The 144,179-nt window shown below is 40.9% G+C and overlaps 2 protein-coding genes across 3 annotated transcripts; both read right to left on the bottom strand.

Annotated features, from left to right (window-relative positions):
• Positions 1 to 69: 69 nt before the first annotated feature.
• Positions 70 to 3,662, bottom strand: LOC137648457 (uncharacterized). The gene is made up of 5 exons (XM_068381376.1): positions 3,534 to 3,662; positions 1,919 to 2,218; positions 1,482 to 1,656; positions 908 to 1,010; positions 70 to 539 (listed from the first exon to the last, which is right to left on the bottom strand). The coding sequence occupies exons 2-5, from the start codon at positions 2,216 to 2,218 to the stop codon at positions 383 to 385; spliced, it is 735 nt and encodes a 244-aa protein (XP_068237477.1). The 5' UTR covers positions 3,534 to 3,662; the 3' UTR covers positions 70 to 382.
• A 56,696-nt stretch (positions 3,663 to 60,358) lies between these two features.
• Positions 60,359 to 133,192, bottom strand: Uck (Uridine-cytidine kinase). Of its 2 annotated transcripts, none has more exons than XM_068381748.1 (7): positions 132,695 to 133,192; positions 108,190 to 108,324; positions 107,812 to 107,933; positions 91,458 to 91,600; positions 90,766 to 90,863; positions 88,593 to 88,641; positions 60,359 to 62,263 (listed from the first exon to the last, which is right to left on the bottom strand). In XM_068381748.1, exons 1-7 carry the CDS (start codon positions 133,175 to 133,177, stop codon positions 62,130 to 62,132), a joined length of 1,164 nt encoding a protein of 387 aa, XP_068237849.1. In that variant the 5' UTR covers positions 133,178 to 133,192; the 3' UTR covers positions 60,359 to 62,129. The 2 variants fall into 2 exon arrangements, with proteins under 2 accessions (XP_068237849.1, XP_068237850.1); XM_068381749.1 differs by lacking the exon at positions 60,359 to 62,263 and adding an exon at positions 63,062 to 71,465.
• Positions 133,193 to 144,179: the final 10,987 nt, after the last annotated feature.

The following is a 144,179-nucleotide window of genomic DNA, read 5'->3' as shown; positions in this document are numbered from 1 at the left end:
TTGCTGACAAGTTGCCAAAAAAAAAAAAATCATGTATTTGATGAGAGGGAGAGAGATAATACAGAAAAGTCAGTCAAGAATAAATATGTATATTTCATTGGTCTTACATCACAGTATCACATTCCTCTTTAAAATCATTAAAAAAATAAGTTACAGATCAATTGCAAATTTGTTTTGTAACATTTGAACTCGAGCGAAAAAAAAGATGATTTGTTGTTGAATAAAAATATGAATAAAACTCGAGACAGTATATCTTCTATAGCATGATCTATTCAAAGAATTTTAAAATGTCAAAAATTATTCGCAACATTTGAATTTGAATAAAGAAGAACATCCATTGTTTACAATAAAAAAAAAATAATCGAAATCTTGGCTCGTTTTCTTATCCGAATGCGGACCCAACTCTCTCACAGATGATGGGCTTCAAGTGATGGCAACCGATGTCGTGCCATTTGACGCCATCATTATAGAAGTTGTTGAGGATGCCCAAGCAGTTCTCGTTGTTGTCCTCCTCGTTGTCTGGTTGTGGTGCTCCGGTGCTGTTCGAAGAAGATAGTCCAAGATTTAAGAATTATTCGTTAAATAAAGACTAGGCTTACTACTGCACAAGGATTAACTATCTGATACCAGAATTTGTATGAGTGATGTTTGATATATAGACATGATTTTTGCCTTTTGTGCTTGTCATACAACTGGGTGAAGATGGCTCAACTACAGCAGCGCTGGTAATGATAAACAGCGCGAGTAGCTGAGAGATTTACGAGTTAATTCCAGAGCTAAATCAAACTAGTAATAAAAAAGAATATCAGTAATTTACTTTAAAATTGTTGATAAATTAAACCAGTTGTAAAAACAATAGAATATCAGATTCCTTTGGAAAGCAAAAATGAATAGGGTATAAACTTACAATCCAGTGTGGGACCAGTCGAGTCCAATGAAGGGTCTTCCAGACGCCCAGATCCAGTTGAATCCTACCTTTTGGCCGCTAGTCCAGATGTACTCGAGATTGTCTGAAGAAGTCAAATGATTGGATAATTAAGATATGATTTACTGAGATAATGTTTGAATATAATGATAATTAAGTCACGAAAATGAAACTGACACTTTGCAATTCTAAGGAAACAACTCCTGATGTTCTGTAACTAAAACTTATGACAAAGTATTGCGAATGTCTTCTTCTTCACAGTTTATGTTTATGTGGCTTGTGTATAACATATAATTTAGTTGGCCCCAACATTCCCGGAACACAGTTTCCAACTCATTCAAAAAGACTTTCTCCACACGAAAAATTTAATATGAAATTTCAGTAAAGGTAAATTCCCCAATTAAACATGCAGACACTAACTACATGGGAGTTTTAGATTGCATAAAATACCAAACCAATTAAACATCTAGGTGAACTTTCCTACGATAAAAAAGGGAGTGCCAATGACTCGCGTTGGGTATAAATAATAAGTCATCATAAATCGCTAGATACTCACGGTTCAAGATGGTCTGAGTCACGAACTGGTTTTCAGAGAGATCTTCAATGCTGATTCCTTGCCATCCGTGCCCCAGAGCAGAGCAGTAGTTGATAGCCTGCTGCCATTCGTATTTCTGGTTGCCGTCAGCGCACCAAGAGAAGTGGTACTCGCTACCCGGACGTGTTGCGTGGACCTGTGACATGTTCAGGGAATGTTAGTGGGTCATTCTCCTTATATAGGCTAGTGACAATTTTGTATCATTACAAACAAATCGATATAAAATATTTGTGTTCTTGATGACATGGCAGCTCTAGAGGGTAGTCAACTAGTTTGTTATTTCTGTAAACACTAGTCGTGCAAAAATTAATAGAATATTTTTGAAGCAAAATTTAGTTATGCTTTTAGAAGTTAGATGATTTGAGTGCATGGAAACAATATTCATTTCTTTTACTCACCAGAGTTTGGCGGTTGCATGCACCGCTTGCCACAGGGGACCCAACTCCTCCTACTGTTCCAACCCCAATTTGGTTCACAGGGAACCCAACTCCTCCTACTGTTCCAACTCCAATGGGACGCACAGGGGAAGGAATCCCTCCAACTATTCCACCACCTGGTCTTACTGGGCGTATGATTGGGGCAGAGTTGGGGAATATGATAGGACCTCCACTGCCGAAACCAACCCCGCCATAAGGCCTACTATATCTTTGGGCGTAAGCTGATGCCACGAAGGCGAACACTACTAAAATTGTCTTCATCTGGAAAAGATAATGCGAGGTCATGGTTAAGGGTTGCGGGATTGTATTCTTCTTTTATCATTTAGAAAATAAATGGCAATGCAAATATGATGCCCTTAATCATGGTTCTCAAAGCCTATACGAGCTAGTGCGTGCTACTCGTTTTACAGTTTCATTATCCAAAGTCTTCAAGCTAAATGGCGTATTTTCTGTGAATCGTATGCCTTTTAATGAATGTATACACAACTTATGAATTTAAAAAAATATATGATAAGTAGTAAAGCATATAATAAGTAGTAAAGCACAGGGGAGATGAAAATAAATAAGGATAAACTATTAAATAGAAAGATATGCACTTGAATATTGGGACATACACAAGAAACAAAGATGAAGGGCGTTGAATTAAAAACTATAGAAAAAAAAAAACACGAAAATAAACCTAAAAAATTAAATTTCCGATTACTATCTTCACACATTTGTTTTTCTTAATCTTCACTTATCATTCACTATTTATCTTTTATTTTCTTTATTCTTTAAACAAAAACAATTCGTAAATTATCAAGCATACCACAGTCACATCCTCCGTTACTCATCTCAAATTTCATCAGAAGAATCGAAAAACATTTGAAGGTTAACTAAACCAGTTTTCGTCTCCACTTCAGCCATGTTGGGCCTAAGGGCTAATTAGCATTTCTTTTTCTTTTTTTTTTTTAATCACGAAGTCGCACCCACAAGATATGTTTCCTTCTTTCTCTCGCTTTCTTTCTTAATGCTTTCTTGATAATAATAAAAAAAACAATAGTTACTCTACTGTTGTCAATCTTTCTTCTCGCACTTGTTCAATTATTGTAAGTATTAAAAAAAAAAAAAACTGCTGTCACTGATGTTGACCGCGATTATGAAAAGCAAAATTTGTTCCACGATGCCATCAGACGCAGCCTAATATCCTTGCTCATTTTAGTATTTTGATTGTTATTCTTTTCTTTTGTCTTCACGTAATGACATTTTATTCTGAGGAAAGTTCATAGGTAAAATATAGACCTCTTTTGGTAAATAATAATAATAATAATAATAATAATAATAATAATAATAATAATAATAATAATAATAATAATAATAATAATAATAATAATAGACCATATTTGTCTATTTTAGTCCACAAATTCTACTCAATGACTGACGACAATTTCAATTCTAAACAGTAAAATACGAACTAATGATTTAATCTATTTTCGCATTTATGCAATAGACTGGACCCAATAATTTCCCTGATACAACATCCCATTGACAATGATCACACGACAATCAACTACAGTATCACCACAGGATATCTTACCTTCTTCACTGATCTTCCAGAGGTCTTTGCTGGATCTCCAAGCGTTCCAGGCCCATTTTATAAGTCGGAGCAGATGGCCGGCTTCTCCTCCCCGCTCCCACACCCCTCCTAAATAACAACGGCATTACAGCAAACCCCCTCACGCCAAGCCCCTCTCCGAATCTCACCCCTTGCAGAAAATCCCTCAGTTGATGACGTGTCTTCATTAGTGAGAATTCAAGCATTTTTTTCGATTTTATAATTCAGTTAAAACTTAAACAAATTCGTAGGCATTTTCTTAATATAGCAGTTTTGGTCTTTATGTTATCATCAGGATGTGGTCAGTAATGGGCGTATCCTATATGCAGATAACTATTGTGTTCCTATAATATTGTTTTTGATAATGTGATTCCTTTAACAGAAATCAGATTATTACAAAGCCATTGGCAAAATAACCTTTATTATTCCTTTACTATAAAACGTTTTTATTTCATATTATCTATATCTAAATTAACAATGGAAATTTTACATTGACTTTCCACCAATGGCAACTCTAACCGGGATTTTTTCTTTCACCCCCTGATTCTCAGTAAAGATAATATTCCCCAGACACCGGTTCCGACACCCCCACCCGTCCCATAACCAGGATGCCATGTCCAAGGTGAGCAGACGATGTGTTGGTAATAACAAAGGCGGGATTCCCTTCCAGAGCGTTTAAGACTTCTCGATTTCTTTCCCGTTTTTGTTCCCGAAGGGTTGCGATGGGAGGCGGAAATGTCAGCGCTGTAAAGGCAATGAAAATTTCAAGGAAATTTTGATAATATAAGTTAAATTTCAGATTAGAAATATATCCTGCTTTGCAAGTATTTACTGGAGATATTTTGCAATGTCTTTCTTAACCTCTCTTTAAACTAGCATTTCTTAATATGTTTTACACTGTAAGCATTAGAATCACAGAGGAAACTTAAGAAGAAACTCTTCATTCTTAAAACACCGAAATAAGATTATTGACAAACGGAACCAACAGAAACCAAGTATCATCAATTTCTAAACGGGGGAAACCGAGACGGGCCAGGAAAGCTCATCATGGGATCTCGTACCTTAGATGACAACATCGGTTCAAATGACCTGGAATACAGAGGAAAGAAAAGAATCCAATATGCCAGACGTGAAATGGATTTTCTTCAAGAATGCAAGGCTATAGAACAGTACGCTAGTGATACTTTTTTTCCTACTTTCAAGTGAATTGTTTTGTTCGACCAATCCTTTAATGCAGAGGTTAACAGTGCACACTGCAAGCATACAATTCAACTTCCTTACTCTCTTTGCATATTTTGTATAGTTTGTTTACCCACATCTCTGGTTTCCTAATTTTATAATTATGGATTTTTTCTTGCAAAATTAATTGTAAGACGTGCATATTACAGTAGGAATCGACGCCCAAAAACTTTAAAGGAGTCTAAGTAATTTACTTATATCATGTAAAAATAATTGAGATGGGTTTATTCAATTTTCATTTGCATAAAGATAATAATTCCAAAATTTATTCGGGTTTGCTGACTGAATCTGGTGATTTCAACTAGTCCATTTTCTTTTCTAAAAATATGAGATTCATGTAGGGGGGACTAGCCATACCCAGCACGTGATGATTATCCACCAAGATCATAGTTTCATAAAATAATGTTGCTATTGTTCCTTGCTAAGAGGGTCATTGTAAAAAAGAAAACATGTTTGTGAGTGAAAAAAAACTTTTAAGATAAGAGATGTATCATTAATTATAAGCCCAAATAATCAAAATTGACTTTGACACGTATAGCCCACAGAAACTCTCCTGAAGTTAGAAAGATAGAACGTTGGGGTAGCAAAAGCTTCATGTACGATATATCCATATATATATATATATATATATATATATATATATATATATATATATATATATATATATGTATGTATATATATATATATATATATATATATATATATATATATATATATATATACTGTATATACAGTATATATATATATATATATATATATATATATATATATATATATACTGTATTTACAGTATATATATATATATATATATATATATATATATATACTGTATTTACAGTATATATATATATATATATATATATATATATATATACTGTATATACAGTATATATATATATATATATATATATATATATATATATATATATATATATATATATATACTGTATATACAGTATATATATATATATATATATATATATATATATATATATATATACTGTATATACAGTATATATATATATATATATATATATATATATATATATATATATATATATATATATATATATATATACATATATACATATATATGTGTGTGTGCGTGTATTAAATTTATAAAAGTTATAAAAGATTGGAAAGAAGGATGGAAGATGGGAAGTGAGGAAAGAGGCAAAGTAGAGGGCTGAAAAGTAGGTAGGACTACAGATAGGGTCCGAAGGGACGCTAAAGACCTTTTATTAATGCCTATAGTGCACCGCTTGGCGCTTGATTTAGATGCCGTTGGGTTGAGCAACCTACAGGAAATATGAATGGAACATTTCTAAATAGAAAAAGTAGGAATAGAAAGATTATTGTTATCATTTATTACACACCAAAGAAGAAAAAGAAAAGAAGAAGAAAAAAAAAGAATATAGAAATTCTGGATAGAATTCCAGAATTTGAAGTAATGGGATAGACATCGTCACAAACCTTAGGGGCCATGAACCCCTTCAGGAGAGAGAGAGAGAGAGAGAGAGAGAGAGAGAGAGAGAGAGAGAGAGAGAGAGAGAGAGAGATTTTTTGTGGAAAGTTGCTTAATGATTGGAAAAAAACTAAAAGCTATCATCTTTAACCTTAACATGACGTCACAGATATTCTCAGTGGACAGCTCGAAACAACCACCTAGGGGCTAGACGCACCGTCAAAAAGCCCCTGTCCGGAGAGAAGCTCCGGGCAATCTAAAGAAGAAGAAGAAGCTCGAAATAAGAGTAGGATTATTCTTCGCCGTGGTCCTGTCTCACACACACACACACACACACACACACACACACACACACACACATATATATATATATATATATATATATATATATATATATATATATATATATATATATATATATATATATATACAAATGCACCATTTTTAATCCACTACAGAACAAATGTCTCAGACTTTTCCTTATGTCTGAGGTTTTGCCATTTCAACACCGTGCTTCCCACTGCGGGTGATGGTGGGAGACTTGAGTCTGATTGTTCACAGCAAACCAATTAACCTAGTACAGGTGGCCCAGACTATTACAGATTAGCCGATAATGGGAATACACAAACCCTTTCACCACGATAAGGTCTCACATACAACTCAATATATACAAAAACTAAAACGATATTGATAATGATTACATGTTGCAATTAAATCATTCGTGGCCTAGACTTACTCATGTCTGGGTTGTTCATTTAAACAATAGATCAAATGGGTTTAAAATATCATTAATATCTATTTTTTGAATTGATAGGGATGATGGGTGGAAGAAGAACAAGGGCAGTTTGCATATTATATATATATATATATATATATATATATATATATATATATATATATATGTATGTATATATATACATATATATATATACTTTATATATATATATATATATATATATATATATATATATACAGTATATATATATATATATATATATATATATATATATATATATATATATATATATATATATATATATATATATATATAAAGTCACGTGCAAATGTTATATAAGCCTACACTTAATCTGTGATTTATGACGTAAAAGAAAAAAAAATCCATATTTCTTCAAATACAAAGGCTTTGCTTCGGCCATGAACATGGGTTACAACATAAAATTTAATGTCTTACGAATAACAAAAATAAAAGGATAAGAAAAAAAAGGAGGAAAGGAGATGAAAGATAAAAAGGAACTACTCCAGTAAAGGTAATTTTTGTGGGAATCCTCGGGATTTCCCGAGAACTTCTTCTCCCCCGCTTCACCACTTTCTATCCTCAAGCTTATTAACCGTTGGGACTTCCAGGTTACTTTACTTACTTTAAGGGCCATTTTCCTGGTTATATCACACGTGGAAACCGTGTGCTTTACAGGGCCTACGAGATCTGGTTATCTTATAGCCTACATTCTTAGGTGGATTTGACAATAAACGAACAATGTGCGGTGTGAAATGCCGAATGCCTTGGAATGTATACGGTAAAATGAATTATGAAGAGTCCAACAGAAAGAAGGGTTCCCCTGCAGTATAGGATCAGAAAAGCAGCCCTTAAACTAAAGTTAATTGCTAAATTCACATTATCGAAGCACTTAAAAGACAAGAAAGCCTTCAGTTTCTCTGTAAGGCCAAATATCTTCTGTTTTTCGAATGTATAGAGGGAACTTGTTATATACATTTGTGGCCGCATATTTGAAAGCTTTAGAAACTACAGTAGAGGTACTGTACATCTTCGCTCAAATAACTTTGAAACCATCTGTAAAAATTCTCGTGTCGACACGATTCGTTGACTGCACGATGTGCAGCAATTTTCTATGATATTTTGGACTTCCGGTTCTGATAACTTGATGAGTCATTGCAAACATCTTAAACTCTATTGTGGCTTTCATAGAGAACCAATGTAATTAAATTAGTATATGAGTAATCCTTCTCGGGGTAGGACACCTTTTAGCAGCCTTGCTGCTTTGTTTATTATGTTTTATAGCTTAAGTTACACTCTGGGTAGATTGTAATATATGGAATTGCAGTAGTCCATCCTGGTAATAATACAGTTTATCATAAGTTTCTTTACATAATGTTCATCCAGGTACTTCTTTATAAAAGCAATGTTTCTAAAATGATATCCAGCTGTTTTTACTACATTATTCATTTGAGTATTGATACAGTTACAATCTGGATACTGCTATATCACGAACTTTGCTAGATATCGGGACCGAGTTGTTAATTAATTCTTTCCTACCAACATAAACTTGGCTTTATTTTTTAAAATTTAATTTTAGTTATTTAATTGTCACCTATTCCCCAACATTAGGAAGGTTTATAGCTTCAGCGGTATCATCATTGTCATTTATAGAGAAGTAAAATTTTGTATTATATGTAATTGGTTTAAAATCAACTTCATGTCTGTAGTACTTTGAATATACCTATAGTATAATTACAATAATATAACAGAAAATTGAATCTCGTTAATCTTATGTGTGTATCTGGCACAGCACCAACCTGATATTGGATATCTGTAAAAGACCCAAATACATTTTTTTTATTTAACTTTTAAAGAATTCTAGAAATTTAAGTTATTGTTCGCTATACCTATCTGGGAGTATTTTTTTTTCTTTATTTACATTTCCCATTACACAATTTAGGAGACTGTATAACTTATTCATATCTGTTACTGCTCCCTGGAATTTTTTCTTACAGTATTCAGGACTTTACGGTTATGTATTCCTCCCCTACACTTTCAGTTTTTAACAGACTCCACTATCTCTTTGACTCATTTTCTATAAAGTCTTCCCCATCAAACCAATGTGATCCGTCCTTAACAATTATAGTCTCTTCCATGAATGGGAATATGTTATCATATTGATTCTTATTCACCCTATTAATTATATACAATTATAATTATAAGGAAATTAACACAAATACAGTGTTGCGTTGCAATTTCATCAATAAATACACAATCAGAATAATTTTCGTTATTTCTAAAGCTTTTTTTTTTTTTTTTTTTTTTTTTTTTTTTTTAGCAATGCGTGCTCCTACACTGGGGAAATGGTGTACGTCACTTCCATATTGATACAAGATACACAATGCTATTCATTCCATCACTTAAAACTAGGTTAAAATATATTTCCAGTCAAAGCTGTTGCTAAATCAGCGTTATTAACCAATTGATATGATTAAAATAGTTTACTAAATGCTATAGTATCGAAATTATTTGATGAGTCATCAATCTAAAGACTGAAATACCCCCTCATAATAAATTTCGTTTTTGCCATGTTAATAATCTCAATAAGCGAGTATACTTAATTCAAAAGAAGGTATTAGTATTTGTTCCCTTGAGGCTTGTAAATTATTACGAAAGATGTTTTTATTTTTGCATTTAGAGTTTATTTCTATATACTCAAAACTTGCTAATATAGTTATTTTTATCACCTTGAGACTGGATTTGAAAACGAGAAGCCTAACTTCCAGCGACAACACCCCCCCCCCCCTCACTCAAACTTATCCTCTTGGAATAAACAAAAAGAAAAAAAAATCTGTGTAATGGGAGTCATTTCAGCTATCTAAGCCTTGTCAAAGTCGTTTAGTCGTTTCAGATATCACCAATATATCGAAACGTTTCTCGTTTATCAACTCTCATTTGAAGGCACAGTGTAAAACCCGGACGTCGGACGTCGGACGTCGGATGCCGTCCAGGAGAATAGAAAATCGCTTGTATCACCGGAAAAGACCCGAAAATACACCTCTTTTTTGTGACTGGTAATGTTCACTGATACTTTCTGTTATTTTCTGAATAAATGTTCGAAAAATATTGGTTTATTTTCATGTTATTGAGAATAATCTCAATCGGACGTCAACATTACACTATCTAACTGCCCGCTATTTTACCCAGTTAGTGTAATGTTGACGTCCGATTGAGATTATTCTCAATAAGATGAAAATAAACCAATATTTTTCGAACATTTATTCAGAAAATAACAGAAAGTATCAGTGAACATTACCAGTCACAAAAAAAGATGTGTATTTTCGCGTCTTTCCCGGTGATACAAGCGATTTTCTATTCTCCCGGACGGCATCCGACGTCCGGATTTTACACTGTGCCTCATTTGAATTGTTTTATCGACAACAGATTCAATATTTGTATAGCTGCAATATATGACGCCCTTTGTATCCATGATCCGCATTTTCTGCTAATCTTGTCAAATCCATATACGAAGCTTTACATTTTTTTATTCACTACATTATAATTTAGTTTTTTTTTTTTTACCAACAGTGTAATTTATACATTTTGATTCTTGGGAGTTACAATCCTTGGTGCTATGATTGACTGCACATTTATCAACAGTCTTAAACTTTTTTTTCTTATTTTACAAAAATCCCCTTACCTTTGACAGTGGAAGCAGGTGATCTCGTGGTACCTATTTCGTATGTTACTGTATTATGTGCCCCATCACAACATGCCTTTATCATGATTAGCTTTTCGAATTTAAGGATAATAAGATTTCAGTATGAAGTGATAGTCCTACCCGTTGCGCTAGTCTCGAATAACAGAGTTCTCTTCTTCTCTACATTCTGAATCGGTTACAAACAACGATTGTAGCCTATATCTACATCGTCTTGGTCACTGGATACGTTGCATATAATTAATTTTGGTTTCCGTTTGCCATTTTTCTTGTTTAAGTATCAGCAACAATTTTCTAATATTATTTACTGTCTCGTCTCTAATCTTACCATCAGCGAAATTTACGTGTGAAATAGATCTCATATTAAAAAATTGGTATGTCATTGAGTGCTTTTTCAACCTCAATTTCCCCAAGTGATTTTAGTTGAGGCTTGTGTTGATTTGATTGACTAAAAATATTTTCCATCATTCTTTCGGCATACAGTATATCATGTTCTTATTATTTTTATTCCATCGGTGTTTGAAGTATCAATAATTGATTCAATATTCTTCGCTAAATTATCAGCTTCCTTGGTAAAGATTAACTGTTTTTGGGTCAGTAGCCTTGGTAAAATCAACGGAGTCAACATTACTTATAATATTTCAGAAATACTCTTCGTTTCCTTCTTTCGTTTTTGCTCATTCAGTATAAGTTTTCCGAGAATCACAACACCGTCACAATACTCTTGGCTGGAAAACCCGTTTACACGATAATTCTGTAAGAAGGTTTTCCAGGCGTGATGCATCTAATGATTGTGTATGTCTAGTTTTATGGTTTAATTATTGCATTACTCATTAATTGAAGCAATTACGTGAATATTACAATTCACTATCTAGGAGATTATTATTTTTCATACTATAGTAGTCCTTATACGTTCTCCAGCAGTGTAGAGAATAATTAAGAAAATAATTCGGTAAATCAGTGTACTAAGAATTGCGATAAAGGGAATGCATTATAAGACACTCCATTTCCTTTCTATCGACCAATTTGATAAATGAAAATAAGAGAATCAGTAAATAACATAGAACAAATGAAAAATAGGGAGACATCACAACCAATTTCTCCTCTTTTATGAAATATGGGAAATCGGAGGGATTAAACCAGAGCATAAACCTTCTTCTCGAAAAATAACATAAAATTTACATTTCTCGTAAAAGGGCAAACCTCTCGATTTCGTAAAATCTTTGTATCGCAAGATAATAAAACTTTGGAAACATTGTTCATTGCTTGGAAGTTATATTTCCGGGGCTCTGGTGATTGTGAATATCAACTTTCATACATACATAAGCATTAACTCAAACAGACACAGACAGACATACAGACACACACACACATATATATATATATATATATATATATATATATATATATATATATATATTATAATATATATATATATATATATATATATATATATATATATATATATATTTATATATATATATATATATATATATATATATTTATATATATATATATATATATATATATATACATATATATATATATATATATATATATATATATATATATATATATATATATATATATGTATATATACATATATATATATATATATATATATATATATATATATATATATATATATATATACATCATCAACCATAACTATAGTATAGTCTGCTGCAGGACAAAGGAACTGGACAAATAGCAATGGTCTAGCTTCCAGTTCCATCTATTTTTATCTCGAATAATAATGATTTGACTGGATGGAAGCTCCTCCTTTTGATGTTAGGGGGATTTCCGGTGTTTAAGGCTACCGGCCATATCCTAGTGTTAGGTAATTCCTCTCCGAGATATATAATTTTTAATGTATATTAGTTTTTACTATCCTTATTATCTATTCTCGTCTCCTTGTTATAATTCTCCAATGAGTTCTGTAAACACTTTCTTTACTCAGTAATGCCATTTAGGGTTTAAAATAAATAACTGACGATTGAACAGACAGAAACCTGGATTTTCCATTATATACACGTGTCTGTTACTTGACAGACTCGAAAATAACTATAATTTCTCCCAGATTTAGATTTCCAGAACACGATCAGCCCTGCTACTGATTGGTGTCCTTTACGATCATCTGGTACTGGTACCTAGAAGGCCATTCAGCACTGAGATGTAACCAGGGAGAAAGAGGTTGGACAGCAAAATGGGAGAATGGAAGTAGGTACATTAAAAAGCTAAAAAGAGGGTGCAGCTAGGTCCCTAACGGTAGCTACAATGATACTTAATTAACGACTATAGTACAACCCATGAGGTGGAGCATTATAGCTTACACCTTACAGAGATTTGATGGGTAACAACTAGTTTGGCCAGTACTTGGGTGGGTGATCACCAGTGAATGACATTGGCTGAAGATATGTAAACTTTTTTAGACCATCTGGAGTGGATTGTTAACGGGAATTCGGGCTAAGTAGCCCATTGATGGCGCATGTGAGACCATTCATTGGATATGTACTATAGATCAAAACCCCTGCAGTAATGCTATGAAGTAAAAATGAGATGATATGGACAGAAAGATGGAAGAAAAGGAGGATATGTATACCTTGATATGACCAAGGGAATTGCTACCTTATTTTATCGAGTCTTATAAGCTAGCAACAAACCAGTCAAGTATCCATTGGCTAAAAGTGTTGCCAATTATGGCTTTCCTGATGTAAAATATCCTGCTACTGGATCTTATGTCATATAAGTCTTTGTCATCTGTGATACATTAAAATTTAAAAAAAATAAAAGAAAAAAGTACAAAGTATATAGGTAGCCTAAAATTAAATTTTAAACATTAAGCTGGGCTCCACAAGGCACTGGAAGAGTTGGAAAACCCAGGCCTACATGGCTGAGGACTATGAATCGCGAAGGAGGAGATGATGAATGGAGAAGTATTGAATTAGAAGCTCAAGATAGAGACGACTGGCAAAATCTAACCCGAGTTCCTTTGCGTCAATAGGCGTAGGAGGAGATGATGACGATGATGAAATTTTAAACTTTACAAGCATTTATAAGAAATTATTATTCTTGATGCTTTTAAAAAGTTATTATATAGATGCTAAATTATGTAAATAAAAATGTACATCGTCTAATGTAAATATTTATCACTACTGTATATATATAAAAAAAATCAGCAAGATACCTTTGCAGTTACGGTGAAAGTGGGTTTCAGCATTGATTTATTGGTTCTGTGCATAACTATGAAAAGAATATCTGTCTTTCTTCTTCCTCTTGAACAATTCGTGGATCTCTGATAAAAAGAAATAAAAACAACAGTAATACCTTAATGTACTAGTAATTCAGAAAGCAAGCATAAAAAAATTCAAATCAGTATACGAGCACTGTATCAGTCAGCGAGTAAAATGTCCCCCTGTATTCACAATTCACCTTTTCTTTTGTGGAAAAGTACTTTAATCGGATTAGCACGCGATGCACAAAAAAATACTAAAATTAGTTGTGCAGTACCCATACACTACCCAAGCAGTGATCAGGTAATTTTTATACCATTTTGTTTCACCTTAGCTTACATCCCCTAATTCCACTGCTCAGATCTTTGTTATTAAATGGGAGTTATTGGCACGAACAGTTGGCGATGTGGAAATGACACACACAATTATATATTAATTATCAGGTGGTTTATTTCATCTTGGTAGACACTGTCTTTTATATATCAGCAAATATAAAAAAGAACACACGTGGATACAACTAACTGACTGGTTGAATGACTAAACAGAACAGAACTAAGGGCATTCACAACTATGAGCCTTAAATATGGACATAAGGATAATAGGGAACATATTAGAATCATAAACATGTGGACTCTTTTACATGTAATTATAAATGACTGACCGGATGGGTTATCGTGATTATGGAAACATCCAACACTGTCTGAGTGCAGTGCATATTTATATCGTAAACATGCCTCTGCATCTAAATTAAAAACACCTTTATCTTATAATTAACATCAAACTGTTACTTACTTATCCTCAGGATCAAAATTTCAGTTTCTACAACAAAAATCTTACAATTTACAAAAGAAATTTAGAATACTTTAGACTTGATCATTTGAATAAGTTGATTTTAATCAGTCTCTTTCCAAACAGTCTTTCAATGTTACTGTGGGATTTTCTTTCCCTTTCAGATCATTCTACACTATTGATTTTTTTTCTGCTTGTCTTGCAAGTTTCAAGCTCCTTGGACTTCCAGACCCATTGGTTTCACTGAGGTGATAAGCATTATCTCCAATGAGTGATGATCAGGTTCACTGTGGGCTGTCTTACAAGCTATAGCAGTTTCATTTCTGGTATTTGTCAGTGTGTTGGAGTTGACCTTGATCCTGATAGATATGTGGATTAGATTCTAGTTTATATGTCCAATACTAAAATTAGTGGTGCAGTACCCATACACTACCCAAGCAGTGATTATGTGATTTTTACATCATTTTGTTTCACCTTAGATCAAATCAACTCCATTTCTGACATAAGTTCTTCTATCTGGCCTTGATGACATACTTTCTTTTATCTAGTTGTTTTATGACTGCCTGCTTTCCAAGATGCCTCAGTATTGCCATTCTTCCAGGATACATACTGATTAATGCAAAGTTCTGGTAGCTCTTTAGCTGCCCTGTTGCATGACTTCTCCATTGATAACTTTTGCTGCATCATAGGATTGCTTGTCTCCTATTTTATCTGTTTCACAAGCAATCGAGTCACAATTTTCCTGCCGAACTTCGCTGCAGCAAGACTAAAAATTCTTGTCTTAGTATACTTCTCTGTTCATGTAGTGCAAGATATACTGTATGTTCAAGACTTTTTTTTTAAACATTTCTTCATTGAGTCTTAACAATTTTTACTAGAGCCTCGGTCTTTCCATTGCTTTGCTGGTGATAAGGTGATGATGCTTGGTGGTCAATGTTTCATTCTTTGATGAAGTTCTGGAATTCACAACTAGTGAACTGTGAACCATTGCAACTCGCCAAAGTGGTAGGTTTTCCAAATCTAGCATACAACTTCTCGATTCCATGAGTAACATTTCTCGCAGTTGGAGATTTTGGGTACTCATACTCAAAGAGATTGGTGCAATAGTCGCCAACTGTTAGTCACATCCTTCAAGCTCTAATAAATTGCATTCAGTGTTCTCCCAGGAGTAACTTGTATTTACATGTGTCATGAGCAGCTGTTTCCTGTTGGATGGCTTCAGCTCTTGGTAACCTTGACAGTAATTTTCCATCGTTTCATCTTCTTTAAGCACTCCAGGACCCAAAGCCAATAAACAGATTCTCTTGCTTGCCTCATTATAGTTTCTGAAGCATCGAGATGAGTACAGTAGCATTTAATCACTGGACAATAAATTTTTGGTATAAAAAACCTTTCATGTTTATATACCACATAATTTTCATATGTTAATGTCTTGAAATCAAAGAACATTTTAGCTTATGGTGGTCTATGTGATAACATCCCTGACTGGGTCCACTCAAACTAGTTAGTTCCTTTGGTCGCTGCAACCTCACCATCCTTGTGAGCAAGGAATGGGTGTTTGTGGGTGCCAATAGTTATATCTGCTGAGTCATCAGCAGTTATTGCCTAGCCCTCCTTGGTCCTAGCTTGGGTGGAGAACGGGCTTGGATGCTGATCATATGTATATATGGTCAGTCTCTAGGGTATTGTACTGCTTGACTGGGCAATGTCACTGTCCCTTGCCTCTGCCATTCATGAGCGGCCTTTAAACCTATATGTCTGAACTCAGGCCATTGTTCGTCCATGTAGGGTATAATCTATCAGTTGTTGAGGGAGTGGATCATTTGCAGTTGCCTCCAGGATTTCTTCCATCCTTTTGTCAGGTATATCTTGATGCACAAATGAGCAGATTCTTGGATCTGGCATATCACCCTGACTTCCAAGTAAGTTCGACTTAGCGTATCTGCCAGGTATAACTTCTCTATTTTCATCCATACAAAATTATGATCATAGCACAAAAACCTTATCACTAGTGATTGAACTTGCCTGGTTGCCTGAATCGGTGGTTTTGACAAAATAACTTCGTGGTTTATGGTCATTGTGGATTATCACCTTTCTTCCGAAAGTATACTGATCAAACTTCTATAACCCGAATACTATTGGCAGAGTTTCTTTTTCGAGCCAAGACTATCTATATTCATTCAATCGGAAATTTCTTGAAGCATATTCTATTGGCCTTTCGTCCTGGAATAGCACAGCTCCTAGGCCCTTCTCTCAGCTATCTACCAGTTTCTTGCCAGGATCATAAATTGCAAGTACAAGCGAGTTACACACCTTTTGTTTTAGTCGCCTTGTTCCTTAGCAACTCGCTGATCAGCTCTAGGTCCTTAGCAAGGTTTGGCGTGAAACAAGCTAAATACTATACCATACCAAAAAGATAAGGGACTCTGGCGATATCTTCTGGATTCAGCCTTTTTTTAATTGCTCAAACTTTTCCTTTGTTGGCCTTAATATTGTCTTTTTTGGGCTCAAGCCATGGCGTCCTGATGGAAGGTTCCTTTTTGGTAGCTTCCTTGGGTAAATAACTACTAAGATATTCCCAGAGAATTTAACCACAGGTTATCACAGAATTCTAACTTCTGGAGCGAGTATCCTAAAGGTTTCCCTTTTAAGACATCGTATATCAACAGGGGACGCATGTATTAACGCGCCACATAGCTATCTACACCCCGAACAGAGTTAATGCTTCGGTGTGTAAGGGTTGAGAATAGCTGGGAGCCGTTCCATAGCTAATCTCATTCGTGGCTACTACTGATACTCGAGACGTAAACAAACGGGCGCCATTGCTTAAATGACGTCATGTCCGTCTTCATCCTTTGTTCAGTAGCTCGCCCTACTTAGACGGATTTTCCCTGTGCTTTACTTATCGCTTTGCATCTACGTAATGTCGGTACCTTCAGCCTCGCCTTCTTCTGGAAAGTTGAGTACAAGGTTCCAGTATTGTTTAGTTAAGCTCTGACCGTAAAGTAAATATTACTTTCCGAGATAATTGCTGTTTTGTGGCAGAGCTGTGCCTCTACCGGACCCGCCATTTTATGGCGTCGTTGTTGTTATGCATGCCTTATTTAGTTAGCCACAACAACGCTTCCGGCCTTATTTACTAATCGAATACATTAGTTTATTTAGTCTTCATAGCTAGGAACTTTTATATCGTGTTTCGACGCTTTTTATCGGTCATCGATTGACCTCATACCAGTCGGCTACTATAGCCCCCAGGCCAGAGCGCCTGTATATAAGTGTTCATGCATGATTTTATTAGTGATCCTAGGCTAAGTTATGAAGATAGTGGCATTATTTTACAATACTTTCGACCGTGATGCAAGTGTTTTTTTTTTTTTTTTTTTTTTTTTTTCGCCTTCAGGGACCATATAGGGGATAGGTTAGTTAGTGTCCCTAACTAACCTAACCTCCTCGTAGGACCCCTATATGCTTCCTTCATCCCCTGCCTTGGCACTCCCTCTGTTTAGCCTTGATTTCCTTTCTGAGTAAGGGGATCAAGTGTCTAATGGAGTATTCATCGCCTCTCAGTCCTCCCTAAGGGAATGACCCCCCCTTAGGGTTGCGTCCGAGAGTGAGGTTAGGCTAGCCCTTCCTCTATGGCTAGGAATAGTCTATGACCGTCCTGCCATAGCGATATGTCTTCTATCCTTCCTAGTTCAGGGCTTCTAGCCCTGTTCTAGGTTAGGTTTTGGAAGGTTACTCTGTCCCCTGCTGAAACTGTACCCATGCACCGTTTCAGCCTGGCGGCCTTAGCTTAGGTTAGGGAGTGTCCTCCCTTTCCCTAGTGGCCGCTCTGGTACAGAACCCCTTCCTTGGAAGACTCTTCTCTTCTCCCCTCCCCACCTATCTCTTGTATAGCCTAGCCTACACTTAGGTTAGTCTATACCCATCTGTCCCCTGTCCTACAACTCCTCCTTAGGGTGGAGTGATAGGGCTACCTTGAGCTTCCTTGTGCAGTCCGCTCTGGTACATATACCCTTCATAGTGTCCTATGGGGTTAGCCACTGGATGCGTTCTGCATGTGGAGGTCTCTCCCCTCTTGGGTGTCCCCTAGCCCTCCCTTGGGCTACCCTGCCCCCGGTCCCCTGCGACCCCAGCTCCTGGGTGATAGAGCCTGCCTCTATCATGGGTACATCCTCTCAGGGGGGGATGTTTGGATTCCATGACTGGACTTCTTACATCCCTCCCCCTGTCTCTCTCTCTATCCGGGTGCCGGTCCCTTGCCGCCTCCACTGTCGGCGATACCTGCCTCCTACCTTGGTGACTCTCCCCTACCCTCATGCCGCCAGCCCCCCCGCTTGCCGGGAGACTGTCGACCGCCGCCGGCTCCCGCCGACGGCCTTCCTCCTTCCTCCTAGCTTCACCGTCCGCCTGCCGGTCGGCCACCGGAGTGCCGGCATTTACTGCCGGCAACCTGGTTCAGCTATAACCATCCTTATCCCAGTCACCAATCCGGCATCCTCCGACCGCCGGAGCTGCCGCTCCTCTGCCGGCGTGCCGCCGTTGTGCCGGCGGCCGCCACCCTGGCTTTACTCTTGACTTACATTTTGCCTGTCCTAATGCCAGAAACTCTGCTGGAGCGGCCTCCGGCGTGCCGGAGGTCTGCCGGAACCTCCCGGAGGCGTGAAGGATACTTGCACCCCCTTCTCCTAGCTATCACTTGTATACTGATAGCCCTACACTGCAAACAGATAGCCTGTTTACACTCTTTAGATCAGTGCCTTGGTACTGTTCTATTAGTAATCATGCTGTCCCTTTGCATTCTTCAATATTCCAGCATGCTGCGTGCATCTTAGCGCGGCTGGTTGCCGGGAGCAGTTACCCTAAGGGACCTGTTAGTTCCCCAAATTGGGGACTGAGTGATCTCAGTCCCAAACTTATCCTTGGTTTTCCATGGAATTCCATTGCCCTGTGGAATTTCAGGGAATACTATCCTGTGCCTTCGGCCATCTCGGATTACCCAGGGATAATGCTTGCGGTAGCCAGATCGGCGGGATGCATGGAGTATGTTCTCTTTACTACTTCAATCTCTATGCATCACACCCTTTCTTTAAGTTAATATTAATGATTAATCTTAACTTAGCTTAAGAACCATTCTTATGACTCCCCCATACTCATTTTCTCTTTCTTCCACAGGAGGAGCAGATGAAGTGTGACTTCGACTTCTGCGCTGTGAAACGCCCGCACTTCTACGGGCATACGGCTTGCAGGACTCACGCCCCTTGTGCTAACAAGAAAGGGGATCTGAAATTCTGGGACCCACTGGATTGTACGGTCTGCCAGGCTCAACTAGTTGATGCCTTCCATAACCCTCCCTCAGCGGAGGTCAGGGACACTTCTCGGGAGAAGCTACGCAAGTGGGTGCGTGGCTTCCAGAAGAATGCCACCGGACCGTACTTGGCCACTGAAGAAATGAGGTCACTCTTGTTCCCTAAGGCCTCCCCTGATTCAGTGGTACCCAAGGATGTGATTCCCACTGTCCAAATTACAGTGGAACCTGATGTTGTCATGGCTCAGTCCATGCACGAGTGCCGCCTGGATTCTGAAGAGGACGAACATAGGTCGGACGTCTCGGAAGACACAGAGAAGACTCTTATGGCTCAAGGAGCTGAAGATGATGAAGACCAGGTGGAATACGCCGAGTCGGAGCAAGAGGTCGCTCCTCCTTCCATCTCCGCTCCTACTCCTACACCGACGGAAGTATCTATCCCGTCTACCTCCACGACCCCGGATCCCTCTTCTTCCACTCAAGAAATGATCCGGTTGATTAGAGCCGTCATGGACGACAGGTTAAAGGAGAATCAGGAGTTCATCAGGTCCATGATGGGATCCAGAGAACCGAAGAGGATTTCGGTTAAGGATCTCCCCGCTTGCTCACATGCCAACCCGTGGAGGTATGCTGAGCATATGGTTATCGCGACCGGCAGGATCTTTGTCAGCGACAAGATCGGCACGGTCCCTTTGGAAGACGTGGAGTTCTTCCCAAACTTTGAGGCCTACCCGGACTGTTACGTCCGACTTCGTTCCGAACCTGCCTCTAAGGAAGAGATAGTGTTCGATCTCGCGAAGGCCCAGGCTATGCTAGCCAACACATTCAAGAGTAGGGGTTTTACCTGCTCCAAGCTTCCGGCCCTGAGCAAGAAGCACCCTACTTATGTCGCACCTGAAAATGCGGTTCTTCCATTCTTGGAAAAGGCCTTCACTGCGTGCCTTAAAGCTGTGGAAGAGGGGAAAGCCTGCCCTGCACTGGAGGAGTGCAGACCCTTCTCCATAGTCACTCCCCCTGACGCTCGACACTGGAAGGATATCCAGCACACTTTCGTCGTGGGAAAGCTAGATCCTGACGTCGCCGGACGTCAGTTTAACGAAGACCTCCCTAAGCTCAACGATCACCTCCTTCGTCGGGAACAAGATACGAAGGAGAGGCTCGCAGCATCTATGTCTCACCAAGTCCAACTTGAAATTATGGCCTGTGACACCAGAGTACCAGACCACTACATGGTACTCTCCAAATCCCACATGACAACCGTGATGAAGGACTTGTACCACTTCATAAAGGCTCGGAGAGCCTGTCGTGAATTCGTGTTCGCAGGTGCCACTGTGAAACACGAACCCCGGAGGCTGATTTCCTCCAACATCTGGGGCAAACACCTCTTTCCTTCTGACCTTGTGAAGGAAATCACCGACAAAGCCGCCACGGAGAATAGGAACCTTCTCCACAAGTGGGGCATGTCAAGAAAAAGGAAACCCTCTCAGGACGAAGGACCTCAACCTAAGAGGAAATCCCAAAAACAGAAACCCCAGCAACGTCAACCAAGACGTCAGTTTCCGGGACCCGCTACCTCCCAAGTGGCAGCTCAGCCACAACAGACCTTTCAATTGGTCACCCAACCGGTGTTGTCACAGTCACCGGTCTTCACCCCTGCTTTCGAGCAACAGACAACTACCTTTCGTCCCAAAGGTAGAGGCTCGAACAGAGGTGCAAGCAGAGACGCATCTCGCCGTCCCTCCAGAGGCAGAGGAGGAAAGGGAGCTAGCGGCCGAGGCAGCAAGCCCTCGGGACACCAGAAGCAATGAAGTGCTTCCGGTGGGAGGAAGACTCCGCCAATTCCAGGATCGTTGGACCTTCGATCCCTGGGCACACAGCATCGTCAAGAAGGGTCTAGGCTGGAGTTGGACTCAACCACCCCCAACCTTCCAGCAATTCTTCCAACAATCAACCCCCCTTCTGGAAGAATATGTCCTAGATCTCTTGAACAAGAAGGTGATAAGGAAGGTAAAGTCCACCAGGTTCCAAGGGAGACTGTTTTGTGTCCCCAAGAAAGACTCCGACAAACTCAGAGTCATTCTGGACTTATCCCCCCTCAACAAGTTCATAGCGAACGACAAGTTCAAGATGCTGACTCTTCAACAGATAAGGACCCTTCTGCCTCGAGGTTCCTACACGGTCTCCATAGACCTGGCGGATGCCTACTGGCACGTTCCAATGAACCATCACGCTTCCTCCTACCTAGGATTTCGACTCCAAAGGAAAAGCTACGCCTTCCGGGCCATGCCCTTCGGCCTCAACGTGGCCCCTCGGATCTTCACAAAGCTGGCAGACGCCATAGTACAACAGCTCCGCCTCCGAAACGTCCAGGTGATGGCCTACCTCGACGACTGGCTAGTCTGGGCTCCATCGCCCGAAGATTGTGTAAAATCTTGCAACAAAGTCACCCAGTACCTAGAACACCTGGGATTCAAGATCAACGAGAAGAAATCTCGCCTCTCTCCAGCTCAGAAGTTCCAGTGGTTGGGAATCCAATGGAACCTTCAGTCACACCGCCTTTCCATCCCCCAGAAGAAAAGGAAGGAAATAGCAGGGTCTGTCAAGCGACTGCTGAAATCCAAACGAATTTCAAGACGCCAGCAGGAACGAGTTCTAGGCTCTCTACAGTTCGCCTCAGTGACAAACCCAGTGCTTCGTGCACAGCTAAAGGATGCCGCGGGAGTCTGGAGACGTTCTGCATCCATCGCTCGAAGAGACCTCAAGAGACGGCTTCCAAACAGACTTCGACTTCTCCTAAAGCCGTGGTCAGAAGCAAAGGCCCTGAAAAGGTCCATGCCTCTCCAACACCCTCCTCCATCACTCAACATCCACACGGACGCTTCGCTGGAGGGTTGGGGAGGTCACTCCCACCAAAAACAGGCTCAAGGCACCTGGTCTCCCCTGTTCAAGACGTTCCATATAAACATCTTGGAGGCCATGGCGGTCCTTCTAACTCTGAAGAAATTATCCCCGCCGCCCTCGATCCACATTCGTCTAACCCTAGACAACTCGGTGGTAGTTCGTTGTCTCAATCGCCAAGGCTCAAGATCGCCCCAGATAAATCAGGTGCTTCTCCCAATCTTCCGTCTGGCAGAGAAGAAGAAGTGGCACCTGTCTGCAGTTCACCTACAAGGATTCCGCAACGTGACAGCGGATGCTCTATCGCGGACAAACCCGATAGAGTCGGAATGGTCTCTAGACGCAAGATCATTCTCCTTCATCTCTCACCAAGTCCCAGAACTTCAGATAGATCTCTTTGCAACGAGCGACAACAATCAACTTCCTCGGTATGTGGCCCCGTACGAGGACCCCAAGGCAGAAGCAGTGGATGCCATGTCACTGGACTGGAACAGATGGTCCAAGATCTACCTGTTCCCTCCCACCAACCTTCTGTTGAAAGTCCTCTCCAAACTGAGAACCTTCAAAGGGACAGCGGCCCTAGTGGCTCCCAAGTGGCCCCGGAGCAACTGGTACCCCCCTGGTCCTGGAGCTGCAGCCCAAGCTGATCCCTCTCCCGGGCCCAGTTCTCTCCCAACAAGTACAGAAGTCGACTGTCTTCGCTTCATCATCGAAAATCAAGGACCTTCATCTCATGATTTTCTCTCCCTAGCCGCAAAGAAGAGGTTTGGGATCTCGAAGAAAAGTCTGGACTTCCTAGAGGAATACAAGACCGAATCCACAAGACGGCAATACGAATCATCCTGGAGGAAATGGGTCTCCTTCGTCAAGACAAAAAATCCTAAAGAAATCACGATTGATTTCTGCATGTCCTTCTTTATTCACCTTCATGGACAGGGATTAGCAGCCAATACGATTTCAACCTGCAAATCAGCCTTGACCAGACCAATTCTATATGCTTTCCAAATTGATCTGTCCAGCGACATCTTCAACAAACTACCGAAAGCATGTGCTCGCCTACGCCCAGCACCCCCACCGAAACCGATCTCCTGGTCACTAGACAAGGTGCTCCATTTCGCCTCCAACTTGGATAATGATTCATGCCCTCTCAAGGATCTGACTCAGAAAGTTATATTTCTCTTTGCTCTTGCTTCGGGAGCTCGAGTCAGCGAAATAGTGGCATTATCAAGAGAAGACGGACACATCCTGTTTACCGATACAGGAGACGTTACCCTCTCCCCTGATCCGACGTTTCTCGCCAAAAATGAATTACCCACCAAAAGATGGGGCCCCTGGAGAATATGCCCCCTGAAGGAAGATGCCTCTCTATGCCCAGTAGAGAGCCTCAAGGTCTATCTTCGCAGAACTTCGAACTTTGGTGGAGGCCAACTCTTCAAAGGAGAAACATCGGGCAGCGACCTGTCACTGAAACAATTAAGAGCGAAAATCACCTACTTCATTCGCAGAGCAGATCCTGACAGTACACCCGCTGGTCATGATCCTAGGAAAGTTGCATCATCTCTGAATTTCTTTCAGAGTATGGACTTTGAAAGCCTTAAGAACTTCACAGGCTGGAAGTCCTCGCGCGTTTTCTTTAAACATTATGCGAAACAAGTGCACGAAGTCAAACATTTTGTGGTAGCCGCAGGTAGTGTTATGAAACCTGCACCTAACTCTGCGTAGAACAGTGAGTTACTTGGGACTCTAACTCTTCGGGTGCCTATGTTGACCCTCGAGCGATACATAGTGATGTCGAAAACACTTAGTGCTTTTATAACTGTTCTTATCCCAGGTGAAATGTCATAGTTGTGACACAAGTGCCACATGCCCTGAGCATGATGTGTTTTATTCAAAGACTTGCGTTCCTCGAGAACGAGTGCCTACTAATAAACTTGAAATTCCTTTTCAGATTTAAGAGCAAGTCTTTATTACTATGTACATTTTAATTACTGTAAATAAACTTTACTTATTGCTGTAATTTATTTAATTTCTGCATTTGTGAAATAAAATTTCTATTTTATTATCTGTGCGTCTCAATCAGCTCCTACTTACTATGAAATACATGCCTGTCATAGTTTTATTATCCCCTTTTTCCTTATGGTTATGGAGAAATTAAGATACTAACTCTTAATTTATATTCACTCTGATTATGTAATGTTCCAATACGAATACTTACTCTTCATACCCTGGAGATGAATCATCTTTCTCAACATACAGTGCCCAACCACCACTGGTCTGCTTTTCAGAATGTTCCTATACAAATACCAAACATTCAGCTTCATCTCCAAATTTTTCAAGTTCTTCTATCAGGATGAATAGTCCTTCAATACCACTTTGACGTCGGCATGGCCCGTGGGAACTTCACTGCCAAGGGGGGCAGGATGCTTCTTCCCTACGGTTCTTTACCAAGATTACTATGCTAATTTGTCAATGCCTTGGCACTTACTATAAGGGGAAAATCTACCACGATACATTGATTCTCTGGTATTCTTCCATCAGGACGCCATGGCTTGAGCCCAAAAAACGGATTTTGAGCGAAGCGAAAAATCTATTTTTGGGTGAGATAGCCATGGCGTCCTGATGGACCCTCCCTGCTACTTCGTCCAGTTTTAGGTCCCACCCTGCTCTGCTGTATCATGGTGATGGGCAAGCAACTGGCTTCAGGATAAAGACGAACGTGACGTCATTTAAGCAATGGCGCCCATTTGTTTACGTCTCGAGTATCAGTAGTAGCCACGAATGAGATTAGCTATGGAACGGCTCCCAGCTATTCTCAACCCTTACACACCGAAGCATTAACTCTGTTCGGGGTGTAGATAGCTATGTGGCGCGTTAATACATGCGTCCCCTGTTGATATACGATGTCTTAAAAGGGAAACCTTTAGGATACTCGCTCCAGAAGTTAGAATTCTGTGATAACCTGTGGTTAAATTCTCTGGGAATATCTTAGTAGTTATTTACCCAAGGAAGCTACCAAAAAGGAACCTTCCATCAGGACGCCATGGCTATCTCACCCAAAAATAGATTTTTCGCTTCGCTCAAAATCCGTTTTGTCAAATTGTACCCAAGAAATTCAATTTCACTGTTTCAGGTGCATTTTTTCTTGGTTCAGGATAATGTGCTTCTTGCAATACTGTAGCAGGTTGTGAAGATTGACGGCATGATTCTTTTAAGTTTATTCATTGGTACATCCAATTCCTAGCACAACATTATCATCAGCTACGTGGGCAACACCATCCACATAGATAACTGCACGATGAAGCTTCTTTTGAAATATCTCGCCTGATACTTTTAAATCATATGAAAGCCTTTTCCATCAAAATCTTTCCCTAGGTATTATCCTTGTCATTAGCTTTGAGGGTTCATAAAGTTCTACCTTTGGTAGAATATCGTGGAAAGGTGTCAGTGTTCTTGTTGTAGAACTGTATTTAGTAGTTGAACCTCAACACTATCTCCTATTTTCCCACTAGCTTTCTAGTGGCTGTTTGAGAAATCCATTTAGTTGGTCTCTATTGGAACTAGCATTTAGCATTTTACCCAATCATTTATGCATAAAAATATGAATATTCCTGCATGCCAGTACCTGTGGTTACTGTTGGGTTGACAGTCAAAATCCCTTCACCAAAATCCCTAGCTCGTCATGTGATTCGATGCTAGCAACTTGATATTTTTCTTCATTTATTAGTCCCAAAAACCCTTGCATCAAAGAGTGATTTCAAATGATTACCGTCAATAAAAAGTAACACTTGTATGACCTTTCATAAGTCTTAGGATTAGTTACCAGGAGTTCTACCTCTCCATAGCATTTTTCTTCTGCCTTGTTTCAAAGAGATTTTCTTTATTTTACTGCAATTGGTGTCTGTGGACATATCGTGTTAATACAGTTGACAGTTGCACCGCTGTCAAGAAAATATCTGATGTTGCAGTATGATCTTGAGTCACTGTTTCGTCTCACTACAGACAGCCACTTTTTCTCGTTGTGGCAGAAAAAAATGGCAACCTATGCAGCCATGAATATTTGCCTCATAAAAGTATGAATAGAGTACTTTAGAAGCTAGGAATGAGAGACTTCTTGTAATTTCTTCCTAGATAAATCCTGAATTAACATTTTACCTTTTCCGATTTGACCCCGAAAATCTTACGTAAATTACGAAAGAAAATAATCACAAAACGAAAAAAAAAATTTGAGCGCAAAAAGAGTGATAGTTGGAAAATTGTTTTTCTTATTGTTATTCAGTACCATGTGCACTGGCATATTTTACGCTAAAGCACTACTATTTAATTTTCAGGGACGTCCATTGGTAACCTATGGGGTCATGACTGATGTCAGTAGCCAGAGTCAACCATTCCACCCAGTTTGAAATCTTGAAAACTTTCATACTGTACTGAATAAGCTCCAATGGGTCTTTTTCCTTATAAAAGGAATATGGTCAGATTGAATCCAATGCACAAGATATGACAAATTTGGAATAATATGTATTTTTCCTAACTATACAAACCAGGAGCTCTTTACATATTAGCATTAATTTGGCAATAGCCAAAACTAGCTGTTAAGCTTTTGTGAGGTGTAACTACCCTCTGCTAGTTAGCAAAGGGGTTAACGGGAGTAGAACAACCACTCCGCTCACACCTGCACTAGTAAACAACTGTCACATTGAAATTGTGGCAGGAATTCAGGGGGAAGGTGATGGGCGGGGACTAGTATTTGTATAGTGGTCCAGGTTTGTATTGTTAGGAAAAATACAAATTATTCCAAAGCTGTCATTTGTTCTGCCACTATATACAAACCTTATGCTCTTTACTTGGAAGACTCACTCCAAGGTGGGTGGAAGTTCTAAACCCAACTGGCTGGTAACTGTCCTGGCTTGACATTGTGCTTCGCAAGACCTGCTTAGAGGGCACCCTGACACCTCATGATCCTTATAGGATGACGCCCTAGGCAATCGGTGGTAGTTGTAGAATTTAGCAATGTGACTTGAACAGGTACGCGTAATTTTGGAGCTAAGCTCCTCACTTAACCAAAACATTGTCTGACTCCACCTTGCTTGGAGAACTGGGACATAAACATACTGTATCAGGTTACACAAGGAAGGCAGAACAGGCCTTGGGGACCTCCGGCAAATAGGAAAATGGCAACCACAGGCTGGAGATTGACGAGCAGGTGATCGACGAACAGGAGAATGGTGAGAAGTCAAGCGTCGGCGCTTAGGAGAGTAGTGCGTTGGCAAGCATCGTGTAGGGGACCGATGAGAAACAGCGCGACACGGAGAGTGACGCGTTGATGGCGATCGACGAGCAGGTGAAGGATGTGCTGGCGACTGGCAACTGGCGAGCAAGAGTGTCGCGCTGGTGATTAAATCGACGCCGAGCAGAGTCCAGGCAAATGGCAGAATGACGAGAAGCGTGTTGGAGATTGTCGTCTGGGAGATCATCTAGGAGGACGAGACGGCGAACAGCGCATCTGAAGGTCATGTGCTGGCGAATGACTAGCTGAGGGAGAACGACGACCGACTGTCAAACACGCGCTAGCAAGTGATGATCACGAGGTGTTGGGTGACGAGCACGAGCCGGTGAGTGACGATCCCGAGAAGGCCGACGATCACGAGTAAGAGTATGACGAGAATATCGTCGATCTCGTGAACTTGAGTGCTGCCTGACAGAGGGCGAATGTAGAGGACTACAGTCTCTGGAAGACAGAGAGATCCGAGGATGGTGGGAGGTCTCGTCTTCAGCAGAAGGCTGTCATTGAGAAGGTGAACGGGCGCGCTGGCCGCAAGGGTGCACAGGACTGACTAGAATGGGAGAAGGTAAGAGATGGGCCTCGCACACAGCCAAAGCATCAACGGGGAGAAAGGACTTCAACTTCGGAGAAACAAGGAGAAGGATCCCTCCAGGCACCTGGCTGAACAAATTCCAAGAGATCTTCCTTGGAAGGAGGGCTAGCTACACCCAGCAACAGCTAAGCCTGCAGTACATCCAAAAGGGATAAGGATTCGCCCTAGGGTGGGGGTAAAGTTGCTCCTCTAGGGGAAGCAACAAGGTCCCAAGAACCCCAAATTTTCCATGGAGTTAGCTGGTCTACAGTCCTATTTGATTGTCTCCCGGAAGAGACAGACTGAGCAGGAGCTTGATTAAGAGATCGGGGGTGAGAGAAGATGTCTGAGGATTCTTCACCCTTGAGGAAGACCACAAAGGCGAAGAATCTCTCCCACTGGGAGGCAGACCACTCCTAACACTCGTCACAGGTGGAACCCTGCTCGCAACATCCGTCCGTTGCAAGTCGGACACAGAGAGTGGGGGTCGGTCTTGACCAAGAACATGAAGGTGCTGTAAGAGTGCCTTTCAGGCCCTGGCCAAGTACACCTGAAAAAGAAAAAGTAATGAAAAGCAATCGTTTGTATGGCCAAGTCTTTAAGAAAGCAGAGAACAAATACATCTGTTCTCCTCATGCCAAAAGAAAAAAAGTGACATGGTTTCACTGATGTGCGAGTGAGAGGGGTAACCGGCAGTCCACCAGTTACCCCTCACCATCCCCCCTAACTAGTAGTTGGGTGGTTGTAACCTAGCGTTAAAGTCTTAATGGCTAGTCTTCCAGCTTCCCCGAAAGATAATCCCTATTAAATGGCGTAAGGTTTGGTTACTGTTGGAACAAATATGCTATAGACAAGAACTGGGTTCTGCACTGGTTTCTTTGCAGATGGAAATTAGGTCATGAGGGGTAATAATGAAGTAATTATACTATGCTAAATAAACAGGTAGGTCCAGTTCTTAAAACAGTACATAAGACTTTTCAGTTTCTTCTTTTCATAATGGCAACTTTCATAACTACTTTATGTTTACTTTGCTTCAGTATATTTGCTCCCACTACTCTATAAATTATATCATACAAAATATTTGTCAAAATATGTTATTTTGATAATAAAATAAATTTTTGAATATACTTACCCGGTGATTATATAAGCTGCAGCTCTGCTGCTCGACAGAAAACTCTACGTAAAAAATCCGCCAGCGATCGCTATGCAGGTAGGGGGTGTACTTCAACAGCGCCATCTGTCGTGCAGGTACTCAGTACTCATTGTAAACAAAGAACTCAATTTTCTCCTCGGTCCACTGCGTCTCTATTGGGGAGGAAGGGAGGGTCCTTTAATATATAATCACCGGGTAAGTATATTCAAAAATTTATTTTATTATCAAAATAACATTTTTCAATATTTAACTTAGCCGGTGATTATATAAGCTGATTCACACCCAGGGGGGTGGGTAGAGACCAGCAATAAATGTTTACATTATTATGAGCTAAGGATTTTTTATTTCATTTAAGCAGTTATCAAAATAACAAACATAAAATAAATAAGTACCTGATAAGGAAGTCGACTTGAACAATTACTCTGCCTTTTTAAGTACGTCTTCCTTACGGAGCCTCGCGATCCTCTTAGGATGCTGAGCGACCCCTAGGATCTGAAGTATGCAGGGTTGCAACCCATACTACAGGACCTCATCAAAATCTCTAATCTAGGCGCTTCTCAAGAAAAGAATTTGACCACCCGCCAAATCAACCAGGATGCGAAAGGCTTCTTAGCCTTCCGGACAACCCAAAAACAACAATAAAAACATTTCAAGAGAAAGATTAAAAAGGTTATGGAATTAGGGGAATGTAGTGGTTGAGCCCTCACCCACTACTGCACTCGCTGCTACGAATGGTCCCAGGGTGTAGCAGTTCTCGTAAAGAGACTGGACATCTTTAAGATAAAAAGACGCGAACACTGACTTGCTTCTCCAATAGGTTGCGTCCATTATACTTCGCAGAGATCTATTTTGTTTAAAGGCCACTGAAGTTGCGACAGCTCTAACTTCATGTGTCCTTACCTTCAGCAAAGCTTGGTCTTCCTCACTCAGATGGGAATGAGCTTCTCGTATTAACAGTCTGATAAAATAGGATAAAGCATTCTTTGACATAGGCAAAGATGGTTTCTTAACAGAACACCATAAAGCTTCTGACTGTCCTCATAAAGGTTTAGTTCATCTTAAATAGAACTTAAGAGCTCTAACAGGGCATAAGACTCTTTCTAGTTCATTTCCAACCATATTTGATAGGCTTGGAATATCGAACGATTTCGGCCAAGGACGAGAAGGTAGCTCGTTTTTGGCTAGAAAACCAAGTTGTAAAGAACATGTAGCCGTTTCAGATGAAAATCCGATGTTCCTGCTGAAGGCGTGAATCTCACTGACTCTTTTAGCTGTGGCTAAGCAAACCAGGAAAAGAGTCTTTAAAGTGAGATCTTTAAAGGAGGCTGATTGTAGCGGCTCGAACCTTTCTGACATGAGGAATCTTAGTACCACGTCTAAATTCCAACCAGGTGTAGCCAAACGACGCTCCTTCGTGGTCTCAAAAGACTTAAGGAGGTCCTGTAGATCTTTGTTGTTGGAAAGATCTAAGCCTCTGTGACGGAAGACTGATGCCAACATGCTTCTGTAACCCTTGATAGTGGGAGCTGAAAGAGATCTTTCTTTCCTCAGGTATAAAAGGAAGTCAGCTATTTGAGTTACAGAGGTACTGGTCGAGGATACTGATACTGACTTGCACCAGTTTCGGAAGACTTCCCACTTCGATTGGTAGACTCTAAGAGTGGATGTCCTCCTTGCTCTAGCAATCGCCCTGGCTGCCTCCTTCGAAAAGCCTCTAGCTCTCGAGAGTCTTTCGATAGTCTGAAGGCAGTCAGACGAAGAGCGTGGAGGCCTTGGTGTACCTTCTTTACGTGTGGCTGACGTAGAAGGTCCACCCTTAGAGGAAGAGTTCTGGGAACGTCCACTAGCCATCGAAGTACCTCGGTGAACCATTCTCTCGCGGGCCAGAGGGGAGCAACTAACGTCAACCTTGTCCCTTCGTGAGAGGCAAACTTCTGCAGTACCTTGTTGACAATCTTGAACGGGGGGAATGCATATAGGTCTAGATTTGACCAATCTAGGAGAAAGGCATCTATATGAACTGCTGCTGGGTCCGGGATTGGTGAGCAATATATTGGGAGCCTCTTGGTCATCGAGGTTGCGAAGAGATCTATGGTAGGCTGGCCCCATGTGGCCCACAGTCTCTTGCACACATCCTTGTGTAGGGTCCATTCTGTTGGAATGATTTGTCCCTTCCGACTGAGGCAATCTGCCATGACATTCAAGTTGCCTTGGATGAACCTCGTTACTAGAGAAATGTTTAGATCTTTTGACCAGGTGAGGAGGTCCCTTGCGATCTCGTACAACGTCATAGAGTGGGTCCCTCCTTGCTTGGAGATGTACGCCAAAGCCGTGGTGTTGTCAGAGTTCACCTCCACCACTTTGCCTTGAAGGAGAGACTTGAAGCTTTTCAAGGCCAGATGAACTGCCAGTAGCTCCTTGCAGTTGATATGCATTGTCCTTTGACTCGAGTTCCAAGTTCCCGAGCATTCCCGACCGTCTAATGTCGCGCCCCAGCCCGTGTCCGATGCGTCCGAGAAGAGAACGTGGTTGGGAGTCTGAACAGCCAGGGGCAGACCCTCTCTGAGGCTGATACTGTCCTTCCACCAAGTCAGGGAAGACTTCATCTTCTCGGAAATGGGGATCGAGACCGCTTCTAGCGTCTTGTCCTTTTTCCAGTAAACAGCTAGGTGATATTGAAGAGGACGGAGGTGTAGTCTTCCTAACGATACGAACTGTTCCAGGGATGATAGTGTCCCTATCAGACTCATCCACTGCCTGACTGAACATCGTTCCTTCTTCAGCATGTTCTGGATGCATAACTGGGCTTGACTTGTTCTGGGGGCCGACGGAAAAGCCCGAAAAGCTTGACTGTGAATCTCCATCCCTAAATACACAATAGTTTGGGATGGGACCACTTGAGACTTTTCCATATTGACCAGGAGACCCAATTCCTTGGTCAGATCTAGAGTCCACTTTAGATCCTTCAGACAGCGACGACTGGAAGAAGCTCTTAGAAGCCAGTCGTCCAAATAGAGGGAGGCTCTGATGTCCGCTAAATGAAGGAATTTGGCTATATTCCTCATCAGCCTCGTAAACACAAGAGGAGCTGTGCTTAGGCCAAAGCACAGGGCTTGAAACTGGTAGACAACCTTTTCGTAAACGAATCTCAGAAAAGGTTGGGAGTCTGGGTGGATGGGGACGTGAAAGTATGCGTCCCTTAGGTCTAAAGAGACCATCCAGTCTTCCTTTCTGACCGCTGCTAGAACGGACTTTGTGGTCTCCATGGCGAACGTCTGCTTTGTGACAAAGACATTCAGCGCACTGACGTCTAGCACCGGCCTCCACCCTCCTGTCTTCTTTACCACTAAGAAGAGACGGTTGTAGAAGCCCGGGGTTTGATGGTCCAGGACTTTGACTACCGCTCCCTTTTCTAGCAAGAGAGACACCTCCTGTTTCAATGCTCGTCTCTTGTCTTCCTCTCTGTACCTGGGAGAGAGATCGATGGGGGACGTTGCTAGAGGGGGTTTTCGTACAAACGGGATCTTGTACCCCTCTCTGAGCAACTTCACAGATTGTGCATCTGCGCCTCTCTTCTCCCAGGTCTGCCAGAAGTTCTTGAGTCTGGCTCCCACTGCTGTCTGAAGAAGGTGGCAGTCAGACTCTGCCTTTAAAGGACTTGGTTCCTTTCTTCTTCCCACGTCTCCCTTCGGCACGAGCACCTCCTCTGCTGGAGGCTCTGCCACGAAAGGGCGGAATAAATCTGGACGCTGGAGTGTCCATCCTTGGTCTTGACAAGGTAGGCAAAGGGGTGGCTTTGCGTGCAGAGGACGCAACCAGGTCATGGGTGTCCTTCTGAATCAAAGAAGCAGCAATCTCCTTAATCAAGTCCTCTGGAAAAAGGCACTTAGAGAGAGGAGCAAACCGAAGTTCTGATCTTTGACACGGTGTCACTCCAGCTGACAGGAAAGAGCAAAGGTTCTCACGCTTCTTGAGGACTCCGGATACGAACGATGCAGCAAGCTCACTAGATCCGTCACGTATGGCCTTGTCCATGCAGGACATGATGAGCAAGGAAGATTCCTTCTCAGTTGGGGAGATCTTCCTGCTCAAAGCTCCCAGACACCAGTCCAAAAAGTTGAAGACCTCGAAGGCTCTAAAAACTCCTTTCAACAGATGGTCTAGGTCCGAAGGTGACCAGCATATCTTAGAGCGTCTCATGGCTAGCCTGCGGGGAGAGTCTACAAGACTTGAGAAGTCGCCCTGGGCAGAGGCAGGAACTCCCAAGCCGAGAACTTCTCCCGTGGCATACCAGACGCTCGATCTGGAAGAGAGTTTAGTAGGGGGAAACGTAAAGGCTGTCTTCCCTAGACTCTTTTTGGACTGCATCCAATCTCCTAAAACTCGTAAAGCTCTCTTGGACGAGCGTGCGAGGACGAGTCTCGTAAAGGCAGGCGAGGATGACTGCGTACCTAAAGCAAACTCTGACGGAGGAGAGCGTGGAGCCACAGACACAAACTGGTCCGGAAACATCTCTTTGAACAGAGCAAGAACTTTTCTAAAGTCCAAAGAGGGTTGCGTGGACTTGGGCTCGTCAAGGTCCGAATGTGGTTCATCAACGTGTGCCGCATCGTCATCATCAGAGAGTCCATCATCCGAGAATTGAGGAGGAAGCGGCAATGGAGTAGGTATCGGCTGGTCAGCTGAGTCCGGTCGCACGGGTGCACGCGTGACTGAACTGGACGCAACGTCATGGAACTGTTGCCCAGTCTGTGAGCTGGCAACAACCATAGCAGCGCGGGGACGCATAGCGTCTACTCCAGACTGTCTAGTCTGATGTGGGCGAGCAGAGGCAACCACACTGGGTTGCGGAGGTTGACGCACCGCGTCAAAACAAAACAACTTTGACGGTTGTTGTACCTCGCGAACGTCAACGGAAGGTTCCGTGCGTCGCTGAACGTCAACATGCGGCTGGCAGGGTACACTGGAACGCATGGGTGGCGGGACTCTCTCAGCTGGAGTGCGCAAGAAGGTCGCCTCAGCGTCCACTTAAAGGGGAATTCAAAAACTATCCAAAGTCATCAACAAATAATCCGATATCAAAAAAAGAATGCAAGGATTTATTGAAGAGAAAGCCTGCACAGCGAAAGCTCAAAACTAGAAACGTGTACTTCACCAAATAGTTGTGAAAACAAATCCAGTTAGCAACAGCGAATTAGTAGGTCTTGCCGGTAGCACGACAGAGAGAAAATTGAGTTCTTTGTTTACAATGAGTACTGAGTACCTGCACGACAGATGGCGCTGTTGAAGTACACCCCCTACCTGCATAGCGATCGCTGGCGGATTTTTTACGTAGAGTTTTCTGTCGAGCAGCAGAGCTGCAGCTTATATAATCACCGGCTAAGTTAAATATTGAAAAAGACTAAGTACAGAAATGGGTACAATTGATTGTGGACCTTTTTAGGCTTAATCTAGAAGCTGTTGAAGACTTGGCTGCTATCTCTTCCAAGTCCTTTAATACCTACACAAGAAGGAATCCAGTCCAGCTGTACATAAAAGGATGGATAGACATGGAATTTTGGTCCAATAGCTAGGTGCTTTAACACTCAAATCAAAATGGAGAGAAACCCACGATTAAACTACGAAACAAAAGTTAAAAGTGAAAAAATTGGGATGACATGGTTATTCTAAAAAAATGTTATTTTTATTAGTAAAATAAATTTTTGAATATACTTACCCGATAATCATGTAGCTGTCAACTCCGTTGCCCGACAGAATTCTATGGAGGGATACGCCAGCTATCACAATACTAGAAGGGGGTGTACTTACCAGCGCCACCTGTGGCCAGGTACTCAAGTACTTCTTGTTGACACCTCCTCAATTATTCCTCGGTCCACTGGTTCTCTCTGGGGAGGAAGGGAGGGTCGATTAAATCATGATTATCGGGTAAGTATATTCAAAAATTTATTTTACTAATAAAAATAACATTTTTCAATATTAAACTTACCCGATAATCATGTAGCTGATTCACACCCAGGGGGGTGGGTGAAAACCAGTGTACAAGATTAAAGGATAGCTAAGTATCCCATATTTCATATAACAGTTATCTCAAATAACAATGAAATAATAAGTACCTGGTAAGGAAGTCGAATTGAACCGTTACTCTGCCTCTTTTTTAAGTTCGTCTTCCTTACTGAGCGCAGCGTTCCTCTTGGAGGCTGAATCAACCCAAAGGTGCCAAAGTATATGGGGTTGCAACCCCTACTAAAGGACCTCTACAAAACCTCTAACCCAGGCGCTTCTCAAGAATGAATAGACCACCCGCCAAATCAAAAGGATGCGGAAGGCTTCTTAGCCTACCGTAACAACCATAAAAACAACAATAAAAGCATTCAAGAGAAAGGTTAAAAAAGGTTATGGGATTAAGGGAATGTAGTGGCTGAGCCCTCACCTACTACTGCACTCGCTGCTACGAATGGTCCCAGGGTGTAGCAGTTCTCGTAAAGAGACTGGACATCTTTCAGATAAAATGATGCAAACACTGACTTGCTCCTCCAATAGGTTGCATCCATTATGCTCTGCAGAGAACGGTTTTTATTAAAGGCCATCGAAGTAGCTACGGCTCTTACTTCGTGGGTCCTTACCTTCAGCAATGCAAGGTCTTCCTCCTTTAAGTGAGAGTGGGCTTCTCTAATCAGAAGCCTTATATAATATGAAACCCCATTCTTGGACATGGGCCTCGAAGGTTTCTTGATGGCACACCATAAGGCTTCTGACTGTCCTCGAAGAGGTTTAGACCTCTTAAGATAAAATTTGAGAGCTCTGACAGGGCAAAGAACTCTCTCTAGTTCGTTACCTACCATGTTGGAGAGGCTAGGTATTTCAAACGATCTAGGCCAAGGACGTGAAGGAAGTTCGTTCTTTGCTAGGAATCCAAGCTGAAAAGAACATGTTGCAGATTCGGTCGTGAAACCAATGTTCTTGCTGAAGGCATGAACCTCACTGACTCTCTTAGCTGTTGCAAGGCAGACGAGAAAGAGAGTCTTGAGGGTAAGGTCCTTGAAGGAAGCTGACTGGAGAGGTTCGAACCTAGGAGACATAAGGAACCTTAAGACTACGTCTAGGTTCCAGCCTGGAGTGGATAGACGACGCTCTTTAGACGTCTCAAAAGACTTAAGAATGTCTTGAAGGTCCTTGTTGGAAGAAAGGTCCAAACCTCTGTGGCGGAGAACTGAAGCCAACATACTCCTATATCCTTTAATCGTAGGGGCTGAAAGGGATCTCTCATTCCTAAGATGTAGAAGGAAGTCAGCTATTTGGGTCACAGAGGTATTGGTAGAGGATATTGAATTGGCTCTACACCAGCTTCGGAAGACCTCCCACTTAGACTGGTAGACTCTACGAGTGGAAACCCTTCTCGCTCTGGCAATCGCACTGGCTGCCTCCTTCGAAAAGCCTCTAGCTCTAGCGAATCTTTCGACAGTCTGAAGGCAGTCAGCCGAAGAGCGTGGAGGTTTGGGTGCAACCTGTCTACGTGAGGTTGACGTAGAAGGTCCACTCTTAGAGGTAGAGTCCTGGGGATGTCGACTAGCCATTGAAGTACCTCTGTGAACCATTCTCTTGCAGGCCAAAGGGGAGCAACCAGCGTCAGCCGTGTCCCTTCGTGCGAGAGGAATTTCTGCAGAACTTTGTTTATTATCTTGAACGGTGGGAATGCGTACAGGTCGAGATGGGACCAGTTCAGTAGAAAAGCATCCACATGAACTGCTGCAGGGTCTGGAACAGGGGAACAGTACAGCGGAAGTCTCTTGGTTATGGAGGTGGCAAACAGATCTATGGTAGGTTGACCCCACAAGGTCCAAAGTCTGTTGCACACACTCTTGTGGAGGGTCCATTCCGTGGGAATGACCTGATTCCTTCTGCTTAGGCGATCTGCTGAGACGTTCATATCGCCCTGAATGAACCTCGTGACCAGAGTGAGGTTTAGACCTCTTGACCAAATGAGGAGGTCCCTTGCGATCTCGTATAGGCTCCTCGAATGGGTCCCTCCTTGCTTGGAGATGTAAGCCAAGGCTGTGGTATTGTCTGAGTTCACCTCCACCACTTTGCCTAGCAGGAGGGACTTGAAGTTCAACAGGGCTAAATGAACTGCTAGTAGCTCCTTGCAGTTGATGTGGAGTAATCCCTGTTCTTCGTTCCACGTTCCCGAGCATTCCCGTCCGTTCAAGGTCGCACCCCAGCCCGAGTCCGATGCATCTGAGAAGAGATGAAGATTGGGGGTCTGAATAGCCAACGATAGACCCTCCCTGAGAAGGAGGTTGTGCTTCCACCACAGGAGAGTGGTCTTCATCTCTTGGGTGATTGGGATAGAGACTGCTTCGAGAGTCGAACCCTTGTCCCAATGAGCTGCAAGATGGAATTGAAGAGGGCGGAGGTGGAGTCTCCCTAGCTCGACGAACAGGGCCAGTGATGAAAGGGTCCCTGTGAGACTCATCCACTGTCTCACCGAGCAACTGCTCCTCTTCAGCATGCTCATGATGCACTCTAGGGCTTGGCTTATCCTGGGGGCCGAAGGAAAAGCCCGAAAATCCTGACTCCGAATCTCCATTCCCAGGTACACAATGGATTGGGAGGGAATGAGTTGAGACTTTTCTATGTTGACTAATAGACCCAGTTCTCTGATTAAGTCTAAAGTCCAATTGAGATTCTCCAGACAGCGACGACTCGTGGAGGCTCTCAACAGCCAGTCATCCAAGTAGAGGGAGGCTCTGATGTCCGATAAGTGTAGGAATTTTGCTATATTCCTCATCAGATGAGTAAAGACCATAGGAGCTGTGCTTAGGCCAAAACACAGGGCTTGGAATTGGTAGACAACCTTTCCGAAAACGAATCTCAGGAAAGGTTGGGAGTCTGGATGAATAGGAACGTGAAAGTAGGCATCTTTCAAGTCCAACGAGACCATCCAGTCCTCCTGCCTGACCGCTGCTAAGACCGACTTCGTCGTCTCCATCGTGAACGTCTGCTTGGTGACATACGCGTTGAGCGCGCTGACGTCCAGCACCGGTCTCCACCCTCCTGTCTTCTTGGCCACAAGAAAGAGACGGTTGTAGAAGCCCGGGGATTGATGGTCCCGGACTATAACCACTGCCTTCTTCTGCACAAGTAGCGACACCTCCTGGTGCAATGCTAGCCTCTTGTCCTCTTCTTTGTAGTTGGGAGAGAGGTTGATGGGTGATGTGGTCAGAGGTGGTTTGAGGCAGAATGGAATCCTGTAACCGTTCCTCAGCCAACTGACAGACTGGGCGTCTGCACCTCTCTTCTCCCAGGCTCGCCAGAAGATCTTGAGCCTGGCTCCTACTGCTGTCTGGAGATGCGGAGAGTCAGTGTTTACCTTTAGATGTCCTGGAGCCTTTCCTGGACTTGCTCCTGAAAGAGTCTGGACGGGAGCTTCCTCGGCTGGGGGCTCTACCACGAAAGGGCGGTATGAACCTCGTCGCAGGGGTATCAGCCACTGGTGAGCGATAAGTCTTGGGGACTGAGGTAGTAACCTTAGACTTACGAGCCGATGAGGCTACAAGATCGTGTGTGTCCTTTTGTATCAGGGCAGCAGACAAGTCCTTAACCAGCTCTTCAGGGAAGAGGAACTTCGAGAGCGGAGCAAAAAGGAGTTGTGACCTTTGGCAAGGTGTAATGCTGGAGGAAAGGAAGGTACACAGCTGTTCCCTTTTCTTCAAAACCCCTGATACAAACATCGACGCAAGCTCACCAGATCCATCCCTAATGGCCTTATCCATGCAGGACATTAATAGCATGGCAGAATCCTTGTCCGCAGGAGAGGTCTTCTTGCTGAGGGCCCCCAGGCACCAGTCAAGAAAGTTGAACATCTCAAATGCTCTAAACAGTCCTTTCAGTAAGTGATCAAGGTCTGAGAAGGTCCAGCAAACCTTAGAGCGCCTCATTGCAGTTCTCCGAGGCGAGTCCACCAGACTTGAGAAGTCAGCCTGGGCAGAGGCAGGTACTCCCAAGCCTGGTGCTTCTCCTGTGGCATACCAAACGCTCGCTTTCGAAGTGAGCTTGGTCGGCGGGAACATGAAAGAAGTCTTGCCTAGGTGTTGCTTAGACTGCAGCCACTCCCCTAAGATCCTTAATGCTCTCTTAGAGGACCTTGCTAGGACTAGCTTAGTATAGGAGGACTTAGCTTGTTGTAAGCCCAGCGAAAACTCAGATGGCGGAGAGCGGGGAATAGCAGAGACAAAGTGGTCTGGGTAAACCTCCCTAAGCAGAACCAAGACCTTACGAAAGTCAATAGACTGTGGAGAAGGCTTGGATTCATCCAAGTCTGATGAGGGATCCAGGTGTGCCTCCTCATCATCAGACGCCTCATCACCAGAGTGTAGCGAAGGTATCGGACAAGAATGCTGAACAGCAGAGTCAGAACGAGTAGGAACAATAGTAGTGGTTTCCTCTTCAAGTAACTGTTGAGGGAGAACCTGAGGCTCAGACTGCAAAGGCTGAATAGCAGACGAAGCAGAAGGAAGGCGCATGGGTGGAGGAGGCTGACTCCTAGCATGAGCGGTTGAACCCAAGGATTGCGCTTGCTGAGCGGTTGGTGGAAGCGGAGTAGCAAGTTCCTGTTCCTGTGGTGTGAGCGGAGCGTGATGAGGTTGAGGCTGCGCAGAACAAGGTAAATGTCTCGCAAGCTGAGGCTCCTGAGGCGCAAGGCCAAGATGTAGTGGAGCTTGCCTTGTGGATGGTTGAGCTCGCTGCAGCGAGAGCTGAGGAGACTGACTCATGGACGGGAGAGGTTGTTGTACCTCAGCCAAGAGTTGCACCACTGGTGGAGCAGCAAAGGGAGGCGGAGGAAGAGAGGTATAATCCTCCTGATCCCATAGCAAAGGTTGCCTTAAAGAAGGCGGAGGCTGAACACCACTGGGAACAGCAAACTCAGACCGTGGCTCAACATCGTACGCCTGGCAGGTGGTACTGCGATCAGGCGGAGCAAGCGCAGGCGGAGCGAGCGCAGGCGGAGCGAGTGTAGGTGGAGGAGCAACACTCTCAGCCCGACACTCACGCATCAAGTCCGAAAGCTGTGCTTGCATGGACTGTAGTAGAGTCCACTTAGGGTCGACAGTCGAGCTCTGTTGTGGCAGAACCTTACTCCTCTTGGGCGGAGTGCAGTCGACAGATGACTGCGGCGAGTCAGAGCTGAGCCAATGACTGCAACCTGGCTGAGCACTCGCGGACTGGACTCTGCGTTTAAGTGGTCTCGAGACCTGAGACCAACGTTTCTTCCCTGACAGATGATCAGCGGACGAGAAAAAGACGGGCTCAATCGTCTGCGGGTGGGAGTGACGGTCTTTGGAAGACACGCCCGCAACCACCGAGGAAACTTCTGTGCGCCTAACAAGGCCTGCCGAACCCTTATGCCCTTCGACATTGCTTCTCCCCTGGGCATGGGAGCTTGCAAGAGGTCCCGGACTGGGAGGACGACTGGCTCGCACAGAAGAATCCTCACGCACCACACTGGCACTGACACTAGCACTTGGCACTGCACTGACACTAGCACTCGTCACAGCACTGGCACTAACTCCACCCACTGCACTCTTGACCTTAAGTTCCTTAACTTCGGCCATCAGAGACTTATGGTCACTTACCACTGACTCTACTTTATCGCCTAAGGCCTGAATAGCACGCAAAACAACAGACATATCAGGCGGAGGGCAAACAGTAGGTTCGGGGGTAGCCACTACAGGGGTAGGAAAAGGTAGGGGATCATGAGGTGAGGAAAACATTGAAGAGTGAGAAGAACTCCTCCTAACTCTACCTCTCTCTAACTTAGATGAATATTTTAAAAGACGGACAAATTCCAGTTCCGAAAGTCCGGCGCATTCCTCACATCGATTTTCTAACTGACAGGGCCTGTCCCTACAGTCAGAACAAGCGGTGTGAGGATCTACCGAGGCCTTCGGAATACGCCTATTGCAAGACCTACATCGTCTATGGGAGGGGGCTTGCGAAATGTCAGACATCTTGAATCCAAAGAGTTAGCCAAAGGGGTTTCCAAAATCAAGCAAAAGATCGTTAACCGCTAATCAGGACTATATAAAAGCTATCTAGCTAATATAAGAAGGTTTCCAGTAATGCGACAGCCGAAATCTGAGAGAATACTTCACCAATTAGCCGTGAACAAACTCGAAGATCATAAGCGTATCCCAGAACGTCTTGCCGGAAGCACGACAGAGGAATAATTGAGGAGGTGTCAACAAGAAGTACTTGAGTACCTGGCCACAGGTGGCGCTGGTAAGTACACCCCCTTCTAGTATTGTGATAGCTGGCGTATCCCTCCATAGAATTCTGTCGGGCAACGGAGTTGACAGCTACATGATTATCGGGTAAGTTTAATATTGAAAAAGAAAAAGTAATATATATGATGAATTTAAAGATACCTTATAGTTTTTATAACTATACAACCCCCGCCCTTTAAAAAAGGAAAGATAACATTGCAGCTGGAGAACATGCCAGCTAAAACTTTCACGAGGTGTAAACAGGTGGCTGGTAATTATCTGGCTGGAAGAAAGGAAGCCCCAATCATTTGCTTGCTCACTGAATAGATACTTTGAATGCAGCTGGGACTTTCTAGAGGGCTGATGATGACAGTTAAGTACAAGTAAAGGACTAAGGTTTGTATAGTTCGGAAAAATACAAATTATCTCCAAATACATCACTTGTTCCGGTACAAATACAAACCTTTGTCCCTTACATAGGAGACCCATCCTTAGGTTGAATCGAAAATAAATTTTTTCAAGTTCAGGGTATTATAATTTTCCCTTGGTATCTCAAAGGTTTGTCCTGGAGTAAATGTGTCCTCTGAGATTAAATCAAGGACAATAGACTAAAATGTTTGATATCCATTGTCATTTGACAGGTATTACAAAGAGAGATCTCTGTCTCCCTTCCCCAATCTTCATTAAATAATTGTGAGTTGCATGTGTATGACCAATGCAAAGTCTAGTAAAAATGATGTAATCCCTCCTACTTGTAGAATTACAAGATGACTGTTTATCCACCAGAGTGGATTTGTTTCAATTTTGTATTGGTGGTCAGTTCAGACCATCGAGCCTGCCACACTCTTACAGCAAAAATATATCTTACTTTTTCAGGTCTTTGTAAGGAATACTTACAGGGGATGTGTTAAGTAGCCCTGAAGCTTCCTTAGGTGCCCTATCTACTCAATCATTCCTATCCAACCCAACACGGGCAGGAACCCAACAGAAGTGAACACTGCAAGTTCTTCCTAGACTGTAGTAGTAGTAACCAGTCCTGCACCTCTTGTACTAGATGATGGACTGACATAATTTGTTTAATTGAGATTAAAACACTATTGGAATCTGTAAAAACTCTATAAATGCTACTTTGATTGCCACTTTTAAATCATATGTCGGACTGCAAAAATTACTGCATACATCTCGGCAGTAAACACTGAACAAGAGGATGAAAATTTCCTTCTAATAACAATATCACCAACCACAACTGTACTTTCAACTCCTGCAGCCGATTTTGAATCATCCGTAAAAACGTTTCTCAGGATGAGCAGCCTGATTTAAAAACCCACTTTTCATTACATTACTGGGAAAGGTATTTTTCCCTCCCACCGTAAAACACACTTTAACAAGTGGATTACACTAACGGGGAGACTAGGAATATCCTACCTTTGCTACGTTCTGTTAAAAAACCTACTTCTCTAGAATCATTTTTCAGTGGAAGAAATACCCCTTCCAACTGGTGGAAACATAGTATGGGTTACCAAGAACTGAGGTTCTGGTCCTTGGTCTGTGTAACAAAGGATGTGAAGCAAAAAATCTGTCATAACGACACAGCATGTGTATACAGTACCATTGGATTTGTCTGGTTCTACACGTGAGGCATTTGTATAAGAATGGGTTTGCCTGGTTACAACACAAACCACCTAGTACGTAAGGAGCGTGTGGAATGACACCTCTACTGTATATCATGTAATAGAAAAGCTACCAGTATAGTGGGGCTTGCCTACAAAAGAATTGATTCCTGGTGAGGGTTTCCGATGCTGTGCCCCAATAGAGGAGAAAATGAAAGTGAAAGGAAAGATCCAGTCAAATCTTCACTTTCATCCCAGTCTTATGCATAACCTACATCCTCGGTCCAATCATGTCAAGTCCTGAGAAAAGAGCCGAGGCAATTATACCACCTGCTATATAGCTACTACAGATCTTAGCCTAAAGGTGTCTAAGGACCTGTGGGGTGATTCACGCAGGTGATGGACAGAAACATCTAACATTTCCAAGTGCCTGCCTAGAGCACCTGTGCAACATTGAGATTTTTTATAGAATGACAGGGTCATAGCTATTCCCGTGACATCGTGAGTTTCACCTAGAGCTCCACCCATAGCACGTGAGGGTGGTGAATGGGTACAGTCAATGGCTTCCCATAACTAACAGATGACAGCATTTATTCACCTTTACAAGCCTTGTGTTGAGGAAGAGGAGCTGCAGTTGAGGTAAAGTTGTTTGTATATGTTTAAGGTAGCATTCGAGTGCCCTTTCAGAACCCGAAGGTAGCTGATCATTATTGTCGGTTACATCTCTAAAGCTAACGATCTGAGATGAAGGAATCCTGGAATTGGGAACAGACAGATCCTAGGTTTATGCTAGAAGCTCAGGGACGAAACCTGTCTCCAGTGTTTGGTCCTATGAAGCTTGCTAACTCGCTTGTCAGAGGCTAAGGCGAGCAAGAAACCCTTCTACTTTCTTGTTGAAAGTGGGCAGGAATTCATCAACATTTCCATGGCAGACTCTGAGATGGTGGGAACTTGAGGTATGAACAAGGCCTTGTATTGAAGTTTGCCTCTATGAAGAAGCTTTAAATTCAAGCTGAATACATATCATGATCTCCTGAAAAGCTTGAAAATCCTTATTAAGTATACTGTACAAGATCTGTTCTTCAGTACTGGCCAAATGTCAGGACTTTCTTGTAGGCGCGAGTCTCCCGAGGAGGAGGAAAAGGGGTTAGTTGCAAACATCCTAAGGAGACTTGGGATCCGAATGGAATTTGATTATTTCTAGGATGACTGAAGAATTTCCCTACTGGGGGCCAAGTGATAATTGTCAACAAAATTGACTATTCTCGGTGATCTCGATCCACAATGAGATTGAGGGCAAGGATCACACCGTGGAGATACTGGATGTCGACAGTCACGACTCTAGTAGTTAAGTAGGTCTATTGGATAGAACTGACAAGTCATAATTATGCATGTGGGCTAGAGATTGCACACATTGGGCATGCATTCTAGCTCTTCTCAAAAAGTTCAAACTTGCGCTCAACCCTGGACGTGCTCAGTGTAAGGGCACATACTGGATTTTCTGAGGTGCTTGAGAGTGGTGCATGCAATGGTGAAATGTTGCATCCCACGTGTTCTAAAACCACAACAGGCTAAGTGCATGTCAGGATTATAGTAACACCAGGCATTCTACACGTGTTCAAGTGTGCGCATAGCAATGCCAGCGCGTTTGAAGAAAGACATGCACACTCAGAAGAGCTAACATGCTCAGGTGAGAGAATAAGTTAAGGTGAAAGCATGTGTTCAGGTGAAAGTGAGCATTCAGGTAAGAGCATGCATTCAGGTGAGGTGAGTATTTGGGCAAGAGCATGCGTTCAGGTGAGTAAGTATTTGGGCAAGAGCATGTGTTCAGATAAGAGCACTATATTCACCTTGAGTGGATGTTGTGGGCGTTTTGACATATGCTTGCATTAAGCACGTCTCCTCCACAGGGTTGAGCATGCTCACTTGTTAAGCAGGCTCAAGTTGCTAAAAAGTTGATCGCAGACTAAATTTGGTGATCAGTGTTCCAATCCAATTGGGGAACACTGATTTAACAGCGTTCGCTAGGAGACTTATTTCTCGCGAGCCCGTGTATCAAAAGAAGGATATGGTATTCCTTCAAGAAGAAGCTTGTTCCTCCTAATATGGTTTCCTTCCGACTTCGGAGTAATCTGACTCAAAGGCAACATATGTGAGAATTCTGCGTTCACCTTTGATCAGCCGTTCGAATCGTGGGAGACATGCTATCTTTAAGCATGTCTAAGACCAAACGACAATGTCCTAGACAGTGTCATTAACAGGAATATGTGTCCAAGAGTAAAGAAGAAAATACACTGGGAAACAGAAACCCGAAAAGCAAATAACCGCCAAAATCTCCAGACAGTGATAGGATATGTTCTTACTGATGGCTGCTATCAAAGTGACTACACAGTGAGCAAGCAGAAGGGCGGGACTTTCCCATTCCTAGCCACATGTTTATGGATTGCTATAAAAATTTTTAATGTTGTGTTCTCCAGCTTCGCTCTTTTCTCTCCTACATATAGAACAAAGGCCTGTATTTGTAACTGAACAAAAACACTTCTAGGACACCTCAACAATCACTGAAAATAAAAAATTTAAATGACAAATTATAAAAAAGGGATTTTGACGAAGGAAAAATCTATTTCTGGGGAGAGACCTGTGACGCCCGGCGAAAAAGTCCTCCTTTGTACTTTTTCTGATATAAATCTTCCAAATATACCAGAGAAAATTAAAAGCATGGAATGCAGAGGTTACAACCCTCGCGCGAGCACCTTGTTGGTGTCGTATATCTAACAAGGGCGTTTGTAAAACACTATTCACTGGCTGTCTTCCATTTAGATAATCCCTTCATCAAAGGGGGAGGGCCGTGACAGGCCCTAGAGAATACAGTTGGGTTACCCTACCGACACCTACCACTCGCGCTCACCAGGTCATCCTTCTGCAAGAACATATGGCTTGGCAAGGAAAGGGTGGGTCCGTACAAAAATAACCGGGAAGGGTTTCGCCGGGCGTCACAGGTCTCTCCCCAGAAATAGATTTTTCCTTCGTCAAAATCCCTTTTCTGGGTCGACCTGTGACGGCCGGCGAAAAAGTACCAGAGAATGCCTTCCAAGCCCAATAAATTAATAACATAATGAGGAGAATACAATCACCATGTACGACAATACTACGATATAATAAAGTAATCGTCTAATTACCAACCAGCCAAATGACATAGGGAACGTAAGGTTAAATAATAATGACGACAAGGAACCAACTGAGTGTCGAATCGCAAAAGGCATCAAACCTTACATGTCTAAGTATATTTAAACATTAAAGGAACGGTAACTACAATAACAGTTAAACCATAGGAATTAAACATGGCAAATATCATAGGGCTAACGAACTACCAAGGAGAGCGGCGACGTGGTGTGAGTGGCGGGTAGGAGGGAGAAGAGAAGAGATGGAAGAAAGGAAGAAGAGGAGATTAATGGGGAGGGATAAGGCTCCCCTCTGCCATCGTCGGTATTTAAGGGCCTGTAAGATCTTTAGATATTGGCGTTTGACAACCATAGGGGATTTCCAACCCGTATATTTTTTAAAATCATCCAAGTCCCTGTTCTGGAAGTCATTGTTGGAGGCATCTACTGTCCGTATATCATGAGCCTGGGGAAATGATTCCGGATTAGTATGTTTAATGAAGTACAGGATTTGTTGCCTGATACCGTGAATGGAAATAGTACCTCCTTGTTCCCTGATAACCAAAGGGCCAGACGAGCGGGTGGCAGTTCTAGCTAAAAAGGGGCTTGAGAGTATGACTGTACACGGAGAAAAATCCTGGGGATGAAGAATAATCTTCCGAGGGGAGCACCTATTTTGCGGATCCTCATTTTTTAGCTAGGAAAGCTTTGTCTGGAAAAGGAGTACTTCGGCTGAAGGGAGGAAATCTATGTTTTCCGGGTTTCGTGAGAGAGCTGCTAGTTCTGATGTTCCATCACCTGAGGCCATAGCCATTAGAAATAAAGTCTTCCTAAGAAGAGTGATATAAGAGCAGGATTCATTGTCCGTGTCCATCGCAAGTTTGAGAACACCGTTCAGAGACCAAGAGTCCTTTTGTGGCCGAACCGAAGGTCGAAGCCTAGCACATGTTTTTGGGATTGATGAGAAATAGGAATCAGCTAGGTTAATGTTGAACCTAACAAGGAAGATCTTCTTCAAAGCTGACTTGATGGTGGTTAAAGTGCTAACTGTTAGGCCTTTGTCAAATAGGAACCTCAAGAAAGAGATGGCTAAATGCGGGGACATACGAGTATGGTCTGCACTCTTAGGGGACCTGCTAGTTGTTAACGGCCGAATCATATTGGCGAATTGTCGAGTCCCTTTTGTCCCATTCGATGAAGAGATCGTTTTCCGGTTCAATGTTCGCGTCTCTACGAGCTGCCAACTTCCTGTAGTCCACAAAGTTAGAGTTTTGGCTATCCTTGAGTAATCTGACACAGTGAGTTTGGATACTCGGGTCAGTTTGAGGAACGGGATCCGGATGGGACTGAGTTTAAACTCGAGGAGGAGAGGAAACCAACTGTTCTTGGCCAGTGGGGTGGTACTAAAGCCACTGCGCCCCGGAAGGAGCGTAGTTTGTGTAAAAGTTTTTAGAAGATTCCCTGGGGGAGATAGGGAAATCTTCTTCTAATGGTTCCAATCCCGGGGTAATGCGTCCATGGCATAAGCCCGAGGGTCCAGGGTTGGGGTCACATAACAAGGAAGTTAGTGATTCATCTGAGTTGCGAATAGATCTACCTGGAGGCCTGGAACGAGCCTGAGTATCCACCGGAATGAAATTATGTCTAGAGACCATTCTGACTCCAGTGGATCCCTCCTGGATAGTGAGTCCGCTCTCACATTCTGGCCTCCCGCTAGGTGAGGTGCTGACAGGAACCAGTTCTCTTCTGTTGCCCAGGCGAAGATAGTGACCAGGATCTGATTCAGGTTGGGTGACTTGGATCCTCCCCTGTTGACGTAGTGTACTGCGTCTGTGCTGTCTGACACTACTCTGATGTGGGTCGACCTCGGAGGAGAGTCTCTCTTCAGGGTCAAGAACACTGCCATGGCTTTGAGAACAATGATATGGGACTGTTTCATGGCGAGTGACCAAGAATCTGAAACATCTGATGTTCGGAGTAATCCGCCCATCCACTTAGAGACGCGGCTGTATGGAATGTCACTTGTGGAGGTGGGAATTGTAGAGGAACCGATTTGGAGAGGTCCTTCGGTTCGGACCATGGGCGTAGTCTCATTTTCAAGACAGAGGGGATCTTCAAGACCTTGTCTCTTATAGGTACTGTAGCTCTCTTTCTCCAAACTCGATTGATGTCTTTGAGTTTGGCTTTTATTAGGAGATCTGTTACTGAAGTGAATTGGAAAAATCCGAGGATACTTTCTAAGGCTCTTCGGACACCTGTTTGTGTTTGAGAAAATTTTTGATCTTGGAAACTATTCCTCTTACCTTTTGGAAGGGAGAGACAACGTGTGCTTCGAAAGGTCCCACTGAATGGCTAACCATTCTAAGTGGCCTGATGGTTGCAGGCGAGATTTTTTGGAGATTGACCCAAAATCACAGGTTGTCGAGAAATTGAAGTAATTCCTTCGTAGCTCTGTTGCCTTCTATGGCCGGCCGGGCCCAAATGAGCCAACCGGCCAGATAAGCAATGATCTGTATCTCTTGGTTCCTGAGTTGTTCTAACACTCTCTCTCCCAGTTTCGTGAATATCCTGGGATCAATGTTGAGGCCAAAGGGCATGTCTCGAACACAAAGGCTTTCCTGCTTAGGCGGAAACCCAGATAAGAAGAGAAGTTTCGAGCTATAGGCGCAAGATAATAGTCGTCGGTAAGATCAACAGAGGTGGTGACGGTCCCACGGGGAAGTAAGGTCCGTACCTGAGAGATAGTCAACATCCGGAACTTGTCGCAGAGAATGTAAGAGTTTAGCTTGACAAGTCCAGGTCCACTCTCAATGCCGACAAGCCTTTCTTCAGAATTGTGAACAGGTGGCTTTGGAACTTCAGTGATCAATCCCGTTTGATTGCTTCTTCTTGAGTAACCCTGTGGTGTACTCTTTCAGGATGGAGTGGATTTCTGGGAGAAGGTCACTGGTGGAGGAGGAGGACCTTGTGGCCATTTTCACCTCAAACCTTTAGAGATTATGCTATGAGCCCACAGACCGAAGGTCCAATGGTCTCGAAAGTGGTAAAGTTTACCCCCTACCGGGACCACCGCGTTGTGAGGGGGTGAATCTAGGTACTTTCCTTCTCCGAGCCCCCTTTTTCCTAGGTCCGTCTCGATGGCGAGACTGTCTTCTACTCCTGTAGCTTCCTCTCTGGTGTCCACGAGAGGAGCCTGAGGGTTCGGATCTAGGGCTGTATGCAGGTAAAACATCCCAACGGGGTTGGGCTGTGTACCTGGGGAATCAGTGAGGTAGACCACCTGATGAGGGGGATTTGGATGCATAGACGTTGAATCAGAGGAAGGCTGTGATGACGAGTGGGTAACCGACTATCGATTCCTGTCTGATAGAGGCCTCAGACAGAATGTATTTCCCACAACTAACCCGATCAGACCATCAAACGTGTAGGTCGAATTGGAAGGGCAGATCTTGGAATTATCGTACCCCCCAGACTGACAACATCCTGGTCCAGACAGATCGGGCCTGCCCTTTAGGAAATAATACTGTTACCTTCGGTACCTTGTCTAACCTAACCAAGGCAATCTCTTTCAATCGAACGAATCCGTTGAACGGGAATTCTAGTACCTGGGAGTAAAATCTAGGTCCCCCAGAGGGTGGACGTCTATGCCATCCAGATTTACGGTACCATCTATATATGGAACATGTAAGGCAAATCTCTATGCGTTGTTTTTATCGAAGGAGGTTACTTCGATATGCCTGGGGCTGTAGGGGGAAACTTCCGAGTTCCTGAACGGATCCGACTCACCACCATACTTTCGAGCTCCGTCATAGCCCCTTGGTTTTCCCTAGAATGTGTTGCTTTTAGCAGTCACGGTTTATGCAGGGTAACATGAACATCAGGATCCTTTAAGGGTCCTAGGTCGGTGACGTAGGTAATTGCAAAGCTGAAGGCTCAAAACCCATCCCCACCTACCTGCCCGTCCATGGGGTCGTCGTCCAACCTTAGAGAGGACACTCTGAGGAGATAGGGACCTCTAGATGGAGCATTTCTCCCCAACCTTGATACCCAAGGGCGGAGAGCCTCTCTTGCAAGCCAGAGAGATTCATCATCATCCTGACGGGAACCATGTAGGCAAACCTTCTGTAACAGAAAGGGGACATAAGTCTGGATGTTCCTTGAACTTTGGTTAGTGATCCTATTCACAGGCTGGGATCAGCTGTATAACTCATAATAAAAATCAATTTTAAAGAAAAGTCATTTAATGAACTATCTTTTGGGGTATAGTTCGACACTTGTATTCATGAAATGTGACACTGTTGGCGCATTCGCCACAGGTTGGCCACCCCTGACTCAGACGTTCAGAACCGGGTCTAACATTATTTACTGGATATTAGTATTCTATTGATTCATCTGTTCACTGACCAGAGTTTCAAGGAACAGTAGATAGCCTCTCATGGCATGGTTGGTCTCGACCCGGCCCTTCATTAGAAGGGGCCAACGTTCGGTTCCCAGTACTGAGTGGAAACTTATTTCTATTTGAACACTATGTTGTATGGATATTTATTCATATTTAGGCATAGTTAGAATTGAATATGCATAAATATAGGCATAATCAATTTATTTCTATTTGAACACGATGTTGTATGGATATTTATTCATATTTAGGTATAGTTAGAATTGAATATGCATAAATATAGGCACAATCAATTTATTTCTATTTGAACACTATGTTGTATGGATATTTATTCATATTTAGGTATAGTTAGAATTGAATATGCATAAATATAGGCACAATCAATTTATTTCTATTTGAACACTATGTTGTATGGATATTTATTCATATTTAGGCATAGTTAGAATTGAAAATGCATAAATATAGGCATAATCAATTTATTTCTATTTGACCACGATGTTGTATGGATATTTATCCATATTTATACATAGTTAGAATTAAATATATGCATAAATATAGGCATAGTTATGTTCATATATTTTTATTAGGACTTTCAAGAATAGCTAATGAATATTACCAACGCAAATTCAAAGTGTCATTAAAGTAAGTACAGTTTACTTTGTATTCATGTTAAATCCTTTCCTTTACAGCAAAACAAGAGATTGGCCACCCGTGGTCTGAATGATCTCTGTCTGTACCGGAGCTCCGGTAACAATCTCCGGTACAAAGGTCCGTCATAGTGACAACGTGAACACCAGAGGAAAACTAATATTAACCTCAATGCTGATCGCCTGTACGATATCCGGTTAAGCCGGAGATTCGATGAAAAGGATCGTAATAACGATATTGTGATTATTCATGAAAAAGGGTTTATACCCTGATTCTGATCGTCTGATTGATCTCTGTTTGTAACGGAGAACCAGTGACAAAGGTCCGTCATCGTGAAAACGTGATCCTCAGCGGTACGATAACATTCTCTAATACTGAATGTCTGTGTTATCTCCAGTGAAGCCGGAGATTCGATGAAAAAGGGACCGTAATAATGAAACTGTGAAGTCTTCATCGGTATCACATTGTTAACTCCGGTTCTGGACGTCTGCTTGATCTCTGTTTGTACCGGAGATCCGGTAGCAAAGGCCCGTCACCGTGATATCGTGACCGTCCCCGGTACGATAACATTAACCTCAATGAATGATTGTGTTATCTCCCGTGAAGCCGGCCGTAACGGTGTAATTATGATCAAACATGACAAAGGTTCGTGTGTAAAAGGCTTCAGCCGGAGTCCGAGTGCCGGATTTCACCGTTGCACTCCAAAAATCTGCTCCTGTACGATAACTAGTTCTCACCCAATGAGTATCCATTATAGCGGAGCATAACTCAAGGCGGAGCTAAGCATAACTCAAGGCGGAGCTAAGCATAACTCAAGGCGGAGCTAAGCATAACTCAAGGCGGAGCTAAGGGTGTCGATATAAAACGACCCCAATTAATGACTCATACACTAACGTACCTATTAATAGTGTTAGCTATATTAACAGTAACCACATCAATAAAAACGTTTATAATATTAAACGTACTATCATCAACTCTGATACTAAGAGGAGGCCTGAATAACTCGTGATCGTATAAAAACGGAGAACGGGAAATTCACCTCTCTTACTCGAGCTAACAAAGAAAACGAGAGAAGGGATAACTCTGTCTGTAGAACAGGGAACGAGCAGTCTCTGTTTTCGCTCTCAAGGTTACATAATAAAAAACTAACATCACACAATAAAACAAGAAAATTAATAAAATTGATTGCTTTTCTTAGTAATTGTAATAACCAAGAACGAAGAATAACGACAACGTAACAAATAAACAAGGATATAGTCTAAATCGAAGCCTCTGAGGCGAGTACAAACTAACAGACTAAATCGCTAAACTTTAATTCGCTATTCTTTAAATCGCTATTCTTCGTAGGTCCAAATTGGACTTGCAAGCAAATAAATACCATAGTAAAAACTAATAAAAATTAATGATAACACAAAAAGGCCATAAAACGTAAGTGATATAACCTAGATGACAGAGTACCAGATGGGCAAAAATAACTAGAATATTTACCGAAGCGAACATAACCCAAAATGGCTGCCGATACCTCGGCAGGACAATCGCTTCCAAAACTAAAATCCACCATATTGGAAACAGAACAAATGCCCGGTACTGTCAAAAGCTGCCAAAACAAACTATGGTACTTAACATTGGTAAGGGTGAAGTAGCAACGTCAGTCATGTTGAAATAACGAGAAACTCTTCGAAAAAACACTGTGCCCAAAAAACTCAACTTGTATGCAAGTTCCAAATCAGAAGGATAACCTGGTGAGCGCGAGTGGTAGGTGTCGGTAGGGTAACCCAACTGTATTCTCTAGGGCCTGTCACGGCCCTCCCCCTTTGATGAAGGGATTATCTAAATGGAAGACAGCCTGTGAATAGTGTTTTACAAACGCCCTTGTTAGATATACGACACCAACAAGGTGCTCGCGCGAGGGTTGTAACCTCTGCATTCCATGCTTTTAATTTTCTCTGGTATATTTGGAAGATTTATATCAGAAAAAGTACAAAGAAGGACTTTTTCGCCGGCCGTCACAGGTCGACCCAGAAAGTAATTTGTACTTTTCCCAATTATACAAAGCAGAATTCTTTACTTATTGTAGTACAGCAACGGCTGGAATATGGCTATTAAAACTTTTAATGAGGTGTAAATGACCAGCAGATAGTTACCCTGCCAGCGGTAAGGAGGCAACCACCACCTCTGTAGCTCACTGTAACCTCAACTGGATTGAAGCTGGGACTAAGATTAAGGGTTGGTGATGGCGGGCAAGTTTGAGCATAGAACTCAGGTTTGTATTGCTAAGAAAAAATACAAATTACCTTAGAATTTATTTGTCCCGACACGAATACAAACCATCCTTCTTTACTTATAGGAGACTTGTCCTTAGGAGGGAGGAAGTTCCCGTTCCAGTTGGCTGAAAACTTTATCAGAGATGAATGCCAAGAAAGAGTGCAGGAATCATGTCCCCTGCATTGGAGGGTTGACTTTTGAGCTGAAAATCAGTGTTGTAGCCTAGCAAAGAGCGTGGTGCATTTGTTGAATAGTGTTGTAAGCTTGGTACATCAAACACCCCCTCATAAGGGGTGTGGGGAAAGGACTGTTCAGTATTCAGGTACAGAATAGCTTAAAACTGAATGGGACTTACATGCATCGACATCAAATCCAGATGGCATGTCTTCGAAGTTGTACTACTAAAGAGGGGAAGATCGAAAGGAAAAAAAAAAAGGGGGGCAGTCAGACAATCCTTTAGTTCCCACCTCATACGTCATCCTTGCCTTGATCTGATGCTAGTGGTCCTGTGAACGGAGCCGGGGTAGGTATTCCACTAGCTGTGCATCTACTACAGGTCCTGATGAAGAAATCTGTGGGTCACGCCCGAAGGAACAGGACATTTAATGTCGCTTGATATTTCCGTCAATTAAAACCTGCCAGATACATTCTAGAAGGGTGGCAAGCACCTACTCAGCTGAGCTTGATGGCTCATGTTTGGAGTTCCTTCTGAGGAAGAAATTGAAGATCTGGATGCTGCCAAGTAGTAAATCAATCCAAATAACTACTTATTACCCCTTCATGTTCAGTCGGTAGAGAAACAGAATCTACCTGGTTTAGATCCTAGTTTCTTACCCTCAATATTTGGTAAGCAGAAGGATGAGATTTGTATCTCCCGAAATCGGGCAATCAAGCGGAAAATCTGTCAGCAGGACTCTCTTACTACTACCAGCGACAAACAGGAGGCTGCTCCGAGGTCAAGGCTCTTGGCTATGGATAATTCAAGATTGTTTCCGCGGTCTTTTAACAGGAATGGCGGGTCTTAAAAGTATCTTTGGACAATGGTTTCTCCTCTCAAGGAAAAAGCTTGAACCTTGGAACCACTTATGTAGAAGCACTATTGTTGGTGACACCTCGAGTATTAAAGGCCTGGCTCCCTAGCCAGCAATAGGCTCCCCTGGCTGGAAGTGAGCAGGAACTCACTGCTTATGGTCATGTCTGAAGAAAACCTTTCCATGGCCGACCCGGAGATATGTCCGAGTTGAAGGAGTGGGCATCTTTGCCTTTTATCTCGGAGCTTTAAGCATCCTTCTCCTTCCTAAGGGACTTAAGCCTTGTCGGGCATTTCAAAGTTCATGGACACAACTCTTGAACGCTGGACTGACTCTGGCATAGGTGCAATTTCAAAGTAGCTGGTGACCAAAGAAATTTTGAACACGCTGGACCAAAGATTCCGGGGCTGTACTAATCAACTAGAGGTCATGCCAAGCCAACGCTGAACTTCCAGATGGTTGGGGCATCATAGGTGATTGATAAGGAGGCAAGAGTAGCTCTATGCTCGAACAATCAGGAATTAGAGTTCCTGAGGTTATGACAGCAGAGTTACGCATCCCCAAGGAAGGGTGTTGTGCCTAGTTCACTGTCTTCCGAACTAAGAACAAACACATAAGACAGTGTCCTGTTTGCCTTGACAAATTGTAGGTATCCCTGGTGTGATGCTACTTAACTTGGAATTCCCCTGCTGAAGTGCCTCGTCCTCTCACGGCCTAAATGCCCTGGTCGCTATGGGATGTCGCCTCCAGCTTGGACAAGAACCCAAATAGGAAGCTTGATCTGAAAAGTTCGGTCTACTTGGCATTCACTCTTTCAAGAATCAAACTTGACAGATAGCAAGAGAAGCTTGAAGAGATGTCTTCTTTACCAGAACCTGAATTTTTCTGAATGACCGGTGAAGTTGATAAGGTCTGATACAGGACTCAGCCAAGGCTCAAGGATGAGAAAGAGAACAACAGAGTGAAGACACCAGAGCTACTCCGTCCGGCTCTGCTATCTTCTTCCTTCAACTGAGATATTGAGGACCCACTACTAGAGGTGCCACTGGTGGACTGTTTCCCCCACCACCTTTTTTCCGGGGTCCTTAGCCTTGAGAGAGCTTAGAGTCTGTGAAATGCAAGGAGGTACCTGAAAGCTAGGACGCTTTACATACAAAGGAGGTATCATTGGTGGACTGCTTACCCACCATCTTTTTTCAGGGAGAGCTGAGAGTCTGTGAAAAGAAACGAAGTGCTCAAAAGCCGAGGCACTTTACATATAAAAGCCTGATGGGTGATGGTCGTTCTTTCATGAAGCTTGTATCTCAATAAGAGAAGCACTTTGTCAACTGCATCTGACAAAGGCCAGACCATGAAAGAAGGTATCAACACGGGCCATCACAAATCTCTACTACATTCTGATAACCAATTGGATGGATGCTGAATACACCCCTAGCTTTCAGTTTGGCCTTAAGAACTTTCAGGAGCCGGGGTTCTGCTTAACTGGAATGAGTTAGTGACTGTTTAAAGATGTAATATAGTGGAATCCAGGGATCAAAGTGATCCGCTGTGTTGGATACAAAGGGGAGGATGTTTGACCAAAAGCCAACCATAGACTGATGATAAAAATTGATGCTCACTATATCTGATCCCCAGCAGTAACCATTCGAGTACTGACCAAACCAATGTCACTTACCTTCACTATTTAGACAGGAAGCGGAGCTCGTAACTTGGCCTAGCTTTGCTATGTCACCCTATGCTCAAGACATCTGCCAAAAGTAATGGGAAGCAAGTGACTTATCATACCTTAATCTCCTGAAAAAAGGGTCAACAGAACAGGATTGCATAAGATCATCATCCTTCCCTCTGAGGGATCATCCTAGGAAGAGAGGAACAATCTTGGAAGAGACAATCACAGTCCGTATAGCCACAGCAATTCCTCCCAGGGACCAATCTTATTGTTGTCGTGAGAGGAAAGAAGCCGAAAGACTTGTCGCACTACTCCTTAAAGAGAAGAATGAGAACGAAGAGCAGCCTATGATGAAAATCCCTAAAGGCCTAAGTGCTGACGTCCTTTCAAAGAAGATGACTCGGGGAGATTCCGAAGTCTAAGGAACGTCTCTGGGCAGGAGAGGGACACAGCAAAGCTTTTTGTTCTGAACAATAGCACCTGTAGGCCTCCCATTGTGGGAATGATTAATTGAGGCAAAGGACTTGGTCCTTGAACCTCACACCTCAATGCTTCCCTTACCTGAAACATTTGGTGTAAAGCTGCTACTTCCACGAAACTACATAAAGTAGTGGAATTTGAAGAGTTCCTGAAAGAAGTCTCTGGGTCAATTGACTTGTGCTTTGTCATCCTTCCTCCCTGGCAGGGGATGAAGCAGCAGCGTGGTATCCAACACATCCTGTAGAGAAATTCCTCTACCATATCAGCTCTCCGGACTCCGAGTGACATGAGGATTGAAAACTTTCCCTCTAGAACTAGAGGATCCAGGGTTGGGATCTACGTGTACGGTTCTCCGATTGGCCGTTGGTTGAGGAGGTTCCATTGTCTCTTCTTCTAATTCCAAGAGAGCTCTTCCAATGGTCCTGTTATTCTTGGAAGAAGAAGACGAAAATCAGCCAGAGAAGTTTTTAAGCTGCTAGATGTGACCTACCACTGTTACATCTGCAACATACCCCTCACATCTTCCTCGATAGGCAAAATTCACAAACGAGAGGAGAGGACTAGGCTACGATGCAATCCTAGTTGTTGTGCATCTTTCGAGAAGCATCTAGAAGAGGTGCGCCTCCAGAACTGGCGTGTCTAGAAAATTACGCATCTGGAAGATGTGTGTAGGTAGGATCACATTTGGCGCCAAGCACGTTTGCAAGACTCATGTCTGCTGACGAGGGTCATCCTTAGTAGAGAACTGGGAGGAACGGGTCTAGGAGATGCATGACCATAAGAGCACAATCAATAGCTCAACCAGATGGAAAAAGAAGACCGAAGGATGCTTCTCTCGGGAAAGCGCCAGAGGGGACAACTCCCACTTTGATGATTCCTACAGGAAGACTAGCTGCTAAGCCACTCCAAAGCACAAGGAGGACTATGAAGATCGAAGAAAAAGAATGCCAGAGGGGTCTGAGATCTTCCTCCGAAGAGGAAGGATCAGGACAAGGATGACAAGTAACCTTTAAAACATGCTCTGAGGAATAAGATTGCTCTTGAGGGGAAGATGCCTGAAGAGAAGATCAACATCATAGCAGATCTAGAAGTTCCATGAAACTCAGGATCAAGGATGCCAGTGGCATACATGATCCTCCTCCAAAAGGTGCAGCCTGGTAAGAAGGTCTTTTAAGTATTTTCAGGTCTAAAAGTTCCCTACAATTCAGAATGAAGGACGGCTAAGGCAACCAAGATCTTTCTCTGAAGGCTGATCTGGAGGAGGAAACCCCAAAGGATGACGACTGGACTGCAGCTGAAAAATGCCTTCGAAATAGCTCGCTAGATCTAGAAGGTCCCTGAAGATTGGGATGAAGGATGCCAGGGGAATTAAAGATCTTCCTCCGAAGAGGAAAGATCAAACAAGGACAAGCAACACTGAGAGCATGCTCCATGGAGCGGAAGAGCTCTGGAGAAGAACCTCCACAGAACTAATTCCCTTTGAAGGATGAACTACCGGCACCAGTGATTGCCAGGAAGGGATGTAATCCAAGGATCATCAATAGTCACGTAACCAAAAGGTCCTCAACTGCGGACAAAATACGCATGATGAGTACAGTAGTCACAAACACACACATGCAAGGTTGGAAAAAGTAATTCTGAAGAAAATTTCAAATATAATTTCCAAAGCATAAACGTAAAAGTTTCCGGCAAAGAGGAACAAATGTACTCCCAAAGGCTGAAATCCAACTGAGGTTACAGTGAGCTACAGGGGAGGCGGTTGCCTCTCCACAGCCGGTAGGATAACTACCTGCTGGCCATTTACACCTTGTTAAAAGTTTCAAGACTTACTCCAATAGGTAAAGAATGATTGTTTGTATTTGTATACGAAGAAAATTAATAATCTCAACAGCAGATTTCAAAGCTGATAATTTGGCAGGAAAGACAACATGAAAAGTACTGTACTGTATTGAAATTTAAATTTTCCTACAATGGCAATAATGCGGCAAATCCCACACACACATGGAAGATTTGAAACCTCGAATGAACAGTATACATTAGTATACCTTCTAATCAATTTATCCCATTGTAAAAGAATTACAATGTTCTGGCATGTAATTCTCATTCTTAATAAAAATATCGTAATCTCTTCTTGCTAAGTTTATATCCAGCATGAAGTTACAGTACTTCGTAAGAATGATAACCAAAAATTACTAGGTTACTAGTCAAGCAATGCTTGAAACAATTCAAATACTCAAATATACAGTATTACTTTGGACAGATGAACAATAATACATATGATTACATGCTTTGTGTTGGTCTTATTTCTCCAACAGTAATAAGGCAAGGTACCATAAGGTAGAGTGCTTTTCTCACTAGGTCAGGTATGCACAAAATTAAATTACACAAATACCAGAAAAGTAAATTTTTCTTTCCTCTCATCAGTCTCCTGAAAAAATTGTAAAACTTTTTTCTAAATGTTAAACAGATTTGATCGAAAGAACTTCGAGTGTTCTTAACCATGGAAATGAGCCAAAGGGTAACCCATCACAAGATTACAAAAACTTAACGTCACATAACACAATTACCATAGTATGTTTTTAATCAGACCCCTTAGTCACCCCAAAACAATATCAAAACCTTTGCAAAATACTATGGTGTTAATACTTTACTTTTATCAAATACTGTACAGTATGTATTTAAATCATTAAGATCAATATAAACGATTTCACTTGTTTATTATTACTGTACTATACTTTCATTAGGTAGTTTAACCAGACCAATGAGTAATTATTCATAAAGTTGTATTTAATATCAAATAAATCATATTTCAGTTTCTGTTCCCTGTGCTTGTGAAATATCCTTGTTTGTGGCAGTTTTGTAATGCCTTAGTTCTGGAACTAAAATTCCAACATAACATTTCTACTTTATTGTGATCCATGGAATTGTGCAATAAAAATTGAACAGAGGAAAGTAAAGCTAAGAGATTTATTGTAACATAACTTCACAATGAATTATCCTGTGACTAACAACCAAATTTTCATAGCGTAACTAATATAAAAAAAAAAAAAACTCACTGCTGCACATTCTCATCATACATCTGACTAACCATTTATCATAAGATCACTTGCTACAGTATCACTAGTAACACATACAAAGACATACGATTATCCTAGCAGAAGTAATCATTACAAGAGCTTCCCCTCTTTGGACGAGACTGAAACGTCAAGACCCCATTAAGGAAAATCTACCTTGTTTTCACCGAGAGCAAAGTCTTGATTCAAAAGATGACAACAGCATGTACAGTAAAATACAACTAGCCACTGCTAATTAAAAACAGCTTTCCAATTTTCTCGCTAACCAACCTTTAGGCGTAACCATGTTCTCAACATAGAGCTGCCATCTTTAAATTCAAGGGACTCATACTACCAATTAACTGTAGGTGGTTTGTTTGCTATTGGGTCATTTAACCTTAGGGCATACTGGCAAACAAGAAATTTGAACCACGTCCCAAACAGGTTTAAGTGGAATTAATTTTTCCAATTAAACTAGGTGACTGTAATACTGAAATGTTATGTGCAAAATCCAAAACCAACACTGCTGGGATTTGATCAAGATTCGAGGCTCACCACATGTCCTTCAACAGACGCTTTGAGTTTTCAGTATAAAAACATTGAAACGACCCTTGACAGTAACAGACGGGATATACAGGAATTACACTGAATCACAATCCTGTTTAGGAAAGAGACTATGCGCTGGACAAGTGAATCCACGACTTATTAAAGTCGAACTCTGGTTACTACACCTCATCTATTGAACAATTAAAAGAAAGACATTACTGACTATAAAACAAAGAAGTTGAAATGCAAACAAATTAGGTAGGTAACATTCAGGTTGGTAAAAAGAGAATCTATTTACATTACTGTTGCATTGTCTCAAAATACCTTTGGCATAAAGACTTCTACAAAACATCTTACAGTACTATGAATAGAGCTGCATCAAGAACAATACTATCTTACATTTTCTTAATTACCTGGTATGTGATGGTGTATGAAAGTTTACCTATTTCCAAAAATGCACATTAACACAGGTATACTTAGGCACTGATGGACAATACATGATTGCCTCATAATTAGTCTAAACATGTGTACTTACGCTAAATAGATTTTATTGAGTGGCGAGTGGTAGATACCTGTAATTATTGTTTTCTGTCCTAAACCAAAAGATGTATTTAGGTGGGAAGGTACAATGACCTACCTAGCACCAGGTTCTAACTTTACATCTTCGCAATTTTCCTATAGAGGCCAACGTGTCTTTAACCCTACAATATTGAAGGCAACCACAGGAGTATAGGCAGCTTTGATATTCTCCTGGTGAGGGTGTATTAGATTATAAAAGTGACATGATATTCATTTGCATTGTACTAGATATAGCATGTACATTAGTTATTTACATATAAGCAATATTAAAAGTGATATATTACCCTTAATACTCCTCCACTTGTACTATAATGATATTCTGAAAACATTAAACTTGAAAACCTTAATAAAAAAAAGATACTGTATTGCATACATAATTTGTGATCCCTAAGAGTTGTCTTTTCATATGATTAAATCAATAATAATATCAATCACCTGAAAGCAACTGCTAGTCTTTTCAAATATATTTATTTCTAACAATTGTAGTTAATGAGGTCTCTTGAAGAAATTATCAGAATTGTGCCTTGTCCGTTTACTGCTCTGTTGCTGGTGTTCCTCCTCCACGGCTTGTCCCGGTCGCAGTAAATCTCTTATGTGCTGAACTATGAGGTCAATTGCAACTGAAAAATAATCAACATATCAAAAGGATTACTCACAGCATTTCATTAAAAAAAAAAAAACTTTTACATTTATTAACATTGAAAATGTATTTTATTCATTAAATGACAAATATATCTTTGTTCCACAATCCAGTTTCAACAGTCTAGAGGGAAGAAATGATATCGATCAATAACAGCAACAACATAACTTTCACTTAGCCATGACAGCATTAGATCCATTCTTCTAGGATTTGCAGTAGTAGTAAACAAAAGTAAATATAAATTCATATCAAAGCTATTCAAGACAACTTAAATAATTCAGATCATCAAAAGGAAGAACCACATGCACGATACGGAAACACTCACCTCTATTTCTCCGCTTCCACAAACAATCACAGATAAAGCGACCGACATTAAAGAGATTTGCAACAAAACTCTTCTAGAGTTCAAGTGGAGTTCATTTTCTTTTCTTGGAAACTTGGTTTTGATAATGAACTTGAGATAAAATTGGACAAAACATGTTAAATACATGTAAACATGTACAGATCAGTAACTCAAATCAGCCAATTGTCAAAAGCTAAACTGACTGTATTCATAATTTCTCATTTAATCTCATAAAATGAACAATTTATAGTTTTCTTTATCCTTCAAGGCACAAACTACCAGGATAGTTGTAAGCATTAATACAATGTCAAACTTTGACCCAAGGGGAGAAAAAAAAAATAGTCTTTAAATTAACATTACAGCATACCTTTGTCCACCAGTCACAGACATAGGGAGATATAAAAATATATTTTTCAAGGGTAATAAAATGCCTAGTCAACATTCTACATCTTTACTTCCACCCGTTACTTACAGTAACAATGTCGTAACAATTTTACAGTACTTCATATATGCAAAATTTTCAACAGATTGTGTGGATTCTATAGTTCAGTATTTCTTCTTTGCAATACCAATTCATATAAAATATCAGCATACATGTAGTATGAATGATTATACAATGAATTGTGCCCAGATGTTATCAAAAAATAAAATGAAAAGAATACATTGAGATCTTAAACAAGAACTAACAACAAATGAACTTATCAGTAAATTCCTACCACCTGCCAGCATAAAAAACATCTTTACTTTAGAATTCTACCTCCCCTACCTGATGAGATCAACTGAAAATTGAGCTTGTCAATATGGTGCTGTATTTAGGACTAACATTTGTGGTACAAGAAAAATATTTTACCGCCAATATCCAGTTTGGAAAAGGGGACATATCCACAGATAAACACTGTCAAGGAAAAATGAACATATCTAAAGTAGCATTTTCAGATTATCTTTACAAACGTCCTTGGAAGAGGTATGTTTTGGTCTCATTTAACTAAACCGCAGATGGTGAATAATCGAGCTGTAAAAATGAAGCAATTTCCAATAATTTAACCAAGCCTTCAAGCACTTAACACTATGGATCAGAAGGAGAACTTTGAAAGTGGAACGGTGAATGAGAAACAAACTTTAAAAGACCAGCACAGCTGTATCTTCACATTAAGGTTGTGGCCACTTTTACTTATACTGCATAGGAATGGTGAAATAAAATCCTAAACTAAAGACACTAAACAAATTGACCACCTATTCTTCACACATTGAAAATGTGAAAGAGGACAGTTACAGAGGGGAAAGATAAAAATGGCTTAAGTTGTTCAATTCACACCAGACAACTCATCTTGGAAGGCGCACTTGGCAGTTATGATCAATCCAGAAATTGGAATGTTTATGAGCAGCAGCAACTGATACATTTCCACATACAAAACAGATGGAACAAATAACTCTTAATGAACACCTATAAAGCTTGCATGACAAAGTGCAAAAACTAATATTCCCTCCTTCCCCAAATTTGTGACGACCTCCAGCCGATTCTCGATTCAGTGTATTTAACTTCACACAAACCACAAACTTCATAAGAACATAACTTCTGAAAGTTAAAAAATGCATTATGCACATGGCAAAAGTTTTAAATGGCTTTTATTAGCAACATTTAGATGGCACATATCAGTGTAAGAATCCTATATACACTATGACCAGGTGTTTCCTTCCTGAGAATTACAAGAAGTCTTGCTACTGAGCAAAGCAGGAGGATATGATACTGGCATGACTTTAACCCTTCCTCTCCCTGAGCAAAAGGGGATATGGACATTGTACATAATTCTTGTAGGTATTTTGAAACAGTTTCACCAAGATCGCCGAGTTGACATTCTTAATCTTTATGCCAAGGATCTAAAGAGATATAATAACCATGAAATTTTCCTTTTAAAGCCTTGTCCTTTGTCACAAAACTACTTCATTTATTATGGCTCAATTTATTTTTACTGAAGTAAAACACATTTTGTGATCTACTTTTAACAGAAAAACATTGTTTCTCTGAATTTCATCTCAATCAATAACCATAAGCCACACCCAAGATCCCGGCACCCATAAATAATAAATAAGCCACATACAGGCAGCCAATCACAGGGGCTCTCCAAGAATACAGCTAAATGATAAAAGAAAACAAAGAAAGCACATTCCCAGTGCATGGGCATCAAAACCTTTGTTTGACACCAATGAGCTCAACTTCCTTGAAAAAACACCAAGATTTGCAGATTCATAAGAATGTCTGCTTTGTATACATAGCCAGCTAAATACTCACGAGGTTAACGTTATTACAGAACAATTAAGTGCCCATAAGCCACTATACAGAATATAAAACATATAACGGTAGATAAGATAGGATTAAATCTTACAATAGATATTCCAAGTCTAGCTTGAAGCACTGTCACACACAGGCATGAACAATGTGAGCAAGAGAACAAAACTCAAAAACAGGGAAAACCAAAGGCCAAAACCAGGGAAACCCCCATTTTTTCTGTATTCAAAGTACACCACATAAAAGAAATTTCCTATCTCTTCACACTAGTAACAGAATGTTTAGGTGATAATCTGCTCGTGTACAAATATATCAATTTCCAAATATTCTATGTTGTATATAAAAATCATTAAATTTTAAATCAAATTCTAACTCTTAAACGCATTAACGACTCTCGGGTGGTCATAAAAACTTTCAAAACATATTCAACCTCATCCAACAATATTTTGCTGTTTCAAAAAGCTTGTTAGCCATGTTTTAGAAAAAAAAAAAACACCAGAACTAGACGACAGAGTTAAAATTATAAAAACCCAGATGGCCTGCCTCAAGGTTTGGTCTTTAAAATGTTAATGATCTTATTACAAATCCCAAATCTAGTAAATAATCAAGTAATTGAATAAGTCAAGTGTTCCCAGATTGATATGTTCAATGACTTTTCACATCTCTGTTGACTGAAATTCAAGAAATTCGTATGAAATCTGTTCTACATGTAATGCACAGAAGTACAGTGTTATCTACATGTGGGGAGTGATTTATGAAGGGTATCGCCTTCAATCGGTACCACTACACATCTTGTAAATTCAAAACTGGCATCAATAAGTTGGCAACTGTAATGGCAAATTACTTCTAATCAATATACCAGTTTTAACGAATAATAATTGCAAACCTGTTTCGTAGCGAACGATTACCAAGAGATATTATTTAAGAATACTCAAATGCAGTGCTTGCTAAAACCTTGACAGGCACCGGAAAATTCAGATTAAACTTCAAATGACCAAATTACTAGGATACTAGCATGCTCGTTTACATCAAATGGTCAAAATAACCATCTCTTACAAGTTATTTACTACAATGAAGAACATTCACATGGCAAGTTAAACACTATGCCATTGAAGACCTCCAAGTCTGGATATCTAGTTGTACAGTGAGCAGTATTTAAAATGGCAGGAAACATTCTGAAACAGCAACTTGTTATACTGGAACCTAATTCCAGTAAAACCCTTCAAACAAGTCATGGCTATGTAGCCTAATACAATTAGTACCACCTGAATTCTAGCATTCAAGCTGAGGGACCAACTACAACCCGAGTCAATTATGACAAGAGAGTATTGCCAAATACAGAAAAAAAACGGTGAAAAGCAGCTGGATCCTTACCCTAAGAAATCATAGATTAGGTTCAATACAGTAAAACATCCCAAGGGGTCTATGTAATAAAAACAATGACATAAAACACACAAAACATACAAAATCACAAGCCCCTGGGAAATGATATGAAACAAGTGTAAATAAATAATTGAATAACTGAAACATGCTGGCATGAAGGTATGTTCCTCTAATTAAACAAAAGTAACTTTCCCTTTGCAATGCTAAGACGTATAGACCACGTTAATTTGTACCTTTGCCTTCCTCTGTTAAGAGGATACCACCTCTTCCATTCACTTTCAACACAACTCACTTGAATAAAAATCTACAATTGAGTAGATATTCATCAAAACAAGCCTCCAAAAAAGATTAAAATTTTTATAACACAAATTAGTGATAGGAATCAAGCACTATATGGCAAGTCACTTAAAACTTTACTTTAACATATCTCAGAAAAATAATATTCATTTATACTTTGGTCATGAAAAATAATGTGCATATACAAAAAGGCTTAAATTTCATTCCTGAATCAAAGTAATCCTAAGAAATACGTTTGTGCTTTCCAAATAAAAGCGCAAAGCTACTGATAATATACTCTAGTCAAACAATGGCACATAAAAATTAAATAGATAATCTTTCCAAGGAAAAAATTACATTCTACTTCAAAACGAAGGATTCTAATACTAATATATCAACTCCAATTTCACATAGGCATTTTAACCAGTAAAATTATCTTTTTTTTAATTCTAACATCATTAAAAATAAAATCAGATCACTGTAAAAAATACTAAAGGTACTTTGATAACTGGAAAAAACACAATACATTACTTGAATAAAAATTATAAAAAAGTAAATTACAATTACAGTACAAAAATCTCTGAGGTTTCTGATGACTTCATTTACAAACAGTCACTCTAATGTGGAAGACTTTTAAGTCTAGATGTCAATAAAGAACCCTGTCCTGCATACTCTCGTCCTTCCATTAAGTCGAATCTCATAAAACACCTCCAGGTTCAGTCCTACTCGGACTTTTACGAGTATATGTTGCTTTTAATTCATACCATAAAATCAAACTTCTGGCTTAGTTAAAACTACATTAAGGGAAAATGATTAGATCTGCTGTCACACAAGCCTTCAAAAGATTTAGAAATGTGGTGGTGTCAAGATTAGTACTCCCAAAGAGAACTCTTGATAAAATTACTTTTTGAGTAAAAAAGCACTTTTCAGTATATACTTTGATTCTTAAAACCAGTATGCTTTAACAGTCTAATAACTGGGATACAAAGATCCCTTACAATTATAAATTACAATAACAGATCCACTCCACAAAAAAAAAAAGAGAGAGAGAGAGAGAGAGAGAGAGAGAGAGAGAGAGAGAGAGAGAGAGAGAGAGAGAGAGAGAGAGAGAGAGAGAGAGAGAGAAAATTCTTATAATTATATATTTCAAGCACTACCAAAGCAAGGGTTCAATTATCAAACTTTCCACAAACTGACTTCAATTCTACTCTTTGTGTGTTCTTAAGCGTGCAACCAACTGTACCCAAAAACAAAATTCCCTTACAGTAACCAAGATTGGGAAGACTACAATTGTTGAACGGCCATCAAAAATGAGTGCTCAATAACTACTCGCATATTACAAATAGAGATTCAGACATAAAATCATAAAGTTGAAATATTTACTCAAGATTTGCATCAGAGCAAGGAATACATAAATCAAGTGAAGAGTATAAGACTGATAACTACATGACCTAAGCCAGGAATGACTTCAAAAAGGGCACCCAAAACCAGCGCAGTGATAGCATTTTGCCCAAGGACGAGTAAATATGCAAGAATGTAAAGTTAAAACTACATTTTCCTTTATACTGTGTCCCTGAAATATTTCAAGATCTGATACATTAAAATGCATATAATTGGTCCCCACACGTGGTTACAAAAATCTTTCGGACCTTAAATTTTTAGCACTTGGGATAGAAGACACATGGTTCATCTAAAAAAATATGCTGCGCTTAATATCTATATAAGAAAACCTCAAGATGTCTCAATTCCTAAATTTTACTACTTCAATTGCAGACAGTGGGGTCCCATTACAAAAAAATCCTGAGGGAAGAAATTCAAAAAGGCTAAAGAAAGTAAAATTACATCCCAAAGACACAAAACTACTGTGATGATTTACGCAAACAGAAGGATGAGCTCAGAATCAGCTATTGTACAGAGAAATGGATGACATGTTCTGGATCCCTGAAATGCACTAGGTAGCAAATCACAAGACTGTGAGATGCTTCACACTTTGAGCTGTTTCTGCAAGGTAAATATGATTAATTACACTGCGTACACAACAGTACTGTACCTCTTAAAAAAAGTATAACTGATTGTTTCCTTGTGCATGTTACGTTTTTGGAATAAATGTACATCGGGTTGAAATAGTGAAAAACAAAATCAAATTTAGGAAAATATTTGAGCAAATTCCACTTTCAAATCTAATGTTTTGAGACCTCTGATAAACATCTGTATTCAGTAATACCAAAACTCAGAAAAATGCAGAAGAGGATTTTGCTTTTAGATAATCTAGTAAAAAAAAAAAAAGAAAAAACATTTTGAAGAAACAAGTAATTTTCTATTAGTTTAACAACTAGAGAAAAAGCACTACTACTTTCAAACATTTTCACCAGAGCATACTGTACTGGAAAATTTCCAAGATTCTTGCTTGAAGGTAATTAACATGAAAGGTGTACCATAATTGACTTTCAAATTATTAATCTCCTATGGTTTGTGGCTTTGCTATTTTCATACCAAAGTAATAGTTAAAACTATCAATTTATTAATTAGCTACTGTATTTGGTTAACGATCACATTAGCTTGCAATCAAGGTCAACTTGCCTATATAGAAAGAATTTATATAAAATATTAGATACTTATAAAACATTCATCCTCTACTAACCTCTGAAAAATAATTAGCGCAAAAGTTTCTAGGATAGAGCATTTTTTTTACAAGGAAAAAAGATGCAATATAAAGCAGTAAAGGTCATAGCCTGCAAATCACTTCATCAATGAAAGGTTATTAATTTTCTGTATTGTTTACAATTCCATTTCATTTTAGCCCATCTGCTATGAAACCCGCTGAAACCTACAAAAACCTGAGTACTTCATACAGAAGTTGGAAATATTCTAACATTTATTCCTTTCTGAAGCCAAGTAGGAATGATACCTGGATCAAGCCAATTATACAATTCAAGAACTGGCCTACAATGATGAGTGCTTATCCAAATGGATGCTTAAAATATGAGTATTGTAAAAGCTGAATGTTTTCCTCTTTATGGATAAACACTAACAGTAGTAAAGGCATCCTTCTCTGCATGCAAAGGATAATCTAAAAGTGTTATATTCCTAATCAATTTAATGAATTTTATCCAAGAAAAACTTAGATAATTATGGCAATGTACAGTACTGTACACTGTGTTACAAATACGCATAGAGTATTGATTATTCAAAATCAGCCTTTGAGCTGTTCTATAAGCATTAAGCATTTTCAGTGAAATTATTATCTATTCTCAAGCACATGGATATCAGGGTAAATATGCAGTTAACTTACATGCAGATTTAAGAACAAAGGATATGGATCTATTGAACACCATGAGAACCACCTTGAACAAGATAAACATTACTTTCTGCTAGTGTCCATAAAAAGTGACATTCTATTGAAAACATCAAAATTGAGTGCAAATATATATTTTCTATGAATGTTTAACCAGTTACTAAACTGCAGTGAAGGCAAATTGTGCACCAAAGGTTCCTTGTGCTTAAAACAGTTTCTTGCTTCTTGTCGGTGAAAATTGTGATAAATGTGTACACACACATCTACAGTACTCCTGTGACAAACTTCAGTTCCCTTTCTTGTAGAAAATCGAATAAAAAAAACAAAAAAACAATAAAAACCATCACCAATCCATGGCACAAAAATAAGGTAAAAAGGACTTCATTTAACTTAATACTTTGAACTTGAAAAGTAGTACTGTACTGTACAGTAGTATTGTCACTATCCAAGGTTCCTAAATTCAATCAAAATTCTTATAAGTATAATACCCCTTACTATACATTTCTCAAAAAGTTTAAGCGTATATCTAAGATATTTGTTAGAGTGCTTCAGCACAAAACTATCCTTACCATCAGTCACCATAAACTGTGTCGTACTCCTTCACAAATGATTCGTCTACTGTACATACATTCTAACTAACGACCAAATTCAAACCTTGTGGCGATTCTCTTTACAAGAGAAGCCTAACATCAGGACCAATAACACTTGTATAACGATAATTCCAAGAAAAAATGAGGCAAACAAGAACTTTCTGATCCTGAAAAATTATCCAGCTAAAGACCTCAATCTCGTAGTTTCTTTCATCAATCTATACTTCTTAATCTAGGTTAATATCACTATATTAAAAAAAACCTTAAAACTAACAGATTGTACTTCCTCTTATTTAATATTTAAGAAGTATTAATGATCGATAATTAAGATTCTTATTTACAAGCCACATCACATAAGGGATAGAGCATCAACTGTAGGACACAGTTTTGGATTACATTTATCATTCTCAACATAGTTCTCCCAACTAATTAAGCCATCCATTACCAATATTTAACATTTCCAGTTTACAAAAGATGAATGATTATCTGTCTTCCAAAATTTTCCTTTGCCTAGATCTCTCATTCCTCAAGATCTGGTACACAACACAGAACCTTTATCTGATATAGCCTAAAACCGGTATTGTATATAAAATCTCAAGATGATTATGAAGCTAGTACAGTATAAAGGTTAAAATGAGTACAGCATGTTTGTATGTGAATAAGGTGTTTGTATAAATGTATGTGATACACAAATATACTGTGTACTTTGATATACATACTGTACACACATCAATGAAGCAATGGTGATCTTCATTCTACCTTCAGCAAAATGCCTACAGTCTCAATAAAAATGTGGTGGACAAAGGGTATGATGGATGCTGGTACAAAAATACATTATTGGGGGGGACTGATCCAAATATTTTATATGTTGAAGTGGATCATTTCTTTCTTATCGGATTTTTGAGTCAGAGTTTGATCGGGAACGTTGATTCGTCCCGTTTCCGGAGCCAGTGCCAGAACGTTCGTTGACAATCTCTTGAATGTGCTGCACTATAAGGTTAATGGCAACTGTAAGGCAAGCAAAGAGCATGGCAAGCTAATTAGTGGCATTCCTTAGGAAGGGTCACAGGTAAACAATGCACAGACTGAAGGTTGTTGGCATTCACTGGATTTCATTCAAGGAATACAAAACAGTGGCATGTTCTGCCTACCCAAATAGGGTTACAAAGACCACATACTGTTCAAGGCAAGGAAAAGGCAGTGACATACCATTCAACTCACTCTGGACAATGATCTCCCTCATATAAAAGTAATTGTATTCTAATTCTCCACAAATAAGATAAAACAAAATAAACTAACACCTCAAACATCACACAGGATCTAAAAACTAATAATATAAAAAGCAAATTATTTCACTTATCAATGAAACAGACTTTACTACAAAAATGGTTCCTTTCCATGAGTTATGACATGGCTGATATAACAATAACTGTAACTATAATTGTAAAATAATAAACAGAAACACAGCCGAACTCAAGCAAAATATAGAAATTAGCTGGAGAACCTCACCTGTGTTTATTATGCAATTGTTTCATTCCTTGAAATTTATCACCAACTATTATAGACAGGGCAAAAGGTATTTGAGACTGTTGCTCTCAGGTCCCAACATAAGTTGTATGAGCAAGTTAATAAATGCAAAAACCAAAGCTAAAACAACCAAAGTACCTATAATAATTATGCTAATCAAATTAATAGGCCAAATCCATATCAAGGGATTCAGTTTACCAGCCCCATTGATCTGGTGATCCCAATACTTCAGAAAGAGCACCAAATATTTCTAATACTGTATAATTCACGACGATAAGACAACCTTCAGATATACAACCCAAAATTTACAAACCACCTGAGAGGAAGTTTAGCCAAATAAGCAACAAGCAATCAAAAGGGAGAAAAAATACTATCAATTGAATACCTACAATATACTACAGAGCTAGTAATAATGTAATACCTGTGAATCATTCTAGTAGTTTAAATGTTACCAGTGAGGAAGGTTAATGCCCTTTGTATATTTTTGTCTAGGTATAACACACAGTAGTTTAAGCCAACTTGTTCACAAACTGTGTGTGTCATTTTTACTTCAAGCTTTACCACTTAGCAGTTCAAGATATTCCTTATGTTTTGAGATTTAAATTAGAGAGAAAATAAAGTTGAAAGGGTAATGACATTTCTAAATAATTAGGGTAACAACTGTACAATAATAAAACGTACATCTGACAATCCAATTTGGGCCACGGACAACAAAGGAAAGGTACACCTCTCAATTTAGTCAGGGACCCATACGTCAAGCCCAAACAAGAAGAATGGACGTGCTTCCTGAAGTCTTTTCCTCAGACAAAGCTAGTTATTTTGGCAAGTAATTTCAATGTGTAGTGCACTTATCCAGTTTTAGTAGTCTTAGAAAATTATATTTGTACAATATCAAGCTTAGCTTCTGTAATAAGACAACCCTCCACCAACATCTTGAATCAAACTAAAAACAAAAAAAATAGTGAAATCTAACAATATATACATTGCTAGAACCCACAATCAGTTGATAATGACATTAATAAAGTAATTCGAAATAGTACACTATCGTAAACAAACGAACACAAATACAGTAGAGTACTATCAAACCTCAAAGCCTTACTACTGTAAAAACACATATCTTTTATAGAAAACCCCAATCACAAACAAAAACGTACTACTACTGTCCCACTTACTATAAAAGGTACAAATTACATCAAGCATGAGAAAAAAAAAAAAAAAAAAAAAAAAAAAAAAAAATTACTCTTTCATCCTCTTCATCCTTTGCTTATAGGTTCAAGTATAGTTTTATAACTAACACAAAGCCCTTAAACCCAAACTAATCTACGTAGCTTTCAGCTTGAAAAAGGAGCAGCATTATACTGTATATAAATTATGCTAGCATTTTTACAATGAATCTTACAGGATAGAAAAAAAAAACTAATTGAATCACTTTTTAATGTAATCCCATAGGCATACTTATAAAAGATATATGGGACATAATATGCATACCTGCTACAATAATTTTAATATATTAACACTGTACATTACCTGTTTACATGACCCCAATAAACCATTACGTACATTTTGTACTCCAGTGAATAAGTAAACTTGACCTTAATGTGCATTACTATCGCAAGGTCTAGAAATCTACCATGAACAAGAATAATATTGACATTTGGTGAGGAGGAGGAGGAGGAGGAGGAGGAGGAGGAGGAGGAGGAGGAGGAGGAGGAGGAGGAGGAGGAGGAGAAGAAGAAGAAGAAGAAGAAGAAATACTATTTCCATAGAATTTTTAGACTTTGTCTCCTCTTCAATGTGGAAAAACTGATATGGTCACACCTAGTAATCAAAACTGCTTGGTTAAAATCACAAAATCTTGAAGTAATTTGTATTTTTCCTAACTATACAACCCAAGTCCTTTGATAAGAGTGCTTTCAGCATAGCTGGGACTCGTCTATTGAGATTTATAACGATGTGTTGGTACTTAGCGGTGGGTGGCAGGGAAGCCCCAGAACGAGTACACACTTTAACCTTAAACCTAGGGGTTGCGAGGTGGTCGAGTTAAGAAGTGCAACTTAAAAATACTCAAGTTTGTATACTGTAGTTATGAAAAATACAAATTACTTTAAAAATCTGTGATTTGTTCCAACACGGATATAAGCCCTCATTCTTTAATAGGATACTTATCCTCTGGAGGGAGCAAGTCCCTATAACCAACTAGCTGGTTTCCTTTCCCAAGAATGTCAAAGTACTTTGGTGCCGTGTAAGAACAAAAGTGGTCACTCCTCTCGCCCTAACAAAAGGGCCATGAAGTTGAGGCAGGTATTATGCCAGAACAGGATGATAAAGTCATTCTGGTCCCTGCTAGTTGCCCTCGTAGGGACGAGCCATAAAAGGACTGGACTCTTGTCTGCCTGGATTTAGGATCCTGGCCACAAACTTCTGAACTCAGGCAATGGAGAACTATCATTTAGAACAACTAGCAATACTGGAAAAATACATGACTTTTTCTAGTCGCTTTGCTATGGGGCCAGTAAAGTAGTTTCGTTATTTGACTTACAACAGTCCCGAGAAGAGGTGAAGCATGTCAATACACCCAACCAGTGATCTAGCCAGGACATAGCCTGGAGGCTCACCATTAAAGCATATTCTCGCCTATCCATAAGAGATCCATGGTGCAGTCGCCTTTATCTCTTGGTTGCTCTCATGTGAGTGCACACGCTTATCTTTTGTCAGTACCCTCCAGGGCAGTAGTGAACTTATAATTTCACTTTCACTTAGTGAGGAGTACTCTCGATGGTAGGCTCTGACCAGTCTTTCCAATTATGAACCTGGAGTCTGGGTTGTAAACTCAGCATCAATAGGCCGAGGGGAAAGACTGTTTTTCAAAAGTGCACAAAATCTTTGTCAAGAGACTTCCTCTGAGAAAATTGCTTCTAACACAAACATGCATGCCTGCATTCGTGATTGACTCGTTAAGACAAGGGAAGGAACCCTGCAAGACTTCCAAAGTTTTCCCTTGGCCTAAGCTGTTCATTTACCCGACAAAATGGCCATTAAGAAGGTTGTTCCAAATTCAGAGATTTTTTTGCTTCCACTGGAGCAGGCCCCAAGTCCTGAGTAGTAGGATCTATATCACTCAACTCTTCTCCCTGAATTGTTTCAGGGGATTTTAAACAATCCACAGGTTGTCGCAGTTTGACTCTTTCTCTTCCTGTTTCTAATATAAAACCTGGCCCTTATCAGCAGTCTGGTAGGGAAGTTCTTGTGAACAAAAGCGCACTCAGGAACGCAAAGGTGCAATCAAACAGGAGCATAAGCCTCTCTAGGTTGGCTATTGCTGCTAGGTGAGCATTGAAAATTAGACGCGTGGGTGTGTGTGCCAAGGAGAGTACTCCTCACAAAGTGAAAGTAAAATTATAAGTTCACTACTGCAGCCTGGAGGGTACTGACAAACAGATAAGCGTGTGCATGCACAGGAGAGTAACGAAGAGATGGTGACTGCACCATAGATTGCTTACAGATAGGCGAGAGATCTCTATTTGAGAGGTGCTCTCAAAATGCAAAAGCGCAGTCATAAGGGATGGGAGCTAGCAAGAATCTCAACTTCAAACCAGTTCATCTTCTGAAGGCAGCAACTGCTATAAAGGGTGTGGATTGGGACTGAGGAACCACCCCATTAGAGAATTCTTCTTTAGAATAATGGGTGCGGGCCACAGTTACTCTTCCGAGCATTCCGAGGTGTATATAGGTGCCTTAGTGCTCGCAAGATTGAGCATCAACACTAAATAAATTTCTTCTTTAAAACAGTGGACATGCACCTTAGTGCATCTGAAAAGCTAAGGGTCTACCTAAAGAGCTAGCCATTCTTCAGATGCGTGTGCACATAAGGGTGAGGATCCACCTATAGATCTTCTTCTTCAAAACCATAGGTGCATTCTGGGGGAGGAAAGCAGATCATGTGAATAAACCTCATATGAATATTGCACACCTTAGCTCACACATGACGATAAGGGTTATCTACACCAGAAAAGTGAAGAGTGAATGCGCTCTGGCATGTGCCAATCTTCATGCCTCTCAAGTTCAATCTCACTAAATACGGGTGTCAAGAGATTAATATCCAATTAAGGAATTTGATAAATTACAGGTTCTCCCCAACAAACTAAGATAAGAATCAGCAGCTGAGGCTCACACAGGAGTACAATACTTGTAACAAGGCAAAATGAAAGAATTAAAACATTTCCTTAGGATAGACTAATCACTGAAAATCTTTAAGACTTTTTCAATACTGTACGTCAATCTCTTCTGCAACATACGAAGAAACAAACTGAAAGTAATCTCGAATATAAATTTGCTATAAGAATCACACCTAGAACTTTAAATGAGTTTTATATAGATAAAGAGATATTGTCAATACAAGTCTGGATGTTGAGGAGCCACTGTCCTCGACCTGCTTGCAATCATACTTTGAGTTTTGTTATAGTTCAACTTCATGCCTCACGATAAAGCAGGAATGAAGCAGATGCCAGAAATTCTGTGACCCGAAAGCCATTGAAGAGCATTTAGTGTGTCCGATCACATAGCGTCAAGCAAGTGCGGTGCACACCTGAAACTTGCTACGTGAAGTGGTCAGTCACATAGCATTGAGCAAGTGTGGTGGACACCTAAACCTTGTTAATAGTATTCTGGGGGAAGTAAGCATTTCCGATACATGCAAGAACGTACCAAGTGTTAAACTTATTCTGGTTGGTGACTGATCTTGGTACGTAGAGCCATTCTTGGTACATTGATTGGCCCTTTATATGAGGGCAATGCAATCAAAATGAAACTCGGTACGCAATTTTTCCTTTTCTCTCCCGAAGTGAGAAGGATCTTCCAGAAAGGAAAGGGAAGGGCTAGGCTCTTTCTCCTACCAGCAATATGGTCGCTCGTTCTTGTGATGCAAGAGCACAGGTAACTGGTGTTTGGGCACATGTACCGCATACTGATACGTATTTCTGGGGAAGGTATGCTGCTGGTACACATCTCTCGCCTTGTGAAAAGTTTAAGTATAGGTAGAATCATCAAGTCTCTAGCCTTACTAGAAAGCAAATGGAAACTCTCATAAGGCGAGTGTAGAGGTAAGGGCAAAAAACCCTTAAAGTGTCCAGAAACAGGTGAGGGTGCACTGAAAGAGATCGTCTTCTATCCTTCCCCTATTATGAGCATGCGAGTGCACAGTACAGAACTCGTGGGTGTGTACACGAGCAAATGATGGTAATTCCGTAGGAAATCAAACAAACAGGTAAGTGAGCTCCTGTACAAGTATGTGTACTCATCGGAGCATACTCCTGAAGGAGCACACATACGAGTAACTAGGTAGGAGTCATGTGAATGAAACTCATATTACTCAAGTCTTTAGGATTTAGTCCATAAAGAGGAGGAAGGCCCTTCATATCAACAAGCAGTGTGTGGTGAGAGGAAGGAGCATTTTTAGGTGGTCTCTGCCTTGTTTTCACATCTCTCGGGGTCGTCTTAGTCTACTGTGAAGGGATTTCCGGAGAGTTATGGGGCAGCACTCACTCTCTCCCTAGGACATAAACAGTAAAATGTCACGTTCAGTATACATAACTCCTATTGATTAGTCTTCTAGGAATTTGTCAATAAAGGGGAAAAGAAGGGCAAAGCCCTTCCATCCTGGCAGCGAAGGAACAGATGAAGCTGCGGGGCTTTGAGCTGATGGCAACAACAATCTTAGGAAAGTAATCTTAGGAACTGTATGAAGATCAAACACCACCCAGTGATACCTCTCTGGCACCTTCTGGACACAGGAAGTCACTAAAGATGAGAAGAGCAGCGTCTTTCCCTTTCAACTTAGTGGCAGCAGACACAGCTTTGCATTTGCCAGGGAAAATACAAAAACAGGAATGCTGTCTAAACAGGAAAAAAAATGCATAACAGCAGGTTACATTGGCAACTGTCTGTCAGCTACCTGCAAACCTGTTTCCTATGTTAATATCCCAAGCACACAACAATCTGCTGTCTGAAAACTAAGAGGCTATTCAGTGTACTGGCAGGGAAGGACTTTCCAGCCACCCACCAGGGACTACTAACACCTAGTTTTCAATCTTAGCAGTTGAATTCCAGCTATACTGTAGGCATACTCCTATTAATGGCCTGGGGTTTGTATCAGTGTAGGAACGATTACAGTTTCAACTTTTACCATGCAAAGCCCTGATTTTGGGCTACATGTTTTATACTTAGGTATTTTGGTGCACATATTTTCATGCAAACCAAGTCTTATGTGCAACCAAGTGACCGTAACAGGATTCTCCACACTGAAGAGTAAAGGGAATGTCTTGAAACTGTGAAAAGATACTTTATTCTTCCTATTTACCTTTTTTATTCCTTTCATTCACTTTTCTTTTGAAACAGTTTACTGAATGCAGGGTTATACTGTAGGTGCTGTGCAATTTAAAAAATAACAAACTCAACTGCTTCTACATGGAATAACAACAACTGATCAGATTATACCATGCAGTTTATTCCCATTACAATTGGATATAACTGACCTATAGCTTTGATATAAGATTAACTATCACATATCATTAGATTGCCAGTTTATGGCTAAAAGAATTGGCTTAAGTGACACTTAACCCTTTTACCCCCAAAGGACGTACTGGTACGTTTCACAAAAGCAATCCCTTTACCCCCATGGACGTACCGGTACGTCCTTGCAAAAAAATGCTATAAAAATTTGTTTTTCATATTTTTTGATAATTTTTTGAGAAAATTCAGGCATTTTCCAAGAGAATGAGACCAACCTGACCTCTCTATGACAAAAATTAAGGTTGTTAGAGCAATTTAAAAAAAAATATACTGCAAAATGTGCTGGGAAAAAAATAACCCCCTGGGGGTTAAGGGTTGGAAATTTCCAGATACCCCGGGGGTAAAAGGGTTAATAAACAGACATAAGAAACCCAAACAGTGTAATACTGTACATAAAAAAATGCTAAGGTTCTTTGTGCAAGTTTATGTTACTTTTTTCCCCAGAACTAGCAATAAACGATAAACCACCAAATAATTCCTCGATTTTTTTTTTATTGTTAACACCCTTTCTAACATAAGCTGATATGTTAAATAAATTTTTGAGTCCCAAATTTGAGAAATTAATCACCTCTTCCTAATCATATATTATATTTTTAACCCTAGAAAACTATGACAGTTGCAAAGTAATTTGTATCTATGAAAGCACTTTTTCACTGTATGAAATAACTGAAATTATTGCAATTGCCTAATAAAAAATATCAATTTTTTTCAAAGTAAATTTTATTTTTCTTAAATATACAAACTTGAGTCTCATAACAGGAGTATAATTTCAGCAAAGCAAGAAACTTGCGTCAAAATTTATAATGAGATGTAGGTGGCTACTGACAATTTAGCAGGGGACGCATTGCCACCTCCCCCCCTCTCTGATTAGTCACTGTGACCTGCACCTAGGACTTTCTGAGTGGATGGGACAAGAAGTGTAGCTTGAAGAACTTGGACCTGTACAGTTAGGCATATTCATCATCTCCTCCTATGCCTGTTGACATAAAGGGCCTCGGTTAGATTTTGCCAGTCATCTTGACCTTTTAAATCAATACTTCTCCAATTGTCCTCTCCTACTTCACACTTCAGAGTCCTCAGCCATGTAGGTCTGGGTCTTCCAACTCTTCTAGTGCCTTCTGGAGCCAGTTGAAAGTGCGGTGAACTAATCTCTCTTGGGGGAGTGACAGAACACTCAAACCTTAGGAGGACCATAAGTGACTGTAATCCACCTCCTATGACCTGAAATTTTCAGGTGATGAGGTTCGGCTTCTTCTAGACAGACAGTCTTAGAGGAATATACAGTATATTCCTATGGGATATGAAAGCGGGGGAAGCATATAGATGTAGAGGACATACCATGAATGCTTAAAGACGTCCTCTAGGGCTGCTGCTTGATCAAGATTAGTGAGCAGAAGATTGAGGGCTTCCTGTTGACCCTTGTCATGAACATACCTAGTTTTAGAGAACCCCACAATGTGAAAAGTTTTAGTCAGTTAAGGATGAAAGGACCACTCGGCTCCAACTACCTGCCCCTGGTAACAGTGCTTTTCAGCAATTACATTCCTCTTACCAGGAATGAATCTCTCAGATAGCTCCACTGCTAACTCGCAGAGGACACCTTGCTTGTTAACGTGTGCCACTACAGTATTATTATCACACATCAATCATACTGAGTGGCCTATCAGTTGCCAGTGGAATGATCGCTTCACCAGGAGTGATGCCATTAGTTCCAGCAGGTTGATGTATACGCTCTCCCCACCCTGCGACCAGCATTCAGTGACAATTTGTATTCCCCAGATGAGCATTCCTACATTCTTTCGATGCATACGTGAAAAGTAGCAAAGTTGTTGGAGGGCAATCCAAAGGAGTCCCCATCAGGAAATTTTTGTCCTTCAGCCAGCATTCCATATTAACCGTTACTCATTGTTCTACAGTACTTGGATGATGGGGTGGATCGTTGATTAGCGACCACTGTCTCTTCTGGCAACAAGGAAGCAACAGCTGATGTGACCTCAGTGTGGATGAACTATTTTTAAGACAAGATATAGCCAAGTAACTGTTGTCACGGGCAAGCTGAAAGTTGCTGATGGTGTAGGAAAAGGCGTGCTACTGTTGTGAGTCTGCTGACACAATCATTGGATAGGAAGACTTCCAGATGTAATGTTTATCTGCATCCTCATGTACTATGTGCTCTACTTAGGCATGACTGGACTTCTCTAGATTTACCATGATATCTAGATCGTGGCAAAAGGAGGAGCTTGTCTCCAGGAGAAGGACAGGCTCTACCAATTCTCAAGATATCTTAGAAAATGCATCACACTGGCATGAGCCCAAGTTGAGAAGAGTATAAACACACTAGTGAACACCTAGGGGGCAGTCAACAGCCTAAAGTACAGGACTTTGTAAAAGAAGACTTTCCCGAGGGTGAAGGTAAGGAACTTCACCGAAGACCAATGAACAGGAATCTGAAGTATATATCTCTCAGGTCCAGAGAGAGAACAAAAGTCATTTCTTCTGATGGCAACTTATACAGTGCTCACTGCCTCCATCTTGAAGAGAATTTGTTGATCAAACTTGTTCACGGAGGATAGGTCGATAACTATTCTCCCGACCCCAGTCGACTTCTCTACGAAGAATAGAGGACTGTAAAAGCCTGGCCATCACGTACTACTACCTGTAGCGTGCCCTTGTCCAACATCTTCCAAGAAAATGAAGGATGAGGCATTTCTCCAAATCTGGGTGATAGGACGAAAACATTGTTGGAGTCCGAGTGATGGGAGGACAAGAGCCACTGAGCGGGAGGTAGTATCCGTGTCGGAGAACATTTACCGTCTGGTCCACTGCTCTGTGATACTGCCACTCATTGAAGTTGACTGCCTTCCCTAGGAACTTCTCACTTCTCTTCTGCCCCTTCCTTTTCTAAGCTGACCAAAACAAGGGCAAATGTTGAGCAGAATCTGTCTATCTTCTCAGAAAGATGCTGTTGGCACAGTATAGCAGACCTGTATTTGTAGTTCATAGATGACTTCTTCAGGGCTGATTTCAATCACTTTGTCCACGGAGTTAACCTTAATGTTCCGGACTTTTTGAAGGAGATGGCTCAGTGAACAAGGGGATTCCTGGCTGGACTTTGCCCAACTTTCTATCACTTCTCTACCTCGTCGGGGGGAAAGAGCACTGGGCTTTGGCCAATTGGGGCATGTCTTAATGTCAGCGCCTCTCGTTGTCTATTTTCTACCATATACTGTACCTCAGCTTAAGGACCCAGTTGGTCAACTGGTTAAAACTGGTGGGATAAGAGGGCGACTACTTTTGCCTCTAACAGAACTAGGTCTGTAATCTTATTCCTCTCAGGTTTTAACAAATCCTGAAAAGAGGCAAAGAAGGCCACCATTCCTGACCAGTAATCCAATCAGGAGTTCATCTAGTGGTTAGCACTCGCAGTATGTTTCATATTGGCCGACACGGATGCCAAATTGATAGTTGACTGCATCCCTAGTGTCTCTACTAATGTACACTGAGTCAGGGCCATGACAGCCTCATCAATCAATAGTGTCTTCCGGGAAAGAGCTAGTGGTAAGATCTTGATTGAGAGACTTGCATGTAGCAAGTCCCTTCAGCCAGAGACTTGGGCACCTGCACAGTCTATGACTTCCCCGATCAGTTCTGACCATGCAAGTTCTAAAGTGAATTTGAACCTTGTGGAGTGCCAAAAAGCTAATCTTAATGTTTATCCATTAATTGGAGTTCTGATTAGCTTCCCCAAACCATTGAACTGCTAGATGAGAGCCAAAACCTTCAAAAATTTTGACTCAGACTAGGGTCAATAGTATCTACTGTAATACTGTAACTCCTCTCCTCTAGGAAGGGGAGGAGGCAATTGTCTCATTCTGGAGAAAGGTTGAGAGGTTCCAAATGTCTTCTGTTATGTCACAATACCGAGCCTGCATAATATTCTGGATAATCTATTACGATGGGGCATTCCTTGCAGACCTGGAGGTTTCCTTTGCTTCTGTGCTAGTCTTGGATGACCAAGTAAATGCTTTGTAACTCTGAACCGATAACACGGTCATGTCGGGAAGAAGCATTTTGGGACGGATTAATTTTGCTGATGAGCTCGAGGTAACCTATCAGTTTTGGAGTATCATGGAGAATGAGTTCTGGAGGAACTTACCGTAAGTGTCTTAGGGAGTTTCTGTCAAGACTTGGTTCCTTATCTAGTGACCTTGTAAATGAGATCATTACACAAGTCTTTGTAGCCCTCTAGAATTCTCCTAATCAAGTGAACCTGCACTCTTGGAGGAAAGGGAGAGTAGGGATGAACTTGCCCGAGAATGAGAGCATACTTTAGGAAATCAGTCTTGTGAAGAATATATCATGGTTAAATTTCTGCGGTGAACTGAACATGAGGAATCCTCCACTCAGGATCACTAGCTGAGAAGTGGTTTCTTGAACAAGGGACCAATTATATACTGGTAAGCTTAACCTGAGAATGAGAGCATACTTTAGGAGATCAGTCATGTGAAGAATATATTATGGTTAAATTTCTGCGGTGAACTGAACATGAGGAATCCTCCACTCAGGATAACAAGCTGAGAAGTGGTTTCTTGAACAAGGGACCAATTATATACAGGCACATACCTGGTAAGCTATGAGAATGCCTGAACAGGTGAGCGCATCTTGATGGGAGAGGACACGTGCTCAGAGACACGCTAACTGATGGGGGTGCGAGTGAACAGACCGCTCTCTAAAAGAGATGCACACATTAACATGTCTTAATGAGAGAGTACACTTGTGCAAAGAAATGCTAGCAGAAGAGTGCATATTATACAGAGAGTGCAAGTGAACAGACCACTCTCTAATCAAAGCATGCATGTTAACATATGATTGCATGTAAACAGGAGAGCACGCAAACATTAGTGATTTTTGGAATAGGCATGACAACAGGAGATAGTACACAAACAGAAGAGTGCATTCTAACAGAAAGGAGGGTATGAACAAGCGAGCATTTATGTACACTATTGTAAAACAAGAGTGCTCGCCAACAAGTGAGCATGAGCTCAAACAGATGAATAGATGCTAACGGAGGGGCACGTGCATGTAGGGGAGTGTCCATACCCAGTTGAGAACGCAATGGCAGAAGAGCGCACACATACAGATGGATGAGTACCAACAGGAGAGAGTGCACAGACATTAAAATAATTAAGTCCTGATGAATGCTCACTAGGTGGGGAGTGTGCGCCTATAGATAAGACTTCAGGATCAGATAAATAAGAGCTAACTGGAGAGCATGAGCATGAACAAGATACAGTATCAGGATCATACAAATGCTTGGTAATTGGAGAAATCACATGATCCAAAGAGCACACTAGAAGGAGAGAACACACGATGCCTCTCGTAGATATCCGACGATTCATTTACCCACAGTGTAAAGTTGGAAATTTGTCTTCCGAGAACGTAAAGATACGGCTTCTAACTGTGGGAGAGGGAGATTCCATAGGGGCACTGAAAACATCCTTGTCATGCTTCAGAAAAGAAGGAAGAGGAGGTTGACAGTGTTCCCTCCTTTATGCCTTACAGAGACTAGCAGAACTAGTCGGCCCCATTGCAGAAGTAGAGGTTGAAGGCATCAGGTTAAGTGGCGAGGGAGGTCAGGGGCCTTTCCTTATCTTAGTAGTAGAGGTTAAATCCAAAGGTGACAGTGACGCTGAAAGTGACGATTGTTGATTAACTGCCCTTTCAGGAATCCTGGACTGGACGGAAGGAGGTCACATCAATTACTTCCTCTGTACGGGATAATGAGACAACAGAAGACTTAGCCCTTGATGTCACAAGGCCTTGCAAATATCTTTCCATCATTGGCCAGACAGTACTACATTAGATCCCTCTCTCGGGATATGGCTCATCTTGTCTTGGCCTACACATCACCGAATAGTCTGGCCTATTCTTTCCACATTCTCCTCTGTCCTCATACAACTGACAACATTGAGATTACCACAATTCTTCGCCCAAGGGGTTAACTACAGCACTGTAATTGCTCAGAGACTACTTTCCTCTTGGTAAGGGCAGGGGAGAGACTTTAGCTACGGTAAGGAGCTCTTCTCGGAGAAGGACACACTCCTAAATCAAACCATTGTTCTCTAAGTGTTGGGTAGTGCCGTAGCCTCTTTACCATGGCCTTCTACTGTCTTGGATTCGGGTTCTCCTGCTTGAGGGTACACTTGGGCACGCTGTTCTATCTTATTCCTCTCCCACTTATTTCTTATTAATTTTTTCTCGTTTATATATGAAAGATCTAATGTTATTGTTCTTAAAATTTGTTACTTTGATTGTTTATTATTGCTCTTGTAGTTTGTTTATTCCCTTGTTTCCTTTCCTAACAGGGCTATTTTTCCCTGTTGGAGCCCTTGGGCTTATAAGCATCCTGCTTTTCCAACTAGGGTTATAGCTTAGCTTGTAATAATAATGATGATGATAATGCCAGAGGGGGCACAGCATCCTTAAGAAGTTGTCCTCTGTAATAATGTGGTTTCTCCATTTGCTAAAAACACAATTTACATTTAAAGTGTAAAAAAATCCTAGTTTGTCAGCACTTAATGTATAGTATGTTTGTACTACTCAACAGCTGAAGTTATAAGTGGCTACTCAGTGAACAGGCAAAGGGGGGAGGGGGGGGGCTTTCTCCCCTTGCTACCCGCCAATAAATACCTAAACCTTGTTATAAATTTTAAACACAAGTTTCCAGCTTTACTGAAATAATGCTTCTATTAAAGGACAGTTAGTATTCGTGTAAAAACTAGTTTTACTTTGAAAATGCATAAAACTGCCAAAAGCAGCCAGTATAGGTGTCAATTTATAAATTAATGTGTACTATATATATTGTCATTCATTTATATACAGTACATGGATAAATGTTTGAATTTAATCATTATACAATGGGAATCTTGTAATCATGTCCAGGTACATAATTTTGTATAAAAACTTTGTTTTATACTTATATTAATTATCAAATAAATGTCAGAAATAATCTGAGCATCTTTACCTAGGAGAAAACACCTTGGTTGACAAGGAATGCCTGAAAATATTACAGTATATGAATTTTTCGTGAGAAAAACTAACTACGACTACAATTCAATGGGCAGGATTTTTTGTCAAACCATAAATAAGTTAAAATTTTAGACTAAATATTTAGAATAATATATTTTACCATTAATGTAAAGAAGTTGAAAAAAAATCTATGTGGGTAAAGTCCTTGTTATGTGTGAAAAAACTTATTTGTTTATTTCAGATATATTACATACCCAATATATCTTATGACTTTTAATTCAATTAAGCATTAAGGCTAAGACCACCCCATGTTTTAATTATATGAGCCAGGCATCTTCCTCTCTTTCCACTGCCGACTTAAAATTCCAATCAAAAGTAAATGATTCAAGTTAATGAATGACAGTCTAACCATTTTTAGTTAGTTTGAGGGGTAATGGGTAAACAATTCAAATCTCTGTAAGCTTCCAATTATAAAATCAACTATAACAAGACCATCAACAAACATATAAACTGTCTGATGCTTCCACAATAACACTTACATGTTTTAAAATGGATAATTCTGTTGACAGATTTGTGGTTTACCTTCATGGTAAGTTCGCAAAAAAATATTAAAACCTTTTGGCAAGGTGAATGAACTTAAGTAAACCCCATTTATTGATATCAAATTTTCGATGAAATCTTTATATATTTGTATGCAAAGAATCCTTCATTTTGAGTACTAGTCTCTAATATTCTTGCATGTGTCACCAGCTCCAGAGTCCTAAGAGCATGTAAATCATGGTGCACTGAAGAGAGTTAAAGTCTCCGTGGAATATCAGTAGAAGGTAAAAAATAAATCAACAAACTAGTGGACTAGTTGTTTCTATGTTAAAAAAAGACAGTCAACACATTCAAAATGGAATGAGTGTGGTACACAAGCTGATAAGCCCGATAATGTACGTATACTGACACTGCAACCATGCCTATTTCTTTGTAGAACAAGAATAGAACAAAATGAGTGTAAGGATGGAATAGAGGCAATGGCACTAAGATTATTAAAATTGTATTAAAAAAAATGGTTAAAAAAATACTTTTTTGACAAAGAATCCCTTTAATCACAGTGCCTGAATTGTAATATAGAGGAGGAAAAATCCTCCAATATCATCCAGATACTGGTAATTATAAATGAAGATAACCAGGGGCTGACCCATATCTAAAGGATTCCTCTATGATAAAAGTTGTCACAAAACAATTTCTAAGGATGATGAGTTGTTATCCTAATGCAATAGTACTCATGTATAGACCTCTATTGTAGGTTACCAAGTTATAGATTGAAAAAACAAAATGATAGAATTACACATACAAAAAAATTATATCAGGAACTTAAACAAAATCTAGAACAAATAACCAATCGGTACTCTCATGAAGACTCTTGACATTCCAAGAACATTGCAAGATATGAAATAACATAAAAAATTGCAAATCAGTTGCACATTTCCACAAAACCTTAAAAAACAGAAATAGTGGAAAGCATGAAAGAGAACTACTTGGCCAAGCACCAATCTCACTCCCAAAGAAGCCTCAGAAGACTAGAATGCTTTATGAAGAAATATCTCATCATTATGATGGTAAACTTAAAGCCAATCTTAATACAGCATGGTAAATTGCATCATTATATTACTTCTCTGCAGGGTTGATAGTTTCTTTTCTAACAGTAATTTAAAGTCTCTGTGAATCATGGAGACACACACACACACACACACACACTCTCTCTCTCTCTCTCTCTCTCTCTCTCTCTCTCTCTCTCTCTCTCTCTCTCTCTCTCTCTCTCTCTCTCTCTCTCTCTCTCTCTCTCTCTCTCTCTCTCTCTCTCTCTCTCTCTCTCTCTCTCTCTCTCTCTCTCTCTCAAGCAGCCAGCTCTATCCAGATTGGTTGCATGGGAGTGTGCAAACCATGAATTGCTTGGATTGATGATTTATAGTCTGCTACTGTTAAAAAAAATTTTATCACAAATGTTTTTCCCTTCTCACAATATCTAAACTTGTGTCAGAAGTCTGCTACTACTTCCGTAAATATTAAACCGAACCCTTTTAATTTTTCCCCTGGTTTTTTAATTAACCCCTGACCTAACCTTTAATCTAAGCTGATGGCTATAAGCATTTAGTGTGCTTCAATGATACCAGCAGTGCCCTTTTGTTCCTAATGAAAGCATGAAATGAGTTCTAGTTGGAAATGTAAAAGTTCTTCTGGCCTACACCTTCATACTATTCAATGAAAAAGGAAAATAAAAGTTTTGGTTAGATAGAATAAAAAGTAATGCCATGACTTATATACACACAACACACATTTGTAGATCTTGGAATGAACGACCACAGGAACACAATAACAGGAAGTTATTCACTATAATAGACTTACTTCAACTATCAAATGCAAACCTCAATATTATAAATTTTTATAAAGTTGCTTGAATATACTCCCTGACAATATGGACTAAGTTTGTTTGAATAGAATCTCTCCTGGGAAATTACCTAGACCATGTAGCACCTACATTGACAATTCTACCATTCATCATAGGGCTGGATACTGCCCTGCTTTCTACTGAAAATTAATTAATGGCCTCCATACACAATATATTAATGAGTTATGAAGACAACTTAAATTACCCAGGAAAAAGTTCTGAAAAATTTTCTTTAAACTTTCACGATACCCTAATTAAATTTACATGTGGAGACCGATTTGCCTTCAAGAAATTGCTCTACCTAAATACGAAGAAGCTTCTATCCTACACATGGGTTTCAACTAATGGCAAAGCTGAGGATAATAAGGCATCAAGGCTTTGAAAGAAATTAGAACTAAAGATCAAGTGGAGTGTCACTTGTGCAACTAAACTAACAAAAGGTGAATGCCATAACAGTAAATGGTGCTAATGCAATGCCATATGTATTAATTCACACCACCTGGCATCATTATGTTATGACTGGATGTGCACTAAACTGGAAACAAGGAAAACAGAACAAGAAAAACTCGACTAACCTGTGTTCTCTGCGCCCCTCGGGATTATGACATCTGCAAACTTCTTGGTCTGAAAAGATAAAATGAATTAGTCTATCTCATTAGGAAACCCAAAATTAATAGCATGCCAAAAATAATCTAAACATACACCTCAAAAATCTATATTTGAGTAATTGTTTTTTTTACCAAAGCAGCTGAACCTAATAACAGTAGGCCAATGGTCTCTACCTTTTACATTTCTTAGGAAGAACAGGCAAATTTCAAATGCATTACTGAGAACTGGTTCATATACATTTCAGTTTTTTAACCTACAGCCTTGAGTTAGTGCATTCTAAGTATTTTTTTTTCTTATCTTTTTATTCTTTAATAACATTTTGTATTTGTTCAAATCATTCTTCGTAAGGAGCTATGGTTAGTTTTGGAAATTCATATTAATCAATTTCTTAAGGGAAATTTGTTTTTATTGCAAAGTAGTTCTTTTTGCATATTCTAACAAGCGGACCCGGTTCCGTACACAATTATTTTCTAACTTGGGTATGTACTTATTTTTTTTTAATTCTGCAGAAATTATTTTAGAATCCCACATAAAGGAATAGATTTGCATTTTTCCTTCAATACGGCAGTTGTAAATGAATGTTTGCTGCACAAATGTCCTTCTTACTTCTTTGTTTGTTCATTTATATATTTACAAATTTTATGTTATAATAATGTTAAAAGATGCACCGTGTCAAGAGAGAACAAATAAATAGGGCAAAAACATAAAATTTGCCAAAAAAAAAATACGGACAATATATTACGCTAGCCACGTCTTACTCGTGTGCACATTTGGTACAGGTAGCATAATTATTGTAAGCGTATTTGAGAGAAATAATCCTGAAATATGATAAACTCTACAAAAACAACTTTGAAGGCCATTTTCTCAAAACTAGGAATTTTCATAGAAATATTGCATAGGCATTTTTTTAAACTACCAATTTTGGTCATTCAAACGTGAAAAGATAGGGAATTTTGTAATACAATATCGAGAAACTTTTTCCAAAAATTAAAAACTTCGATATGAAATAAATTCACCTTTTAAAGTGACGTCTATCCTTATAAAATACATATATATAATACATATAAAAAATCAAAGTGCTATAAAAACTTCCTCTCAAAATTTTTGTAAATAAAATTACTTATGAAATATATCCTTAAAAAAAAAATAAAAATAATTAGGCAGAGTTTGAAGCAACTCCAAAATAACATTGTTTAAATAGGGCCGAGTCATGCTCCTTAACACAGGTTTCTTTTCGTTTGCTGCCACTAGTTTCTGCTTATACAAAAAACACTACTGACAAAAAGTTCTTTACTTCAATGTTTTTTCCAGTTTCTTTTCTCCATTTACCTTATCTATCAAATAAATCTATTAAGATATTATATAATGAATGCAAGAATATGTTAAAGGTTGTGCTGCTTCAAATTTTCCTTCCAATATAATACCTACTTTTCGACCACAACTAAATCTTAAAAATCTGTTTTATTGCTAGAAAAATCATCATAATTTGTAACTACATTCTCCACCTACTTGACTAGTTTTCTCATGTCCTTAAGCTTGTAGCATGACTCATGATCTTTGGGTTGGAATTTTGGAAATTCAAATTACTGCATTCTTTTTTCTAGGAGAATGACTATATTTCATATTTCAAATGGGCTTTTAAGTAAAAACAATCGAAAAAATAAAAAAAGGACTTTTCTTTATATTTACTCAAGTGCGTCCAGCTACTGAGGGCAGATCCACTGCCTCATAGTGAAGGGGTTAACTAAAGACGTATTGCTTTCATATCGGTATCTTTAAAAAGAAAAAATCCACATGCATGTAACATAAGTCATCACATTACCATTCAATAACATTCAAAACATCCCAAATTATCAGATTCAGTTAATTTAACTAACAAAAAATTATCTGGAAACTACATGAAGGATCAGGCTATCATTACTGTATTAGTAATAAAGCCGTCTAACCAGGTCAATAAGAATGTGTCAAAGACAAAATTGAAGCATAAACTGAGGCTGACACATATTTAAATCATGTAACCTTGTGAAAGATGGCTGTGTGAAGAGGTAGATGTATTAAACACACAAGTCTGAAACACACTAAAAAAAAAAAAAAAAGTATCAAAATCTAAACAAGGAGAAAGTGTGTCACAATACTTACAGGTAAACAAAATTCTTCGAAGGCAGGTTTTACCAAGTTTGTGTACTGGTTCAAGACATGTTCTAAATTTCTGGCACGTTCTCTGGTGTCTCGCATAACTACAAAAAAGCAAAAAAAACAAGAAATCTCTTAATAATCAAAGAAATAACTTGAAAAATACAACGATGAAGATCCACAATAATTGTGATTGAAAAAAATAGTTTATTTCTAAGAACTTCATCCAACATTCACCAAAGCTGCTATGGGACCGATGATAATCTTCAAATAGTTTTATATGTTAGTATATAACTACACTCTAAAGTTTCAATTTGGGGACACCAAGTCATACCAAAATAACAGCCATATAAATATCACTAACTAAATTATCAATAGCTCTGCAAGGTAAAAATCAGCTGCCTGAATAAGATAGCATTAATTTGATTGGGTAAAGTCAGTTGGAGCATGGGAGTCCGTTCTGACATTTTTTTGGTTGCCGCTGATAGCCGATTCATTGATGGTATGGAAAAATGTAATTAATGCATTTTACAGAAAGATTTATTATACAAAGCTTTGGTGAAATGAAAAAACATAGTTTTCTATTTCCAGAGAATGACTACCCACAGCCATACAAGTGATAGAAAAAACTATTACAGGACTTTACTCATGTTTTTTAAAAATCTAACTAGAAAAAAAAAATCAAGGGGACTTCCTACCTCTTCTGGCTAACCGGGTGTCTGCATCTGAATCGACAAACAACTTCATGTGGAAGTGAGATCGAATTTCTGGTTGATAGAACATCAAAATGCCCTCAAACAACACAACATCAGCAGGGTAAAGTGTAGTAGTACTTTCAAGCCTGCAAAAAAAGAAAACAATATACTAAGGAAAAAAAGTAATTCAATTGCTATCAATAACACTCTGCTAACCAGCCTGGCTAGCAAATACAAAAAAAAAAGTCAATTACACTTTTAGAATAGATACACGCACACAATTCAAGAATGAGCTGGTTTGCTTAAACAATGACAAATTAAAACAAAGGTTATATATCCCAAACCTTCATTTCATAAAGCAATTTCTACAAACACTTTATACAATTCTGCTACTAAAAACTTTTTTGTTTTTGACTCTCTACTATTTTCATATAAGGGTTTCTATTTCCCATCAACAATTTCAAACAACATGGTCTTAACGAGTTAAAACATCCTTGTAAAAGGGATCAGGTTGAAAACCTTCTCTGGTAAAAGGTATCACTGCAATTTTCCCTTCAAAAATGAATAACACTGAAACCTATCTTCTCTAAGTCTATTATTCAGTGCCTATCTCATTTAGACTTTCCTCAAGGCTTCAAGAAATGTCAAAGTTTCCTTTCCAAAAAAAAAAAAAAAAAAAAAAAAAAGGTATAGAATAGGGTTTAGCACTCAGAAAAGTAAAGGTCACTATAAAGACATACATATCCTAAGGGCAAATAAAGTAAGGCTTGTATTGGATTGTTGAGAACAGACTGGCATATACTCATTCTTGTAAGACACAAATAATAACAACCTCTGAAGTTTATAGCTCCAGGATGCCAATAATAAAAGGATGAGTTAAAAAGTGAGGAAGATGACCAAGCCATAACTTGGTCCACTACAACCACCTGTTCAACAAATAGGATTATAATTATTTGAGAGTTGAATTGCCATGGTAAAGCTTACAAATGGTGGGGTGATACTGCTAAGTACTTGAAAAAAAAAAAAATACTGTAAACAGAATGTTGAGTCATGAGGAATCTGATCAGATGAACCAGAACATTTACCTCCTCTGAGTCATCATATGGTACATAACTATAAAGACTAGGGATGACAGAGGCTCTCATGGCATATGGTATGTGTGATCCTCTTACTGAACGAGGTAAAGGAAGGGATGATAAAAGGTATTGTGGAATCGTCTACTTACACTGAATTCAACTTTTCATTATATAGCCATGTACACCTGAGAACCAATGGGACAATAGCATTTGTGCAATTACACTCTGGAGAGAAACTGCTAAGGTGTAAAACTCTCACTCTTCTTAATCATAGAAGAGAAAAAGTAAAAAAGTTGAAATAATGAAATTGGAGTAAAAAAACTAATTCATCAGTGAGGTAATAATACAGTAAAAGGGCAATAACACAGGAAACATTTCAAATATACAATAGTAACTGCAAATACTGGAGACCCAAGAAAAAGAAAGTTTTGTTTGCTTGTTTGTTTATGTCACGAATGTCAGAGGGAATGTACCCCCCCACACACATAAGATAAATGTCAAGGCCCCTCTCCATTAAGCTAAGACCAGGATGGGCCAGGCAATGGCTGCATACACTCTAGAATCTATCAACCTTAAGAGGGGCTTGAAAGCCTGTCCAATAGATTGCCAGGCAGGGACGTTTCTAAAGTGAAAATCTTTTATAACTATCAAGACCTCTGTAGACGTATCACATGAAAGGGGGCTCATGCTTGATTTGTACCTCCTCCTGTCTATCAGATAAAGTGATCAGTGTCTGAGAACATTCCAAGATCAATAATCTAGGTATAAAAGTGATACGGTTGTGATGAAATAAATGTGAATAAAAGGTCATGTACACTATTTACATAAATCAAATTGGATTTTCCTTATGATCTGTTTCCAAGTTTGCGTTAAGAAATTGAACCACTTAACACTTTCATCACCATAAAAATATAAGAAAACCTTCAAAGGCCTAACATCACTAGTGTATGTTAACATATAAATCTTTCGGAAAATTGAAAGGAGCTAAAGTCAATCAACTGTAGGTATTACAGTACACTCCGTTTAAAGGACTCTAGAAATATGATTTGATTGGTTGGTCAAGGAGAATAAGGTATCTGTAAACATCATCCGTTTTAGAAATTTACCTACCTATGTTGGAACTAGATAGCCACAACCTAGCTTGACCCTACAGGCCCCGTTCTAAAATGCACCTTCATAGTTTGTTCCATGATCCCAATGTCCACATCTCTAGCGCTGTACTTTGCTTTCAGACTATTCTTGAGTCTCACAACAAATAAGTTATAGTTTGTTTCATGGAATCTGGCCCATAAGGCACATAATAATGGTCAAAAGGTCATTTATAAGGTCAAATTGGAACAAGAATCTCTTTTGGTTGCACCATGAAGTAAAGAGGTTTGACAGCACAGCAAGATGATAGAAAGGAAGTGGGAATGGAGGCAAAGAATAAGACTAAATAATTTGAAATGCAACAACAACTTTTTATCTTTTAATAATGCTACGGAGACATCTTCCTAATGTCTCAGGAATATAATGCGAGACCTTCAGATACTGTAGACCATTTACAATTACTATAATCAATTGAGCAATTGTTGTCTAATGCATCAATAATATGGATCTTGTGTCTAGAGCCAGACTTGAGTGTCTGCTATAAGAACAACTTTTTTCATAGCCCACTGCATTTCTTTTAACAAAATTAAGAATGACTTTCATATTATACTTTAAAATAATTCTTTACATAAATGTAAATACTCAACTTCTTAGCTAAATTTCTTTCATTGGTCAGCTGGCAGACAAAGTTCTCAAACTTCATGGATGAAATAATAATTTAGTAGAGTGGTCTAAAGAGTTGAATAAATATCTTTTAAGCTACAAACCTAAAGACCTGCTGAAAACAAAAGAAAATGTTATATGGTGAAAATAAATGTTTTAGATTTTTTTCAGGTCCAGTGGCTTGAGAGTAAGCATACACAAACATGAGAAAAATCCCGCCACTAAAATTACACTTAGTTGTTGCACATTATATCAGACCCACAAGAGAAAAATGGATGGATCTGATCAACAATTATTCCATAATTTTCCATAAGAAACCACATGAATTTATTTAAAAAATGGATAACATTATTCAGCAAGATTTAAAATTATGGATACAATAGTGTACAAAACATCTTTAAACATCAGTGCATAGAGTACAGTACCATAATACAAACAACACATTCATGGCAAGTTATGATTAAAAGCAACTGCAACAAATTACCAAAAAAAATGACAAATTTGTAGATAATTTGTATTTTTCCTAACTATACAAACCTTAGCTATTTAAAGTGGGCAATTACTTTCGGCATAGCTGAAAGGACGAGCCATAAAAATTTAACGAGGGATTATTACCCCACCGCTAGTTAGCGACGGGTAGGGAGGGTAGTTAGCTACCCTCCCCCCTCACACACCTATGTTGTAGCTCCAATTTGCTTAGAGGTAGGACATCATGGGGGACAGGGCTGGCGGGCAAGTTTGATTAAATAGCTAAGGTTTGTGTAGTTAGGAAAAATGTTATTTTTATTAATAAAATAAATTTTTGAATATACTTACCTGGTGATCATATAAGCTGCAACTCTGTTGCTCGACAGAAAAACCTACGGTCAAAATACGCCAGCGATCGCTATGCAGGTGGGGGTGTACATCAACAGCGCCATCTGTCGAGCAGGTACTTAGTACTCCAAGTAAACAAAGAACCAATTTTCTCCTCGGTCCACTGGGTCTCTATTGGGGAGGAAGGGAGGGTCCTTTAATATATGATCACCGGGTAAGTATATTCAAAAATTTATTTTATTAATAAAAATAACATTTTTCAATATTAAACTTAGCCGGTGATCATATAAGCTGATTCACACCCAGGGGGGTGGGTAGAGACCAGCATTACATGTTTACATTATTATGAGCTAAGTATTTTGTATTTCATTTTAGCAGTTATTCAAAATAACAAACATAAAATAAATAAGTACCTGGTAAGGAAGTCGACTTGAACAATTACTCTGCCTTTTTAAGTACGTCTTCCTTACGGAGCCTCGCGATCCTCTTAGGATGCTGAGCGACCCCTAGGATCTGAAGTATCAAGGGTTGCAACCCATACAACAGGACCTCATCAAAACCTCTAATCTAGGCGCTTCTCAAGAAATGACTTTGACCACCCGCCAAATCAAGTAGGATGCGAAAGGCTTCTTAGCCTTCCGGACAACCCAAAAACAATAATAAAACATTTCAAGAGAAAGATTAAAAAGGTTATGGAATTAGGGGATTGTAGTGGTTGAGCCCTCACCCACTACTGCACTCGTTACGAATGGTCCCAGAGTGTAGCAGTTCTCGTAAAGAGACTGGACATTCTTAAGATAAAAAGACGCGAACACTGATTTGCTTTTCCAATAGGTTGCGTCGATTATACTTTGCAGAGATCTATTTTGTTTAAAGGCCACGGAAGTTGCGACAGCTCTAACTTCGTGTGTCCTTACCTTCAGCAGAGCTTGGTCTTCCTCATTCAGATGGGAATGAGCTTCTCGTATTAACAGTCTGATAAAATAGGATAAAGCATTCTTTGACATAGGCAAAGATGGATTCTTAACTGAACACCATAAAGCTTCAGACGGGCCTCGTAAAGGTTTTTAAATAGAACTTAAGAGCTCTTACAGGACATAAGACTCTTTCTAGTTCATTTCCAACCATACGATAAGTTTGGAATGTCGAACGATATTGGCCAAGGCCGAGAAGGCAGCTCGTGTTTGGCTAGAAAACCAAGTTGTAGAACATGTAGCCGTTTCGGATGAGAATCCGATGTTCTTGCTGAAGGCATGAATCTCACTGACTCTTTTAGCTGTGGCTAAGCATACCAGGAAAAGTGTCTTTAAGGTGAGATCTTTCAGGGAGGCTGATTGTAGCGGTTCGAACCTGTCTGACATAAGGAATCTTAGTACCACGTCTAAATTCCAACCAGGTGTAACCAAACGACGCTCCTTCGTGGTCTCAAAAGACTTAAGGAGGTCCTGTAGATCTTTATTGTTGGAAAGATCTAAGCCTCTGTGACGGAAGACTGATGCCAACATGCTTCTGTAACCCTTGATAGTGGGAGCTGAAAGAGATCGTTCTTTCCTCAGATATAAGAGGAAGTCAGCTATTTGAGTTACAGAGGTACTGGTCGAGGATACGGATACTGACTTGCACCAGTTTCGGAAGATTTCCCACTTCGATTGGTAGACTCTAAGGGTGGATGTTCTCCTTGCTCTAACAATCGCTCTGGCTGCCTCCTTCGAAAAGCCTCTAGCTCTCGAGAGTCTTTCGATAGTCTGAAGGCAGTTAGACGAAGAGCGTGGAGGCCTAGGTGTACCTTCTTTACGCGTGGCTGACGTAGAAGGTCCACCCTTAGGAGAAGTGTTCTGGGAACGTCTACTAGCCATCGAAGTACCTCGGTGAACCATTCTCTCGCGGGCCAGAGGGAAGCAACTAGCGTCAACCTTGTCCCTTCGTGAGAGGCGAACTTCTGCAGTACCTTGTTGACAATCTTGAACGGAGGGAATGCATATAGATCTAGATGTGACCAATCTAGTAGAAAGGCATCTATATGAACTGCTGCTGGGTCCGGGATTGGTGAGCAAAATATTGGGAGCCTCTTGGTCATCGAGGTTGCGAAGAGATCTATGGTTGGCTGGCCCCAGGTGGCCCAAAGTCTCTTGCATACATCCTTGTGGAGGGTCCAATCTGTTGGAATTATTTGTCCCTTCCGACTGAGACAATCTGCCATGACATTCAAGTTGCCTTGGATGAACCTCGTTACTAGTGATATGTCTAGACCTTTTGACCAGGTGAGGAGGTCCCTTGCGATCTCGTACAATGTCAGAGAGTAGGTCCCTCCTTGCTTGGAGATGTACGCCAAAGCCGTGGTGTTGTCCGAGTTCACCTCCACCACTTTGCCTAGAAGGAGAGACCTGAAGCTTTTCCAGGTCAGACGTACTGCCAGTAGCTCCTTGCAGTTGAAATGCATTGTCCTTTGACTCGAGTTCCATAATCCCGAGCATTCCCTACCGTCTAATGTCGCACCCCAGCCTACGTCCGATGCGTCCGAGAAGAGAACGTGGTTGGGAGTCTGAACAGTCAGGGGAAGACCCTCTCTAAGGTTGATATAGTCCTTTCACCAAGTCAGACAAGACTTTATCTTTCCGGAAACCGGGATCGAGACCGCTTCTAGCGTCTTGTCCTTTTTCCAGTGGAAAGCTAGATGGTATAGAAGAGGACGGAGGTGTAGTCTTCCTAGTGACACAAATTGATCCACGGATGACAGTGTCCCTACCAGACTCATCCACAGCCTGACTGGGCAGCGTTCCTTCTTCAGCATCTTCTGGATGGATAGCAGGGCTGGGGGCTGATCGTCTTGTTCAGCAACGTCCTCATCAGAGGGTTCCTCATCCGAAACTGATGAGGAAACGGCAACGGAGTGGGCAACGTCGCTGAATCCGGTCGCACTGGTGGATGCGTGACGGAGCCGGACGCAATATCATGGAACTGCTGCACAGTCTGTGAACTGTCAACAACCATGGGTGCGCGAGGAAGTACAGCGTCAACCCGAAACTGTCTAGACTGTCTGGGTTGTGCAGTCAACACCCTACCGGGTTGCTGAGGTTGACGCACTGCGTCACAACAAGTCACCTCTGCTGGTTGTTGAACGTCCTGAACGTCAACAACCACCTCCGAGCGTCGCTTAACGTCAACGTGCGACCGGCAACCCACACTGGGTCGCATCGGTGGAGGAACCACCTCAACTGGCAGACGCGAGTAGGTTACCTCAGCATCAACAGGGCGCACAACCGACCGGTTGGAAGGTTGTTGGCCAGAAGGAGGAACCACCTCAACTGGCAGACGCGAGTAGGTTACCTCAGCGTCAACAGGGCGCACAACCAACCGGTTGGAAGGTTGTTGGTCAGAAGGTTCTTCTCCGCATTTAAGTCCTCTATCAAGGACGCAAGCTTGGACTGCATGTCTTGCAGCAAAGCCCATTTAGGGTCTACGGGAGCAGGTGTGGCAACAGACGGGGTTAGCGACTGAGGCGGAACCATTTACCATCCCTGAAAGCCTTGTTATGTGTGACATAATAGTACAGCAAAACTTCAAAGGCTCGACAAAAGTTGAGAAGTTGACCTGTAAACAACTTGGAGCGTCTCCTGGCTAGGCGCCAGGGCGAGTCTACCAGAATTGAGAAGTCTATCTGGGCAGAGGCATGAACTCCCAAGCCGAGAACTTCTCTCGTGTCCTATTAGACTCTCGCTCTATAAGCCAGTTTAAAAGAAGGGAAATCAAAGGCTGTATCCCTAAAACTCCTCCTGGTGCAAAAACCAGTCGCCTAGCCAACGTAACGCTCTCTAGGAGAGCGAGAGCACTAGCTTAAAAACAACGGCTTCGAAGTAGCTAGGCCTAGTGTAAGTTCTGACGTTTAGGCGAACGAGGAGCAGCAGTTACAAGATCCGGACGAAGATCCTTAAAAAATCATCATGATTTAATTAAAGTCCATAGGAGGCTAAGCAGCTTAAGGCTCCTCTCCAAATGACAGAGTCCTCAAGGGAATATCAGTAGGAGGGAGAACAGCACTTTCTCATCTACAGGAACCTTGTCCGATAAAAGCTAGGTTATCTCAGTGAGTCTCTCACTGGTACATTAGTAGCAGACCAGAAGGCAACGTCATGTAACTGCTTGACAGTCTGTGAACTGTCAACAACTGAACTGTCAACCACAACAGGTGCGTGAGGACATACAGTGTTCACTCGAGACTGCTTTGACTGTCTATACTGAGCAGTCAAAACAACTCTAGAATGCGGAGGTTGACGCACCGCGTCAAAACAAAACAACTTAGACTGTTGTTGTACCTCGCGAACGTCAACGGAAGGTTCCGTGCGTTACTGAACGTCAACATGCGGCTGGCAGGGTACACTGGAACGCATGGGTGGCGGGACTCTCTCAGCTGGAGTGCGGCAGAAGGTCGCCTCAGCGTCCACAGAACGCACAACCGTGTTGGTTGTAGGCTAGAGGTTGGTGCAGTGTCAACCTTCTCCGCACGAAAGTCCCGCATCAATGACGTTAACTGAGACTGCATGGTCTGCAGCAAAGACCACTTAGGGTCTACAGGAGCAGGTGCGGCAACAGACGGTGTGACTGCCTGATGCGGTACCGCTTTGCCTCTCTTAGGAGGTGAGCAGTCGTCGGAAGACTGCAGCAAGTCCGAACTGACCCAGTGGCTACAACTGGGCCGTTGGACTTGCGCGGAAGGGACCGACTTGCGCTTAATAAGCTGCGAGACCTTGGTCCATGGTTTCTTACGAGAAACCTCTTCCGCAGACGAGAAATAAATGGGCTCTCTCGTCTTTGTGTGGGTGGGGCGATCTTGGGTAGATACGCCCGAAACCACGGAGGGAAACGTCTGTTCGTTGATCAAGGCCTGACGAACCCATAAGTCGTTCGACATTACTTCTCCTCTGGGCTTGGGAGCTTGCAAGAGGTCCCGGACTAGGTGAACGACAGGCACGAACAGACGAACCCTCGGACGCAACACTGTAACACTTTGCGCATATCACTTTGATTTTCTGTTTTGCACTTATTTCACTGAAATCGAAACTTTTACTGATTTCTATCTGAAACATGCAATTCTACCCTTATTAAAAGGTAGTAATTGCGAAATCAGTCGTATAATGCAGCTCATTAATACTAGCAAAAAACAGAAAACATATATAAAGATAAAAAATTCAGTGGCTGGGAAAGAGACTAAACACTAGTTCAAATAAACTACGTTTACAATCTCTCACCGCACATAGCCTGGAGACAAGAATAAAACCCTAGAATCGTTTTACCTTCTTCCCCGTACAGCGACTAGGGACGAGAGTAACACGAGAAAAACGTTACCCGCTTGAACGGAACGTTTTCTCTCCTCTCTCTCCCTCCGTCTCTATCTCTCTCTCTCTTTCTCTATTGATTTCGCACCTAAGAGAAGAGCCCAATTATATATCGTCAAAAAAACATGTTATTTGACTAAAGGAAAAAACTGAAAGGTTTTCCAAATAAAAAGTTCCTTTAAATTAGAATTTAAAACATTTAAGCTAAGAAAGAATGAACAAAACGTCAGAATCGATTTACTCTTACTGCAAAGTGAAACCGTGATACACTCTCTCTCTATCGTAACGATAGAGCGCATGTTGAACGTCCTGAACGTCAACAACTGCGAAGCATAAAAAAACTAAACGTTAGTTCATCTTTGAAAACAGTACGAAGACTATCAAAGAAATTCTTTCATAAAACATTAAATTTAAAAAGTTTTAAATTCTTTAAAGGCTAAATACGATATAACGGGCTCAACGTTGATTAACTTTGGTTCCAAGTTAGGACCGCCTACTATCAGGAAAGGTCGCATATAAACAAAACATAAAAATTATCTTTATATGTTTATAATAAATGGAAAGTTAATCGAAGAGGCCAAATAAAGGCGGAGAGATATAAAATATATAGATCTATAAAGTGTTAAGTAAAATTACTAAAAACCTAAACACACTTCCGTCTAAGGGAAGGGTCGGCCATTTAAAAGTGAAAGAGAGTCCATACTCTCTTTGTCACCCTAATTAAATCTATCCAAAACGAGTTCAAGTTTTGAGATGAAGATAAAACACCTGCATAGCGAAAGCTCAAAACTAGAATAGTGTACTTCACCAAATAGTTGTGAAAACAAATCCAGTTAGTAACAGCGTATTAGTAAGTCTTGCCGGTAGCCCGACAGAGAGAAAATTGGTTCTTTGTTTACTTGGAGTACTAAGTACCTGCTCGACAGATGGCGCTGTTGATGTACACCCCCACCTGCATAGCGATCGCTGGCGTATTTTGACCGTAGGTTTTTCTGTCGAGCAACAGAGTTGCAGCTTATATGATCACCGGCTAAGTTTAATATTGAAAAATACAAATTATCTACGAATTTGTCACTTGTTCCGTAACTGGAATACAAACCACGCTATTTAAAGTGGGTGACTTGACCCTAGGAAGGGTGGAACAAGTCCCAGCCATACTTGATTTTGGCTTTGCCCGGGGACTCATTATCTGAGTGTGTCAGCACTCAACAATAAAGAGTCCCTGCACCTCGCTCGCACCTTGCTATGCAAGGGCTGCGGCCTACGTAAGCTGTGTGTGAAGGAAATAAGTGTGACTCGTCCTAGGAAGTTGACCTGAAGTTCTTTAGATGGAAACTTAGGGCTAGGACTCTCACAATACCACCTCGTCAGGGTATGGGGACGCGACAGTATTAACTTAATACTAGGAACACAAGGGAACATGGTTTACCTGCAATGGTTTGAGGTCAGCTGTGCAGAGAACCCAGGATGCTGCTTTCCCCAAAAGAGGGGAGGATGAAGAAAAGAATAAGGGCCAGGCATACCTTTTCATTCATGCAGAATAAAACCGGGTAACAATGCCCCAACCCTCTGCTACTTGTCCATTAAGGAGCCTGAGGTTTAAACCAGCTGTTGTGCAGCCACCACAGGGCCGATAGAGAACGTATCGAGCCTCCTGTAGGTCACGTCTTGCAGGTAGTGGGCTGTGAAGGTCGTTTGACGCTTCCACACCACTGCTTGCAGAACCTGCGTCACTGAGAAGTTTTTCTTGAAGGCCAGGGAGGTAGCTACTCCCGACATCATGAGCTCTAGGACGACGTGATGGAGGAGGGTCAGGATTCAGGGACAGATGGATTGCCTTTCGAATCCATGCTGAGATGGTGTTCATGGTAACCCTCCTCTTCGATCTCCCAGTGCTGACAAACAAGGCCCGCACTTGGGGACGAACTGCAGCTGTTCTCTTCAGGTATAGTCTCAGACTCCTTACTGGGCACAGTAGGAGATGGTCTGGGTCATCTGTTACGGAACGAAGACTCGAAATCTGGAAGGAGTTGAAGCGAGAGTCCGGCACTCCCGGATTCTGAGTCTTAGCAATAAACTCAGGGACGAAGCTGAACGTTATCTCCCCCCATCCCCTTGAATGGGCGATGTCATACGAGAGACCATGAAGTTCGCTAACTCGCTTGGCTGACGCCAAAGCTAGTAGGAACACCGTCTTCCAAGTCAGGTGGCGATCTGAAGTCTGGCGTAATGGTTCGTAGGGAGGTCTCATTAGAGATCTGAGAACTCGAACCACGTTCCATGGAGGAGGTCTCACTTCCGACTGAGGGCTGGTAAGTTCATAACTACGTATGAGTAGGGAAAGTTCTAGCGAAGAAGAAATGTCCACTCCTTTGAGCCTGAAGGCTAGACTTAAGGCTGAGCGATAGCCTTTCACTGCCGAGACTGAAAGGCGCATTTCTTCTCGCAAATAAACGAAGAACTCCGCTATTGCTGGAATAGTGGCATCGAGTGGAGAGATACCCCTTCCGCGACACCAACCACAGAAAACTCTCCACTTCGCCTGGTAGACTCCTGCGGATGACTTTTGCAGGTGTCCAGACATCCTTTCCGCAACTTGTTGCGAAAATCCTCTCTCTGCGAGGAGATGCTGGATTGTCTCCAGGCGTGAAGTCGAAGCGAAGCTACGGCTTTGTGAAAGACGTTGGTGTGTGGTTGTTTGAGTAGCTCGTGTCGTGGAGGGAGTTCTCTTGGAGGCTCCGTAAGGAGTTGCAGAAGGTCCGGGAACCATTCCGCGTGATGCAACAGCGGAGCTATGAGAGTCATCGAGAGGTTGACCGATAGTCCGGTCTTGTTGAGTACCCTCCTCATCAGACAGAACGGGGGAAAGGCGTATACGTCGATGTTGTCCCACCGTTGTTGGAAAGCATCTTGCCAGAGTGCCTTGGGGTCCGGGACTGGGGAACAGTACAGCGGCAGTTTGAAGTTCAACACTGTCGCGAACAGATCCACAATCGGGGAACCCACAAGTCAGGACTTTGTTGGATACTTGACGATCCAAAGACCACTTGGTACTCACTATCTGAGATGCTCTGCTCAGACTGTCGGCGAGCACATTCCTTTTGCCCGGAATGAAGAGAGCCAAAAGTGGAATCGAGTGGACTTCGGTCCATCTCAGTATTTCTACTGCAAGATGGGATAGCTGTTCTGAAAAGGTACCTCCCAGCTTGTTGATGTAAGCCAATACTGTGGTGTTGTCGCTCATCACCACCACAGAGTGACCCGCCAGGTGCTGTTGGAACTGTTGAAGAGCCAGAAAAACGGCCTTCATTTCAAGCAGATTTATATGGAGGCACCTTTCTGATTCTGACCACAGGCCTGAGGTTCTGTGGTTCAGAGCGTGGGCCCCCCACCCTTTCTTTGAGGGGTCCGAAAACAGCATCAAATCCGGGGGGAGGACGAGAAGATCCACTCCCTTTCGTAGGTTCTCGTCTGGCACCCACCACTGCAGGTCCGTCAGTTCTGCGAGACCCATAGGGATCAAGAAGTCCGGGGAATCGTGTCCTTGACTCCACCGGGACTTGAGTCGCCATTGCAGGGATCTCATTCTGAGGCGACCGTTGGGACCTAGACGGACCAAGGATGAGAGATGGCCGAGGAGACATAACCACGATTGGGCTGGGAGTTCGTCTCGTCTGAGGAAAGGACTTGCGACCTTCCTCAGCCTAGCTATCCTGGCGTCTGATGGGAAGGCTCTGTGGAGATTGGTGTCCAATATCATGCCTAGATATACCAGTCTTTGGGAAGGAAGCAGAGAAGACTTCTCGAGATTTACCATGATCCCTAGATCTTGGCAAATCCCCAGAAGTTTTCTCTCGGTGTCGAAGAAGGGTTGACTCCGAGTCTGCCAAGATCAGCCAGTCGTCCAGATAACGGAGGAGACGGATGCCGATCTTGTGTGCCCACGAAGATATCAGGGTGAACACTCCGGTGAAAACCTGAGGTGCTGTGGAGAGATTGAAGCACAGCACCTTGAACTGGTAGATCTTGTTGTCTAGGCTGAATCTTAGGTACTTCCTTGAAGACGGCTGGATTGGGATCTGGAAGTACGCGTCCTTCAGATCCAGTGTGCACATGAAGTCTCGCGGTCTCACTGCGAGTCTGACCGTGTCTGCCGTCTCCATGCTAGGGGTCTGCTTGACAAACCTGTTCAGAGCTGAGAGGTTGATGACTGGTCTCCAGCCTCCAGACGTCTTCTTTACAAGAAAGAGTCGACTGTAGAAGCCTGGGACCCGTCGACGACCTCTTGGAGAGCGTCCTTCTTCAACATGGTCTTGACTTCTGCCCAAAAGGCTTGCCCCCTTGCCGATCCCATGGCAAGAGAGCTCAACGACACTGGATTCACTGTCAGGGAGGAAGAGATGTTATGAACGGGACGCAATATCCTTGGCTGATCATGGAGATCGTCCAGGAATCGGCCCCGAGTTGCTGCCACCTGTTCGCGCAACTTTGGAGGCATCCCCTCACTGGTGGACTGCCAAACCTAGCGTTTGCAGCCTTGGCCACTCCCCCTAGGATTCTTGCCTCCCTGGAGGACTTCTTGCCTCTCCTGTCCTTGACGGGGAAGGGCTGTTTGGACACCGCTGCCTTTGCTGCTATTGCCAGCTTTGTCATCTTTGCAGGGCGAGGTTGTTGAGGTGCTGGAGGCTTATAGGGCTTTGATGTTGAAGCCCCCTTTGGAGGAGGGAGTCCTGGTTGGACTTCCTCCACCTCTCAGCCGCCTGCTCTACATCTTTCGGCTCAAACAGACTACTCCCCAAAAGGGAGGGATGTCTGAGATTATTGACCTCGGTGTTGGGGACCTTCGAGTTGAATCTTTCTGACACCGTATCACGGCGTTTCAGGATAGTGTTAGCCCACAAGTTCGAGACTTGGTGGGCCAGAAACTCGATGGTACGAGTGTCTAAAAGAAGGAAGGTCTCCAAGGCCTTCCTGGTACTCTCCTTAGACAAGTCTTCGGATCATATCAGGATGCCAAGAGATCCTAGCCAGATATCCAGCCACAAAGTGGCCTGCATGGCATACTTCGCTACCTTCTCCTGGCAGAGAATCTCCGAGGCCGAGAATGACACTGGCCAGTTGGAAAGTCTCTCGAGAGGGAGTCCCCTGGAAAGCTATTCCACCGAGTGGTGGAGGGGAAGAGCTAAACAGGACTCCTCGATGATTTCAAAGTACCTCCTTTGGTGGACACGAGGAGGTGGGAGGAGTTTGTTTCCGGCGCTGGAACGGCTGGAGGCGGCTAGCTCGGAGAGCTGGCTCTCGACCTCATCTCTGGCACTCTTGACCCCCCTGGGATCAGGGCAAAGCCGCGCCGGTTTTAGGGGGCTTTTGAGTACCAAAGAATCGGTCCAGAACCGTGTCCTTGCCCTCTCGAGGGGGCGATGAAGATGACCTGACGTGTCGTACTGCCGGATCCTGTGTGGACACGGGCTGTGGGTCGCACTGCGCGATAGGCCATTGCCTAGCTCGGGAGGCGATAGCTCGCGCGTGCGTGCGTAGGCGAGGGAGCGCGGGCGAGCGATGGCGCACAAGCGAGAGGGCGCGTAGGAGAGTTCGCGCGTTGGAGCGTGGGCAAACGATGGCGCGCAGGAGGAGGTCGTGGGCGCACAGGCGACAGGGCGCGTGGGAGCGTAGGTGTCAGGGCGCGTTCCGGAGACCTTGGATGGAGTGCAGCCACAGGATGTTGAAGGGCCCGTAAGGGCAAAGCCGTAGGGCGCGTGCGTGCAGGGGGAAATATCCCTAGCGCGCGGGTGTGCAGGAGGGCGCTCAGCAGGAACCGAAGTTCTGGCAGTGGGCGCGTGGGTGCGCGATGGAGACTGCGGGCGATGGTGCGTAGGCAAGGGATGGCGAGCAGGCGAGGTCTGATGGCGAGTCGGCGATTGGGGAGGAGAGCACTGGCAAGCAGGAGAGGAAAAAGACTTCTCCTTGGAGCCCTGATCTGAAAATAGAGGGCGAGCAGGCAAGCGTTGGCGCGCAGGAGATCGCTGACGAGCAGGAGACCGAGGGCGTCCATGGCGTATATCAGGCCGAGGGCGCGCAGAGGTCCCTTGGCGAGCAGGAAATCGTGGGCACGTAGTCTCTGGAACTGCAAGGCGAACAGGAGATCGTGGGCGTGCAGGAGAGCGCTGGCGAGATGAGACAGCAACCGGTGAGCGCTTGCTCGCAGTAGTGCGCTGGCGAGCAGGCGAACGTTGGCGCACAGGGGAAACCTAACGCTTAAAGGACTTACAGACAATGTGCGAAAGCCCCTTTTGCCCCGAAGGGACCGGTGCCCGTTTGAAAACAGATGTTCGGAGGGGGGAGCTAAGCCTTCAGCTACAACAGGAGCAGGGGTTTGAACACTCTCATTGGAAGCGTCTGCCACAACAGCCTCGACAATAGACAGAGGGTCAACCTCTGCTACCACCGGTGACTATTTGACAGCTGCTCCCAACTTGATCAGGTCAAACAGGGCTTCCTTGGAGGGCAAACCCTGAAGCCCCTAGGAAGCCCAAAGCTGCAAAAGATCATCATTATTTACATCAGGAGAAATAATTAAATCCTCCCTCGGGGAGGAGGAGCTGCCTCGCTATGGAAGGCAAGTCCCTCACCCAAACCCCAAGATTGGTCAACAACAGTACGGCCTACGCTACCACTCGACGGCCTGACCGACCGAGTGGGAGCTTCGGAGGAGGTTTGGGCTACGGAAGAAGAGTCCTTAGGATTTTCCTTCTTCAAAGGAACCTTTGAAAAAAGAAAAATCCCGTTTGGACTTATTCTTCCGGCGCCGAGAAAACCTCTCCCACTGGGAGGTAGGCCACTCCCTACATTCCATACATACGTTATCACTTTCACACCGCTGACCCCTACAATAAGGGCATAAGGTGTGAGGATCAGTCTCGATGGAAGACATGAAGGTCCCACAAGGGCGGTCAGGTAACCCAGGGCACATCCGCATTGTAGAGGCCAACTTCACAACACTCTAGAAAAAGAAAGAAAAAGCAATGACTAATGGCTGTCGTGTAGGCGAGGGTGACAGCGGACACGTCCGTCTAGCACCCGAGCCGTAAGCAAAGTGGAGCTACAACACAGGTGTGTGAGGGGGGAGGGTAGCAAACTACCCTCCCTACCCCACGCTAACTAGCGGTGGGGTAATAATCCCTCGTTAAATTTTCATGGCTCGTCCTTTCAGCTACGCCGAAAGTAATTACCCACTTTAAATGGCGTAGTTTGTATTCCAGTTATGGAACAAAATGTATATAGTACTGTACTCTTTTCCCACAATACAGGTAAAGCATCAAAACTCAATAAAGAAGTTTGTCAACAACTGTATATTGTACAACTAAATCAACATTCACTTACCGAGAGTTTGTGACAAAGTCATAATTCGGTATCTTACATATCTTCCCGTCCAATATCTGACGGAGCGTTTTCAAAATGAGTTCATTATCGAAAGAGTCAGGATGGTCAAAATTGAAGAGGCCCTGCAAAATGTATCAAGCACGTCAAATCATTAGAAGCGCACAGGGGCATCAGTATTTCTAAATTTACAAGTTTTTCCAGCAAAATAACTAGGACTGACTTTAACTCGACAAAATCAGCCATAAATAAATAACTGATTACGCTCTGAGTGCAATTACACTATTATCTTAACTATAAAGTGAAATAGAAAGTTTAAAAAGTTAGCACAACTAAAAGTACTTCATGTTCACAAATGTCATGAAGTTAAACAGCACTTACTTTCAAGGCCTTGGAAGACTCGTCTGGAGTGAGCGGACGATAAAAGGAATCTTGTGAAATGCAAACCACCCTTCTTTGTGAATGTTCAATGTCATCTTGTCCCAGCCTTTCCATGATACGTTTGCATACGGTCGACTGCAAGGTAAAATAATGACTAATGAGGTGGACTCATATGAAATAAAATAATAGTGTGTGTCTGAGTGTATGTGTCGGCAGAGGAGGGCAAACAGCAGAAAACATTAGCTCTCAACTTTACGAAACATTAACAAACGGTAGAAAACATCAACACTTACCATTATGAAAGTCTTGAAATTAAATTTCTTATTAATTTGGTTTTAATAAATTCATTTCTAATATTTTTTTACTTTGTTTTGTACTTCCTAATTTTCATCAATTTCGTCTTAACTTCCACTTTTCCGTTTCTTCACATCACTTTGAGCTTAACCTTGGCTTACAAATGGCCTCTTTAAAAATAATGATCCAAGGATGCTTATCTCTGACTAGGTTTTAAAATGTTCCTAAAATGACTCGGGCAAATGTTATTAAACTGTGCAAGCAGATGACCGGTCTAAAGCTTTCCAGGGTGTTTATTTTCTATGAAATCTGCCACTTTATGCTACAAAGATACCATCCCTTAATTTCTGCCGTTGTCGTAGTCTTATCTGTGTCTTCATCCTCTTTGCCACCAGAGAACTGGCTCCTGAACGACTTTCAGTTGCATGGCCTCCAATTCCTTTAGGTCGTTCGTTATAAGGTCATCTTGGTGGTCCTCAAGAAGCTCAATGTCGTCCTCATTGACGACTAGCCCCATGAACCTCCCGAGTGAAATGAAAACCTAAACCTCAGGTTGCAGAACAGTTTCAACCTCGTCAATGGTTTTGGCTTCACCTTTAGCTGGGCCTACGTCAAATCACTCGAAGTCTTGTGCAGAGATGGCATTAGGTCACAGCTTCTTCCATGAAGAGTTCAAGGTGCACCTCGAAACTTGCCAAGCTTAATCGATGAGTCAAAATGCATATTGCGATATCGTAATGCTCCTACCAAAATTCACGAAAGGTGAAGTTTGTGGTGTCCGTGATTTTGAAACATCTTTGTCTAGAGCTTCTTGAAATTTGAAATCATTTGCTGGACCATGGTCTGGAGAAGAGGGATGATGTTAAGTGAAAAGTAGAGAACCCTGATAAAAGAATATTCTAGGAGGACATCATCCTCGAGGGCAGGAGGGTGAGCAGGAGTGTCGTCCAACACCCACAGATATTTCAGAGGAAGGTTGTTCCATTCCAGATAATTTTCAACAGTTGAACCAAAACAGAGGTTTACCAACGCGACGAAAAACTGTATAGTTACCCAGGCTTTGCATTAGCCCTCCACATCACCGGAAGCTTCTTCTTTAGCACTTTATGGAAATTGAAAGCTCAAGGGGTCTCTGAATGATGTACCAGTAGAGGCTTAACTTTACAATCACCACTGCCATTGGCACCGAGTGAAAGGGTAGGCCTGTTCTTTATAGAATTTTGACTGGGCAGCTCCTACTCTTCCACCGTGATAAATGTCTGACAAGGGATATTTTTCCAAAAAAGCAGTTATATCGCAGTTGAAGGCTTGTAGGGAACTGTAGCCTTCCTGGAGAGTGAACTCATCAAATTTCTTAAAGGGTCCAGCTGCTTTCAAAGCCGAGCCAGCAGCCTCCCCATGCCGTATAACCAAATGAATCCCAGTCGGTCTCTTGGATTTTTCAACCGCCCACATGAAGCCTTGAACTCCGGTGGTGCCTGCTGTGTGATGTTCCTTCTCCTGCGTCGTCTTCGGCCTCGGCATGTAGGAGGTCACTGAAAATGGCGCTGTCCTTGTGGCAGAATACCGTCTAAACGATCGTGTCTCCAGCAATTCCTTAGTCCTTAATCCAGAGAAATCTCTCCATTTCATCATGAAAGTGGCTCCTATTACTTGAAGAGACAGTCACGCCCTTAGAAGGTGTTGCTGCTTTGATGGCTTCCTTCTGCTTAAGGGTGGTGTCTAGCGTTGACGGATTTAGGCCATACTCCTTTGCAATAACAACTGCATGCCACCCTCATACTTCTTGATTACCTGCAGCTTTGGCCCCATAGAAAGCATCCTCCTCTTCTTTCCTTGAACATCAGCAACATTCTTGGGACCCATGGCTATAGAATTAAGGGTCGAATAAAGCAACACTACAACTAGCCTAAGTATGAAATCGAAATCAGCAACACAAATTCAATCTGAACGATAGAGAATGTTGAAACAAAGTGGGTGAGGGATGCTGCCAGATGCACAATGGGAAAGATGTGAACCAATAGGAGAGCAGGACCTTATGGCGGTAACTATAACAAATGGGAGAACAGGAAGATGGCGGAGAGTTTAAAGTTTGAGAAGCATGAATTTCAAAATTTTTGGCGGCCGAGCAAATTTAGTTTCGTATATTGAGTATCTTTATGTAATGTGAGGTGCAAAAATTTGTCTTTCTTAAAATGAGTTTTTCCATATACAGAAACTTTCCCATATAGAGGTTTCACTTAGTGCAATAATCAATCATAAAGCATAGCATTATTTTTCTTGTCCAATTAGTGTACATTAGATCTTGTTTGGAATCATATGCGTAATACTGTTTGAATTAATATATTGAAATATTGTAAAATATTTAAAATCCCAGAGATACACCAAGTCGTGACTGGAGTATTTAGTGCATTTACTGTTGCAATAAAATAAAATAATCTACATTCATCCACCTTTCTTAACCTGTACCACAATATAAATGATTCCAATTTACTTATGATCAACCACTCTAATTCTATCCTCTTTCCCATTTATACTTATTGGTAATTATCAACAACAATGAGTTAACAGTATTTATTTTAAACAGTTTTAATTTCCGAGTACCTGAAAGGTGCTTTAACAATTGTTTATTGCAATTTTTAACTCTCTTCAGTGAGATTTCAACATGTTGATTCATGATATAAATATCAATTAGATGGATTCATCTATCAAACATTGTACCATAAATGAGTTAGGTTCTGCATACAGTACCAGGTACACTACAATATTACAGATGGAGCAGCACAGAGGTTGCATATGTAAAGTATTCATATTTAGCACAAATGATAAATTTGGTGACCAAAAAACTAACCAAAGCTGGTGTAATATAAAGCTCACTAATATACAGTATGTACACACACAGTATTCTGGCTATATTACAACTTAATATTAAACTTAAAGTATCTACTGACTTCATGTTCTCTTCTGTGACGCGTGAGCTATGATCTATAACTGATGTATTGATTACCACAAATATTTGATACTGAATTACTTTTAATATATCTAAGGCAATATTGAATAACAATCAACTATTGCTCTCACCAATATAATTGTCACTATTGATTTTCAGCTTTCAATAGTATTAGCAATGGGAAGGGTTAACCATTATCTGCTACAGCTATCCACCATGCAAATATCAGCAACACCTAAGGCCACGAACAATACCTTTTGTCCCACAACTTTACAACCACATCTATTCTTCTCAAACTTCCCTCACAGTTTCATGTTAAAATATGTTATTTTTATAATAAAATAAATTTTTGAATATACTTACCCGGTGATTATATAAGATGCAACTCTGTTGCTCGACAGAAAACTCTACGTTAAAAATCCGCCAGCGATCGCTATGCAGGTAGGGGGTGTACTTCAACAGCGCCATCTGTCGTGCAGGTACTCAGTACTCAATGTAAACAAAGAACTCAATTTTCTCCTCGGTCCACTGCGTCTCTATTGGGGAGGAAGGGAGGGTCCTTTAATATATAATCTCCGGGTAAGTATATTCAAAAATTTATTTTATTATAAAAATAACATTTTTCAATATTTAACTTAGCCGGTGATTATATAAGCTGATTCACACCCAGGGGGGTGGGTAGAGACCAGCAATAAATGTTTACATTATTATGAGCTAAGGATTTTTTATTTCATTTTAGCAGTTATCAAAATAACAAACTTAAAATAAATAAGTACCTGGTAAGGAAGTCGACTAGAACAATTACTCTGCCTTTTTAAGTACGTCTTCCTTACGGAGCCTCGCGATCCTCTTAGGATGCTGAGCGACCCCTAGGAGCTGAAGTATCAAGGGTTGCAACCCATACAACAGGACCTCATCAAAACCTCTAATCTAGGCGCTTCTCAAGAAATTACTTTGACCACCCGCCAAATCAAGTAGGATGCGAAAGGCTTCTTAGCCTTCCGGACAACCCAAAAACAACAATAAAACATTTCAAGAGAAAGATTAAAAAGGTTATGGAATTAGGGAATTGTAGTGGTTGAGCCCTCACCCACTACTGCACTCGTTGCTACGAATGGTCCCAGAGTGTAGCAGTTCTCGTAAAGAGACTGGACATTCTTAAGATAAAAAGACGCGAACACTGATTTGCTTTTCCAATAGGTTGCGTCGATTATACTTCGCAGAGATCTATTTTGTTTAAAGGCCACAGAAGTTGCGACAGCTCTAACTTCGTGTGTCCTTACCTTCACCAAAGCTTGGTCTTCCTCATTCAGATGGGAATGAGCTTCTCGTATTAACAGTCTGATAAAATAGGATGAAGCATTCTTTGACATAGGCAAAGATGGTTTCTTAACTGAACACCATAAAGCTTCAGACGGGCCTCGTAAAGGTTTAGTTCGTTTTAAATAGAACTTAAGAGCTCTTACAGGGCATAAGATTCTTTCTAGTTCATTTCCAACCATACGATAAGTTTGGAATATCGAACGATTTTGGCCAAGGCCGAGAAGGCAGCTCGTTTTTGGCTAGAAAACCAAGTTGTAGAGAACATGTAGCCGTTTCAGATGAGAATCCGATGTTCTTGCTGAAGGCATGAATCTCACTGACTCTTTTAGCTGTGGCTAAGCATACCAGGAAAAGAGTCTTTAAGGTGAGATCTTTCAGGGAGGCTGATTGTAGCGGTTCGAACCTGTCTGACATAAGGAATCTTAGTACCACGTCTAAATTCCAACCAGGTGTAACCAAACGACGCTCCTTCGTGGTCTCAAAAGACTTAAGGAGGTCCTGTAGATCTTTATTGTTGGAAAGATCTAAGCCTCTGTGACGGAAGACTGATGCCAACATGCTTCTGTAACCCTTGATAGTGGGAGCTGAAAGAGATCGTTCTTTCCTCAGATATAAGAGGATGTCAGCTATTTGAGTTACAGAGGTACTGGTCGAGGATACGGATACTGACTTGCACCAGTTTCGGAAGATTTCCCACTTCAATTGGTAGACTCTAAGGGTGGATGTTCTCCTTGCTCTAGCAATCGCTCTGGCTGCCTCCTTCGAAAAGCCTCTAGCTCTCGAGTCTTTCGATAGTCTGAAGGCAGTCAGACGAAGAGCGTGGAGGCCTTGGTGTACCTTCTTTACGTGTGGCTGACGTAGAAGGTCCACCCTTAGGGGAAGTGTTCTGGGAACGTCTACTAGCCATCGAAGTACCTCGGTGAACCATTCTCTCGCGGGCCAGAGGGAAGCAACTAGCGTCAACCTTGTCCCTTCGTGAGAGGCGAACTTCTGCAGTACCTTGTTGACAATCTTGAACGGAGGGAATGCATATAGATCTAGATGTGACCAATCTAGGAGAAAGGCATCTATATGAACTGCTGCTGGATCCGGGATTGGTGAGCAAAATATTGGGAGCCTCTTGGTCATCGAGGTTGCGAAGAGATCTATGGTTGGCTGGCCCCAGGTGGCCCAAAGTCTCTTGCATACATCCTTGTGGAGGGTCCATTCTGTTGGAATTATTTGTCCCTTCCGACTGAGACAATCTGCCATGACATTCAAGTTGCTTTGGATGAACCTCGTTACTAGTGATATGTCTAGACCTTTTGACCAGGTGAGGAGGTCCCTTGCGATCTCGTACAACGTCAGAGAGTAGGTCCCTCCTTGCTTGGAGATGTACGCCAAAGCCGTGGTGTTGTCCGAGTTCACCTCCACCACTTTGCCTTGAAGGAGAGACCTGAAGCTTTTCCAGACCAGACATACTGCCAGTAGCTCCTTGCAGTTGAAATGCATTGTCCTTTGACTCGAGTTCCATATTCCCGAGCATTCCCGACCGTCTAATGTCGCACCCCAGCCTACGTCCGATGCGTCCGAGAAGAGAACGTGGTTGGGAGTCTGAACATTCAGGGGAAGACCCTCTCTTAGGTTGATATTGTCCTTTCACCAAGTCAGACAAGACTTTATCTTTTCGGAAACCGGGATCGAGACCGCTTCTAGCGTCTTGTCCTTTTTCCAGTGAAAAGCTAGATGGTATTGAAGAGGACGGAGGTGTAGTCTTCCTAGTGACACAAATCGATCCACGGATGACAGCGTCCCTACCAGACTCATCCACAGCCTGACTGGGCAGCGTTCCTTCTTCAGCATCTTCTGGATGGATAGCAGGGCTGGGGGCTGATCGCCTTGTTGTTCAGCAACGTCCTCATCAGAGGGTTCCTCATCCGAAACTGATGAGGAAACGGCAACGGAGTGGGCAACGTCTGGCTCGCTGAATCCGGTCGCACTGGTGGATGCGTGACGGAGCCGGACGCAATATCATGGAACTGCTGCACAGTCTGTGAACTGTCAACAACCATGGGTGCGCGAGGAAGCACAGCGTCAACCCGAAACTGTCTAGACCGTCTGGGTTGTGCAGTCAACACCCTACCGGGTTGCTGAGGTTGACGCACTGCGTCACAACAAGTCACCTCTGCTGGTTGTTGAACGTCCTGAACGTCAACAACCACCTCTGAGCGTCGCTTAACGTCAACGTGCGGCTGGCAACCCACACTGGGTCGCATCGGTGGCGGAACCACCTCAACTGGCAGACGCGAGTAGGTTACCTCAGCGTCAACAGGGCGCACAACCGACCGGTTGGAAGGTTGTTGGCCAGAAGGTTCTTCTCCGCATTTAAGTCCTCTATCAAGGACGCAAGCTTGGACTGCATGTCTTGCAGCAAAGCCCATTTAGGGTCTACGGGAGCAGGTGTGGCAACAGACGGGGTTAGCGACTGAGGCGGAACCGTTTACCATCCCTCTGAGAAGTTGACCTGTAAACAACTTGGAGCGTCTCCTGGCTAGGCGCCAGGGAGAGTCTACCAGAATTGAGAAGTCTATCTGGGCAGAGGCATGAACTCCCAAGCCGAGAACTTCTCTCGTGTCATATCAGACTCTCGCTCTATAAACCAGTTTAAAAGAAGGGAAAGCAAAGGCTGTATCCCCCAAACTCCTCCTGGTGAAAAACCAGTCGCCTAGCCAACGTAACGCTCTCTAGGAGAGCGAGAGAGCACTAGCTTAAAAACAACGGCTTCGAAGTAGCTAGGCCTAGTGTAAGCTCTGACGTTTAGGCGAACGAGGAGCAGCAGTTACAAGATCCGGACGAAGATCCTTAAAAAAAAATCATCATGATTTAATTAAAGTCCATAGGAGGCTAAGCAGCTTAAGGCTCCTCTCCATCTGACAGAGTCCTCAAGGGAATATCAGTAGGAGGGAGAACAGCAACTTCCTCATCTACAGGAACCTTGTCCGATAAAAGCTGAGTCTCTCACTGGTGCATTAGTAGCGGACCAGAACGCAACGTCATGTAACTGCTTGACAGTCTGTGAACTGTCAACAACTGAACTGTCAACCACAACAGGTGCGTGAGGACGTACAGCGTCCACTCGAGACTGCTTTGACTGCCTAGACTGAGCAGTCAAAACAACTCTAGAATGCGGAAGTCAACGCACAGCGTCAAAACAAGTCAACTCCGATTGTTAGTGAACGTCTAGAACGTCAACAGGAGCATCAGCCAGTGGCCTAACGTCCAAATGCGGCTGAAGAACCACACGAGACCGCATCGAGTGTGGTTCTAAACAACCTGACTGACGTGACTAAGCTACGCCAACGTCAACAGTAAGCACAAAGGAACGTTAGGTTGGCTGAAAGCCAGGATATCGATGAGATAAACGGCTAGACTCAACGGACTAATCGGCAGAATAGTCTTCCATAAGGGAGGCAAGCATATACTGCATGTTTGCCATACAACCCCTTAAGGATCAACGGAAATGGTTGTGGTAATAGACGAGGGTAACGTCTGTGACCGCAACACTTTGCCTACAAAAAAAAAAGACTTTCGGAGTCTGTGTTACGCTTTTGTTAGGCGGCGAGCAGTTATCCGATGACTGCATAGGGTCAGAGCTGTCCTAATGGCTGTAACCAGGACGTTGGACCTGTCCTGAAAGGACTGACTTTCGCTTAAGGGCTTCGAAACCTTGTGACAGGTTTCTTATGCGAAAAGCCTACGGATGGCGAGGAGAAACAACGTCTCTCTCGTCTTATGGTAGGGGAGATCTTGGTAAGAAACACCCGATACCATAGAGGGAAAACGTCTGTTCGTTGGTCAAGGCCTCTCGAACCCATAAGTCGTTTGACATTACTTCTCCCCTGGGCTTGGGAGCTTGCAAGAGGTCCCGGACTAGGTGAACGACAGGCACGAACAGACGAACCCTCGGACGCAACACTGTAACACTTTGCGCCTCGGACGCAACACTGTAACACTTTGCGCATATCACTTTATCACTTCGATTTTCTGTTTTGCACTTATTTCTACCTGAAACACGCAATTCTACCCTTCATTAAAAGGTAGTAATTGCGAAATTAGTCGTATAATGCAAGCTCATAATACCAGCAAAAAACAGTTAACATATTTTAAGATAAAAAGAAAAATCAGTGGCTGGGAAAGAGACTAAACACTAGTTCATATAATTACGTTTTCAATCTCTCACCGCACATAGCCTGGGGACGAGAATAAAAACCTAAAAACGTTTTATCCTTCCTCCCCGTACAGAGACTAGGGACGAGAGTAACACGAGAACAACGTTACCCGCTTGAACGGAACGTTTTCTCTCCTCTCTCTCCCTCCGTCTCTATCTCTCTCTCTCTTTCTCTCTTGATTTCGCACCTAAGAGCCCAATTATATATCGTCAAAAAAACATGTTATTTGACTAAAGGAAAAAACTGAAAGGTTTTTCAAATAAAAAGTTCCTTTAAATTGGAATTTAAAACATTTAAGCTAAGAAAGAATGAACAAAACGTCAGAATCGATTTACTCTTACTGCAAAGTGAAACCGTGATACACTCTCTCTCTATCGTAACGACAGAGCGCATGTTGAACGTCCTGAACGTCAACAACTGCGTAGCATAAAAAACTAAACGTTAGTTCATCTTTGAAAACAGTACGAAGACTATCAAAAAAATTCTTTCATAAAATATTACATTTAAAAAGTTTTAAATCCTTTAAAAGCTAAAGACGATATAAAGGGCTCAATGTTGATTAACTTCGGTTTCCAAGTTAGGACCGCCTACTCTCAGGAAAGGTCTATATAAACAAAGCATTAAAATTTATTTTATATGTTTATAAAAAATGGAAAGTTAATCGAAGAGGCCTAATAAAGGCGGAGAGATATATATAGAGGAAAATCTATAACGTGATAAGATAATTACTAAAAGCCTAAACACACTTCCGTCTAAGGGAAGGGTCGGCCATTTAAAAGTGAAAGAAAGTCCATACTCTCTTTGTCACCATAATTAAATCTATCCAAAACGAGTTCAAGTTTTGAGATGAAGATAAAACACCTGCATAGCGAAAGCTCAAAACTAGAATAGTGTACTTCACCAAATAGTTGTGAAAACAAATCCAGTTAGCAACAGCGAATTAGTAGGTCTTGCCGGTAGCCCGACAGAGAAAATTGAGTTCTTTGTTTACATTGAGTACTGAGTACCTGCACGACAGATGGCGCTGTTGAAATACACCCCCTACCTGCATAGCGATCGCTGGCGGATTTTTAACGTAGAGTTTTCTGTCGAGCAACAGAGTTGCAGCTTATATAATCACCGGGTAAGTATATTGAAAAATTAAGAAACATAAAAAATCTTGCACCAAGCCAGTCACTCATCTTCATATATACAGTACTGTATTTCTTAACACAAGCTTCTAACTTATCTCAATAAAGTCTTCCTACACATCAATGTTCTTGTCATAGCATAGAGCAGTTAACTTCTTCAGAGTTCATGCGCAACAAATAGGCTACACTTTTTTCCCTTTAAACTTAACACTTCTCATTCAACCAATTAATAAACATATGATTCATGTACCCTACAGTAGAACAAAGTACAGTTCTCTTTTTGTCTTAAATTCTCAATTAAAACCCTATCTTACACTAGCCTTTTAAATTTATAAATAATGCAAGTACTCCTTATATTCATTCCACTGTACAGTAATGTTTATCTTTTCCAAGCATACTTTACAAACACCTGTCAACCACAATGGCTGGTCACATCACCGACACCATACTACAAAATATCACGACTTCCCTTATCCGTATGTATTACTGTATATTCCTTACATATACAGTACATGAAATTTACAGAAGTCCCTTCCATTCTTCTATTATTCAGATTGATCTTTTACCCTTTAAAAAACCATTAAAATTTTATCTGCATTCTTCCACACATTTGCTCTTTAACCAAAATGGTATTAACCTGTTTATATCACAATTTCATTTTGTTCCTTAAGTATGCCTTTGGGAACTTCCCCTGTGTATTTTCACTACCAAAATGTCCTAGCCAACTTCATCCATCCCCTAACATGATCTCCCTTGTTATGCAATTAAACTAAAAATAACATTTTTCATAAACTAACTCTCATTTCATCACATAAATACCTATTACATTTTTTTATTCAGTTTTTATAATGTCTGGATCTAAAAACTCCCTGCAGGTTCTTTGACCTATCTTGAAGGTTGCCCATTTCTGAAATGAACCATTTACTCTGATGTCCTTTCCCACTTAGGCCTTCTGATAATGCTCTGAGTGGCCCAAATTTTACCTTATAGGTACTGTAGTAGATTGGTCTGTAATGTAAGGCTAGGTAAAATTATAGGTTTACATTACTAACCAAACCCACACTAGTCTTAAAATTATGAGAATAGTTATTCAGTATGGTGTCTTACCTATATCAAAACCTGTTCAAGCAACACATCTGACATATCAATGTAACAACAGTAGCCCAAGAGGAAAAATTAAGACATTCTTACTCGCATCCTAAACAGACATAAACATTACCCGAGATGAAATGCTTCTTGTTTGTGAGGGAGATAGGTACGCTAAACCACCTGCTGAGCACCAACCACAGGTCCTAAGAAGAATGTGTCAAGTGACTTGTGGGTGCATTCCCATACATAATGGGTCCTGAAGGTCGTCTGACATTTCCAACTCCTGCCTTCAGGAACTAGCCCACTGACGGGTTCTTCTGAAAGGCTAACATTGCACCAACTCTTCTGACTTCATGAGCCCGTGCCTGTGTCGGTTGTTCTTGATCACTTGTTTTCTGGTTCAGTACTATGTTTATGGTTACCCGAAGCTATGAAGAGGTTGTGTTTCAAGAGATTTATATCTGGAGTCTACCTGCATTGATAAAAAGGTTGCTTCTGTCACCATCTGAATAGCAGAGTCCTTTTGAGAAAGCGTCTTTAGTGGTTTCACAGGGCACAGATGAAACTCTGCCAGATCGTCGGTTACTTCTTAGGTAGGATATTGGAAATGGTTTGAATCTTGGGTTGTTTATGGCAGGGTTTTCTGTTTTTTCCTACGAAATAAAAAACGAAGGAAAACAATGCATTACTCCAACCCTCAGAATGGCTAATGAGGTACGACAGTCCGAGCAGCTTGCTTACTCGTTTTGTCCCTCTGTGAAGCTTGATTCAGTGGTTTGAAAATGTTATTTTCATTAGTAAAATAAATTTTTGAATATACTTACCCGATGATCATATAGCTGTCAGCTCTGCTGCCCGACAGAAAAAACCTACGGGCGGAATACGCCAGCGATCGCTATACAGGTGGGGGTGTACATCAACAGCGCCATCTGTCGAGTAGGTACTCAAGTACTCTATGTCAATACAGAACCAATTTTCTCCTCGGTCCACTGGGTCTCTATTGGGGAGGAAGGGTGGGTCCTTTAATTTATGATCATCGGGTAAGTATATTCAAAAATTTATTTTACTAATGAAAATAACATTTTTCAATATTAAACTTACCCGATGATCATATAGCTGATTCACACCCAGGGGGGTGGGTAGAGACCAACATATATGTTAACCTTAAGAGCTAAGTATTCCGTATTTCATTTTAGCAGTTATTCAAAATAACAAACATAAAATTAATAAGTACCTGGTAAGGAAGTCGACTTGAACAATTACTCTGCCTTTTTAAGTACGTCTTCCTTACTGAGCCTCGCGATCCTCACAGGATGCTGAGCGACTCCTAGGAGCTGAAGTATGAAGGGCTGCAACCCATACTAAAGGACCTCATCACAACCTCTAATCTAGGCGCTTCTCAAGAAAGAATTTGACCACCCGCCAAATCAACCAGGATGCGAAAGGCTTCTTAGCCTTCCGGACAACCCAAAAAACAACAATAAAAAGCATTTCAAGAGAAAGATTAAAAAAGGTTATGGGATTATGGGAATGTAGTGGCTGAGCCCTCACCCACTACTGCACTCGCTGCTACGAATGGTCCCAGGGTGTAGCAGTTCTCGTAAAGAGACTGGACATCTTTAAGGTAAAATGATGCAAACACTGACTTGCTTCTCCAATAGGTTGCATCCATTACACTCTGCAGAGATCTGTTTTGTTTGAAGGCCACTGAAGTTGCGACAGCTCTAACTTCATGTGTCCTTACCTTCAGCAAAGCATGGTCCTCCTCATTCAGATGGGAATGAGCTTCTCGAATTAAAAGTCTGATATAATAAGAAACTGCATTCTTCGACATTGGTAAAGAAGGTTTCTTAATGGCACACCATAAAGCTTCTGATTGTCCACGTAATGGCTTAGTCCGTTTCAAATAGTACTTAAGAGCTCTTACTGGGCACAGTACTCTTTCTTGTTCATTTCCAACCAAACTAGCAAGGCTTGGAATTTCGAACGATTTCGGCCAAGGACGAGAAGGGAGTTCGTTTTTGGCTAAAAAACCAAGCTGTAAGGAACATGTAGCCGTTTCAGATGTAAATCCAATGTTCCTGCTGAAGGCGTGTATTTCACTGACTCTTTTAGCTGTTGCTAAGCAGACGAGAAAAAGAGTTTTCAAAGTGAGATCTTTAAAAGAGGCTGATTGAAGTGGCTCGAACCTTGCTGACATAAGGAATCTTAGTACCACGTCTAAGTTCCAACCTGGTGTGGCCAACCGACGCTCCTTCGTGGTCTCAAAAGACTTAAGGAGGTCTTGTAGATCCTTGTTGTTGGACAGATCTAAGCCTCTGTGACGGAAGACTGCTGCTAACATGCTTCTGGAACCCTTGATCGTGGGAGCTGAAAGGGATCTTTCCTTCCTTAGGTATAACAGGAAGTCAGCTATCTGAGTTACAGAGGTACTGGTTGAGGATACTGATTTGGACTTGCACCAACTTCGGAAGACTTCCCACTTCGACTGGTAGACTTTGAGAGTGGATGTCCTCCTAGCTCTAGCAATCGCTCTGGCTGCCTCCTTCGAAAAGCCTCTAGCTCTCGAGTGTCTTTCGATAGTCTGAAGGCAGTCAGACGAAGAGCGTGGAGGCTTGGGTGTACCTTCTTTACATGCGGCTGACGCAGAAGGTCCACTCTTAGAGGAAGTGTTCTGGGAACGTCTATTAGCCATTGCAGTACCTCGGTGAACCATTCTCTCGCGGGCCAGAGGGGAGCAACCAACGTCAACCTTGTCCCTTCGTGAGAGGCGAACTTCTGCAGTACTCTGTTGACAATCTTGAACGGGGGGAACGCATAAAGGTCTAGATGGGACCAATCCAGAAGAAAGGCATCTATGTGAACAGCTGCTGGGTCCGGAATCGGTGAGCAATAATTTGGGAGCCTCTTGGTCATCGAGGTTGCAAACAGATCTATGGTGGGTTGGCCCCACAATGCCCAAAGTTTGTTGCATACATTCTTGTGAAGGGTCCACTCTGTTGGGATGATTTGACCCTTCCGGCTGAGGCGGTCTGCCATGACATTCATGTCGCCTTGAATGAACCTCGTTACAAGGGATATGTTTCGATCTCTTGACCAGGTGAGGAGGTCCCTTGCGATCTCGTACAACTTCATCGAATGAGTCCCTCCTTGCTTGGAGATGTACGCCAGTGCTGTGGTGTTGTCGGAGTTCACCTCCACCACCTTGCCTAGAAGGAGGGACTTCAAGCTTCTCAAGGCCAGATGAACTGCCAGTAGCTCCTTGCAGTTGATGTGTAACTCGCTTTGAACCGCATTCCACGTGCCCGAGCATTCCCGACCGTCCAACGTCGCACCCCAGCCCGTGTCCGATGCGTCCGAGAAGAGAAGGTGGTCGGGGGTCTGAACAGCCAGTGGCAGTCCTTCCCTGAGGAGAATGTTGTTCTTCCACCAAGTCAGTGACGACTTCATCTTCTCGGAAACAGGAACTGAGACCGCTTCTAGCGTCTTGTCCTTTCTCCAGTGAGCAGTTAAGTGAAATTGAAGGGGGCGAAGGTGAAGTCTCCCTAACGCGATGAACTGGTCCAGTGATGAAAGCGTCCCTATCAGACTCATCCACTGTCTGACAGAACACCGGTCCTTCTTCAGCATGGACTGGATGCATTCTTGGGCTTGATTGATTCTGGGGGCCGACGGAAAAGCCCGAAAAGCTTGACTCTGAATCTCCATGCCTAGGTAAACTATAGTTTGGGATGGGACGAGTTGGGACTTTTCTATATTGACCAGGAGACCCAATTCCTTGGTCAGATCTAGAGTCCACTGTAGATTCTCCAGACAGCGACGACTTGACGCAGCTCTTAAAAGCCAGTCGTCCAAATAGAGGGAGGCTCTGATGTTTGCTAAGTGTAGGAATTTGGCAATATTCCACATCAGTTTGGTAAAAACTAGAGGTGCCGTGCTTAGGCCAAAGCACAGGGCTTGGAACTGGTAGACGACCTTCCCGAAAACGAACCTTAGAAAAGGTTGGGAATCTGGGTGGATGGGGACGTGAAAGTACGCGTCCTTTAGGTCTAACGAGACCATCCAGTCTTCCTTCCTGACCGATGCTAGAACCGACTTTGTCGTCTCCATGGTGAACGTCTGCTTTGTGACAAAGACATTCAGAGAACTGACGTCTAGCACCGGTCTCCACCCTCCTGTCTTCTTCGGCACTAAGAAGAGGCGGTTGTAGAAGCCCGGGGATTGATGGTCCCGGACTATGACTACCGCTCCCTTTTGTAGTAAGAGAGACACCTCTTGCTGTAAAGCTAGCCTCTTTTCCTCCTCTCTGTACCTGGGAGAGAGGTCGATGGGAGTTGTTGCTAGAGGGGGCTTGCGTAAGAATGGAATCTTGTACCCCTCCCTGAGTAACTTCACAGACTGTGCGTCTGCGCCCCTGTTCTCCCAGGCCTGCCAGTAGTTCTTGAGCCTGGCTCCCACTGCTCTCTGAAGAAGGTGGCAGTCAGACTCTGCCTCTAGAGGACTTGGAACCCTTCTTCTTGCTCCCACGTTGACTTCCGGCACGAGCACCTCCTCTGCTGGAGGCTCTGCCACGAAAGGGCGGGATGAACCTTGAAGCTGGCGTGTCCATCCTAGGTCTAGGTACGGAGGGCAAAGGTGTGACTTTGCGTGCGGAAGACGCCACCAGGTCATGGGTGTCTTTCTGGATCAAGGAGGCAGCAATCTCCTTGATCAACTCTTCAGGGAAGAGACACTTAGAGAGCGGAGCGAACATCAGCTCCGACTTTTGACATGGGGTGACTCCAGCTGATAAGAAGGAGCAAAGGTGATCTCGCTTCTTGAGTACCCCAGACACGAAAGAAGCCGCAAGCTCACTAGACCCATCCCGAATGGCTTTGTCCATGCAGGACATGATGAGCATGGAAGTTTCCTTATCCGAAGGGGAGGTCTTCCTGCTCAATGCTCCCAAACACCAGTCCAGGAAGTTAAAGACCTCGAAAGCGCGGAAAACTCCCTTCATAAGATGATCCATGTCCGAAGGGGTCCAGCAAATCTTGGAGCGTCTCATAGCCAGCCTGCGGGGAGAGTCTACTAGACTTGAGAAGTCGCCCTGGGCAGAGGCAGGAACTCCCAAGCCGAGAACTTCTCCCGTGGCATACCAGACGCTAGATCTGGAAGCAAGCTTGACCGGGGGAAACATGAAGGAAGTCTTTCCCAACTGCTTCTTAGACTGCAACCACTCTCCCAGTACCCTTAAAGCTCTCTTGGACGAGCGAGCGAGTACGAGCTTCGTAAAGGCAGGAGCTGCTGACTGCATGCCTAAAGCGAACTCAGAGGGAGGTGAGCGTGGTGCTGCAGACACAAACTGGTCTGGATACAAATCCTTAAAGAGCGCAAGCACTTTCCTAAAGTCTAAGGAGGGAGGCGTGGTCTTGGGTTCTTCGATGTCGGAGTGTTGGTCGTCAAGATGTGCAGCTTCGTCATCATCAGAGATACCATCGTCTGAATGTTGAGGAGGAAGAGACAACGGAGTGGGCTGGACGGCTGAGTCCGGCAGCACGGGTGCATGCGTGGCTGCACTGGACCCAACATCATGCCACTGTTGGTCAGTCTGAGAACTGGCAACAACCAAAGCTAAGTGGGTGCGCAAAGAGTCTACACCCGACTGTGGAAGGATAGCGGAGACCACCGTGGGTTGCGGAGGCTGACGCACCGCGTCAAAAAACGGCAGCCTAACTCCACCCTCCTGTTGTTGTGGTAGCTCACGCACGGCAACTGAGTGCTCCGTGCGTCTGTGGGAGTCAGCATGCGTCTGGCAGGGTCGACTGCGCATGGGTGGAGGAGCTCTCACAGCCGGAGTGTGGGAGCAGGCAGCCTCAGCGTCTGCTGTGCGCACAACCGTGGCAGGTTGTAGGTTAACGGGTGCAGCGTGAACCTTCTCCGCAGCCGGAGTGTGGGAGCAGGCAGCCTCAGCGTGAGCTGGGCGCACAACCGTGGCAGGTTGTAGGCTAACGGGAGCAGTGTCAACCTTCTCCGCACGAAACTCCTGCATAACCGCAGCTAACTGAGTCTGCATAGACTGCAGTAAAGACCACTTAGGGTCTACAAAAGCGGCAACAGACGGAGCTACTGTCCGTTGAGACTGAGGGTCTAAAACAGCGGGTGCGGCAACAGACGGAGTTACTGCCTGTTGCGGTACCTCTTTGCCTCTCTTGGGAGGTGTGCAGTCGTCGGAGGACTGCAGCGAGTCCGAACTGACCCAGTGGCTACACCTGGGCCGTTGGACTAGCTCGGAAGGGACCTTACGCTTAAGAGGCCGTGAGACCTTGGTCCATCGTTTCTGTCTAGAAACCTCTTCCGCAGACGAGGACAAAATGGGCTCACTCGTCTTCTTGTGGGTGGGACGATTTCTGTAAGATACGTCCGAAACCACGGAGGGTACGTCTGTACGCTGATTAAACCCTGTCGAACCCTTTGGTCGTGCGACATTGCTTCTCCCCTGGGCTTGGGAGCTTGCAAGAGGTCCCGGACTGGGAGGACGACAGGCACGAACAGACGCACCCTCATGCGTAACACTGACACTTTTCACTGCGCTGACACTCACTTCACTTCCCACTGCACTTTTACCTTTCAACTCTCTGACATCAGCCATGAGTTGATTGCGGTCATTAGCCAATGACTCGACTCTCTCACCTAGAGCCTGAATGGCACGCATCATATCCGCCATTGAAGGTTGATGAGAGCTAGCAGGGGGGTCGGGTGCAACCACTACAGGGGAAGGAATAGGTTGAGGGGCATGGGGAGAGGAAAAATCAATAGAGCGAGACGAACTCCTCCTGAGCCTATCCTTCTCTAGCCTACGTGCATATTTCAGGTATTCTTGAAACCCGAATTCCGAAAGCCCATCGCAATCCTCACATCGATCTTCCAATTGACAGGCTTTACCCCTACAATTGGAACAAACGGTGTGCGGATCGATAGAGGCCTTGGGAAGACGCCTTGAACAGTCCCTAGCGCTACATTTCCTGTACTTGGGGACTTGAGAAGGGTCAGACATCTTGAATTAGTCAAAGGGGGGAATTCAAAATCTATCCAAGTCGTCAACAAATAATCCAAATCCAAAAAAGAATGCAAGAAAGTATTGAAGATAACTTCTGCACAGCGATAGCTAATAACTAGAGATGAATACTTCACCAAATAACGTGAAATTCAATCCAGAAAACAAGAGCGTATTCAGTAGGTCTTGCCGGTGGCACGACAGAGAGAAAATTGGTTCTGTGTTGACATAGAGTACTTGAGTACCTACTCGACAGATGGCGCTGTTGATGTACACCCCCACCTGTATAGCGATCGCTGGCGTATTCCGCCCGTAGGTTTTTTCTGTCGGGCAGCAGAGCTGACAGCTATATGATCATCGGGTAAGTTTAATATTGAAAAAAGGCTTTTTAAAGGCCTGAAAACTGTAGTTACTTTAAAACAAAGGAGACTAGAGTTCCCTTGGAGGACAGGACTGTTCAAAACTCTTCCTTAATACTGAAAATTCTCACAAAGAGAAAAGGTTGACCCCTTTCAGTTTAAAGACCTGTCTCAAGGATGAGTGATAGCTTTCACTGGTGAAACTAAAAGGAGTTTCCCTCTGCATAGGAAAACCAAGATGTACACTTTTCAGTTAGATAGAGGCTCCTAGAATTGAAATACCCCTTCTATGGCACCAATCCCAGAAGATGCCTTATTTGGCCTGGTAGACTGCAGAGGACAATCTTCTTGGGTATCCAGATATCACTTGTACAGTGTTTAGCAAAAATCCTCTCCCTCCGAGATGCTGGATAACCTCCACCCATGAAAAGACAGGTATGTCAGGGAGTTATGATGTCCCTGAAGTTGGGGGTTGGCAGTGAAGATCCGGTCGATTGGATGGTTATCTTTGAGCGTCGGTTAATGGAATTAGGTCTTACTTCCTGTTGTACAGGAACTAGGCAATAAGAAGGTCATTCTGTGACCAGTGTCTCTTAAGACACCTTAGATGTATATGGCCATGAAAACTAGCTTTTCCAATTATGAATTGGCCTAAAAGTTTCTGCCATTAACGAGCCAGGCTAGAGGGTATTGAAGGTTTAGTAAATCATATGCCTAACTTTTGAGTCTGATACCTTGACCATCGGAAAGAAAGTATTTCCCCATTGTTATGGCCGCTCTCATTACTATGTACTTCATCATCTGCTTGGGCATGAGACTGAAAAGATTTACTACGATCCTCAGATCGTGAGAAATGAAGAGAAGTCTGTTGCGATGTTGCAGGATGCCGTTGGCATGCTCCTAGGGTGAGACAAGTGAACACCTGGGAGGTGGTCGACAGACCAATGCACAACTGAACTGAAAAGACCAAACCCATGAGCAAGAACCGGAGGAACTTCCTTGTAAAATGATGTACAGGGAACTGGAAATGTGCATCGATCAGGTTTAGAGAGAGCAGATAATTGTTCTTCCAGATGCCCTTTCTTAGGGTGCTTGCTATCTCCAATTTGAATGGTGTCTGTAGAACAAACTCATTTAATGATGAAAAGTCAATTACTGGTCTCCGGTCTCCTGTCAACTTTTTCACTAATAAAACTCTTACTATAGAAGCCTAGAGACAAGTTCAGAACTACCTAAAAGTATATTTCTGTCCATCTTCTGGACTTCTGCCTACAAGATGTGGTCTTTGCAAGATCCCTGTGAACAGTCACCGTGGTTTGAGTGAATGGAGGACGAGAGCTGATGAACGGGATGAGGTATCGGTGTTAGAGGACCCTCACCGCCCACTGCTTTGATACATGGTACTGTCACCTTGCTCACTGGCTTGAGAGGCATTCCCCGACACGGTAGTCGCAGGGGGTGACAGCCTTCCTAACAGGACATGGCCCCTCTCCTGCCTCTTCCCCTTCTCGGTAAGTCAAATTGGGTGCGAAAAGACTGAGCAGCACCCGTAAACCCTCTGGAGGACGATGCCAGTGGTGTTACTGACCTTCCCCTCACTACCATTTTCTTGAGTGCAGGCTTCAAGGGTGAGGTCGTTCTCGATTTCATTGTGGGCTCTGGTAGCACAAGTCCTGGCTCAACTTTCTCCATTTCTTAATTGTTCCCTCCACTTCCTCTGGTGGGAAAAGGGATGGATTGTTAATAACCAGAGCATTTCTTAAAGCTACAGCCTCCCGTTGTCCTATTTGCCTTATAAATTTTGTGGATATGGTATATATACTGTTTCAGAACAAAGTTAATTCATTGGTTTGCAGATTGGTGGGCCAGGAATAAGGCTCCCTTCACCCCAGGCAAAACTAAGTCAGTAAACTGCTTTTTCTTCTCTGGGCCCAAGAGGTCTTGAGAAGAGGCAGAGAAAGTCACCGTCCCTGACTAGTAATCCAACCATGATGTTGCTTGGAGGCTAGCCATAGCCATAGCTTCTGTTTGTCGATTTCTCCAACAAGGTTCCAAGTGTTTGCGTGAAGACTGCTGCATACACTGATATAAGTGAAGGAGCAGAGCGAGGGTGAGTTGATATTTTATTTGAAAATCTGGCATTAATTGAGTTCGTTCTGTCGGAAATTTGTAAGTCTGCATTGTCAATTGATTCCTTGGCTAGATCTGGCCAAGGAAGCTCTAAAATTGTCTCGAATATTTGCGTTGTACCAAATATATTTTCAAAGGCTGTCTTATTGCCTTTCTTTGGCATTTAAGGTGGTTCTCCTAAGTCATTCCCATCTGATCAGGATTAAGACTCTCAGGAAAGCCAACTCACATTCTGTCTCTGTTGGCCACTCCGTTGTGGGGGCCAAGTCCAGTACCAGAACTGTACCTCGACAATATTCCGGAGATTCATCTTCATCAGTGTTTCATTTAGCAGATCTAGAGGTTCCATTTTTTCTCATACGTCTTGGACGAGGAAGTGGAAGCTTGTGGCCTTAGAAGGGCTTGCATGGTCACTCATGAAGTACCCTATAGTCCAAAGAAGTCTAAAGGCGTACCATAGCATCGTCAACTGCAAGTAAATGATAAACAGCAGAGGGGCTCCTCCAGAGGGTGAGGTTCATCTGTTTTCTAGGGGAAACAAGCAAGTCTCTCCACCCAGAGACTTGACCAAGAATTCACCCCCCCCCTCTTCCCCCAAGAAAAGAGGACAGAGTACCAGGGATCAAAAGAACAGGTTTATTAGCTTTCTTCGACCTCTAGGATAAGTCCGAGGGGAGAGAATCGTGCTTAACCTCCCTTTTTTCCCTTCCTTCCATATACCTGCCATTGAAAGGGTGCAATCCTCACAGCGAAAATCTAAACGGCAAACATGGCCCGGGCATCAAGGACACAAAGTATGAGGATCCACCTCTCTTGCCACTCATGGAAGTGTCCATTTAGTAACAATCTTAGGGAAGGCCCATATTTTCAAAAGATAATTAAAGTTAGAAAAAGCCAAGTTTGTACGAGTACTGACAAGACATCTGCTTTAGTCAGTAGCAAGAATCAAAGTGACTATTCAATGAACCGGCAAGGGGGTGGGGCTTCCTCATTACCGACAACTCCTGACACTGCTTTAAAAGTGAAGTAGCAGAGTTCCAGCTGCGATAAAATAAATCTATTAAGTAAAGAACCTAGCTTTGGATTCTTCTTGGAACAAACATGCATTTTCATCAATGTTATTCCCATTGCAGGTTAAACAATTTTAGAGTATTCAAGGCACTTAAAAGTGAGAAGGTTTATACAAGCCATACCCCATGGCAAGTCATTGATTTGAAGACCTGAGTCAATAAATTAAAAAAAAATACTTTTTGATCTGAAAGCCCAGCACTGGGGTGGCCTGGGAGGTATTCAGTGCCAAAATGGGAAACACCACAGCTGCAATGTGAAGATGAAAGAGGAAACAGAAGTCTATTAAAGGGCCACAAGAAGGGAGTGTAGCAGGGGGAGGGATTACAAGACCTTCAAGTAATCCCTAAAGTGCATCACTTGAGGTGCAATGACAGCAAGGTACCAGAGGAAAAGAAAATCAAATTAACCTCCCCTCATTCCTTATACAACAAATCTTGATAGTTTGTCTTCTTTAGACTTTCTATTATATTTATACCTATCAATAGTGTAAAATGTAAAAAAAAAAATTATATCTTGACCATTTTTTAACAAACAAAATCCCAAGTCAAAATTGACAACACAAAACCACTCAAGTTATGTCTGTAGAAGTTGTTTGATCTGTAATTTTTTTCTTTATTAAAAGTATCTCAAATTCTGAAAATTCACACTTGAACTCTAAAGTAAATTACATGTACTGTTCTGTACATGCAGAACTTTACATTGTTGAAATCATGTCAAATGGGTTGTGGGCCTAGGTAGTAACGTGCCTGACTGGCGAACGCCAGAATGGGGTTCATCCCGCTCAACCTTGTTAGTTTTTATGGTCGCTGCTACCTCATCATCTTTGTGGGATACAGATGGAGGTTTGGGGGAGACTACAGGTCATATTTGCCGAGTCATCAGCAGCCATTACCTGGCCCTCCTTGATCCTAGCTTGAGTGGAAATGGCTTGGGTGCTGATCGTGTGTATATATGGTCAGTCTCTAGGGCATTGTCCTGCTCAATAGGGCAATGTCACTGTCCCTTGCCTCTGCCATTTAGGAGTGACCTTAAAACCTTTAAATGTGCTTCCCTGTTTCACAAACTCTGTACAGCTAATTATACAAGATCCTCTGACTCCTTCTCTGTACCTGTAGCATTTAAAACTTGCATTTCTCTAAGAATAACCTCAAACTAACTTACTTCACTTGGACTAAGCTATAAATTTTTACATGTGCACAATCACTAGTAAGCATCAATTTCTCCATTGAACTAACCTAGGATTAACAATCATTCCTCATCCGCAATGGAATTAACTTAATTGTGTTGTTTCCGTTAGTCATTATGAAAAAAGCAGTCATCGTAAAAATAAGAAGTTGTTGTATTCAAAACCTAGTAATGACATTGAAATACGATCAAAATGCTGTAGCTTTTGTTTACTAGGATTTCTGCACACGCATAAAACATCATTTTTCAATACCACTTTTATAGAATCATTCGTAGTTGTGTTCATCGTACTACAAGTACCTCCCGACTAGATATTTTTTTTTTATTTTTATCTGTATGTTATGGAATGTAAAATTAACCCTCTAAATTGGTTTTGGTCTGATGTAAATCACTTTGCTTGCAAATAAACATCATCTTATTGTTGCCATACCCTGGCAAGGCCCACGGAGCAGTATTTTGATATTCTATTCATCTAATTCATTGCTAGTACATTTTGTATTTGCTTTGCCGTAGCTCCCTTTGCTTGCGATTTAACATTATTTAATTGGTCCTATGTTTTAGCAAGCACAACAGGATTCACTATGCAACTTAGCTCCTTGGGCTAGTATTTCGCTGCTAATTATCAATTGTACAAACTTAATAAATGGAGTTGTAACTTTCCACTCTAGTTTCTGGGGTAAATACACATTTAACAAAGGGGCAAGATGAAATTTTGCATTCCAGCCTCTATTCTAACATGGACTTTGCTTCCATTTCTAATTGTCAGACTAAATACTATTTCAAAACATCTCTCATTATCAACATGAAAAATAAAACAAAGAGTTGTAATTACATTGTATATTTAAATATTGAAAACAAATAACCAAGAGATTTAGAAAACAAAATGTTGGGCCCTTTTTTGTTCGAACAAATAACTTATGGCCGAAGCACCACCTATCCTTCCACCAGATGTTAGGAGAAGATAGCATATGTAGCAAAGGGTATTATTTTACTGTATTACAGAGCAATGTAACCTAAGAAAAAAACTACCTTTTCTTATAGAAAAATTACGCTCTTCGAAAATGACACGTTCCCGTCGCTATAATGTTTTCAACCTAAGGTAAAAGGGATTCAAAATGGTGTATTGGCAAAGATATATTCAATTATGCCATTTCCAATATCCTAACTAACATTGCACTGTTTTATAATTAAACCCTGTAAAATCAAAAGTCTACCGTACCCTGAACAAACTTTCCTCCAAATCTTTAGGTAGCTTTCAAATCAATGACATGCCCCACCATTCACCGCAAACAATGAATTGGAATGAACTAAAGGAACTGCCCTCATAATCAACCATTTCCAAATTGGGCGTTATGAAAATTATCATAATTCCATTGGCGAAAGATGAGGTTAAGTCAGAAGGCTTTAAATGAAACGCGTAAATATAGGAGTGCCTGCCGTATCATATGCAAATAGCAGTACAATATAATGGACCTCCTTCTCATGACAAAAGATGTATCTAAATCACGATGCAAACGACAATTAAACACCTGCAGGCATATTCACGAGACAATGAATAGCTCAGAATCACGCCAAAATGAAACGTGGATATTAAAGATAGATGTGCGTGGCACTACCAAAATAAACAGTTCAAATGCTCCTTCGGCGAAACCAGCTGATGAAGAAGACCTTTGTTTCTGTTTATATTATTCACGCTGTAATTACACCAGAGATGAGTCATAGCTATTTACCTTTCCAGAGGCCGTGCCCCCCGCTACTCCTATCAGGAACGGTGTCTTGGGGCCAAAGCCATTCGTAATACCATTGTGAAGTCTATTGTTCAGGTCGTCGGACTTGTGCGTGGACATGCTACGAATGTACTCGGGACCTCTGTTGCAAAGTAACTGGGTCTTGGGACTTGCCGAGAATGAGAGGCGATGAAAGTCCCTACATCTTTTGCTATATAAAGTTAGACTTGTTTCTTTTCTAAGAAATCCTTCGTTTGCATAAAGGTATAACGATGAGTAATATCGTCTGCAGGTAGTAAATGTCCTAGTTGTATGAAATCCCCGAGAAAATCCGAGTGAATTCATGGTATAGAGAATACACGTGCTCGACTGCTGGCAATAATCAACTTCTGAAAAGTGTATTACCCACGTCGATCGATATGCATGTACCTCTTTTAAGATGTCCTCAACTCCCTCGATTGCTACTGAACCTACGAAATATTTCATCTTTGTGATATAAAAGAAGGATTATGTAAAAGACCGCAACTAGTTTCATTTGTACATAATAGCTGAGAATCATTGACAAGTGACAACGATTCACGTTAGCCGGGTTGTTCTGCGTCAACAAGCTTATCTGTCAAACTGATGTCTGTGGGTCTGATGTATTGTTATTTCCGGACACGTTTCGTTACTATTTCTAGTATCATTTTATTGTTACACTTCTTGTAAACATATTACGTGTATTTAAAAATTGTGTCCGTATAACAGTGCAATATATTAAATAGAACTCAAAGTTGCTGATGTAAGTTTAACTAGATCGTACCAGGATTTCAACTGCGGCATTAATCTGACATTCATCATATATGAAAAATTCCCTGTGGATAAGTATCAGACTATCAGTTTGCACTTGTGTGTGAGCACGCGCGCGCGTGTGCGGAAGTGCGTGTAGTGTGTGTGTGTGCGCGCGTGCTTGTGTGTGTATGTGCGTGTAAGCATATATATATATATATATATATATATATATATATATATATATATATATATATATATATATATATATGTGTGTGTGTGTGTGTGTGTGTGTGAATTTTATATTGTTCCTTTCTTGCAAGAATGCACGCAAAGATCCCAGAACCGTATAGCAGATGACTAATCGGATTATTCAGTTGTTTCTAGTTTCGTAGTGAGGCAATTGTCGCAATGAATAAATAACGTATGCCGTGATGGCAACATTGCCACTGAATGTGTAATGGCGTTGATGGTAGTTGTTAAACAAATATTGATATTAGCAACAATATATGACGAATTGGTTTCTCTGAAATTAGCATCTCGTTAAGGATATCTATGACGTTAACCACGGTTATTGTATAATGAAATATACATTTGTTTTTAATTTAACCGAAAGAACTCAATAAAATTATGTTTTCGACTTAGGTTAACTTTTTGAAATATCCTATATTATTATTATTATTATTATTATTATTATTATTTTTGCTATCATTATCATTTTTATGATTATTGTTATTGTTATTATCATCATTATTAGTATTACTATTATTATTATTGTTATTATTACAAGCTAAGTTACAACCAAAGTTGTAAAAGTAAGATGCTAACAAGGAAAAATAGCCCAGCGAGGAAAGGAAATAAGGAAATACAAACCTACAAGAGAATAAACAATCAAAATAAAATATACTAAGGACAGTAACAACATTAGATTAGATCTTCTATATATAAACTATAAAAAAAATAAAAAAAGGACAGGCGTAACTAGGGGTCAAGGGAGGCGGTTCGTGTCCTGGGCACAGATCTTAAGGGGGCGCCAAAATGAGTTTGGGAAACAATCTATGTGGCTTACATGAAAGGTGAGAGAAAAAAATATTTTGTAAACAGTATCACTATTATATATATATATATATATATATATATATATATATATATATATATATATATATATATATATATATGTGTGTGTGTGTGTGTGTGTGTGTGTGTGTATCAGTATATACATATATATACATACACACATATATATATATATATATATATTATATATATAAATATATATATTATATATATATATATATATATATATATATGTATATATATATATATATATATATATATATATATATATATATACACCGGTATACCTATCTATCAATATACAGTATATAAATATAAATATATATATATATATATATATATATATATATATATACATATATATATATATATATATATATACGCTGGTATATCTATCTATATATATATATATATATATATATATATATATATATATATATATATATATACACCAGTATATCTATTTACCTATCTATATATATATATATATATATATATATATATATATATATATATGTCTATACACTGGTATATCTATCTATCTATCTATCTATATATATATATATATATATATATATATATATATATATATATATATATCGGTATATCTATCAATCTATCTATCTACCTCTCTCAAAATATCTATCGATTTATATATGTATATATATATATATATATATATATATATATATATATATATATATATATATATATATATATATATATATATATATATATATACACCGGTATATCTATCTATCTATATATATATATATATATATATATATATATGTATGTATATATATATATATATATATATATATATATATATATATATATATATATATGCATTAAAGGTGATAGCCTTAGTAGCGTCAGTGTGTTAATACAGAAATCACGTCTTGCCTTCGCTTAGGTTTTCAAATGTAAGCCGTTGGTTTAATAAAAAAAAATCCATTTCTTCATGTTTTATTCACTACAGCACTGTTTCGACAAAACCACTGGAAAAAACTATATCTTTATAAAAGGATTACTAGTTAACATAAGTTTGCAATTCCTTTTAAACATGAGCTTCTACTGATAGTATGATTAATTAAGTTGATATTATATTCTAAAGAAATTAAAAATGTAATAATAAAAATGAGAAGGTGAAAATTTTCAAAATTCAGAGATCCAAATAAAGAGAAAGAGCGATGGCGGTAAATTCTTTGCAGAATATTAAATTGCATCAAATTCCTAGCTAATAAAAAAAAAATAGCTTTTTTGAGGTCATAACGAGAACATACATGACGCTGATAACAGAAAAACTGGAAATTTCCTTGGCCTGGTGAAACTAATGGCTGAACTCGACCTTATAATGATGAATCACTTGGATTATGTAGAACAGAAAGCTGGATCTGTCATAACTGCATTCTTTAGTACAGAATGAATTTATGCAACTCTTAGCATCAAACTGCAAGGAACAAATTACTTGATGATATCCGTCGAGCAATGTAGGCTACTGTGGGCTTTCATTTCATTGTACTCACGACATTGCCTATATTATTATTATTATTATTATTATTATTATTATTATTATAATTATTATTATTATTATTATTATTATTATTATTATCATTATTATTATTATTATTATTATTAGCTAAGCTACAACCCTAGTTGGAAAAGCAAGATGCCATAAGCCCAAGGGCTCCAACAAGGAAAAAATAACCCAGCGAGGAAAGGGAATGAGGAAATAAATAAACGAAATAAGAAGTAAAGAATAATTAAAGCAAAACATTTTAAAAACATGAACAACTTTAAAACATATTTCATATATAAACTATAAAAAGGCTTGTGTCAGCCTGTTCAACATAAAAAAAACATTTGCTGCAAGTTTGAGCTTTTGAAGTTCTACTGATTCAATTACCCGATTAGGAAGATCATTTCACAACTTGGTCACAGCTGGAATAAAACTTCTAGAGTACTGTGTAGTACTGAGCCTCATGATGGAGAAGGCCTGACTATTAGAATTAAGTGCATACCCAGTATTACGAACAGGATGGAACTGTCCGGGAATATCTAAATGTAAAGGATGGTCAGAATTATAAAGAATATTATGCAGCATGCACAATGAACTAATTGAATGACGGTGCCAGAGAATAATGTCTAGATCAGGAATAATTCAATAGACTGTAAGTTCCTGTGCAACAAATTGAGATGAGAATCAGCAGCTGAAGACCAGACAAGAGAACAATACTCGAATCAAGGTAGAATGAAGGAATTAAAACACTTCTTCAGAATAGAGTTATCACCGAAAATCTGAAAAGACTTTCTCAATAAACCATTTTTTTTTGTGCAATTGAAGAATACACAGACCTAATGTGTATCTAAAAAGTAAATTTTCTGTCGAAAATCACACCTAAAGAAACATTATCAATGGTGAGATCCGGATGTTGAGAAGTAACTGTCCTAGACCTGCTTACAATCATACTTGGAGTTTTGTTAGGATTCAACTTCATACCCTATAATTTGCACCATGCACCAATTTTAGCTAGATCTCTATTAAGGGATTCAGCAATACCAGATCTACATTCAGAAGATGGAATTGATGCAAAGAGAGTAGCATCATCTGCATATGCAACAAGCTTGTTTTCTAGACCAAACCACATGCCATGTGTATATAATATGATGCTTAGAAACAACCCACCCACTCCCAGCTGCTTAAGTTTGAAAACAAGAACCTCATGATTACACGGTCAAAGGTAGATGTCTGAATCTGTGAGTATGTTGATATGAACGTTGACAAAAAAAAAAAAAAAAAAAAAACAGTAACTGTAAAAGACATTTCTTGGTTTCATTGAAGTCAAACATAGAGATGCAGTAAGCATAGTAGAAGTTATATGTAATGAGCCAGAAAAGGACAATATGCAACTAAGGTAATGTCGGTCGCAGTGTTACGACAATCTTGCAGTCATGGCAGGACATAAATCTGGTGTGCATCTGAGTATCATTGAAAAGAACCGTGAAGTTGTATTTGTTTATTGTGACAACCAATTACTTAATCTAGCTGGTATTCATACAGCCAGTGAAGAATCAGCCACATAAACCTTTTTTGGCACATTAGATGAAATGTACAATTTCTTCTCAAGCTAAACAATGCGATGGGACAAGATGAGGAAAGCCATGCCAATTAATTACACTAAAATCTGAATCTGAAACCCGATGGAGTGCAAGAGAAGAGGTAGTTAAACCAATTTGTCACTACTTTGATGACTTTGTTATTCTATTGAAAGAAATGTCTCCTGATCTGAAAGAAAATGTAGATATAAGAAGTGTAGCCAGTCAGCTATTGCACCGGATTCTTACCTTTCATTTCCTTGCATTACTTTTCTTATGGAATCTTCTATTATAAAAAATAGACCGCATTCTAAAGAGACTTCAAGACCATCAAAATACTTCCACAATGCTGTGGAAGATTTAACTAGAAGTGTATTTCAATGAAAACAGAGAAACAATCTGTAACGAGTCACTCAGTGCAGCATTAGACCTATACGAGAATTATGATGTTATGGTAGAGCTGAGGACCAGAAGAAAGAAAAGGATGGCAGGAGAAACAGCTACTAATGCAAGTCTCAGGGCAAAACAAGAGGTAACGCGTGTAATGAAAGGTACAGTTGGCATCATTAATTCCGGTACACTTCATGGGAAACTAAGGAGACGTCTGATAGCTTTACACTGTACAAGGTAACGCCGTATAAGAAAAGAGAAAGTGTTGGCAACGCTGCCTGTAAAACAAAGTCGGTGAGCTTGTAAACACGTGATCAAGTGCATTTTTGTGAATTTTACGAACGGCTGCATAGAAATATAATTACGTAATTGCTCAACAGAATTTTGTGATATTAATAAAAAAAATGATTTTGATCACGTGTTTACGAGTTCAGAGACTGTTTTACTGGCAGTTACAAGTGAAAAGTCATGTCTGAGGCCTTTGTTCTGCATTGGACTAGTAACGGATACTGCTGATGATTTTATATATATATATATATATATATATATATATATATATATATATATATATATATATATATATATATATATATATATATATTCCTAGGGCCAGGGGAATGGCGGTGTATATTAGGACCGAGTACCCTGCTTCTCATAAGTCCTGCTATCAATGTGGATGTCATGAGATTCAGGTAATAAAAGTTTGTGGCAGGCATAACAACTTTTATTTGTGTTCAATCTACCGGAATCCAGACATGGATGATTCTATCTTCGATTGTCTTCTTACCATTATGGCTAAGATACAAGAAGATGATAGAAAGGCTTCGTTTGTCTTTGTTGGTGATTTTAATGCACACCATAGGGAGTGGTTGAGTTCTATCTCTCCTACCGATCGCCATGGCTTAAGAGCTTTAGACTTTGCCTCTGAATCAGGCTGTGAGCAAATCATAAATGAAGCTACTCACAGGTCTGGTAATTGCTTGGACCTCGTATACACTGACTCCCCTGGCGTTATAACTAGTAAGGTTGGTTCTCCAGTCGGGACTTCTGATCATGCCTTGATTTCATTATTAGTGAAGACTGAGCAGCCTGTCCCTGATATATCATATTCTTGTAAAATTTATATGAAATCCCAAGCAGACTGGAATGGGATTTTGCATGATCTTTTGTGCTTGAATTGGTCACAATTATATAATAGTGTAGATCCTGTTGTCCCTTTGAATGAGAATCTAGTCAACATAATTGATAGGCGTATCCCTTCTCGTGTGCTAAGGTACCGAATGAAGGACAAACCGTGGTTCAATGATGATTGTAGACGTGCTTATTTGGAGAAGCAGGAGGCCTACCACCTTTGGAAGGGTAACAGATCAGATTTAACCTGGAACAACTATACTCAGCTTCGAGCTTTTGCTCAGAGAGTTTATGCCTCAACTGAAAAGGAGTACAATTTAATCATAAAAGAAACCCTCTCTGGTACAACTCAGGAACATAAATGGTGGTCTACCCTTAAATCTGCACTCTTTGGTGTAGATGCAACAGTTCCTCCTTTACTTAAACCAGATGGCTCAGTCACTCACTGTCCAAAGGAAAAGGCAACCCTTTTGGCTGATGTTTTTGACAGTAAACAGAGTAATGAAAAACTTGAACTTCCTCATTCCTGTTTTCCTGAGGCTAAACTAACTAGTTTAGCTTTTCGATCTCGTGAGATTAAAGCTCTGTTGATGGACCTTGATGCTTATGGAGGTGTAGACCCTAATGGTATTTTTCCTTTGTTTTTTGTAAAGACAGCAGATTTTTTAGCTCCAAAGTTATCTGTTATTTTACGCAAGTTAGCAAGAAGAGGAGCTTTTAGCACTTGTTGGAGAATTGGTAATGTTACTCCTCTATGTAAATGTGTTTGTGGTAGCTCAAGTCCCACTGATTACCGCCCAATTTCCATAACTCCCATATTATCTAAAGTTTTTGAACGTCTTCTGGCAAAACGTCTTAATAGGTTTGCTGAAGGTAATCATCTATTCCCTAGTTTGCAATTTGGTTTTCGGAAAGGCCTTGGAGCATGTGATGCCCTTCTTACAATCTCCAATGCAGTACAGAAATCCCTTGATTGTGGTCGGGAAGTTCGTATGATTGGCCTTGATTTTAGTGCTGCCTTTGACCGTGTTAATCATGAGGCCCTTGTTTTCAAACTGAAACAGTTGGGAGTGGGTGGGTCGTTTCTTAGCATTATTATTGATTTTTTAAGTAGTAGATCTCAAAGAGTTGTTGTTGATGGGCACCATAGTGAGTATAGGAATGTGATATCCGGTGTTCCACAGGGTAGTGTTCTTGGCCCATTACTTTTCATACTATATACACATGACATGTGGTTTGGCCTAGAAAATAAGCTTGTTGCATATGCAGATGATGCTACTCTCTTTGCATCAATTCCATCCCCTGAATGTAGATCTAGGGTTGGTGAATCCCTTAATAGAGATTTAGCTAAAATTAGTGCATGGTGCAAATTATGGGGTATGAAGTTGAATCCTAACAAAACTCAAAGTATGATTGTAAGTAGGTCAAGGACGGTGGCTCCTCAACATCCGGATCTCAGTATTGATAATGTTTCTTTAAATATGTATGACTCTTTCAAAATTTTAGGCGTGATTCTTGACAGCAAATTTACTTTTGAGAAACATATAAGGTCTGTGTCTTCTTCAATTGCACAAAAAATTGGCTTATTGAGAAAGTCTTTTAAGATATTCGGTGATCAATCTATTCTGAAGAAGTGTTTTAATTCTTTTATTCTACCTTGTTTTGAGTATTGTTCTCCTGTCTGGTCTTCAGCTGCTGATTCTCATCTTAATTTGTTGGACAGAAACTTACGGTCTATTAAATTTCTTATTCCTGATCTAGATATTAATCTCTGGCACCGTCGATCAATTAGTTCATTATGCATGTTGCATAAGATTTTTCATAACTCTGACCATCCTTTACATTCAGATCTCCCTGGACAATTCTATCCTGTTCGTAATACTAGGCAGGCAGTTAATTCTAATAGCCAGACCTTCTCCATCATAAGACTCAATACTACGCAGTACTCTAGAAGTTTTATTCCAGCTGTTACCAAGTTGTGGAATGATCTTCCTAATCGGGTTGTTGAATCAGTAGAACTTCAAAAGTTCAAAGTTGGAGCAAATGCTTTTTTGTTGACCAGGCGGACATGAGTCTTTTTATAGTTTATATATGACATTTTTGTTGTTGACGTTGTTAATAGTTTACATATGATATATCTCTTTTGACATTACTTTTTTTAGAATGATTTATTGTTAATTTGTTCTCTTCAGTTATTTATTTCCTTATTTCCTTTCCTCACTGGGCTATTTTTCCCTATTGGAGCCCCTGGGCTTATAGCATCTTGCTTTTCCAATTAGGGTTGTAGCTTGGATAGTAATAATAATAATAATAATAATAATATATACACGACTGTTGTTCAGCATTGATTTTTGGTCAGCTCTCCATTTACTGATCAGACCTAAGACTGACACCAGATTATCAGAAGAAAATACGAACGTCCGTTGATACCACCAAGTAATGAAAATTATATATATACTATATATATATATATATACATGTATATATATATATATATATATATATATATATATATATATATATATATATATATACATACATACATGCATACATACATATATATATATATATATATATATATATATATATATATATATATATATACATATATATATATATATATATATATATATATATATATATATATACATACATACATACATACATACATACACACACATATACATATATATGTGTATATATATATATATATATATATACTGTATATATATATATATATATATATATATATATATATATATATATATATATATATGTGTGTGTGTGTGTGTGTGTGTGTGTGTAAGATACAGATTTGATGGAAATGGCGTTTATTACACTAGAGACACAAATAAAAATGGCCTTCAACAATGAAGGCGGATAATTTCGGCGTTACAAAATCCAATAGAATAAAAACTATAAAATCAAGAAAAAAAGAAACAGGAGAAGCAGCAGAAGCAAAAAGAAAAATAAATAAATAAAAAACTATAAAATCCCCCCAAAATATAAAAATTATAAAAAAAGAAGCAGCAGCAACAAGAGCAGGAGGAGAAGCAGGACGAGAAGAAAGAGGAGAAGCAAAAAATAAGAATAATAAAAAAAATCCTAAAACTATATAATCCCCCAAATATAAAAAACTATAAACTACCCCCCCCCCCCCAATATAAAAACTATAAAATCTAAAACAAAAGAAGCAGCAGCGGCAACAATAGGAGGAGAAGCAGGATGAGAAAAAAGAGAAAAAGAAAAGAAAAAACTATAAAACTATAAAAACTATAAAATCCAAAAAATATTAAAACTATAAAATCCAAATATATATAAAAACTATGGAAATCCCCCCAAAATAAATATTAAATCCAAATAAATGTAAACTTATAAAATAAAAAAAACATAAAACTATGAAATCCCAAAATATAAAAACTATAAAATCCAAAATATACAATACATAGAACCTCCAAAAAAGTATGAAATTATAATATCCAAAAAATATAAAAACTATAAAATCCAAAAAAATATAAAAACTCTAAACTCGAAATAAATATAAAAAAAATTAAATCCAAAAATATAAGACCTATTAAATCCAAAAAATATAAAAACTATAAAATCCAAAATATATAAAAACTATAAAATCAAAAAACGTGAAACCTATAAATTCCAAAAAATAGAAAAACCATAAAATCCCTAAAAATATAAAACTATAAATTCCCTCCCCCCATTCAAAAAAAAAAAAAATAAAACAGCAGCAGCAACAACAGGAGGAGAAGCAGGAGAAGAAGAAAAAAGAGAAGTAACAGCTTAAATATATATATATATATATATATATATATATATATATATATATATATATATATATATATATATATATATATAATAATAATAATAATAAATGAAAAAAAAATAAAACTATAAAAACACCCCAAAACATAAAAACACCCCAAAACATAAAAACAATAAAATCCATTAAAATATAAAACTATAAAATCCAAAAAAATATAAAAACTATAAAACAAAATAAAAATATAAAAACTATAAAATCAAAATAAAGAAAGCCGCAGCAACAGGAGGAGGAGGAGAAGCAAGAAGAGAAGAAAGAGGAGAAGCAGCAAAAGAAAATAAAAAATAATAAAAAATAAAAAAAATTGAAAACTAAGAAAAAATAAAAAACTATAAAATAAAAAAATAAAAAACTATAAAAATAAAAAAATTAAAAAACTATAAAATTCAAAAGATATAATGAAAATTTATAAAATCCTAAAAAAAACGCATCAGGAACAAAAGGAGGAGAAAAAGCAGGATGAGAAGAAAGAGGAGAAGCGGTAAAAGCAAAAACGAAAATAACCCGAAAAAAATAAAAACTATGGAATTCAAAAGATCATAAAACTAAAGAAAATATACTGATATTTTTTAGTAGAAAATATCCTTTGATGCAGGTGGTACAAGTCCTACATCAAATGAGAAAAGATTGACTCAGTTGGCAGGATCAAGTTGTTGGTCTATGGAAGATGAAGTGAAGAGTCAATCTTTTTTTTATTATTATTATTGAAAAATATTCTTTGATGCAGTTGGTAAAAGTTCTACATCATTGGATGAAAGATGGACTCAGTTGGAAGGATCAAGCGGTTGGACTATGGAAGATGCAGTGAAAAGGTTTTTATTTTTTTTCAATAGAAAATATCCTTTGATACAGGTGATACAAGTCCTACATCATCGGAAAAAGGATGGACTCAGTTTGAAGTTATGACCCAAGGATGAATTTGTAACAGTTTGGATCAAGTACATCAAACATGTAAAATGTTTTTGTTTGGTAAGAAAATTACGCATAAACTACTGTTCTAATTTCAACGAAACTTGGTGGACAATATAGTGTAGGACCCAAGGACAAATCCTAGATTTTGAACAAAATACAGAGGAGTTAAGAGCAAAATAGGGATGCTTGGCGTGGCGAGGGCATGCTATCTACTGAATGCCCCTCGACTCCTTAAGTTAATTCTATGCCTGCCCTCTCTCGCACAACGAAGAATCA

This window comes from Palaemon carinicauda, chromosome 10 (genome assembly GCF_036898095.1).
Source record: "Palaemon carinicauda isolate YSFRI2023 chromosome 10, ASM3689809v2, whole genome shotgun sequence".
NCBI lineage: Eukaryota > Metazoa > Arthropoda > Malacostraca > Decapoda > Palaemonidae > Palaemon > Palaemon carinicauda.
Note: the sequence above shows the minus strand (reverse complement) of the source record. Positions and strands in the feature narration are given on the sequence as shown.

Bases quoted from the DNA above. Each gene is read 5' to 3' on its own strand.
- LOC137648457 (XM_068381376.1), bottom strand. From the start codon at position 2,218: ATGAAGACAATTTTAGTAGTGTTCGCCTTCGTGGCATCAGCTTACGCC. The intron at 1,011-1,481 runs GTGAGTATCTAG...TGACTTCTTCAG, and splicing joins GACTCAGACCATCTTGAACC to ACAATCTCGAGTACATCTGG. The intron at 540-907 runs GTAAGTTTATAC...TTCTTCGAACAG, and splicing joins GACTGGTCCCACACTGGATT to CACCGGAGCACCACAACCAG.
- Uck (XM_068381748.1), bottom strand. From the start codon at position 133,177: ATGAAATATTTCGTAGGTTCAGTAGCAATCGAGGGAGTTGAGGACATC. The intron at 91,601-107,811 runs GTAAGTGAATGT...CTTTTTTTGCAG, and splicing joins GACTTTGTCACAAACTCTCG to GCTTGAAAGTACTACTACAC. The intron at 88,642-90,765 runs GTAAGTATTGTG...TTATCTTTTCAG, and splicing joins TCGAAGAATTTTGTTTACCT to ACCAAGAAGTTTGCAGATGT.